The 144179-nt window shown below is 40.9% G+C and overlaps 1 protein-coding gene across 2 annotated transcripts; it reads right to left on the reverse strand.

Annotated features, from left to right (window-relative positions):
• Positions 1–3309: 3309 nt before the first annotated feature.
• On the reverse strand, positions 3310–101935 carry LOC128698618 (N-chimaerin). Of its 2 annotated transcripts, XM_053790961.2 has the most exons (10): positions 101682–101935; positions 88756–88809; positions 51736–51934; positions 43372–43618; positions 30539–30687; positions 29301–29437; positions 27019–27201; positions 24060–24197; positions 23444–23549; positions 3310–13431 (listed from the first exon to the last, which is right to left on the reverse strand). In XM_053790961.2, exons 1-10 carry the CDS (start codon positions 101695–101697, stop codon positions 13239–13241), a joined length of 1422 nt encoding a protein of 473 aa, XP_053646936.1. In that variant the 5' UTR covers positions 101698–101935; the 3' UTR covers positions 3310–13238. The 2 variants fall into 2 exon arrangements, with proteins under 2 accessions (XP_053646936.1, XP_053646937.1); XM_053790962.2 differs by lacking the exons at positions 88756–88809; positions 101682–101935 and adding an exon at positions 79298–79698.
• Between the last annotated feature and the right edge of the window lie 42244 nt (positions 101936–144179).

Consider the following 144179-nt stretch of genomic DNA (forward strand, 5'->3'; position numbering starts at 1 on the left):
CCAATTTTTCTTTATCTGAATCATTTGATACCCTCATCACCTTACTCTTTTCTATGTTCACTTCCAACTTTCTCCACTAACCTATGCAATTTTTCTTTAGAATCTCCCATAAGCACAGTATCATCAGCAAAAAGTAACTGTGTCAATTCCCATTTTGAATTTGATTCCCCATAATTTAATCCCACCCCTCTCCCGAACTCCCTAGCATTTACTTCTTTTACAACCCCATCTATAAATATATTAAACAACCATGGTGGCATTACACATCCAAGTACAAGACCTACTTTTACCGGGAAGTAGTCTCCCTCTCTTCTACACACCCTAACCTGAGCCTCACTATCCTCATAAAAACTCTTTACAGCATTTAGTAACTTACCACCTATTCCATATACTTGCAACATCTGCCACATTGATCCCCTATCCACTCTATCATATGCCTTTTCTAAATCCGTAAATGCAATAAAAACTTCCCTACCTTTAACTAAATAATGTTCACATATATGTTTCACTTGATCTACACATCCCCTACCCACTCTGAAACCTCCTTGCTCATCTGCAATCCTACATTCTGTCTTACCTCTAATTCTTTCAATCATAACCCTACTGTACACTTTTCCTGGTATATTCAGTAAACTTATTCCTCTATAATTATTACAATCTCTTTTGTCCCCTTCCCTTTATATAAAGGGGCTATACATACTCTCTGCCAATCCCTAGGTACCTTCCCCTCTTTCATACATTTATTAAACAAAAGTACCAACCACTCCAACACTATATCCCCCCCTGCTTTCAACATTTCTGTCATGATCCCATCAGTTCCAGCTGCTTTACCCCCTTCCATTCTACGTAATGCCTCACATACCTCCCCCACACTTACATTCTGCTCTTCTTCACTCCTAAAAGTGGTATACCTCCCTGGCCAGTGCATAAAATTACCACCTCCCTTTCTTCCTCAACATTTAAGAGTTCCTCAAAATATTCTCGCCATCTACCTAATACCTCCCTCTCCCCATCTACTAACTCCCCTACTCTGTTTTTAACTGACAAATCCATACGTTCCCTAGGCTTATATCTCACCCGAACTTCCTCCTCCCTTAGTTTATACACTTTCACTTCCCTCCTACTTGTTGTTGCCACCTTCCTCTTGTCCCATCTACCTCTTACTCTAACTGCAGCTACAACTAAATACTAATGATCCAATACATCAGTTGCCCCTCTATAAACATGTACATCCTGGAGCCTACCCATCAACCTTTTGTCCACCAATACATAATCTAACAAACTACTTTCATTACGTGTTACATCATACCTTGTATATTTATTTATACTCTTTTTCATAAAATATGTATTACTTATTACCAAATCTCTTTCTACACATAGCTCAATTAAAGGTTCCCCATTTACATTTACCCCTGGCACCCCAAATTTACCTACTACTCCCTCCACAACATTTTTACCCACTTTAGCATTGAAATCTCCAAGCACAAGTACTCTCACACTTGTTTCGAAACTCCCCATGCACTCAATCGACATTTCCCAAAATCTCTCTCTCTCCTCTACATTTCTCTCTTCTCCAGGTGCATATACGCTTACTATAACCCACTTTTCACATCCAACCTTTATTTTACTCCACATAATCCTTGAATTAATACATTTATAGTCCCTCTTTTCCTGCCATATCTTATCCTTCAACATTATTGCTACTGCTCCTTTAGCTCTAACTCTATTTGAAACCCCTGATCTAATCCCATTTATTCCTCTCCACTGAAACTATCCCACTCCCTTCAGCTTTGTTTCACTTAAAGCCAGGACATCCAGCTTCTTCTCATTCATAACATCCACAATCATCTCTTTCTTATCATTTGCACATCCACGCACATTCAGACTTCCCACTTGACAATTTTCTTCTTCTTATTCTTTTTAGAAATCTTTACAGGAAAAGGGGTTACTAGCCCATTGCTCCCGGCATTTTAGCTGACTTCTACAACACGCATGGCTTACAGAGGAAAGATTCTTATTCCACTTCCCCATGGATATAAAAGGAAAAGTAATAAGACCAAGAACTATTAAGATAAAATCAAAGAAAACTCAGATGAGTGTGTATAAATAAACGTGTACATGTATGTGTAGTGTGACCTAAGTGTAAGTGTGTACATTATATATATATATATATATATTATTATATAGGTAGTAGGTTGGTAGACAGCAACCGCCCGGGGAGGTACTACCGTCCTGCCAAGTGAGCGTAAAACGAAAGCCTGTAATTGTTTTACATGATGGTAGGAGTGCTGGTGTCTTTTTTTCTGTCTCATGAACATGCAAGATTTCAGATATGTCTTGCTACTTCTACTTACACTTAGGTGTCACTACACATACATGTACAAGCACATATATACACACCCCTCTGGGTTTTCTTCTATTTTCTTTCTAGTTCTTATTCTTGTTTATTTCCTCTTATCTCCATGGGGAAGTGGAACAGAATTATTCCTCCGTAAGCCATGCGTGTTGTAAGAGGCGACTAAAATGCAGGGAGCAAGGGGCTAGTAACCTCTTCTCCTGTATATATTACTAAATGTAAAAGGAGAAACTTTTGTTTTTCCTTTTGGGCCACCCCGCCTCGGTGGGATACGGCGGGTGTGTTGAAAGAAAGAAAGATATATTATTATTATTATTATTATTATTATTATTATTATCATCACACTGGCCGATTCCCACCAAGGCAGGGTGGCCCGAAAAAGAAAAACTATCACCATCATTCACTCCATCACTGTCTTGCCAGAAGGGTGCTTTACACTACAGTTTTTAAACTGCAACATTAACACCCCTCCTTCAGAGTGCAGGCACTGTACTTCCCATCTCCAGGACTCAAGTCCGGCCTGCCGGTTTCCCTGAACCCCTTCATGAATGTTACTTTGCTCACACTCCAACAGCACATCAAGTATTAAAAACCATTTGTCTCCATTCACTCCTATCAAACACGCTCACGCATGCCTGCTGGAAGTCCAAGCCACTCGCACACAAAACCTCCTTTACCCCCTCCCTCCAACCTTTCCTAGGCCGACCCCTACCCCGCCTTCCTTCATATATATACATACATACATATATATATATATATATATATATATATATATATATATATATATATATACATATATATATATATATATACATATATATATATATATATATATATATATATATACATATATATATATATATATATATACATATATATATATATATATATACATATATATATATATATATATATACATATATATATATATATATATATATATATATACATATATATACACACAAACACACACACACACACACACACACACACACCTACCATCTGACTTACGACCTGCTCGACTTACGACCGTGTTTTTTATGCCAAATTTCTGGGAAATAAACAACTATTTGTGTTGTACACAGTGTTTATCCTAAACCTTACAGTATAAAATACAGTACTAACAACATAAAAAGTAAAGTAAAACATGAAATACAAAAATAAAACAATAAAATAAAGTCATTACAAAAATGTTTTGTTGACATTCAGTAGTAAAGTTCGACTTACAACCATTTCGACTTACGACCGGTTTCTCGGAACCGAACTCGGTCGTAAGTCGGATGGTAGGTGTATATATATATTGCTTTTATTGTTCATGTATAAGGTATGATACTACTCATTGCAATAAGGTTAGCACAAATTTACAAGTGCACAGAGTGGAGATTTTATATAACTATCTCTCAGCGATCTATAGAGCAGTGCTATGATTCATCTAACTGATGACTATCACTAGACTACTTTCGAGCACTCTATTTAGAACCAGTGTTTGCAGGCATTCGTTTAGGATTATGATTCAATCTCATGACAAGTTTAGTACCATACAGAGCCCAAAAAAAGTTCACACTGTAAAATTTAATCCACAAAGCATAAATCATAAACTGCTTCTTTTTAAAGCAAGTAAGAATAAGTATGTGATCTGGATGACAATAAATGAGAGACAAAAACCTGCCCACCAGTTACCATATCACAATAATTAATATACCCATATCTAATTAGTAAAAATGGTATATAATTTATTAAATATATTTTAATACACATTATGAAACATTTATGTTATAGTGTTGAGAACAGAACTAATTTTAGATACACTTTTTAATTACTTTTAGTTTGTATAAATGGTTTTAGGAAACTGACGTTTAATTTAAAGCTGTTGTGCAACTCTCACCTGGTAAAACAGGTAAAACACTAATTATATTCATGAGGAAGCACTAAGCCCGTAAGAGTTGCATGAACCTGGGGAACAGGAGGTAATCAAGTTTGACTGAAGAAAGAGGGTGGGTCCACCTATAACAAAAGCCTTCCACCAGTATAGTCATTTCCCCCTTGAATGAAATAAAACGAAGTCCAAAGGAATGTATCCAAGACTGATTTCCAAAATGAATGGAATGATCTACGAAGCATGCAAGCACAAGGCCATGCCTCTACAAGAGCAAAGAGGGGATATAATCACAACATACAAGATACTCCAGGGAACAGACAAGGTAGAAAAGAAGAGATATTTTGACACACTTAACCCTTTGACTGTAGCAGGCCCCTTTCTGAAACTGTCATTCTATGTCGATAAATTTTTTGAAAAAAAAAAAAAAATCTTATGAAATGATAGGGAATCGTTTCCCGATGGTAATGACACCAATAGTTCGAAATTTGGTAGAAAACTCACGGAATTACGCTCCCGCGAAGTTAGCAGTCTCAGCGACATATACGTATCGGCGATTTTGCCGACTTTGAGCCCTGTTTTTAGCCAATTCCGTTGTTCCAGTTGACCAAACTCATAGCTATTTCTTTAGAACTCCATTTTATCTATCAGTTGAGTACAAGAAACCGCCCATTTACCGATTTGAACTACTCAATAAAGTGGTCAGAAATTGGCAATTTGGCCAATTTCACGCAAATAAAAAAAGATGCCAATTTCAAAATAGGGCCCAGAATAAACAAGGTAGACATTCTTGGTACTAAAATAACATATCCTCTTTTCATTAGTCACATCTCTAGGCCCCTGTTATATTATTATTGCTTTCTATTTTGATTTTTTATTCATACAAAAAATTTCAAAATTCACTGTTATGCAGACTACTGCATTATTGTAAAATTGGTATAAATAATATCAGTGCACTAGTGAAAGAATATTAGACTCCCCAGTTGATGTGTATTGGACGTGCGGTGTGATTTGCTTACTCCTGAACATTGGTAAAAATCAAACATTTCCGCTACTTTGAGCTCAGTTTCAAGGTCGTTTTCATCGTGGAAGTAATAAAAATCATCTCTATTTCTGTAATATGTTTTCCATTTTATCACCTAAGACCATGAAAATGCGAATACAACGATAAATACTATACATAAACAGTCAAAGGGTTAAACAGTTCAATACCGAGAAAACCTACACAGGCTGAAGGAACAGACATAATATGTCTGGGTAAAATTTGTGAGACCTAAAAAGTTGATGTTTAGGTGCTATATTAAACCCTGAACTTGGAAAGTGTGTCTTTGGGGCAAAACTGTTATGGATTCAAAGACAAGAGAAGAACAATGGCATGGTTGGAAATTACTCTCCCAAATAAGTCACAGGAATATCAAAAGAAACATTTCAGCATAAAAATGGAATGAACTGAACCATGGCACAGTGGATGCAGACCTCATATGAAGTTGGAATATGATTTGCCCTTCAAAACAAGTACAAGATGTGCTACAAAATGACTCCCAAAGTTAAGAAAGATGAAGACTGGAAACAGAAGAATACCCTCAATGGCAGACAGTAGGAGTTTCTACAACCAAACATAAGATCATAAAAAGTGCAGTAAATAGAAAAGGAAGGTTTTATCTCCTCACCTTCAGCATACAAAATGTAAACAACAAAAAAAAAAGTGATGACAAAAGGACATCAGAAAAATTTTTTCATAAAGACTGCTGGGAAGGATCTAGAAAAAAAAAATTGTATGATTTACATTTAAGGGAAACCTTAAAAAAAAAAAAAAAATTATGATGAACTAAACACAAATGCTCATCACAAGCATTGCTCTGCGGCTGTGACTGTACGACCCACAGGAGTTTAGTACTTCCTCTTGAATATGCAATAATAATATTCTCTTCTTGTAGCTACAAATAGGTACAATAATGAAGAACACACAGTAAACACTCACACTCATGTGTTGCTCTTGCCCATATAAACTGAGACACCAGAAAATATTTCTCTATTACTTGTAAAGGTTAATTCTTACTTTTCACATTTTACTTACCTTTGTTCCAGTAATGAGTGAGTGTGTGCAAAATAGTGACCCAATTTTCAAGTACTTTCTATGCCTACATTCTAAATTGTATAGCTAAAATATTTAAGGCAATTTTAATACTTCATTTGGCCAATCTACATTAGCAGTAAACTTATCTATAATCACAAATGTCACAAAATACATTTGTTGAACTTTTGTTTCCAATGATCAGATCATTACAGGTACTGCTGAAGGTATTGGTCAATGTTATTAAGCCAAAATTCTCTCCTGAAAATGGAGGATATGTTTATATTAACGGCCTAAATTCTCAACTTCCAAGTAAGCAGAAGCAAGGAGTACATGGATCACCATGCATGGCTAACACACACACACACACAGCAGTGCTTAGTTAAGCCTCTGTACATTGTGACCACCAAGATGGTGGTCACGGACTAGGCACCATGGCCTGGTCCACGACCAGCCCAGCACAGCCACATTCATGAAAAACTATTTATTGAAAGGGCAGAAAGGAAATTTTTAAATTTACACTGCACTGGAACTAAGAGATCATTCAGTGGTCTTCTCAATAAAAGGGTACATGAGTGCATGTGCACACACTCACACAGCTTTAATTAAGAGGTATGATACAGCTCATGGAGCAGGAAGGGAGTGACCTAGTAGTGACCAGTGAAGAGGTGGACGCCTGTGATGAGTGGGGTTCCACAGGGGTCAGTCCTAGGACCGGTGCTGTTTCTGGTATTTGTGAACGGCATGACGGAAGGAATAGACCCTGAAGTGTCTCTGTTTGCAGATGATGTGAAGTTGAAGAGAAGAATTCAATTGGATGAGAACTAGGCATAACTACAAAGGGATCTGGACAGGCTGCAGGCCTGGTTCAGCAATTGGCTCCTGGAGTTCAATCCCGCCAAGTGCAAAGTCATGAAGATTGGGGAAGGGCAAAGAAGATCGTAGATGGAGTAGTCTAGGGGGCCAGAGACTACAAACTTCACTCAAGGAAAAAGATCTTGAGGTGAGTACAACACCAGGCACATCTCCTGAGGTGCACATCAACCAAATAACTGCTGCAGCATATGGGTGCCTAGAAAACCTAAGAACAGCATTCCTCCATCTTAATAAGGAATCGTTCAGGACCCTGTACACTGTGTACGTTAGGCCCATATTGGAGTATGCAGCACCAGTTTGGAACCCACATCTAGCCAAGCACGTAAAGAAACTGGAGAAAGTGCAAAGGTTTGCAACAAGACTAGTCCCAGAGCTAAGGGGTTTGTCCTGCAAGGAGAGGTTAAGCAAGATCGACCTGACGACACTGGAGGACAAGAGAGATAGGAAGGACATGATAACATATAAAATACTGAGAGGAATTGACAAAGTGGACAGACACATAACGTTCCAGAGATGGGTCACAGCAACAAGGGGGGACAGTTGAAAAGTTGAAGACACAGATGAATCACAGGATGTTAAGAAGTATTTCTTCAGTCACAGAGTAGTCAGGAAGTGGAATAGTTTGGGAAGCGATGTAGTGGAGGCAGGATCCATTCATAGCTTTAAGCAGAGGTATGATTAGGCTCATGGTGCAGGGAGTGTGACCCAGTAGCGGCCAGTGAAGAGGCGGGGCCAGGAGCTATGCCTCGACCCCTGCAACCACAACTAGGTGAGTAGAAACAAACACACACACACACACACACACACACACACACACATACACACGTTGAAAATAATGTTATTAGTTACTGTGAGAACGTATACTTCTCTCACACACACCTGAGAACAGCGTTCCGATACCTTAGTAAGGAATCGTTCAAGACACTGTACACCGTGTACGTCAGGCCCATACTGGAGAATGCAGCACCAGTTTGGAACCTGCACTTGATCAAGCACGTCAAGAAATTAGAGAAAGTGCAAAGGTTTGCAACAAGGTTGGTTCCAGAGCTAAGGGGAATGTCCTATGAAGAAAGGTTAAGGGAAATCAGCCTGACGACATTGGAGGACAGGAGGGTCAGGGGAGACATGATAACGACATATAAAATACTGCATGGAATAGACAAGGTGAACAAAGACAGGATGTTCCAGGGAGGGGACACAGAAACAAGAGGTCACAATTGGAAGTTGAAGACTCAGACGAGTCAAAGAGATGTTAGGAAGTATTTCTTCAGTCATAGATTTGTGAGGCAGTGAAATAGACTAGAAAGTGACGTAGTGGAGGCGGGAACCATACATAGTTTTAAGACAAGGTTTGATAAAGCTCATGGAGCAGGAAGAGAGAGGACCCAGTAGCAACCAGAGAAGAGGTGGGGCCAGGAGCTAAGAATCGACCCCTGTAACCACAACCACAAATAGGTGAGTGCAAATAGGTGAGTACACACACACACACACACACACATGCACACACACACAGTTTGGAATCCACACCTAGTCAAGCACGTCAAGAAATTAGAGAAAGTGCAAAGGTTTGCAACAAGACTAGTCCCAGAGCTACGGGGATTGTCCTATGAAGAAAGGTTGAGGGAAATCGGCCTGACGACACTGGAGGCCAGGAGGGTCAGGGGAGACATGATAACGACATATAAAATACTGCGCGGAATAGACGAGGTGGACAAAGACGGGATGTTCCAGAGATGGGACACAGACACAAGAGGTCACAATTGGAAGTTGAAGACTCAGATGAATCAAAGGGATGTTAGGAAGTATTTCTTCAGTCATAGAGTAGTCAGGCCATGGAATAGCCTAGAAAGTGATGTGGTGGAGGCAGGAACCATACATAGTTTTAAGGCGAGGTATGATAGAGCTCATGGGGCAGGGAGAGAGAGGACCTAGTAGCAATCAGCGAAGAGGCGGGGCCAGGAGCTGTGACTCGACCCCTGCAACCACAAATAGGTGAGTACAAATAGGTGAGTACACACACACACACACACGGGCCTAGTGTCTAATCAACATGTGCCTAGTACAAAATGCTAACACATACATACATACATACACACACACACACACACACACACACACACACACACACTCACACAGGGGAGACATGATAACGACATACAAGATACTGCGGGGAATAGACAAGGTGGACAGAGATAGGATGTTCCAGAGAGGGGACACAGAAACAAGGGGTCACAACTGGAAGCTGAAGACTCACACGAGTCACAGGGACGTTAGGAAGTATTTCTTCAGTCATAGAGTCGTCAGGAAGTGGAACAGCCTAGCAAGTGAAGTAGTGGAGGCAGGAACCATACATAGTTTTAAGAAGAGGTATGACAAAGCTCAGGAAGCAGAGAGGGAGAGGACCTAGTAGCGATCAGTGAAGAGGCAGGGCCAGGAGCCAAGTCTCGACCCCTGCAACCACAATTAGGTGAATTAGGTGAGTACACCTAAAGTCAGTTCCGGATCAGCCGGGCTGTGGCTCGTATGTTGGTTTGCGTGCAGCCAGCAGCAACAGCCTGGTTGATCAGGCTCTGATCCACCAGGAGGCCTGGTCTCAGACCGGGCCGCGGGGGCGTTGACCCCCGGAACTCTCTCCAGGTAAACATACACACACACACACACACACACACACACACACACACACACCTGGACAGGCTACAAGCCTAGTCCAGCAACTGGCTCCTTGAGTTTAACCCCGCCAAATGCAAAGTCATGAAGATTGGGAAAGGGCAAAGAAGACCGCAGACACAATATAGTTTAGATGGCCAAAGTCTGCAAATCTCACTCAAGGAAAAAGATCTGGGGGTGAGTATAACACCGAGCATATCTCCTGAGGCGCACATCAATCAGATAACTGCTGCAGCATACGGGCGCCTGGCAAACCTACGGATAGCGTTCCGATACCTCAGTAAGGAGCCGTTCAAGACTCTGTATACCATTTACGTCAGGCCCATACTGGAGTATGCAGCACCAGTTTGGAATCCACACCTAGTCAAGCACGTCAAGAAATTAGAGAAAGTGCAAAGGTTTGCAACAAGGCTAGTCCCAGAGCTACGGGGATTGTCCTACGAAGAAAGGTTGAGGGAAATCGGCCTGACGACACTGGAGGCCAGGAGGGTCAGGGGAGACATGATAACGACATATAAAATACTGAGCGGAATAGACGAGGTGGACAAAGACGGGATGTTCCAGAGATGGGACACAGACACGAGAGGTCACAATTGGAAGTTGAAGACTCAGATGAATCAAAGGGATGTTAGGAAGTATTTCTTCAGTCATAGAGTAGTCAAGCCGTGGAATAGCCTAGAAAGTGAAGTAGTGGAGGCGGGAACCATACATAGTTTTAAGGCGAAGTATGATAAAGCTCATGGAGCAGGGAGAGAGAGGACCTAGTAGCAATCGGTGAAGAGGCGGGGCCAGGAGCTATGTTCGACCCCTGCAACCACAAATAGGTGAGTACAAATAGGTGAGTACATCCCCACACACACCCCTGTTTGGAACCCACACTTGATCAAGCACGTCAAGAAATTAGAGAAAGTGCAAAGGTTTACGACAAGGTTAGTTCCAGAGCTAAGGGGAATATCCTACGATGAAAAGTTAAAGGAAATCGGCCTGATGACACTGGAGGACAGGAGGGTTAGGAGAGACATGATAACGACATATAAAATACTGCATGGATAGACAAGATGGACAGAGACAGGATGTTCCAGAGAGGGGACACAGAAACAAGGGGTCACAATTGGAAGTTGAAGATTCAGATGAGTCAAAGGGAAGTTAGGAAGCATTTCTTCAGTCATAGAGTTGTCAGGTAGTGGAATAGCCTAGAAAGTGACGTAGTGGAGGTGGGAACCATACATAGTTTTAAGGCAAGGTTTGATAAAGCTCATGGAGCAGGGAGAGAGAGGACCTAGTAGCAATCAGTGAAGAGGCAGGGCCAGGAGCTATGACTCGACCCCTGCAACCACAAATAGGTGAGTACAAATATATGAGTGTATACACACACACACACACACACACACACACACACACACACACACAAAAAAAAAAAAAAAAAAAAAAAAAACAGGCCTAGTGTCTAATCAACATGTGCCTAGGACAAAATGGTAACTAACACACACACACACAAGCTATAACCCCCAAAATCACACTAACAAGCACACATTAATCACTCTTCTAATATCAGAGTTAAATATCCAAAGTCAATTTAAAACACACCATGTCAATAACACCAAAAGAATCCCTGAAAATTTGCCCAAGGTTTCTACATGCACCTAGGTGGTCATAAAATGCTACTGAACTCGATTGTAAGCCATTAAAATATGCCAGTCAGTAGTATACCACAAGATGCACAGAAAAGAGCAAGATCACCAGTAAGCATGTGTCATATCCTCAGTCTAAAGAGAATCATCTCGAAGTGAAAATCCTTGCATTTGCTGTATGTCCACTGGGCTGCAGCCTCCCATTTAAAAACTAATCTATGTAGCCCAAGAGGTCACTATGAAGCAGAAGGCTATTATAGTGTGGTCTCAATACCCACTTAATTATTACCTTGGAAACCAACAAGTGGGACTCTGTGCTCACTCTGGGAGCCCAATATCCTTAACCTGGATATGAAGATGGGTACAGCACTCCTGAAACTTTTAGAACACCATGTGTGAAGAATTTATTGAAAATAGTAATGTGGAGATGAATAAAATGTAACTGACCACCAAGTGGGCCCTGAAGTGCAACTATAGCCAGAAAAATATATTCAAGAAGAGAAGAGGCACTCAGTTTGCTTGTGGCCAATAAACTTACTATCCAATACACAAATGCAGTAAACCTTAAGTTGGAGCAAATTATTTGTATACCTGCATTTACTTTGTCATACTTTTCCTACATTCACAGGGTTTGTCTCCTTTCTTCATTCCTTCAGCTTGGTCTTTTCAGCAAATAAGCAGGGTTATGTGACCTCATTAATTAATATACAAACTTCACTGCTAGGACAACTTGCAAAAACTATCAGTTTGTACCTAAACTAACAAAATAGTCAAAATGCTATTTTGTCACCAGCAACTGAGGATAAACAAATGCCCAATTACCAAAATGAACAACATCTTTCTTGTACCTTTGCACTGCATGACCCTAGTAGGTTTAGCACTTTGTTTTTTATTATAAGAATAATACCTGTACCTTTGCAAACTAAACATGAACTAGTATTATTATTGCAATGAACCAATAAACCTGTAAAGCTTATACAGCACCTATGAAAAAGAAGGTAATCAGGCATGAGTAAGGATGGTTCCAATTCCTAGGATCAAAAACCTTTACCAGTATCAAGACCCCCTCCCCCCCAAGAAGGGACTATATGAGAAAAAGAAATGGTTTATCATCACACTGAAACTTGCATATTTTCCCATCTAACACATATCTCATACATCATATTCTTGAACACAACATTTTTAATTAGGGAGGAAGTGCTAAACCATAGTGGACATACAGCACCTGGGGAATGGGAGGAATTCTAGCTCAGTCCATAGGAAGACTAGATCAAGGTCCTTGGATTATGAACCCTTACTGGCATGAAGGTACCTCTCTTGAGACGAAAAAAGACTATACACTTGCATTCATCACACAAATTTGAACTAAAAGAATATACATTTTAAACCATTATTTATCTACACACAATAGTCACTCATATCACTTGTTTTAATCTTCATATTTTTTAAATGTCATCTAGAATTTAGAGTTTGGTACACTGTTTAGAGAGCAGATATCACAAAAGAGCACTTATAATTGTATAATGGTTATATGCATTTCTTAATCTTACTCCAAAACACATTTTGAGATAGTCTGACCTAATATAGAAAAGGCACAAGTTACTTGACACACAAATGTTTGAAAACAAAAGTTTTTTAAGTGGATCTTAAGAAGACAGAGTGCATTACAAAAACATTATGGGTAAACATCTTAGTGGTAGACAATGAATACCTCCATAATGGATAATAAGAAACTTACAGTACATTACAAAAAGTATCTCATGGAAAAATATCTCGGTGGTAGACAATGAGTGCCTCCACAACTCTTGGTTCTTGAGCGGTGTTTGCTAAGGCAAGCAAATCTGCTGGTCGAATATCATCACCAAAGGCAATAGATTGGATGAGTGTGGGTGCAAAGACTGTGCTCAGGCTGGTAGCACTCATCTTATTCACTGCACAATGTTCATACACCCTGGAAAAAACATTACAATAAATTCTCCTTTTATGCACTTACATATTACTGTACATTCTCTTTCTCCTATACATAAATGACCTACCAAATGCTTCGCAATTACTCAAACCCACACTATTTGCAGATGACACTACATACGTCTTCTCCCACCCGAGCCCAGTCACGCTAGCCAATACTGTAAATACCGAATTACAGAAAATATCTACCTGGATGAGAACTAACAAACTTACACTAAACATTGACAAAACCTACTTCATTCAGTTTGGTAACAGAGCTACAGATGTCCCTCTTAACATAATGATAAACGGATCACCTATCACAAAGCTAACAGAGGGAAAATTCTTAGGAATCCACCTTGATAATAGACTCAAATTTCATACACATATACAACAAATTTCTAAGAAAATTTCCAAGACTGTAGGCATACTATCGAAGATACGGTACTATGCTCTACAGTCAGCCCTCCTGGCCCTATATCACTCTCTTATTTACCCCTATCTCACCTATGGAATTTGTGCATGGGGCTCAACAACAAGTAACCATCTCAGACCACTAATTACCCAACAAAAGGCTGCAGTTAGAATGATAACAAATTCTCACTATAGGCAGCACACTCCACCAATATTCAATACACTAAACCTCCTCACCATACAAAACATCCATACTTACTACTGCACCTATTACATACATAGAACACTTAACTCTGATATTAACCCTCCCCTCAAACATCTCCTTGCCAACCTCAACAGAACACATGACCATAACACAAGGCACAGATCACTCTTTGATGTTCCTCGTGTCCATCTCACACTATGTAAAAACTCAATGCACATAAAAGGCCCTAAAATCTGGAATTCATTACCTGTAAATATAAAAGAAACACTACCTGTTTATAAATTCAAGTCTCTTCTCAAAGATCACTTACTCACCCAAAACCAAATAAATACTGAATAACTGAACCTTATAAATTGTATATCTTAAATGTTTCTCACAATTATATCACATAAATGTTAAACCTAAAACCCAATCTAACTTTATTATTTTTTAAATACACTACCTAACAGAATACTCCATTCTAGTGAATGTACAACAATGCATACAACCATATGACCTGTCTTTGTAATACTCACTTGTGCTTTATAGTAACCTGTTTACATTAATGTTTTATCACTGATTTCATCATTGCTTAGTTAATCTTAAGTTAATTTTAAGCCAGCCCGTAATGCTATGCATAGTATAAGTGGCTTTGGCATACTGCTCTTACCTGTATTTGTTGTACCTCTGTATGTGTGCTCAAATTTTTAAATAAATAAATACTGCTCTTACATGTTTTATTTTAAACTGTACAATACCAGAATGGTAATTTTAATCAATAAATGGTCACACACTCCCATTACCTGCTCTATCATACCAAATCAATCCATGGATCCACATATTAATAATACATAGCCACCTCCTGGAAGAAATATTAATATAAAAAAAATTCATAACATGGATTAGGACTGATACACAGAATACTAGCTCAGCTCCTTATTAGCTTCATAATTACCCAAGGATCTAGAAAATACTAGTAACCTCCTACAAAACTTCCTGTCTAGGTTCTCACAGTAATAACCATATCTCTTCTTGGATGCTTTTATAAGATCATTGAAGGATTCTCTATATATCCTTGAAGGATTCTTGATATTAGATCCTTGAAGGATTCTTTATATGATTCTTGAAGGATTCTTAATATTAGATCCTTAATAGCACCACAAAAAAGTAAGACAAACAAAATGGTCAAGTGCTTAAATCTCGGTGGAGATCCGTAACAAGTGGCATTTCACAGGGATCAGTTCTAGGCTCATTGTTGTTTATATATATAAATGACCTTGATGAAGAAATTATGTACTAGTGATATGAACAAATTCGCTGATGACACGAAGATAAGTAGAATAACTGATTCATATGTAGATGTCACAGAACTTCAGGAGGATTTAGACAAACTCAATTCCTGGTTAGAAAAGTGGCAGATGCAATTCAATGTAGATTTATAACCTTAGCACTTATCAGCTAAATAATGTAGAACTTAGTCATACAGAATGCAAAAAAGACTCGAGGTTATGGTAAGTAGCAACCTTAAACCAAGACAGCAATGCCTAAACGTACATAATAAGGCAAATGGATTGGAAAAATAAACACATAAGCAGTATAATGTGATCCCTTATTGACAATGGTTCGCCCACGCAGTGGGCTTTATCAAGTCACAAACAGATCTACCTGGGTGAAATGTATGTGAGTATTTATAGGATGGAGTCAGGTGGATAATGCCGAGTAGGTTGGATCTACTGGGATTTATATCAAGAAGTGTGATCAACAGAAGTCCAGTGGTTATACTACATCATTAGTAAGACCTCACTTATATTACGCAGCTCAGTTCTGGTTTCCATATTATAGAATGGATATAAATCCATTAGAAAACATTCAGCGAAAATTGACAAAATAAACACATAGCATTAGAAATCTTCCATATGAAGAAATATTGAAGACCCATAAATTACATTCACTTTTAAGATGAAGAATGAGGGAAGACATGATCAAAGTGTATAAGTGGAAGATGGGTATTAACAAAGGGGATATAAATAAGGTCTTGAGGATATCTCTCCAAGAGACAGAACTCGCAATAATGGATTCAAATTAGACAAGTTTAGATTTAGAAAGGATATACGAAAGTATTGGTTTGGAAACAGGTTAGCTGATGAGTGGAACAGTCTGCCTAGTATAGTTATTGAAGCTAAAACCTTGGGTAGTTTCAAATTTAGGTTGGAAAATACATGAGTGAAAGTGAAAGGGGTTGGATCTGAGTGGAACTTGCACATGAGTAAATAGAATTATCAAAGTTTATTGCTTGGGTAGCACTGAAAATTGGGTTGGGCAAATATTCTGTTAGTGGGACAGATTGTGAAGGACCTGCCTAGTATGGGCCAACAGACAAGCCTGCTGCAGTGGTCTTCCTTTATGTTCTTATATTAGATCTTTGGAGGATTCTTAACATTAGATCCATGGAGGATTCTTAACATTAGATCCATGGAGAATTCTTAACATTAGATCCATGGAGGATACTTAGCATTAGATCCATGGAGGATTCTTAACATTAGATCCATGGAAGATTCTTAACATTAGATCCATGGAGGATTCTTAACATTAGATCCATGGAGGATTCTTAACATTAGATCCATAGAGGATTCTTAACATTAGATCCATGGAGGATTCTCAACATTAGATCCTTGGAAGATTCTTAACATTAGATCCATGGAGGATTCTTAACATTAGATCCTTGGAGGATTCTTAACATTAGATCTTTGCAGGATACTTAACATTAGATCCTTGGAGGATTCTTACCATTAGATCTTTGAAGGATTCTTTACATTAGATCCCTGAAGGATTCTTTATATTAGATCCTTGAAGGATTCTTTATATTAATGCTCCAAGGATTCTTTAGATTAGAGCCTTGCAGGATTCTTTACACTAGATCCTTGTAGGATTCTTTACAATAGAGCCTTGCAGGATTCTTTACAATAGAGCCTTGCAGGATTCTTTACACTAGATCCTTGTAGGATTCTGTACAATAGAGCCTTGCAGGATTCCTTACACTAGATCCTTACAGGATTCTTTACAATAGATCCTTGGAGGATTCTTTACCTACCATACAATGTTTCACAACATGTGACTGAACTGAAAATTAGCAGGGTGTTTTTTTTTTTTCCAACAAGTCGGCGGTCTCCCACCGAGGCAGGGTGACCAAAAAAGAAAGAAAATCCCCAAAAAGAAAATACTTTCATCATCATTCAACACTTTCACCTCACTCACACATAATCACTTTTTTTGCAGAGGTGCCCAGAATACAACAGTTTAGAAGTATATACGTATAAAAATACACAATATATCCCTCCAAACTGCCAATATCCCAAACCCCTCCTTTAGAGTGCATGCAGTGTACTTCCCATTTCCAGGACTTAAGTCCAGTTATATAAAATAACCGGTTTCCCTGAATCCCTTCACTAAATACAGTGGTCCCTCAATAATCGTCCGGCCTGAAAGTCGTCCATTTCGGCCTTTCCTTCCCAGCCAGTGTGCCATTGTTTACCAGTGAGCGACAGTCCCCTCACGTGCTCCAGCAAAATATTTAAAAATATTTCATTTATTTTAGTGCTTGCAAGTTATTTAAGTACTAATTAAGCTATCATGGCTCCAAAGAAAGCTCCTAGTGTCAAGCCTTTGGTAAAGAAGGTGAGCAATATGATTGAATTTAAGAAAAACATCATTGAACAATATGATAGTGGCGTACGTGTGGGCGAACTGGCCAGGATGTATAACAAATCCCGTACAACCATATCTTCCATCATAGCCAAGAAAAAGGAAATCAAGGATGCTGTTGTTGCAAAGGGGGTAAATATGCTGACAAAAATGAGATCACCAGTACTCGAAGATGTTGAGAAGTTATTATTGGTGTGGATAAATGAGAAACAATTAGCAGGAGACAGTCTTATGATGTCGCTTATTTGTGAAAAGGCTAGGCAGTTGCATGAAGATTTGGTAAAGAAATTGCCTGCAACTAGTGATGATGTGAGTGAATTTAAGGCCAGCAAAGGCTGGTTTGAGAGATTTAAGAAGCGTACTGGCATTCACAGTGTGGTAAGGCTTGGTGAGGCTGCCAGTTCGGACCACAAGGCGGCTGAAAAATATGTGCATGAATTCCAGGAGTACATAGAGGCTGAAGGACTGAAACCTGAACAAGTGTTCAATTGTGACGAAACAGGCCTCTTTTGGAAGAAAATGCCAAAGAGGACCTTCATTACACAAGAGGAAAAGGCAATGCCAGGACACAAGCCTATGAAAGAAAGGCTGACGCTAATGTTCTGTGCTAATGCTAGTGGGGATTTCAAAGTGAAGCCATTACTAGTGTACCATTCTGAAAACTCCAGTGTGTTCAGGAAAAACAATGTTATGAAGAGTAAATTGTGTGTGTTTTGGAAATCTAATAGTAAGGCATGGGTCACGAGGGAAATTTTCGTCGAGTGGTTCAATGAAGTGTTTGGCCCTAGTGTGAAGAATTGCCTCCTGGAAAAGAAATTGGATCTCAAGTGTCTCCTAGTAATGGACAATGCACCTGCTCATCCTCCAAACTTGGATGACCTAATTCTGAAGGAGTTTGGGTTCATCACAGTAAAGTTCTTGCCCCCGAATACCACTCCTCTCCTCCAGCCCATGGACCAGCAGGTCATTGCAAACTTTAAAAAACTCTACACCAAAGCAATGTTTGAAAGGTGCTTGAATGTGACCTCAGACACTCACTTGACCCTACGAGATTTTTGGAAAGAACATTCCAGTATTCTCCATTGCGTAAGCCTTATAGGTAAGGCTTAGGAGGGAGTGACTACCAAGACTTTGAACTCTGCTTGGAGAAAATTATGGCCAGATTGTGTCCACAAGAGGGATTCTGAAGGGTTTGGGGCTGACCCTGATGAGCCTATGTCAGTTGTTAAATCCACTGTGGCACTGGGGATTTCCATGGGGTTGGATGTGAGTTTGGAGGATGTGGAAGAGTTGGTGGAGGACCACAACAAAGAGCTAACCACTGAGGAGCTGCAAGAGCTTCAGCAGGAACAGCAACAGATGGCAGCTCTGAATCTTACTGCAGAGGAGGAGGAAGAGAGATGGAGGAAGGTGCCTTCTTCAGAAATTAAGGAGATTTTTGAAATGTGGGGTAGGATGGAAAGATTTATGGAGAAACATCACCCAGAGAAGGATGTTGCAAGCCATATCGGCAACTTGTACAGTGACAGAGTCTTGGCCCATTTTAGGGAAGTCTTAAAGAGACGCCAGAAACAGAGCTCTCTGAACATTTTTTTTGCGAGACAGGACTCCAGTGACTCTCAAGGTGATCCTAGTGGCATTAAGAAACAGAGAAGAGAAGTAACCCCAGAAAAGCAATTGGTACCCGAGGTGTTGATGGAAGGGGATTCCCCTTCCAAACAGTAATTCATCCAATCAGTCTCATTCTCCAGTCTTCCATACACAAAGAAGAATCGCCAATAAAGGTAAGTGTTATTCTGTTAATGTTTAATTCATCATGTGCCACTGTATTGTTTATGTACTACATCTATATTTCATGTAAAAAAAATTTGTTTTAATACTTCTGGGTGTCAGGAACGGATTAATTGAATTTACTTTATTTCTTATGGGGAAAATTGATTCGTAAATCGTCCATTTTGATAATAGTTCCACTTCCAGGAACGGATTATGGACGATTATTGAGGGACCACTGTATTACCCTGCTCACACTCCAACAGCTCGTCAGGTCCCAAATACCATTCGTCTCCATTCACTCCTATCTAACATGCTCACGCATGCTTGCTGGAAGTCCAAACCCTCGCCCACAACACCACCTTTACCCCCTCCCTCCAACCTTTTCGAGGACGATCCCTACCCCGCCTTCCTTCCCCTACAGATTTAAATGCTCTCCAAGTCATTCTACTTTGATCCATTCTCTCTAAATGACCAAACCACCTCAACAACCCCTCTTCAGCCCTCTGACTAATACTTTTATTAACTCCACACCTTCTCCTAATTTCCACACTCCAAATTTTCTGCATAATATTTACACCACACATTGCCCTTAGACAGGACATCTCCACTGCCTCCAACCGCCTCCTCGCTGAAGCATTTACAACCCAAGCTTCACACCCATATAAGAGTGTTGGTACTATTATACTTTCATACATTCCCTTCTTTGCCTCCATAGATAACATTTTTTGCCTCCACATATACCTCAATTCAACACTCACCTTTTTTCCCTCATCAATTCTATGATTAACCTCATCCTTCATAAATCCATCCGCTGACACGTCAACTCCCAAATATCTGAAAACATTCACTTCTTCCATACTCCTCCTCCCCAATTGGATATCCAATTTTTCTTTATCTAAATCATTTGATACCCTCATCACCTTACTCTTTTCCATGTTCACTTTCAACTTTCTACCTTTACACACTCCCAAATTCGTCCACTAACCTTTGCAATTTTTCTTTAGAATCTCCCATAAGCACAGTATCATCAGCAAAGAGTAACTGTGTCACTTCCCATTTTGTATTTAATTCCCCATAATTTAATCCCACCCCTCTCCCGAACACCCTAGCATTTACTTCTTTTACAACCCCATCTATAAATATATTAAACATGGTGACATTACATATCCCTGTCTAAGACCTACTTTTACCGGGAAGTAATCTCCCTCTCTTCCACACACCCTAAACTGAGCCTCACTATCCTCATAAAAACTCTTTACAGCATTTAGTAACTTACCACCTATTCCATATACTTGCAACATCTGCCACATTGCTCTCCTATCCACTATCATATGCCTTTTCTAAATCCATAAATGCAATAAAAACTTCCCTGCCTATATCTAAATACTGTTCACATTTATGCTTCAATGTAAACACCTGATCTACACATCCCCTACCCACTCTAAAACCTCCTTGCTCATCCGTAATTCTACATTCTGTCTTACCTCTAATTCTTTCAATAATAACCCTACTGTACACTTTTCCTGGCATACTCAGTAAACTTATTCCTCTATAATTTTTGGCAGAGAGCGTGTATAGACCCTTTATATAAAGGGACTATACACGCTCTCTGCCAATCCCTGGGTACCTTCCCCTCTTTCATACATTTATTAAACAAAAATACCAACCACTCCAACTCTATGACCCCCCTGCTTTTAACATTTCTGTCATGAACCCGTCAGTTCCTGCTGCTTTAACCCCTTTCATTATACATGCCTCACGCACCTCCCCCATACTCACATCCTGCTCTTCTTCACTCCTAAAAGATGGTATACCTCCCTGGCCAGTGCATGAAATTACCGCCTCCCTTTCTTTGTCGACATTTTAAAAGTTCCTCAAAATATTCTCGCCATCTACCCAATACCTCCATCTCCCCATCTACTAACTCCACCTACTCTGTTTTTAATTGACAAATCCATTTGTTCCATAGGCTTTCTTAACTTCTTTAACTCACTCCAAAAATTTTTCTTATTTTCATTAAAATTTCTTGACAGTGCCTCTCCCACTCTATCATCCGCTCTCCTTTTGCACTCTCTCACCACTCTCACCTTTCTTTTACTCTCCATATACTCTACTCTTCTTATAACACTTCTGCTTTGTAAATACCTCTCATAAGCTACCTTTTTCTCTTTTATCATACCCTTTACTTCATCATTCCACCAATCACTCCTCTTTCCTCCTGCACCCACCCTCCTATAACCACAAACTTCTGCCCCACATTCTAATACTGCATTTTTAAGACTATTCCAACTCTCTTCAACCCCCCCACTACTCATACTTGCACCAGCCCACCTTCCTGCCAATAGTTGCTTATATTTCACCCGAACTTCTTCCTCCCTTAGTTTATACACGTTCATCTCCCTCTTACTTGTTGTTGCCATTTTCCTCTTATCCCATCTACTTCTTACTCTAACTGTAGCTACAACTAGATAATGATCCAATATATCAGTTGCCCCTCTATAAACATGTACATCCTGGAGCCTACCCATTAACCTTTTATCCACCAATACATAATCTAACAAACTACTTTCATTACGTGCTATATCATACCTTGTATATTTATTTATCTTCATTTTCATAAAAGATGTATTACTTATTACCAAATCTCTTTCTACACATAGTTCAATTAACCCTTTGAGTGTTTTCGTCGTACTAGTACGTTTTACGCGTAGGGGTTTTTGACGTACTAGTACGCATAAATTCTAGCGGCCTCAAATCTAGTGGGAGAAAGCTGGTAGGCCTTCATATGAAAGAATGGGTCTATGTGGTCAGTGTGCACAGTCTAAAAAAAATCCTGCAGCACACAGTGCATAATGAGAAAAAAAAACTTTGACCATTTTTTTGGAATAAATCAGCGACTTTGCAGTGTATTTTCGTATGGTATTTATTGTTGTATTCTAGTTTTCTTGGTCTCATTTTATAGAATGGAAGACATATTACAGAAATTGAGATGATTTTGGCTGGTTTTACAAAGAAAGGTGCCTTGAAATTGAGCTCAAAGTAGCAGAAATGTTCGATTTTTACCAAACTTCAAAAGTAAACAAATCGTGCCAAGCGTGCAATACACGTCAACTGGTGAGTCTAATATTCTTTCACAAGTGCACCAATAATATTTATACCATTTTTTACACTAATGCAGTAGTCTGCATAACAGTAAATCTTATATTTTTTGTGAGAATAAAAATTCAAAATGGAAAGCAAAAGAATATAAGAGGGGCCTTGAGACGTGACTAATGACTAGAGGAAATGTCATTTTAGTGCCAGGAATGTCTTTCTTGTTTATTCTGGACCCTATTCGGAAATTGGCATCTTTTGAAATTTGTGTGAAATTGGCAAAATTGCTAAATTCTGACCACTGTACTGGATAGTTGAATTTCATAAATGGGTGGTTTCTTGCACCCATTCGATAGAAAAAATGGAGTTCTAGCGAAATATTCATGTTTTTTGTCGACTAGTACAGCGAAATTGGCCGAAAATGGGGCTCAAAATGGGCAAAATCACCGATGCGTAAACATCGCCGAGACCGCTAACTTTGCGAGAGCATAATTTCATACGTTTTCTATCAAATTTCAAACTTTTGGTGTCTTTATGATCGGGAAAAGATTCTCTATCTTTTCATAAGAGAAAATAATTTTTTTTAAATTTGGCCGACCCTGAGAACGAGTTTCGGAGAGGGCCTGTTGACCCCCAAAGGGTTAAAGGCTCCCCATTTTCATTTACCCCTGGCACCCCAAATTTACCTACTACTCCCTCCTCAACATTTTTACACACTTTAGCATTAAAATCCTGTAAGCACTCAAACATATTCTGACCTGCCAAGCCTGAAAGATGCATCTTAATAGCACCACAAAAAAAGCAAGACATATAAAATGGTTAAGTGCTATTAAAAACTAAGGACACTAACCTGCCAAGATGTGAGATGATAACTTTAAGAGTAGCAAAGTGTGCAGATGGAAGAGTCAAGAGAGCCTCTTGAATACTTGACACTTGTGATACTGGATCACTTAACTCTGCCAAAGGAAAAAACAAAATATTTTATGAACTATTCCAAAACCTTAAAAATAAGTATGCTTCAATTACATGATATACCTGAAACAAGTAAAACAAGTTACTCTTTTTTTTACATCAACTGTTTCCCCAAAAGAAATGCATATGTCATCACTGATTCTCTAGCTGTTTTTCTCAGATATTCACAAATATCACACTTCAAATGGCCATCTAAACTGTAACACCCTATATAACTCAAGTTCATTTTAAATAACCAGTTTCTCAAAATCCCTTTATGTTACCTTGCTCACACAATAACTACAATAAATCAACCACTTGTCTCCACTCTCCCTCATCAAACATGATGACAGAGTAAATAATTTTTAACACACCTATCATCTCCCATTAAGGCAGAGCAACTTGAAAGAATGTAAACACATTCACCATCATTCACTCAATAGCATTCTTGCCAGAAGTGCACAGACATCACAATTTTATGTAAATATTACAACTTACAAAACACTGTCACTTACTGCAAGCTGCCAGTAGTTTATTGAAGCAATCAATGGTAATAAGGGGAATGGGTAAAAGTCTTAAGTAGAGTTTCAAGACTCCAGCAACCACATTGATGTCCCCTACTGCTTTCTCATTTAAGCTCACCCGGTTGCCATCTGCAATGCATGATAAAATTAAGTTAAAGATATTGACAGAAATGTTAAAAGCAGGGGGGGATATAGTGTTGGAGTGGTTGGTACTTTTGTTTAATAAATGTATGAAAGAGGGGAAGGTACCTAGGGATTGGCGGAGAGCATGTATAGTCCCTTTATATAAAGGGAAGGGGGACAAAAGAGACTGTAAAAATTATAGAGGAATAAGTTTACTGAGTATACAAGGAAAAGTATACGGTAGGGTTATAATTGAAAGAATTAGAGGTAAGACAGAATGTAGGATTGCGGATGAGCAAGGAGGTTTCAGAGTGGGTAGGGGATGTGTAGATCAAGTGTTTACATTGAAGCATATATGTGAACAGTATTTAGATAAAGGTAGGGAAGTTTTTGTTGCATTTATGGATTTAGAAAAGGCATATGATAGAGTGGATAGAGGAGCAATGTGGCAGATGTTGCAAGTATATGGAATAGGTGGTAAGTTACTAAATGCTGTAAAGAGCTTTTATGAGGATAGTGAGGCTCAGGTTAGGGTGTGTAGAAGAGAGGGAGAATACTTCCCGGTAAAAGTAGGTCTTAGACAGGGATGTGTAATGTCACCATGGTTGTTTAATATATTTATAGATGGGGTTGTAAAAGAAGTAAATGCTAGGGTGTTTGGGAGAGGGGTTGGATTGAATTATGGGGAATCAAATTCAAAATGGGAATTGACACAGTTACTTTTTGCTAATGATACTGTGCTTATGGGAGATTCTAAAGAAAAATTGCAAAGGTTAGTGGATGAGTTTGAGAATGTGTGTAAAGGTAGAAAGTTGAAAGTGAACATAGAAAAGAGTAAGGTGATGAGGGTATCAAATGATTTAGATAAAGAAAAATTGGATATCAAATTGGGGAGGAGGAGTATGGAAGAAGTGAATGTTTTCATATACTTGGGAGTTGACGTGTCGGCGGATGGATTTATGAAGGATGAGGTTAATCATAGAATTGATGAGGGAAAAAAGGTGAGTGGTGCGTTGAGTTATCTATGGAGGCAAAGAAGGGAATGTATGAAAGTATAGTAGTATCAACACTCTTATATGGATGTGAAGCTTGGGTGGTAAATGCAGCAGCGAGGAGACGGTTGGAGGCAGTGGAGATGTCCTGTCTAAGGGCAATGTGTGGTGTAAATATTATGCAGAAAATTCGGAGTGTGGAAATTAGGAGAAGGTGTGGAGTTAATAAAAGCATTAGTCAGAGGGCAGAAGAGGGATTGTTGAGGTGGTTTGGTCATTTAGAGAGAATGGATCAAAGTAGAATGACATGGAAAGCATATAAATCTATAGGGAAAGGAAGGAGGGTTAGGGGTCGTCCTCGAAAGGGTTGGAAAGAGGGGGTAAAGGAGGTTTTGCGGGCGAGGGGCTTGGACTTCCAGCAAGCATGCATGAGTGCGTTAGATAGGAGTGAATGGAGACGAATGATACTTGGGACCTGATGATCTGTTGGAGTGTGAGCAGGGTAATATTTAGTGAAGGGATTCAGGGAAACCGGTTATTTTCATATAGTCGGACTTGAGTCCTGGAAGTGGGAAGTACAGTGCCTGCACTTTAAAGAAGGGGTTTGGGATATTGGCAGTTTGGAGGGACATGTTGTGTATCTTTATACGTATATGCTCCTAAACTGTTGTATTCTGAGCACCTCTGCAAAAGCAGTGATAATGTGTGAGTGTGGTGAAAGTGTTGAATGATGATGAAAGTATTTTCTTTTTGGGTATTTTCTCTCTTTTTTGGGTCACCCTGCCTCGGTGGGAGACGGCCGACTTGTTGAAAAAAAAAAAAAGACATTGCTCCCTCAAAATCTTCTTAAAACAATCAGAAAAGCCAGGGGTCATACCTATGACTTTTTTCAATCTTACCTAAGCAATAGCAATCAGTAGTGTAGATAAATGACACTATATTGCCTACTCTTCTAATAAAAATTGGTTTCCCAAGGTAGCATATTTGGCTCTATCTCTCTATCTTTCTTTCATATATACAGTACATCAATGATCATTAATGAATCAAACCAATTCTTTCTGTCAATGACAGCATCTTCTCAGGCTCCGAGTCCATTGCTCTGAGCCAACCAGTTAATTAAGAATAACCTTACAAAGATAGCAGTCAAAAAAATTCACAATTATTCAGACTTATGCATGCACAGGTGTCAAATTTTAGAAAATCTAAATTGAAAAAAAAAATAAAATAAATGGATATCTTCCTAGTGGTCAAAATAAATCTAAATTACAGAGGTTTTCCTAAACAGCTTATTAGGTTTAGACCCAAAAATCATAGAAATTAGCAGGGTTATGAAAGAAATTATGCAGAGGGTAGATGGGCTGTTGGGGTCGTTTGGACATACAGAAAGGACAGATCTGAATAGGATAACCAAGGTGTATGAATCCCAGGTGAGGGGAGGAGCAGTGGATATCCCAGGAAGGGGTTGGAGGGTGTGAATAAGATTTTCAGTGATTGGGACACAAGCATTCAGTAGGCATACATTAGAATATAACATCTGGGGGGGGGAGAGACATAACGGGTGCAGTAGAGTGTAAACAAAGTAATATTCATGAAGGGATAGATTTAGGGGAACTGGTTAGCCAGGCTTGAGTCCTGGAGGTGAGAAGTACAGTGCCTATACTCTAAAGGTGAGGTGGGAATGTCACAGCTCAGAGAGGTATTTGAATTATGATGTTTGCACACCTTTATCAAAATGCTATTGAATGAATGATGGTGAATGCTTCCTCTTTTCTGGGGGGATCACCCCTACCTTGGTGCAGGACAGCTGATAAGAGTAAAAAAAATACATATTTTACCTCTTTCAAAAGCCAACTTTAGAGCTTCTATTTGATCTTGTGAGCCAGGAATCCTATATATGCCTTCTGATGCCAGGCCCCGTGCCTCCACCTCTGCTATACACTCTGTTACAACAGATGGAACATCATCTCCCGTGCCTCCTCGGCTCACCAGGCTCGTTGTAAGATCAACACCAAATATACCTGCAGATAAAATATTTGCCTGGGATAAATATTTATAAACTTAAACAATTAAATACCAGCTAAATTTTTCTTCTATAATTGCTGTAAATTGAAATGCTTGTAGAATTAATCGAACATCCTTTACTATCTTTTTTTATTATTTTGTTTTTTATTAGCACACTGGCCGATTCCCACCAAGGCAGGGTGGCCCGAAAAAGAAAAACTTTCACCATCATTCACTCCATCACTGTCTTGCCAGAAGGGTGCTTTACACTACAGTTCTTAAATTGCAACATTAACACCACTCCTTCAGAGTGCAGGCACTGTATTTCCCATCTCAAGTCCGGCCTGCCAGTTTCCCTGAATCCCTTCATAAATGTTACTTTGCTCACACTCCAACAGCACATCAAGTATTAAAAACCATTTGTCTCCATTCACTCCTATCAAACACGCTCACGCATGCCCGCTGGAAGTCCAAGCCCCTCGCACAAAAACCTCCTTTACCCCCTCCCTCCAACCTTTCCTAGGCCGACCCCTACCCCGCCTTCCTTCCACTATAGACTGATACACTCTTGAAGTCATTCTGTTTCGCTTCATTCTCTCTACATGTCCGAACCACCTCAACAACCCTTCCTCAGCCCTCTGGACAACAGTTTTGGTAATCCCGCACCTCCTCCTAACTTCCAAACTACGAATTCTCTGCATTATATTCACACCACACATTGCCCTCAGACATGACATCTCCACTGCCTCCAGCCTTCTCCTCGCTGCAACATTCATCACCCATGCTTCACACCCATATAAGAGCGTTGGTAACACTATACTCTCATACATTCCCCTATTTGCCTCCAAGGACAAAGTTCTTTGTCTCCACAGACTCCTAAGTGCACCACTCACTCTTTTCCCCTCATCAATTCTATGATTCACCTCATCTTTCATAGACCCATCCGCTGACACGTCCACTCCCAAATTATCATATTTTATATTCATTTCCAATACAGTAGCTGTATTGGAAATGAATATAAAATATGATAATTTGGGGAAATTTTAATAATGATTATAACATTAATCAAACACCTTCTATTATAAACATTATTTTTTATTCCTCTCCAATACAAAGAGGAGAGTTTGATGATCGAAAATCCTGATGCTCAAGCAATATTCTTTTGCTACTCTAGGATCCAAAAGTGTGATTTTATTAGCACAAATAACAGAACATATATTTGTATGTACCACATGTATTTGCATCTACAACTAGTGCATGTCACAAATACTGAACTTCTAACTGGATCAAGATTGTCTATAAAAAATAAAAATTGTAACTGGTCCTGCACTCAAGCATTGGTTCGTTATGCACTCATGCACAAACATTGGTCCCTCCTGCACTCAAACAAGACTTGGTCCCTTTTACATTCACAAACTGGCACAAGCAATGGTACCTCACATACTCATACACAAGCAATGGTGCCTCTCACATACATGCAGCCACAAACACTGGTTCCACCTGCACTCACACAAATACCACAATTATTGGCTCTTTTTGCTTTCTCACACAAGCATCACAAACACTGGTCTCTTCACTACTCACATACAGGCACCATAACCACTGCTTCTGCCTGAACTGTTGCACAAATGCCACAAGCAGGAAATAGTTGAAGTTATTGTAGTTATATAATGAAAACTTATTACTGCCTTAGATAATAAGCTACAGTTCTGAAGCTATTAGCAGGAAAAGTAAATAACTTTAATGGAATGTCATAAAAATAAGAATGATAATTAAGAATATCCTTGGGAGATAAAACATGTTTGTCTTCAGTAGAGTAATATGTTGCATCATTTTTGTCTGGTGAATAATGCACTATTAAGAGTTAATAGCTGCTTGGTTATTATTGGTTGCTGCTATGATGTCTTATTTTTTAGGTTTTAATATGTTTTAATACTGTAAACAAGTATAAGAAATATCTTTACCAAGAACAGCTAAAATTAACCTAAAAATTGTTTTGTATTCTTTCTGACTTTAACTCTGTATAATTTCCAACTTTGACTCAAAGAACTTGTATGAATATCTTTACTATTTTGAGAGAAATGTTAAAAAAATGTGAGTATGCACAATGACTCACTCTGTAGATCCTTGAGGTCTGGGCAGCAGTCATTAGGAACCTTGCAGCTGCATTGCTTATGTGCCCTGACACCACAGTCCTGACACTTAACACCTTGGGACACGATACCCCAGAGGAAATGACCGCAAAACCCACACCTAGAATATACACTATGGTAAGAGATCAAATGTACACAATTACCTATAAGCTTTTCTAATTACACATACTTCCACCAGTACTTTCTTGAGGATGGGTACCAATATTTATGGATACATATATCATGAGGCTTTTGCAAAACCCCCATTGACTTAGAAGTATGTTAAATGAGGAGCTGAGAATAAAACTGACAAACTTGTCAAGAAGAAGACTGCTGCCTACAAATATATGCAACATTTTACAGCAATATACCAGTAACCAACCACACAATTTTGATCAAACTAGTCTTATCTAATGTCAAACATTTTTGCATCGAAAACACAATTTTTACTAACTATGCATGTTTTACTCACTGGTGGGTTTGTGCATTTTCTTCTCAGTGCCTCAAGTATTCTTTATCCCAAAATATCAATTTTCTTCATTTACACTACCAACTTCACTGACTTTGTAAAGATATATGCGTGTCATCTATTGTTTGAATTAAAAAAAAATTACGTTATAATTTTTTTTTACACATCAGCTGTCTCCCATCAAGGCAGTGTGGATTTTTACAGAATTCTATTCATAATCTCTACACTGGATGTATTAGACAAATAATTACTACATAGAAATACTGTACAAAAAAAAAAAATCATTTTATTACCACACCAAAATAAAAGGAAAACAAAGTCTAGAGATTGCAATAATATAGGTTCCAGAAAAAAAAATATAAATTACATAACTACAGAAAAAACGAAGGCACCAGAAATGCCCTAGTAAGAAGATAAGAGATGAGAGAGACATGAGGAATACTTTTTAACTACTAGTATCTATCAACATTCCTAAAGATACAATAAAATAAGGCAATTTTTTTGGAACCATGAATAAAATAAGAACAAGTCACAACTAAAAGTTATGAAACAGTGCAAAAGAGAACACAGGAAGTATTTCTTCACAGCCTGTGGTGGACAGCTGGAACGATATACAAGTGGGTGCAGCAGGCACTTCAACCATTTGAAATAAAAAAATCAATATAAAGAAGAGAGAACAGCACTAGCATAGCTCCGGTCCTGCTTTAATTATAAATGTAAAACAGGAATAAGTACTGTAATTCCACAAATTACCAGTGGAGTCCTGTGAATGTACTGACGACGAATCGATGGGGACGCTGTGTAGTGGTGTCCAGAGAGTCAGCAGCATCCACTGTTACTTTCTCCACTGGAGTTGTCACATAAAATATTGAAGTATCTAACTTTTCATTTTGCTGGTTATTCTGCAAGTGATTGATTTATAAACAACATATGTTATCATTATTATTATTTTATACATGGGACAGTGTTAATGCATAAGGACATACACAGTATACACAGATTTATAATGAAAGATGGCTGGAGGCAGTGGAGATGTCATGTCTGAGGGCAATGTGTGGTGTGAATATAATGTAGAGAATTTGTAGTTTAGAAATTAGAAGGAGGTGTGGGATTACCAAAACTATTATCCAGAGGGTTGAGTAGAGGCTGTTGAGGTGGTTCAGACATGTAGAGAGGAACAAAATAGAATGACTTTGAGAGTGTATAAATCTGTAATGGAGGGAAGGTGGGGTAGGGGTCAGCCTAGTTAAGGTTGGAGGGAGGAGGTAAAGGAGGTTTCATGTGTGAGGGGCTTTGACCTCCAGCAAGCATGCGTGAGTGTGTTAAATAGGAGCAAATGGAGACAAATGGTTTTTAGGACTTGATGTGATGTTGGAGTGTGAGCAAGGTAACATTTATGAAGGGATTCAGGGAAACTGGCAGGCCGGACTCAAGTCCTGGAGATGGGAAGCACAGTGTCTGCACTCTGAAGGTGGGGTGTTGATGTTGCAGTTTTATAACTGTAGTGTAAGTGCACCTCTGGCAAGACAGTGATGGAGTGAATGATGATGAAAGTCTTTCTTTTTCAGCCACCCTGCCTTGGTGGGAGAAGGCCGATGTGTTAATAATAATAAAAATAATAATAATAAACACCTGATATCTATATGGTAATTTCTGGATTACATTACTACTATAATAGAAAACCAAAATACACCACCAGTATAACAAATATGCTTAACAATTCACAAACAGGCGAAATTACTTACAATCATAAGGCGTCTAGATAGGAAAATGTTGTGTTAATGGGGGATTTTAACTTTACACAAATTGATTGGAACAATTTGATAGGAAATCTTGAGTCTAGTGACTTTCTTGATACAGCTCAGGATTGCTTTTTAGAACAGTTTGTGACAGAACCAACTAGAGGAAACAATCTACTTGACTTGGTTCTTGCCAACAAAGATTCACTAATTAATAATCTTGAGGTGAATGATGAGCTTGGGGTAAGTGATCACAAATCACTTAGTTTCAATATACACCTACCATCCGACTTACGACCGAGTTCGGTTCCGAGAAACTGGTCGTAAGTCGAAATGGTCGTAAGTCGAACTTTACTACTGAATATCAACAAAACATTTTTGTAATGACTTTATTTTATTGTTTTATTTTGGAATTTCATGCTTTACTTTACTTTTTATGCTGTTAGTACTGTATTTTATACTGTAAGGTTTAGGATAAACACTGTGTACAACACAAATAGTTGTTTATTTCCCAGAAAATTGGCATAAAAAACACGGTCGTAAGTCGAGTGGTCGTAAGTCAAGCAGGTCGTAAGTCGGATGGAAGGTGTATTATGGAATTACTCAGTAAACTGCAATCAAGTCTCTGTCCCACACTTTCGCTTGGCTGATTTCATGGGACTGTAGAATTATCTGGGTGGGCTAAATTGGGATGATCTGACTATGGGTCAGGTAGCTGGTGTTAGTTGCCAATATGACGTTTTTCAGAGTACAGTTCTAGCTGCTCAGTCAACTTTTGTTCCGTGTAGGGAAATTAGATCTGACAAAAATGATCCCAAATGGATGAACAATAGATTAAAACATCTCACTGGTCAAAAGAGAGGCATTTTTAGACATATCAAAAGAGGGGATGGGCAGTTAAGAAATCAATGCATTCAATTAGAGAGAGAAATAAAGAAAGGAATAAGAAAAGCAAAAAGGGATTACGAGGCTAAGGTCGCAAGGGATTCGAAGACTAACCCAAAAGGGTTCTTTCAGGTATACAGAAGTAATATTAGAGACAAGATTGGCCCACTTAAGAGTAGCTCAGGTCAGATCACTGACAGTGATAGGAGTATGTGTGAAATTTTAAATTCTTACTTCCTCTCAGGTTTTACTCAGGAAGATGCTAGCAAAATTCCAGAAATAATAAATTATGTAGAACAGGACAGTAATAAACTATGTACGATTGCAGTAACTAGTGACATAGTCCTTAAACAAATAGAGAAATTAAAACCTAACAAATTCCCAGGCCCTGATGAATCATTTGCAAGGGTTTTAAAGGAATGTAAAGAGGAACTTAGCATACCTTTGGCTAATCTTTTCAACATATCACTACAAACTGGCATAGTGCCTGATAAGTGGAAAATGGCAAATTTTTTTTTTTTTTTTTTATTATCACACCGGCCGATTCCCACCAAGGCAGGGTGGCCCGAAAAAGAAAAACTTTCACCATCATTCACTCCATCACTGTCTTGCCAGAAGGGTGCTTTACACTACAGTTTTTAAACTGCAACATTAACACCCCTCCTTCAGAGTGCAGGCACTGTACTTCCCATCTCCAGGACTCAAGTCCGGCCTGCCGGTTTCCCTGAATCCCTTCATAAATGTTACTTTGCTCACACTCCAACAGCACGTCAAGTATTAAAAACCATTTGTCTCCATTCACTCCTATCAAACACGCTCACGCATGCCTGCTGGAAGTCCAAGCCCCTCGCACACAAAACCTCCTTTACCCCCTCCCTCCAACCCTTCCTAGGCCGACCCCTACCCCGCCTTCCTTCCACTACAGACTGATACACTCTTGAAGTCATTCTGTTTCGCTCCATTCTCTCTACATGTCCGAACCACCTCAACAACCCTTCCTCAGCCCTCTGGACAACAGTTTTGGTAATCCCGCACCTCCTCCTAACTTCCAAACTACGAATTCTCTGCATTATATTCACACCACACATTGCCCTCAGACATGACATCTCCACTGCCTCCAGCCTTCTCCTCGCTGCAACATTCATCACCCACGCTTCACACCCATATAAGAGCGTTGGTAAAACTATACTCTCATACATTCCCCTCTTTGCCTCCAAGGACAAAGTTCTTTGTCTCCACAGACTCCTAAGTGCACCACTCACTCTTTTTCCCTCATCAATTCTATGATTCACCTCATCTTTCATAGACCCATCCGCTGACATGTCCACTCCCAAATATCTGAATACGTTCACCTCCTCCATACTCTCTCCCTCCAATCTGATATTCAATCTTTCATCACCTAATCTTTTTGTTATCCTCATAACCTTACTCTTTCCTGTATTCACCTTTAATTTTCTTCTTTTGCACACCCTACCAAATTCATCCACCAATCTCTGCAACTTCTCTTCAGAATCTCCCAAGAGCACAGTGTCATCGGCAAAGAGCAGCTGTGACAACTCCCACTTTGTGTGTGATTCTTTATCTTTTAACTCCACGCCTCTTGCCAAGACCCTCGCATTTACTTCTCTTACAACCCCATCTATAAATATATTAAACAACCACGGTGACATCACACATCCTTGTCTAAGGCCTACTTTTACTGGGAAAAAATTTCCCTCTTTCCTACATACTCTAACTTGAGCCTCACTATCCTCGTAAAAACTCTTCACTGCTTTCAGTAACCTACCTCCTACACCATACACTTGCAACATCTGCCACATTGCCCCCCTATCCACCCTGTCATACGCCTTTTCCAAATCCATAAATGCCACAAAGACCTCTTTAGCCTTATCTAAATACTGTTCACTTATATGTTTCACTGTAAACACCTGGTCCACACACCCCCTACCTTTCCTAAAGCCTCCTTGTTCATCTGCTATCCTATTCTCCGTCTTACTCTTAATTCTTTCAATTATAACTCTACCATACACTTTACCAGGTACACTCAACAGACTTATCCCCCTATAATTTTTGCACTCTCTTTTATCCCCTTTGCCTTTATACAAAGGAACTATGCATGCTCTCTGCCAATCCCTAGGTACCTTACCCTCTTCCATACATTTATTAAATAATTGCACCAACCACTCCAAAACTATATCCCCACCTGCTTTTAACATTTCTATCTTTATCCCATCAATCCCGGCTGCCTTACCCCCTTTCATTTTACCTACTGCCTCACGAACTTCCCCCACACTCACAACTGGCTCTTCCTCACTCCTACAAGATGTTATTCCTCCTTGCCCTATACACGAAATCACAGCTTCCCTATCTTCATCAACATTTAACAATTCCTCAAAATATTCCTTCCATCTTCCCAATACCTCTACCTCTCCATTTAATAACTCTCCTCTCCTATTTTTAACTGACAAATCCATTTGTTCTCTAGGCTTTCTTAACTTGTTAATCTCACTCCAAAACTTTTTCTTATTTTCAACAAAATTTGTTGATAACATCTCACCCACTCTCTCATTTGCTCTCTTTTTACATTGCTTCACCACTCTCTTAACTTCTCTCTTTTTCTCCATATACTCTTCCCTCCTTGCATCACTTCTACTTTGTAAAAACTTCTCATATGCTAACTTTTTCTCCCTTACTACTCTCTTTACATCATCATTCCACCAATCGCTCCTCTTCCCTCCTGCACCCACTTTCCTGTAACCACAAACTTCTGCTGAACACTCTAACACTACATTTTTAAACCTACCCCATACCTCTTCGACCCCATTGCCTATGCTCTCATTAGCCCATCTATCCTCCAATAGCTGTTTATATCTTACCCTAACTGCCTCCTCTTTTAGTTTATAAACCTTCACCTCTCTCTTCCCTGATGCTTCTATTCTCCTTGTATCCCATCTACCTTTTACTCTCAGTGTAGCTACAACTAGAAAGTGATCTGATATATCTGTGGCCCCTCTATAAACATGTACATCCTGAAGTCTACTCAACAGTCTTTTATCTACCAATACATAATCCAACAAACTACTGTCATTTCGCCCTACATCATATCGTGTATACTTATTTATCCTCTTTTTCTTAAAATATGTATTACCTATAACTAAACCCCTTTCTATACAAAGTTCAATCAAAGGGCTCCCATTATCATTTACACCTGGCACCCCAAACTTACCTACCACACCCTCTCTAAAAGTTTCTCCTACTTTAGCATTCAAGTCCCCTACCACAATTACTCTCTCACTTGGTTCAAAGGCTCCTATACATTCACTTAACATCTCCCAAAATCTCTCTCTCTCCTCTGCATTCCTCTCTTCTCCAGGTGCATACACGCTTATTATGACCCACTTCTCGCATCCAACCTTTACTTTAATCCACATAATTCTTGAATTTACACATTCATATTCTCTTTTCTCCTTCCATAACTGATCATTTAACATTACTGCTACCCCTTCCTTTGCTCTAACTCTCTCAGATACTCCAGATTTAATCCCATTTATTTCCCCCCACTGAAACTCTCCTACCCCCTTCAGCTTTGTTTCGCTTAGGGCCAGGACATCCAACTTCTTTTCATTCATAACATCAGCAATCATCTGTTTCTTGTCATCCGCACTACATCCACGCACATTTAAGCAACCCAGTTTTATAAAGTTTTTCTTCTTCTCTTTTTTAGTAATTGTATACAGGAGAAGGGGTTACTAGCCCATTGCTCCCGGCATTTTAGTCGCCTCATACGACACGCATGGCTTACGGAGGAAAGATTCTTTTCCACTTCCCCATGGACAATAGAAGAAATAAAAAAGAACAAGAGCTATTTAGAAAAAGGAGAAAAACCTAGATGTATGTATATATATATATGCATGTGCGTGTCTGTGAAGTGTGACCAAAGTGTAAGTAGGAGTAGCAAGATATCCCTGTTATCTTAGCGTGTTTATGAGACAGAAAAAGAAACCAGCAATCCTACCATCATGCAAAACAGTTACAGGTTTTTGTTTCACAGTCATCTGGCAGGACGGTAGTACTTCCCTGGGTGGTTGCTGTCTACCTATTTACAAGAAAGGTGACAGGTCCTTAGCTTCGAACTATAGACCAATAAGCCTTACCTCCATGGTGAGAAAATTTATGGAATCAATAATTGCCGAGGCAATTCGTAGCCACCTTGATAGGCATAAATTGATAAATGAATCTCAACACAGTTTTACTAAAGGGCATTCCTGTCTTACGAATTTACTAACTTTTTTCGCTAAGGTGTTCAAGGAGGTAGATCATGGTAATGAATATGAGATTGTGAATGTGGACTTCAGTAAGGCTTTCGATAGAGACTTTTGAGGAAAATTAAGGCACACGGAATAGGAGATATTTTTTTCCTGGGTAGAGGCAGGGTTGACAAATAAGTAGCAAAGGGTTTGCATAAATGGGGAGAAATCAGAATGGGGGCATGTCACAAGCAGAGTTCCACAGAGGTCAGTGTTGGGCTCCTTGTTGTTCACAATTTACATAAACGATATAGATGAGGGAATAAATAGCGACAAAAGCAAATTTGCTGATGACACCAAAATAGGCCGTCCAATTCATTCTACTGAGGACATTAGTGCACTCCAGGATGATTTGAATAGACTGATGCAGTGGTCGGAGAAGTGGCAGATACAGTTCAATATAGACAAATGCAAAGTTCTAAATGTTGGACAGGACAATAACCATGCCACTTATAAACTGAATAGTGTAGATCTTAATACTAATGATTGCAATAAGGATTTAGGAGTTCTAGTTAGCAGTAATCTGAAACCAAGACAGCAAAGCTAACAGAATCCTTGGCTTCATATGAAGAAGTATAAATAATAGAAGTCCTCAGGTTGTTCAACTCTATACATCCTAGGTTAGGCCTCATTTAGATTATGCTGCACAGTTCTGGTCACCATATTACAGAATGGATGTAAATGCACTGGAAAACGTACAGAGGAGGATGACAAAGCTGATCCCATGTATCAGAAATCTTCCCTATGAGGATAGACTGAGGGCCCTGAATCTGCACTCTCTAGAAAGGCATAGAATTATGGGGAAGATGATTGATGCACTGGCCAGGGAGGTATACCATATTTTAGGAGTGAAGAACAGGATGCGAGTGTGGGGGAGGTGCATGAGGCATTACGTAGAATGAAAGGGGGTAAAGCAGCTGGAACTGATGGGATCATGACAGAAATGTTAAAAGCAAGGAGGGATATAGTGTTGGAGTGGTTGGTATTTTTGTTTAATAAATGTATGAAAGAGGGGAAGGTACCTAGGGATTGGTGGAGAGCATGTATAGTCCCTTTATATAAAGGGAAGGGGGACAAATGAGATTGTAAAAATTATAGAGGAAAAAGTTTACTGAGTATACTAGGAAGTGTGTACGGTAGGGTTATAATTGAAAGAATTAGAGGTAAAACAGAATGTAGGATTGCGGATGAGCAAGGAGGATTTAGAGTGAGTAGGGGATGTGTAGATCAAGTGTTTACATTGAAGCATAATTTTTTTTTTTTTTAACAAGTCAGCCGTCTCCCACCGAGGCAGGGTGACCCAAAAAAGAAAGAAAATCCCCAAAAAGAAAATACTTTCATCATTATTCAACACTTTCACCTCACTCACATATAATATGTGAACAGTATTTAGATAAAGGTAGGGAAGTTTTTACTGCATTTACTGATTTAGAAAAGGCATATGATAGAGTGGATAGGGGAGCAATGTGGCAGATTTTGCAAGTGTATATGGAATAGGTGGTAAGTTACTAAATGCTGTAAAGAGTTTTTATGAGGATAGTGAGGCTCAGGTTAGGGTGTGTAGAAGAGAGGGAGAATACTTCCCGGTAAAAGTAGGTCTTAGACAGGGATGTGTAATGTCACCATGGTTGTTTAATATATTTATAGATGGGGTTGTAAAAGAAGTAAATGCTAGGGTGTTCGGGAGAGGGGTGGGATTAAATTATGGGGAATCAAATACAAAATGGGAATTGACACAGTTGCTTTTTGCTGATGATACTGTGCTTATGGGAGATTCTAAGGAAAAATTGCAAACGTTAGTGGACGAGTTTGGGAGTGTGTGTAAAGGTAGAAAGTTGAAAGTGAACAAAGAAAAGAGCAAAGTGATGAGGGTATCAAATGATTTAGATAAAGAAAAATTGGATATCAAATTTAGGAGGAGGAGTATGGAAGAAGTGAATGTTTTCAGATACTTGGGATTTGATGTGTTGGCGGATAGATTTATGAAGGATGAGGTTAATCATACTAGGTAGTAGGTTGGTAAACAGCAACCGCCCAGGGAGGTACTACCGTCCTGCCAAGTGAGTGTACAACGAAAACCTGTAATTGTTTTACATGATGGTAGGATTGCTGGTGTCTTTTGTCTGTCTCATAAACATGCAAGATTTCAGGTATGTCTTGCTACTTCTACTTACACTTAGGTCACACTACACATACATGTACAAGCATATATACACACACCCCTCTGGGTTTTCTTCTATTTTCTTTCTAGTTCTTGTTCTTGTTTATTTCCTCTTATCTCCATGGGGAAGTGGAACAGAATTCTTCCTCCGTAAACCATGTGTGTTGTAAGAGGTGACTAAAATGCCGGGAGCAAGGGGCTAGTAACCCCTTCTCCCATATAAATTACTAAATTTAAAAGAGAAACTTTCATTTTTCTTTTTGGGCCACCCTGCCTTGGTGGGATATGGCCGGTGTGTTGAAAGAAAGAAGAAAGAGGTTAATCATAGAATTGATGAAGGAAAAAAGGCGAGTGGTGCGTTGAGGTGTATGTGAAGACAAAAAACAAAGAAGGGAATGTATGAAAGTACAGTGGACCCTCGCCTAATGAACGCATCGCATAATGTTAAATCCGCCTAATGAAGCATTTGAGTGTAAAAATTTTGGCCCGCTTAACGATAAAAAACTCCCCCAACGTGATTCCTCCCAAACCTGTCTGTCCAGCCTGAGCGCCTCAGCTGCCTTGCTGTCATTGTTTACAAGCCAGGGTGGCTGGTTGCATGCATACATTCGATACATTTTGTATTATTCCATTGTTTATAGTGCTTGTAACTGCTAAATAAGCCACCATGGGCCCAAAGAAAGCTTCTAGTGCCAACCCTGTGGTAAAAAGGGTGAGAAATACTATCATACCGCAGTCAGGTGTTGCTGCACCACGGTCAGCTGTTGCTGCACCAGTCTGCTGCACCACCGTCAAGCTGTTGCTGCACCATGGTCAACTGCTGCTGCACCACAGTCAGCTGTTGCTGAACCACTGTCAGCTGCTGCTGCTGCACTACAGTCAGCTGCTGCACCATGGTGAACTGCTGCTGCACCACAGTCAGCTGTTGCTGAACCACGGTGAGCTGCTCCTGCACCACGGTCAGCTGCTGCTGCACCAGTCAGCTGCTGCTGCACCACGGTCAGCTGTTGCTGCACCATAGTCAGCTGCTGCTGCACCACCATCAGCTGTTTCTGACCAACATGACTCATCCCGAACCTGTCCATTCAGCCCTGCCGTCATTGTTTACAAGCCAGGGTGGTGGGTTGCATGCATACATTCAATACATTTTGTATTATTCAATTGTTTATAGTGCTTGTAACTGCTAAATAAGCCACCATGGGCCCAAAGAAAGCTTCTAGTGCCAACCCTGTGGTAAAAAGGGTGAGAAATACTATCGTACCACAGTCAGCTGCTGCTGCGCCACTGTCAGCTGTTGCTGGACCAGTCAGCTGTTGCTGGACCAGTCAGCTGTTGCTGCACCATGGTCAGCTGTTGCTGCACCATGGTCAGCTGTTGCTGCACCATGGTCAGCTGTTGCTGGACCCGTCAGCTGTTGATGGATCAGTCAGCTGTTGCTGCACCATGGTCAGCTGTTGCTGGACCAGTCAGCTGTTGCTGGATCAGTCAGCTGTTGCTGCACCACGGTCAGCTGTTGCTGGACCACCATCAGCTGTACTACTCAAAGATGTGGAGTGTGTGTTGTTGGTGTGGCTTAACGTGAAACAATTACTGAGAAACGATTAACCCCAGAGGGTTAGTCACCCAGGATAACCCAAGAATGCCAGTGCATCATTGAGGACTGTCTAACTTACTTCCATTGGGGTCCTTAATCTTGTCCCCCAGGATGTGACCCACAACAGTCAACTAACACCCAGGTGAACAGGAAAAAATGCCTGGAACTAGTACTCATATTGGTGAATTTAAGGCCAGCAAAGGTTGGTTTGAGAGATTTAAGAATTGTAGTGGCATACACAGTGTGATAAGGCATGGCGAAGCTGAAAAATTCATCCCCAACAAGTGTTCAATTGTGACGAAACAGGCCTGTTCTGGAAGAAAATGCCAAACAGGACCTGCATTACTCAGGAGGAAAAGGCACTCCCAGGACACAAGCCCATGAAAGACAGGCTAACTCTCCTGTTTTGTTGTAATGCTAGTGGGGATTGCAAAGTGAAGTCTTTGCTGGAGTATCACTCTGAAAATCCCAGTGTTCAAGAAAAACAGTGTCTCATCACTCATCAATACTCTTCAATAAAGGTAAGTGTCATTTTAACATTTGTTTATGTAGTTATTGTGGATGTCTTATTGTTTTCTTTATAGGGAAATGTATATTTCATGAAAAAAAAAAATTAACACTTTTGGCTGTCTGGAACGGACTAATTGGATTTCCATTATTTCTTATGGGAAAAATTAACTCGGCTAACGATAATTTCGGCTAACAATGAGCTCTCAGGAACGGATTAATATCGTTAGGCGAGGGTCCACTGTACAGTAGTACCAACACTCTTACATGGGCGTAAAGCTTGGGTTGTGAATGCAGCAGCTAGGAGGTGGTTGGAGGCAGTGGAGACGTCCTGTCTAAGGGCAATGTGTGGTGTAAATATTATGCAAAAAATTCGGAGTGTGGAAATTAGGAGAAGGTGTGGAGTTAATAACAGTACGTATTAGTCGAAGGGCTGAAGAGGAGTTGTTGAGGCGGTTTGATCGTTTAGAGAGAATGGATCAAAGTAGAATGACATGGAGAGCATTTAAATGTGTAGGGGAAGGAAGGCGGGGTAGGGGTCGTCTTCGAAAAGGTTGGAAGGAAGGGGTAAGGGAGGTTTTGTGGGTGAGGGGCTTGGACTTCCAGCAGGCGTGCATGAGCGTGTTCGATAGGAGTGAATTAAGAAAATGGTATTTGGGACCTGATGATCTGTTGGAGTGTGAGCAGGGTAATATTTAGTGAAGGAATTCAGGGAAACTGGTTATTTTCATATAGTCGGACTTGAGTCCTGGAAATGGAAAGTACAGTGCCTGCACTCTAAAGGAGGGGTTCGGGATATTGCCAGTTTGGAGGGATATGCTGTGTATCTTTATACGTGCATGCTTCTAAACCGTTGTGTTCTGAGCACCTCTGCAAAAACAGTGATTATGTGTGAGTGAGGTGAAAGTGTTGAAAGATGATGAAAGTATTTTCTTTTCGGGGATTTTCTTTCTTTTTGGGTCACCCTGCCTTGGTGGGAGACGGCCGACTTGTTAAAAAAAAAAAAAATGATTGAGGTGTATAAATGGAATACAGGAATATATAAAAGGGATCCTAGGTAGTAGGTTGGTAAACAGCAACCGTCCTGCCAAATGAGTGTACAACGAAAACCTGTAATTGTTTTACATGATGGTAGGATTGCTGGTGTCTTTTGTCTGTCTCATAAACATGCAAGATTTCAGGTATGTCTTGCTACTTCTACTTACACTTAGGTCACATTACACATACATGTACAAGCATATATATATATACACACCCCTCTGCGTATTCTTCTATTTTCTTTCTAGTTCTTGTTCTTGTTTATTTCCTCTTATCTCCATGGGGAAGTGGAACAGAATTCTTCCTCCGTAAGCCATGGGTGTTGTAAGAGGCGACTAAAATGCAGGGAGCAAGGGGCTAGTAACCACTTCTCCCTATAAATTACTAAATTTAAAAGAGAAACTTTCGTTTCTCTTTTTGGGCCACCCTGCCTTGGTGGGATACGGCCAGTGTGTTGAAAGAAAGAAAGATAAAAGGGATGTAAATAGCGTGCTGAAAATATCCAGCCAAGACAGGACTCGCAGCAGTGGTTTCAAGTTGGAAAAGTTCAGATTCAGGAAGGACATAGGAAAGCAATGGTTTGGTAATAGAGTTGTGGATGAATGGAACGAACTCCCAAGTACCGTTATAGACGCTAAGATGTTGTGTAGTTTTAAAAATAGGTTGGATAAATACATGAGTGGGTGTGGGTGGGTGTGAGTTGGACCTGGTAGCTTGTGCTACCAGGTCTGGTGCCATGCTCCTTCCTTAAGTGGAAGTGACCTGACTAGGTGGTCATTGTTCTAGGCCTGGAGGTGGCATGGACCTGCTTCGCATTGAGTCAGTAGGCCTGTTGCAGTGTTCCTTTCTTATGTTCTTATCATTATCTCTGCCAAATTTGCAGGTTCGAATTCTGCTGTAGACCAAGAGATAATGTTTGTAAATAACAAGTATTTACAGTACTGTACATAGCACCCTCTAGGCATATATATTTTTTTCAACACATCAGCCATCTCCCACCAAGGCAGGATGACCCAAAGAAGAAAGATCACCATCATTCAACACTTTCACCATCATTCATACATGATCACTGTCTTTGCAAAGGTGCCCAGATACAACTGTTTAGATGTCACTCCAAACAGCAAATATACTCCAGCAAATATCTCTTTTGTGTACATGATATATATTTATTGTATATAAAATGGTATTACATTCTGTATATTCATAAATGATATGAAGCAACCATTTAAAAGAATTAATGCTGTAGATCAAGAGATATATAGTACATAAGAGAAGTAAAATACAATACAGTACTCTATACAATATACAGAGCAAAACTGTATAGCAGCATGTTAATTCTTGTATTCATACTGCACCTCTTTGTTTGCTGCACGATAGCTAGTCAGGATGTGATTTCGAATGGACCTGGTGAGAGTATAATAAGGGGAGTTGGCATAAGACCCAGTTGATATATTCTTTAGGCGCTCTCCTGCCTTCAACTCTATATAGAGCGTGACAAGTCCATCGGCTACTAAATCATGCAGAGTATCAAAGCGCTTCTCACCAACATAGTGTTTCTTGCTATCATAGTATAAGCGGAAGTGTTTTATTTGATTGTTAAATCTGAAAGATATAAGTCAAATATTAATTCATCCATATAACTTTTAAAATGTTAACATATTATTATTATAATCAAAAAAGAAGAGTTAAAAAATGTTAACATAATGCACTTGTGTAAGTAATTTCTAGACAAAAGTACAATAGTGCCTAAATCTTCAAAAATAGAAACAAAGTTGGAGAAGACTGGGTTGTAGATGTAGTGTGGGTAAGCCCACACTACAACTACAAGAAGCTGTTTCACAATTCAACTCAAATTATTAATTTGTTAAAACAAGCATACAAAATACAGTACAGAATCCTTTATTCAAATCCCAAAATCCGAAAGCTTTTCGAATGTTGACATTATGCACCACAAATGGATCATTCAGTGAAAGACGTGGTGGAGGCTCAATCCTCCATCTGTTGAGCCCTGATAGACAACCTTCATATTTGTACTAATGCCAGTTTGTTATATGCAGCAATTACTAATTGATTACCACGTGTTTTGTACTCTGTGGTGTGAAGATATTGTTCAAAATGTGAGAAGGGCTTATGAGCAATAGTGAAAACAAAAAAAAAAAAAAGCATTTATGTTTATCTGTATCATAGAAAGTCAAATTGTTGGAAAAACTTGAGAGGAGCAGTGTAAGTGTGAAGTGTTTGGCTGAGCAATTTCGCGTTGGAACAATCACTGTCTACGACTTAAAGAAACAGAAGGACTTTAAGTTTATTCAGGTATACACAAATACAGTTACATAGATTATCATACATAGCAGCATATATGTAGAGAACCTGGGATAACCCAAAAAAGTCAGACACAGTGACTTATTTCCATTGGGGGACAAATTATTGAAGTTATATGCTGAAAGTGATGAACAGAAGTTAATGAAAAAGAGAAAAACATTGCATAGAGGGAACAATGAAGATCTCAATCATGTACTGATGGAGTGGATTCATCAGCGTCAGAGTGAGCATATGCCACTTAACAGAATGCTGATCATGAAACAAGCAAAAATCTATTATGACAAACTGAATACTGAAGGTAACTGTGAATATTCAGCAGCTAGTTACAAAAATTTAAGACAAGGCATGACATTGAATATTTAAAGATTAATGGTGATAAAACATCTGAGAGAAAACATCATCAATGTGTTTGCCAAGATTGTTGCTGATGAAAATCTAACAGCAGAACAAATATACAATGCTGCTGAGACATTGCTGTCCTGGTGTTATTGCCCCAGAAAAACACTGACTACAGCTGATGAGAGAACTACAGGAGTTAAGGATGCCAAGGACAAATTAACTGTGCTGAGATACAGTGGCATCATAAGGAAGAGGGGCAGGGAGGCCAGGTAACACCATTTAGGGGGGTGACACCAAAGAGCCTCTAAAGAAGATGACACTAATGCCCAAGACAGTGCTGCAGCAACATAAGAGAAGAATCCTTCATTTCTATATAGCATATTATATGATTACAGTATACAAATTGGCCTATATAGGGAAAATCATGAATTTTGATGATGTGATAGATGATTCTGCAGGATTGAAGGCAAGGAAATGTAGGATCAGATTCACCGAGATGTTACCTGTACTCAAGGTCAAATCGGAACAAGTGTTTCTCTGATATTGAAATGTTTTTCTTTATTTTTTTCAAGTTTTTTTTTTTTTTTTTTTGCATTGTTAAAGATGAATAAATGTAGGAGCTGTTGCCTGTACTCAAAGTGGTATTTGAGTTTATGTTTCCTCAATATTACTACAATTATTTGTTTTATCATTAATAAAGTTGAGAAGTATTCTCCTGTTTGGTTTATGGTCCTTAAATGTTCTCATTAGTCATTGGCCATGCATTAGTTATGTGACTGGAGTTTACTTCCCCCATCCCCCCACCCTTGGATTTCATGTGGGCGACACCAAAGATGCTGCCCCGGGTGACACCAAAGATTCCGCCCCGGGTGACACCAACCCTAGCGACGCCTCTGCTGAGATGTGCTAATGCAGCAGGCATGTAAAAGTGTAAACGTGCTGTGGTAGGCAAAAACCTGAGTTCTCACTGTTTTAAAGGTGTGAATACCTTACCAATCCATTATTATGATGACAAAAGAACATAGATCACCAGGGACATCTTTTCTGATTGGTCTCACAAACATTTTGTACCAGCAGCTCGTGCCCAGTGCAGGAAGCCTGACTGGATGCCAAGTGCAAGATTTTGTTATTCCTTGATTACTGCTGTTCATCCTCCAACTGAACTTTTCATCAAAGATAATGTTTATGTCATGTACTTTCCCCCAAATGTGACTTCATTAACCCTTTCAGGGTCCACAGGCCCTCTCAGAGACTAGTTCTCAGGGTCCCCCAAATTTAAAAAAAAAAAAAAAATTTTTTTCTTATGAAAAGATAGAGAATCTTTTCCCGATCATAATGACACCAGAAGTATGAAATTTGATGGAAAACTACGGAATTATGCTTTCGCGAAGTTAGGGGTCTCGACGATGTTTATACATCGCCGATTTTGCCCACTTTGAGCCCTATTTTCGGCCAATTCCAGTGTACTAGTCGACAAAAATCAAAACTAATTTGCTAGAACTCCATTTTTTCTATCGAATGAGTACAAGAAACCACCAATTTACCGATTTCAACTATCCAATACAGTGGTCAGTATTTAGCAATTTTGCCAATTTCACACAAATTTCAAAAGATGCCAATCTCCAAATAGGGTCCAGAATAAACAAGAAAGACATTCCTGGCACTAAAATAACATTTCCTCTGTTCATTAGTCACATCCCCAGGCCCCTCTTACATTTCTTTTGCTTTCCACTTTTAATTTTTATTCTCACAAAAAAAAATAAGATTTACTGTTATGCAGACTACTGCATTAGTGTAGAAATGGTATAAATAATATCGACGCACCTGTGAAAGAATATTAGTTTCACCAGTTGACGTGTATTGGACGCTTAGCATGATTTGTTTACTTTTGAACTTTGGTAAAAATCGAGCATTTCTGCTACTTTGAGCTCAATTTCAAGGTAATTTTCATTGTAAAACCAGTCAAAATCATCTCAATTTCTGTAATACGTCTTCCACTCTATACAATGAGACCAGGAAAACTAGAATACAACAATAAATACCATATGAAAATACAGTGGACCCCCGGTTTACGATCACCTCCCGATGCAACCAATTATGTAAGTGTATTTATGTAAGTGCGTTTGTACGTGTATGTTTGGGGGTCTGAAATGGACTAATCTAATTCACAATATTCCTTATGGGAACAAATTCGTTCAGTAATGGCACCTGAACATACTTCTGGAATGAAATAATATCGTAAACCGGGGGTCCACTGTATAGTGCAAAGTCGCTGTTTTAATCCAAAAACACGGTCAAAGTTTTTTTTCTCATTACACCCTGTGTGCTGCAGGATTTTTTTTATACTGTGCACACTGACCACATAGACCCATTCTTTCATATGTAGGCCTACCAGCTTTCTCTCACTAGATTTGAAGGCGCGTAAGCCGTACTAGTACAGCCGAAACCCTGAAAGAGTTAATTCAGCCATGTGACCAAGGCATCATTAGATGCCTGGTGGCTAAAGCTCTCACTTCACACAGCGAGGGTCTGGGTTCGATTCTCGGCAAGGGTATGTCAACTGACTGGTGTGGATCACATCCTGGGACAAAACTGACGTGATTTGTCTGAAATGCTCTGCATAACAAGCAGCTTTCTATGTAGTAGTATGTCACTGATGTTAGCTAGGTCTGTATACCTTGTACACGTACTTGTAGAAATAAAGATATTATTATTATATTATTATTAAATAAAAAGACAATTTTTTGAAGAGCATGTTGGCAGCAGTGAATAGAGGCATGGATGTAGACAGCTTCAAGGAGTTTATTCTGAAGGATGTTGTATACACAGCTGTCAGTGCACGGGATCATGTAACTAAACAAACCCTTTAACATGCCTGGCACAACCTCTGGCCTGCAGCTATGTTGAGTGATGATGGACAAAGTGATGAATTTAAAGGATTCTGCATGTCAAGAGATAGAAAGATGATTTCAGACCTCCTTATATTCACAAATTCCAATAACACAATAAATTGAAAAACTAATGTAAAAGACTTGAAAGCGATCATGTCAGAGGATCTCACCTTCAAAGATCATACATAACACTGTATCAATCGCATCTGCTAGAAAAATGACAGGATGGATAATGAGAATCTTCAAAGCTAGGGAGGCCAAGCCCATGATGACACACTTCAGGTCACTTGTTCTATCTAGGCTGGAATACTGCTGCACACTAACAGCACCTTTCAAGGAAGGCAGGTGAAACTGCTGACCTAGAAAGTGTAGAGAACCTTCACGGCACACACAACTGCGATAAAACACCTCAATTACTGGGAATGTTTGAAGTTCCTCAACCTGCACTCCCTAGAATGTAGGCGGGAGAGATGCAAGATTATATACACTAGCAAAATCCTAGACTGATTAATACCAAACTTGCACACGAAAATCACTCCCAATGAAAGCAAAAGACTTGGCAGATGATGCAACATCCCCCCAGTGAAAAGTATGGGTGCCACTAGCATGATAAGAGACAACACAATAAGTGTCAGGGGCCCAAGACTGTTCAACTGCCTCTCAGCATACATAAGAAGGATTACCATTAGACCCCTGGCTGTCTTCAAGAAGGCACTGGAGGCACCTAAAGTCAGTACCTGACCAGCTGGGCTGAGGTTCATACATCGGGTTGCATGAAGCCAACAGTAACAACCTGGTTGATCAGGCCCTGATCCACCATGAGGCCTGGTCACAGACCAGGCCATGGGGGCATTGACCCCCAAAACCCTCTCCAGGTATACTCCAGGTAATCTGTAGGAAATGGATATCAAAGTTCTTAACACTGATAATGACGCTCCAGTTGTTCATTCAATGACCGATGGAAATATAAACACATATGCAGTATAATGTGATCCTTTATTAGCAACATTTCACCCATGCAGTGGGCTTTATCAAGTCACAAACAGATCTAATAAAGCCCACTGCGTGGGCAAAACGTTGTCCATAAAGGATCACATTATACTGCATGTGTGTTTATATTTCCATTGTGTTGGTATTTTATACCATTTATTTCCATCAATGACCGATGCTGAAATAGTTGAAATGGTTCTGAATCAAGGTGATCCTGATGATAATAGTTACAATGAAGATGACATTGTTAACACAGTGAAAAATGTGCCAATAGATAACATGGTGAAAATGTATAATGGACTTACTGAAGGACTAGAGCAGCATGCATTCAAAATGGAACAAGAAATCATGTCAGTGTATAAAATCAGAGAGAGACTGCTATGACAAAAACCATTGTTACTGAGGCAGATGACACAGGAACATTAAAAAAGTCATCCAGAACTGCTTCTTCATCCCTAGAGCATCCACTTCCAGGTCCCTCAGCTGCTTCTGATGTTCATCCTAGAGCATATACTTCCAGGTCCTGCAACTGCTTCTGATGTTCCTCCTAGAGCACCTACTTCCAGGTCCCTCAACTGCTTCTGATGTTCCTCCTGGAGCATCTACTTCCAGGTCCCTCAACTGCTTCTAATGTTCATCCTAGAGCATCTACTTCCAGGTCCCTCAACTGTTTTTGATGTTCCTCCTACAGCATCCACTTCCAGGTCCCTCAACTGCTTTTGATGTTCCTCTTAGAGCATCCACTTCTAGGTTCCTGAACTGCTTTTGATGTTCCTCCTACAGAATCCACTTCCAGGTCCCTCAACTGCTTCTGATGTTCCTCCTCAGTGATTTCATCAATGATGTACTCTCTCCCTCAAGTTTCTCAGACCTGGCATAGCTGTAGTGTCTGGGCCTGCTTTTATCTTCCTTTTGTAAGCAGTCATCCTGTTCATTTGGTACAGTACCCGCACAGTACAGTACTGTGTTTAGACTTCAGATAAAGGATTTCTGTACTATATTTTATATGTCCAAAGTGAAATTTAAAATATATACAGATGCTCCTCAATTTACAATGGTTAGACTTGCAAGAATTTTGGGAAGATTTTAACATCCTTAGTGCTATCAGGATGAACTTGTATTCATTCATTTACTTTTCAATACTGGTACTTTGTTAGATACAGTAATTATTTGTTTATTTACTTGTTCATTGACAGCAGTTACTTATTTAGTTATCATATATACAGCAGGGCCCCGCTTTACGGCGTTTCGCTTTATGGCGTTCCGCTAATACGGACATTTCAAATTATGACCAAAACTCACTATACGGCTCCCCTCACCTGTCTTTCTAATACGGTCACAGCGGCCCACCGAGTTTGTTTACATTCTCCCTGAGCACATCTCCTTATTATGTCTGGAAACTTTCCAAAATTTCAAGTGTTTTAAAGTTATTGTATATTTTATATGTATTGTACTTGATAATTAAACTTGTGTACACCTGTACCTAAATAAACTTACACACTGTGCTGGCATGTAGGTACACATTAAAATCACTAAGAGTCTCTCTACTCTTGATGCAATAATAATAATAATAATAATAATAATAATAATAATAATAATAATAATAATAATAATAATAATAATAATAATAATAATAATAATCTCTTGGGCGCATTAATGTCGCATATTACGTTAATATAGACATTTCCCTTAATCTATGATATTTTTTTTCAAAATTATATAAGAAACACATTATGTAACACACAAACATGATACATGCACCCACAGTATAAAAATTTATACAAATATATATGAGATGTTTACCAAACGGTTTGTAGAAGTGTTGGAAGAATTACGTTTTCTCTAGCCCGTCACCTGTTACTAGGGATAACTGTAGAAAAATATTCCTTTCGTATGCCTTCACTTTATAGCTATAATTCTGTACTAACTTGTACACAGTGTAAGAGTATTTGTTTCGTGATTTAATTATTATAATAATAATAAAAATATTATAAGGTAAAAGTTTCACAAACTCTTACAAATGTAAATGAATGAATTAAAACCGGACACGTATTAATACCGTCCATTTCGCCTGACCGAGTGATCGTCCACAACCTGTTCAGTTTGTTTGTTTACGCTGTCTGAGCTCGGTGTATCATTAAATGTTGTATATTACGTTAATATACACATTTTCATTAATCCATCCGTGATATTTTTTTCAAAATTATATAATAAACATGATACATAACATAAATACATAACAACATATGTGTAGAGAACCTAGGATAACCCAAAAAAGTCAGAGTGACTTACTTCCATTGCGTTCACTCAGAGCATCATTTCTTCTCAAAATGATGTTACATGAGAATGGGAGTGTTCTTCTTTATTTATTCTACCGTATCAATGTAGAGACAACCTGTACACAATGTAACTTGTACACAAACCAGACGTGTACACTGTTTACAAAACTTACCTTCACCTGGTTTGTTTACATAACTCTGCGCCTGTCCTCTCTCATGCACTCATTCTTTCTCTCTGGTATGGTAGCCTGGCTGACTACCATACATACCACACTTGATTTTTTACAATAAATACTACTCATCTCACCCTATATTTTAAGGTAAGTAATGAGTGAACTGTATATACATTTTATCGCTCTGGGATGCTTAAATATCATAGAATAGTATGTGTGGGTGGGGTGGCCTGGTATGGTAGCCTGGCTGACTACCATACATACCACACTTGATTTCTTACAATAAACACTACTTGTCTCACCCTAGATTAAGACTATAAATATTTTAAGGTAAGTAATGAGTGCACTATGTGTGTATTGTACTTTTTTATTGTTTTTTGATGCCTGGTTCTATTGCTAACATAATATATGTTAGTGTAAACTTGTTATCTAGTGTTTGTATGCATTTGTAAGTGGAAAAAAAGGGTGTTCCACTTTACGGTGGTTTCCGCTTTACGGCGGTAGCCTGGAACCTAACCCGCCGTATAAGTGGGGCCCTCCTGTATTTAGTTTCGGATAACAATATTTTCAACTTATGATGAGTTCACTGGAACATAACCCCATCATAAGTAAAGGAGCACCTATTGAGGTACCAAGTTCAAAAATAACAGTAATAGTACTAGTGCTTAAAAACTTGATATGTAGAGTATTAACATTAAATTTTTTTTTACACATAAGGTACTTACCGCATACTTAGCGTGTAAAATCCCTCAGCCTTCTCACTATGTCTCACAAGATATGTCCCTTCCAGTGTGAGAAGCTCTTGGCACAGGTGTCGTCCAATTTCGCCATGATACTCCAAACCATAATGAGAGGGACTGTCTGGTGGTCTATCAGTGCACAAGACAGCAGCTGGCTTGGGTGCTTCCTCTTGAAGCTGGTACACTGAAAGATTGAATACAAACTTAAACTACTCATTATAATTACAGCCTCTCCTCACTTAGCGATGTACTCGTTTGCTGATGACTCGGACTTACGACGGGCTCTCTGACCAGTTTGCAGTTAGTTTAATATGTTTATTATGCACCCCATACCCATCCTGTGGGCGGTAGTCAAAAGATTACAGAGGTACATAATTGGTCCAGGGACTGGACTCCAAAGTTTTGATAGCTGAGCAAGTTACAGAGGTAATGAATTCACAATTTACAAAGGTAATGAACTCACAAATTACAAAGGTAATGAACTCCGGGTAGGTCTAGTCACAATCATGACAAGTTACAAAGGTATTTACAGATTACAGAGGTACGTAATGGATCCAGGGACTGGGCCCCAAAGTTTGGATGGCTGAACTAGGTACAAGGTAATGAACTCACAAGTTACAAAGGTAATGAATACTGTAAGAATGGTTACTTACGTTTATACATGGCTACAATCATGAACAAATTATAGTGTAATGAGCAATTCACACTTCCACACCCGGTCACAACTGTAATGAGTTATTGGTGCAAATATTGATTGATGAGTCACACACACACATACACACACACATACAAATTCACACACACACACATAAACACACACACACACACACACACACACACACACATACACAAACTCATACACACACACGCACACACACTCATACCGGTGAAGAGCAACCGGTGAAGAGGCGGGGCCAGGAGGTAAGACTCGACGCCTGCAACCACAAATACGTGAGTACAAATAGGCGAGTACACACACACACCCACTCATACACACACACACACTCATACACATACACACGCACACACAAACACACACACAAATACACACAAGCACTGGACAAGCACCTAAAGTCAGTTCCTGATCAGCCGGGCTGTGGCTCGTACGTTGGTTTGCGTGCAGCCAGCAGCAACAGCCCGGTTGATCAGGCTCTGATCCACCAGGAGGCCTGGTCACAGACCGGGCCGCGGGGGCGTTGACCCCCGGAACTCTCTCCAGGTAAACTCCAGGTAAACACACAGGAGCTTGGACTCGACCCCTGCAATCTCAACTAGGTGAATGCACACACACACACACATACACACACACACACACAAACACAAACACACACACACACACACACACACACACACACACACACACACACACACATGCACACATGTGGTAATGCTTTATTTACAGCTAGCAAAGTCAGGGTATTTCTCCAGAATGGTCTGCAATATACCACTGTGGATAAAATACTTTGCCATTTCTTGAACATTCCTGAGTGAGTTGTTTCTAAATTCATTAATTTTATCACACTCCAGTACATAATGACGCAGGGTGTGACAATAGTCCATCTGGCAAAGTTTACATTTCGTTTGGTCTACATTTGGTGGTGGTGATTTAACCTGCCAAAGATACTTGTAACCCAGCCGGAGCCGGGCAGTAGTGACATCCAAGAGTCTGCTTATTTTGTTGGATGTACCATAGACATGTGGCTCCTCCTGCATGATAGAGTGATGATAGATGGACTCACTGGTGTCAATCTCCCTGAGCCTTAAGTCCATAAAATTCAGTTGAAGTTCTTTTCGTATTATTGTTCTCAAACTACTACCTGACAAGCCAAGATTGTAATCTACTCCCTCATTGAAAGCATACAGCTTAGCCAATTTATCAGTTCTGTCATGAATCTGAAGACCAATGTGAGATGGAATCCACAGCATGTGCACTCTGACTCCACTGTCCACAATCCTACCATACCTGTGTCTGGCTTCTGACACAAGCATGCCACAATTTATGCTTAATGAGTTGAGAGCATTTATGGATGACAGAGAATCAGTTACAATTAAACTGTCAATCTTTGATACATAGATGCATTTCAGTGCAAGGAGTATGGCAAACAGTTCTGTCTGAAGGGTAGAGGCCCAATTATTGATGCGTGCTCCAGTTTCTTTAAGAGAGCCATCACTCTGTACGACAACAGCAGCACTACCAGCTGCACCAGTGGATTGGTGAACAGAACCATCAGCGTAAATAATTTGCGAGAGTGTGTGCTGTGTGACTAAGTTATCAATACAGCTTAAGGCCTCATGTTTGGCTTCAAGGCGAAGTTTTGGTTGTGATTTAAGAAGTAGTTTGGGGGGAAATGGAGGAATGGTAGTTTGGAATGGGGTAATATTCCATGGAGCGTAGAAGTGCCGCTGTTGCCTTACTTGACATAGATCATGTATCTGATTCATGCGGAGGTCGGTTCCAGTTTTTTCGATCCATCTGGAGGAGTGTTCACCAGTGCTGAGGAAAGTTTGGAGGGCTTCTGTGCAGGAGTTTGAATGAGCTTGCCTGAGCATATTAACCCCAATTAGGATATTTCTTTCAGTAACACGATCTCTGATGCTTGGAATATCAAGTTCTTTTTGCATATTTAAAATTTTGGCAGTACGAGGGCATCCTAAAATGATCCTCATTGCTTCGTTCTGGAGTTTTTCCAGCCCTCCAAGCTTCCAGTCAGACACAAGAGCAAGTAGTGGCACAGCATAATCAACCAATGATCTAATATAAGCAAGATACATCATTTTCACAATTTTAACATTAGCACCATACCTGGGGTGAAACCCAGCCACAACTCTAAGTGCTCTTAGTCTTTCTTTGTATTGGCGACAAAGTCTTGTTACAACAGGTCCAAGTAGTGGAACCTCAAAGCCTAGATACCTGTATCTGCTTACATATTCTAGAAGAGACCCATCATGCAACTGGATCTGACGAACTGTGCCTCTCTGTCGAGGAGGACGCCTATTGAGTATCTTTGTTTTATCAGTAGAGACTGTCAACCCCAGGTCCTGACACGAGGCTAGTACATGATTAAGAATGTTTTGGGTATTGGAGAATCCGGTGGTGTGAATCATTATATCATCAGCAAAACTAATCACATAATGATGGGGCTGACTAGGCATAGCATTAAGTAATGCATTAATTAGAATATTGAACAGTGTGGGACTGAGCACACCTCCCTGTGGTGTTCCTAATTCAAAGTCTTTAGTTACACTTCTATGTCCTTGGAACAACACAGACGATTTTCTGTTTGACAGGTAGCCTTTAATCCAGCGGAGAAGCCATCCTCCAACATCCATTCTGGCAAGTTCACTAATGATTACATGTCGGTTGGCTACATCGAAAGCGGCCAGTTTGCATACCTGAATAATGTAGGTTAGAGCTGATTTTCAATATTCTGTTTATTACAATATACAGGACACTACTGTATGAACATTTAAAAATATACCAGAAATGCTATAAATGGTGCAAAGGTGACATTAAAACAATATCAAAGATGGTTGACACAAACCCACTATCATTATAGTATGCTCCTCACTTAGCGACGAATTTGTTTACCAATGTGGTCTTGGGAACAGATAAGTGAGGAGAGGCTGTATTATTTTCATGGGGGAACATCTTTACTGAATATAAATAAGACTAATTAACCAGATTAGTCCATGCCTGCCCATGCACCACCATGTAAAAAAAAAAAAAAAAAAAAAAAAAAAAAAAAAAAAAAAAAAAAAAAAAAAAAAAAAAAATAGTTCAGCAATTATGGAAAGATACCATATATGGTGGTAATGCCTGGACTGGGTGGTGGTGGTAGAAGTGATGACTGTTCAGTAGGAAACAGACAAGCATCCCTTGAGTCTTCATCAAATAAAGCAGCTCACTGGTGAAGCAACTGCCATCACCATTACACTATTATCAACACCATTACACTATCACTATCACCACTACACTACCACCATCACCACTACACTACCACCATCACCACTACACTACCACCATTTATTTATTTATTTATTTAGTAATTTGAGCATACATACAGAGGTACAAAAAAATACAGGTAAGAGCAGCATGCCAAAGCCACTTATATGCATAGCATTATGGGCTGGCTTAAAATTAACTTAAGATTAACTAAGCAATGATGAAATCAGTGATAAGACATTATTGTAAACAGATAACTATAAAGCACAAATGAGTATTACAAAGATAGGTCATATGGTTGCATGCATTGCTGTACATTCAGTCGAATGGAGTACAGTGGACCCCCGCATACCGTACGCATCACATAACGTTCAATCCGCATACCGCTCGCTTTTATCGCAAAAATTTTGCCTCGCACACCGCTCAAAAACCCGCTCACCGCTCTTCGTCCGAGACGCGTCCAATGTGCGCCCTTAGCCAGCCTCACATGTGCCGCCGGTGGCATTGTTTACCAGCCAGCCTCCGCGGTAACATCCAAGCATACAATCGGAACATTTAAAAATATACCAGAAATGCTATAAATGGTGCAAAGGTGACATTAAAACAATATCAAAGATGGTTGACACAAACCCACTATCATTATAGTATGCTCCTCACTTAGCGACGAATTTGTTTACCAATGTGGTCTTGGGAACAGATAAGTGAGGAGAGGCTGTATTATTTTCATGGGGGAACATCTTTACTGAATATAAATAAGACTAATTAACCAGATTAGTCCATGCCTGCCCATGCACCACCATGTAAAAAAAAAAAAAAAAAAAAAAAAAAAAAAAAAAAAAAAAAAAAAAAAAAAAAAAAAAAAAAAAAAAAAAAAAAAAAAAAAAAATAGTTCAGCAATTATGGAAAGATACCATATATGGTGGTAATGCCTGGACTGGGTGGTGGTGGTAGAAGTGATGACTGTTCAGTAGGAAACAGACAAGCATCCCTTGAGTCTTCATCAAATAAAGCAGCTCACTGGTGAAGCAACTGCCATCACCATTACACTATTATCAACACCATTACACTATCACTATCACCACTACACTACCACCATCACCACTACACTACCACCATCACCACTACACTACCACCATTTATTTATTTATTTATTTAGTAATTTGAGCATACATACAGAGGTACAAAAAAATACAGGTAAGAGCAGCATGCCAAAGCCACTTATATGCATAGCATTATGGGCTGGCTTAAAATTAACTTAAGATTAACTAAGCAATGATGAAATCAGTGATAAGACATTATTGTAAACAGATAACTATAAAGCACAAATGAGTATTACAAAGATAGGTCATATGGTTGCATGCATTGCTGTACATTCAGTCGAATGGAGTACAGTGGACCCCCGCATACCGTACGCATCACATAACGTTCAATCCGCATACCGCTCGCTTTTATCGCAAAAATTTTGCCTCGCACACCGCTCAAAAACCCGCTCACCGCTCTTCGTCCGAGACGCGTCCAATGTGCGCCCTTAGCCAGCCTCACATGTGCCGCCGGTGGCATTGTTTACCAGCCAGCCTCCGCGGTAACATCCAAGCATACAATCGGAACATTTCGTATTATTACAGTGTTTTTGGTGATTTTATCTGCAAAATAAGTGACCATGGGCCCCAAGAAAGCTTCTAGTGCCAACCCTACAGCAATAAGGGTGAGAATTACTATAGTGATGAAGAAAAAGATCATTGATAAGTATGAAAGTGGAGTGCGTGTCTCCGAGCTGGCCAGGTTGTATAATAAACCCCAATCAACCATCGCTACTATTGGTGGTACAGCTGCTGCTGCTGCTGCTGCTGTACCACCGTCAGCTGCTGCTGCTGCTGCTGCTGCACTGTCAGCTGCTGCTGCTGCTGTACCACCATCAGCTGCTGCTGTAGTACCGTCTGCTGCTGCTGCTGCACTGTCAGCTGCTGCTGCTGCTGCTGTACCACCATCAGCTGCTGCTGTAGTACCATCTGCTGCTGCTGTAGCATCGTCTGCTGCTGCTGTAGCACTCTCAGCTGCTGCTGCTGCTGTAGCACTGTCAGCTGCTGCTGCTGCTGTAGCACTGTCAACTGCTGCTGCTGCTGCTGCACTGTCAGCTGCTGCTGCTGCTGTACCACCGTCAGCTGCTGCTGTAGTACCGTCTGCTGCTGCTGTAGCATCGTCTGCTGCTGCTGTAGCACTGTCAGCTGCTGCTGCTGCTGTAGCACTGTCAGCTGCTGCTGTAGCACCGTTGTTGGTGTGGCTTATTGAGAATACCAAGAAACAATTAACCCCAGAGGATTTGCCACCCAGGATAACCCAAAAAAGTCAGTGTCATTGAAGACTGTCTGACTTATTTCCATTGGGGTCCTTAATCTTGTCTCCCAGGATGCAACCCACACCAGTCGACTAACACCCAGGTGAACAGGGAAAAATGCCTGGAACTAGTGCTCATATTGGTGAATTTAAAGCCAGCAAAGGTTGGTTTGAGAGATTTAAGAATCGTAGTGGCATACACAGTGTGATAAGGCCTGTTCTGGAAGAAAATGCCAAACAGGACCTACAGTACTCAGGAGGAAAAGGCACTCCCAGGACACAGTGTCTCATCAGTCATTGCTGCATCTTCAATAAAGGTAAGTGTCATTTATTCTTCATTTAGTAGAGTAGTACATGCACAATATATATTGTGCATGTACTACTCTACTATTGTGCATGTATCCTTCTCTTTGTGTGTAGGAAAATGTATATTTCATGTGGTAAAATTTTTTTTTTCATATTTTTGGGTGTCTTGCACGGATTAATTTGATTTCCATTATTTCTTATGGGGAAAATTCATTCGCATACCGATCATTTCGCATAACAATGAGCCCTCTTGCACGGATTAAAGTCGCTATGCGGGGGTCCACTGTATTCTGTTAGATTGGGTTTTAGGTTTAACATTTATGTGATATAATTGTGAGAAACATTTAAGATATACAATTTATAAGGTTCAGTTATTCAGTATTTATTTGGTTTTGGGTGAGTAAGTGATCTTTGAGAAGAGACTTGAATTTATAAACAGGTAGTGTTTCTTTTATATTTACAGGTAATGAATTCCAGATTTTAGGGCCTTTTATGTGCATTGAGTTTTTGCATAGCGTGAGATGGACACGAGGAACATCAAAGAGTGATCTGTGCCTTGCGTTATGGTCATGTGTTCTGTTGAGGTTGGCAAGGAGATGTTTGAGGGGAGGGTTAATATCAGAGTTAAGTGTTCTATGTATGTAATAGGTGCAATAATAAGTATGGATGTTTTGTATGGTGAGTAGGTTGAGTGTTTTGAGTATTGGTGGAGTGTGCTGCCTGTAGTGAGAATTTGTTATCATTCTAACTGCAGCCTTTTGTTGGGTAATTAGTGGTCTGAGATGGTTAATTGTTGTTGAGCCCCATGCACAAATTCCATAGGTGAGATAGGGGTAAATAAGAGTGTGATATAGGGCCAGGAGGGCTGACTGTGGAGCATAGTACCGTATCTTCGATAGTATGCCTACAGTCTTGGAAATTTTCTTAGAAATTTGTTGTATATGTGTATGAAATTTGAGTCTATTATCAAGGTGGATTCCTAAGAATTTTCCCTCTGTTAGCTTTGTGATAGGTGATCCGTTTATCATTATGTTAAGAGGGACATCTGTAGCTCTGTTACCAAACTGAATGAAGTAGGTTTTGTCAATGTTTAGTGTAAGTTTGTTAGTCCTCATCCAGGTAGATATTTTCTTTAATTTGGTAATTACAGTATTGGCTAGCGTGACTGGGCTCGGGTGAGAGAAGACGTATGTAGTGTCATCTGCAAATAGTGTGGGTTTGAGTAATTGTGAAGCATTTGGTAGGTCATTTATGTATAGGAGAAAGAGAAGAGGGCCAAGGACACTTCCCTGTGGGACACCAACTGTAATTGGTTGTGCGGAAGAGCTTGCCCCATTTGCGTAAACATATTGGCTTCTGTTGCTGAGGTATGACTTGAGGTAGTTGAGGGAGTGCCCTCTTATACCATAGTGTGACAATTTTACGTGGAGCAAGTCATGGTCAACTGTATCAAAAGCTTTACATAAGTCAATGAAGATCCCCAGTGGGACTTCTTTTTTTTCTATTGCAGTGTATATATGTTCTAGCATGTGTATAATAGCATCATTAGTATTTTTATTAGGCCTGAATCCAAATTGGCAGGGGTTGAGTATGTTTTGGGAGATGAGGTAGGAGTAGATTCGTTTATGAATTAATTTTTCGAAGATTATTGAGAGAGGGTGTAAATTGGATATTGGCCTATAGTTATTCAACTCTGTTTGGTCTCCTCCTTTATGGATCGGGGTGACCCTTGTTATTTTGAGAACTGTAGGGAAGGTGGAGGATTCAATGGATTTGTTAAAGAGTGTTGCAATGATTGGTGACAGCACTTGTAACACTTTTTTGTATATAAAGGGTGGTAAGGTATTTAAATCTCCTGCCTTGTTTTTTAGTGCATTGATAATAAGGGAGACTTCGTATGGGTTAGTCAGAGCTAGGAACAGTGTGTTCAGGTAGTTGCCAGTGAGGTAGTCATTTGGTGGGGTATCTGAGCTTGGGATTTTATTGGCAAGGTTTTGTCCTATAGTGGAGAAGAAATCATTGAGTCTGCTGTTTCTGTTGGTGGGAGTTGGGGTTCATCTGATTTTGCTAATTTTATTTCGCTATTTCGTGATATCTTTTTTGTTCCCAGAATTTCTGATAGGGTTTTCCAGGTCTTTTTTATATCACCTCGTAAGTTGGATAATCTGTTTTCATAATAAAATTTTTTTGCCCTTCTTATCAGGCTGGTTAGGATTGATGAGTAACGTTTTGTTTGGTCTCTGGTTATGTGACCCATTCTGTACTGTTTTTCATATCGGTGTTTTGTATTTATGGATTTGAGAATGCTGGGTGTTAGCCAGGGACTGTTCAGTCTCTTAGCTGTCATCTGTTTAGTTTTTTTAGGGCAGTGCTTGTTATAGAGGTATTGGGTCTTTTTTAGAAAATTATTAAAACATTCGTCAATATCTGTATAGATTTCTAGCTCAGTGTGCCAGTCAATGTTTGTTACTGCTGTTGTGAAGTTATTAATGGCTGCCTCATTGTGAAGTCTGAAGGTGACTTTAGTAGTGTCTTGGGGTAATTTACCAAGCGTTGTTATGAGGAAAGTAGGGTAGTGGTCTGTGGTATTATCTGTAATTATGCCTGATTTTAAAGGGGATATGGTGTTGGTCCAGATGTGGTCAAGTAGGGAAACACTGGTCTCCGTAACTCTTGTAGGTTTTGTTACTGTTGGTAGCAACATGCAGTTACTCATTGTGTTTGTGAATTCAGTAACGTGTGGGTCCTGGTCTTGCAGGAGATTTATATTGAAGTCACCTGAGAGTAGTAAGTGATCTTTGTTCATGCGTGCATCAGTTATCATACTTCCTAGGTTTTGACTAAATTGGCTAATGTTTGACTGTGGAACTCTGTAGATGTTTATCAATGTGAGAGGTTTTTGTAGGTATTTGGATTTGAATTTAGCTATTATATATTCCCCATGTTCATCCCTTGTGCAAGTATTAGTGATACATTCTAGTTGGTCTGAGTAGTACATAGCTGTGTCACCCCCTTGTTGATCTGTCCTACAGTTGTGTATGGCTGTGTAACCAGGAATGGCATAGACATCTGTAGTATCAGGCTTTAGCCAGGTTTCAGTTAGTGTAATGATGGACATATTGGCATGCAAGGAATTTAGTAATGCTATGAGGTCATCGTAATGCTTGCTTAAAGATCTGATATTGTAGTTAAAGACAGTTATGTTTTTGTTGGCTCTGATAAGTGCCTTTGATTGTTCTGCTGTGTAGTAATTACAGTAACTGTTTGATTCATTTAAGTCATTCAATAAGAGGTTGGTATCAGGATCAATGCTTGTAATCATAAGATTTGTAGTGAATCTATAGTTAGAATTAAGTATGAAACAAAGTAAATATTCTAAAGCTAAAAAATAGCACCTGAATTATTTAACAAATGTAAAAATAATGAGCTAAGGTAGTTTTTTAAAGCTAAAATAAAGGAGACAATATAAAAGGGACTAAAATAATTAGTGGTGAACAAATAAAGTGATGATCAAATAATGGAACTTGGGAATATGATAGTAGGTAGTACTTTAAAGGTAATTCTTTAAAGTTAGAATTATAATATAAAATTATAATATAAAAGGGACTAATATAAGTTGTGGTGAACAATAAAGTGGTAATCAAAAAATGAGCTTTGGAATATAATGGCAAAATAGTGAACTTATTACACTTTAGCACCTGAGAATAGCACCATCAACACAACATGACTCTCACAACATGCTCATTGGAGAAGCCAGGTATAGATACTCAAAAATCCAGGGAAAAATTAATGTACAATTGTTATGGATTCCATTACACATTGGATTACTCCTCTTCTTCTTTCAACAAACCGGTCGTATCCCACCAAAGCAGGGTGGCCCAAAAAGAAAAAACAAAAGTTTCTCTTTTTAACTTTATTAATGCATACAGGAGAAGGGGTTACTAGCCCCTTGCTCCCGGCATTTTAGTAGCCTCTTATGACACGTATAGCTTATGGAGGAAGAATTCTGTTCCACTTCCCTATGGAGATAAGAGGAAATAAACAAGAACTAGTAAGAAAATAGAAGAAAACACAGAGAGGTGTGTATATATAAACTTGTACTGTACATGCATATGTAGTGTGACCTAAGTGTAAGTAGAAGCAGCAAGACATACCTGAGATCTTGCATGTTTATGAGACAGATTAAAGACACAAGCAATCCTACCATCATGTACAACCATTACAGACTTTCGTTTTACACTCACTTGGCAGAATAGTAGTACCTCCCTGGGCAGTTGCTGTCTACCAACCTACTACCTAGAACTGGATTACTGCTTCATGATAAAGTTGACATGCTGGCCAAGAAGAGTACCCTGAAGGATAATGTAAAGTATAACTTTGGTGTGTCTGTGTCTAGCATTAGGAATAATATTACAAGAGAAGTAAATAATGAAACAATGCTATAAGAATGCAATTAGAATCCTGAGTAGATCTATAACCCACTATAACATGAATGTAGATACGTATGTTTATGAAGTGACTTGCAATGTGAAGAGACTGACTAATGTTATAGTATCCAGGCTTAGGCTTAGTTACAAGTACTTCTGGCAGTCTGAGAGACACAGATGATGCTCAAATTAAATGCAAAGTAGGTGGTCAGCCTTATGGTCATTATCTTGAACACTATGTGCTTAACCATCCGCTTATTGAGGAATAGAGAGAGACAGTACTATAATAACCTATGCGATATGTCAAGATATCTTATTAATGAAAATAAAATACCAGATATATTAGGTAAATTTCCTAAATTTGCTTGTAACATAATTTAACTGTACAGTGGAATCTCGACTTACGAGTTTAATCCGTTCTGTGACCTTGCTCACATCTGGATTTGCTAATTTGTAGAGTCAATTTTCCTCATTTAAATTAATCTGTCCCAGTGGAATTCCAGGCACGACAAAATACTTGAATATTTCCCTAATATCAACTCTACGGCTTATTTATCTATCACAATTCGTCTAATATGACATAATAAACAATAATAACAACATAGAAACATGATATATACACTAGAATGAATGAAATATATCATTACATATTTGAGTAGTGGTAGTGGAGGTGGTGGCACAGCAGCCATTGTTCCTGCTCCTGACTACATACCTTCCCATGCTTTTATTATAACAGAAAATGGAGTGTTTGTAAGGCAAACTCCATTAGATCACTACATAGTTTCATAAGGAAAACAATAATAAAAGTAATAATAATAATAATAATAATAATAATAATAATAATATATAATAAATAATAATACAGTAGACCATCATTTAGCACGAGTTTATTTGGCACATTCCGGGTATAGCATGACTGAAGAATTGCAGCACAATTTTGTGTAACACGTCGTAAAATAAATTTAACACGGTTCAGTTTGCAGGAAGGAAAAAAAAAATCCCTTTTCCTCAAGCAGCCGCCTTGTTGTGGATCAGCGGGGGTGACCTCCCGCCATCCCCTGCCACCCCCCAACACCAGCCCACCATCCCAGCATTTGTATTTCATACGTGTCCAGTCTTTCTTCTCTGCTACAAGTTAGCTGTGTTTGTGAATTGTGTTTTGATCTTGTAATTACTATATCTTGTATCTGCAAAGCAATCATGACACCCAGTAGGCATACCAGTGTTGCTGAAAGTGGCAAGTAAAGTTATAAGCATTTAAGTCTTAGAATTAACAAAGAAAACAAAGATATTAGACAAGAGATAACCTGTGGCATAATGAAGTGTAACTTTGTACACAGAAAAAGAGGTAAACATAAGTCTGTGTGACTGACTGACTTACTGGCTTGGATGAATACCTTACTGACTTGACCGAATAACTTACTGACTTGACTGAATAACTTATTTGACTTACTGACTTGACTGACTTACTAACTGACTTGTCTGACTGAATGACTTGACTGACTGAATGACATGACTTACTGACTTGACTGACTTATTGAATGGCTTGACTTACTTAGGTTAGTTACCGCGCAGCAGTGTCTGCCTGTTCATTGCCCTGAGCGTCAACATGACCAGGGACCCAATAAAAAAACAATATCTTTGCGTTTGCTAGAGATGCAACATAACCAAAGATGTATACCAAGAACCTAGGGATGAGGGGAATCAAATTCTGTAATAGCTTGCAAAGCCTGAATGACTTTACTGACTGAATGACTTAAAGTTAGACACTCCAGTACAACCATCAACTTCAGTACCAGAACCTCTACCATCCACCTCAGCCCAGTAGGGTCACAGCATAACTTTCAACTCTCTTCACAATCATCCACAAACACCAGCACCCACAATTTAAGGTAAGAAACACTATTATTTCTGTTACATTTGTAGTCTTGAGCAGTAAAAACATAATACATCACAACAATGAACTACAATTACATACAGTGGACCCTTGGGTAACGGCGGCATCGACTAACGCCAAAATTGGATAGCAGCACGTTTTTGCGTCAAAATATTGGCTCGGCTAACGTCCAAGAACTCGGCTAAGGACATTCATCCTGAACGTGTCCATGCGGCCTGAGCCCATGTACAGGTAGTGTGCCATTGTTTGCAAGCCAGTGAGGATGATTCCACGTGCACATGCGATATATTTTGTATTATTCCATTGTTTTTAGTGCTTGTAACTGCTAAATAAGCCACTATGGGCCCAAAGAAAGCTTCTAGTGCCAGCTCTGTGGTAAAGAAGGAAAGAAACACAGTAGAATTCAAGAAAAAACTCGTAGCAAAGTACCAAAGTGGGGGAGGAAGAGTGGAGAATGTGCCTTCTGCAGTGATTCAGCGATTCTATGATATGTACTATACTAAAGCAGCAGGTATCGATAAAGGCTATAGTGCCAGCCAGCAATAAAGTGTAGAATTAACAGTGTAACAAGTAAGTTAAGCAAGTAAGCGATAGAAAAACGACATGAAAGTAACTCTCCAATGTTGTTGGATGTGTATAGGGCCAATGAACATACACTGCCCTGCTATCTTCCACCACCCTAAACCTCTGTCAGCATCTCCTCCATCAAACTAACTAATTAAACTAACGTCTCCTCCAAGGTAAGTGTAAATATAAAAGTGTAAAGTATAAAAGTAAATATAAGTGTAAATATAAAAGGACCCCAATGGAAATATGTAAGTCACTCTGACTTTTTTGGGGTTATCCTAGGTACTTTACACATATGCTACTATGTATGATAATCTATGTACATAACTGTGTGTATACTACCTGAATAAACTTACTTATTTACAAATCAAAATGTAAATATTTCTTACTTATAAATTAAAATGTAAATATTTCTTATTTATAAATTACATATATTATTTAACCCTTTCAGGGTCCCCAGGCCCTCTCCCAGACTTGTTCTCAGGGTCACCCAAATTTCAAAAAAAAAAAAAAATATTTTTTCTTATGAAAAGATAGAGAATCTTTTCCCGATCATTTTGACAACAAAAGTATCAAATTTGATGGAAAACTTATGGAATTATGCTCTTGCGAAGTTAGCGGTCTCAACAATGCTTACGCATCGGCGATTTTGCCCACTTTGAGCCCTATTTTCAGCCAATTCCAGTGTACTAGTTGACAAAAATCATAACTATTTTGCTAGAACTCCATTTTTTCTATCGAATGAGTACAAGAAACCACCCATTTACCGATTTCAACTATCCAATACGTACAGTGGTCAGAATTTAGCAATTTTGCCAATTTCACACAAATTTCAAAAGATGCCAATTTCCAAATAGGGATCAGAATAAACAAGAAAGACATTCCTGGCACTAAAATAACATTTCCTCTGATCATTAGTCATGTCCCCAGGCCCCTCTTACATTCTTTTGCTTACCACTTTGAATTTTTATTCTCACAAAAAATAGAAGATTTACTGTTATGCAGACTACTGCATCAGTGTAGAAATGGTATAAATAATATCGGCGCACTTGTGAAAAAATATTAGATCACCAGTTGACGTGTATTGGATGCTTAGCATGATTTGTTTACTTTTGAGCTTTGGTAAAAATTGAACATTTCTGCTACTTTGAGCTCAATTTCAAGGTACTTTTCATTGTAAAAACCAGTCAAAATCATCACAATTTCTGTAATATGTCTTCCATTCTATAAAATGAGACCAAGAAAACTAGAATACAACAATAAATACTATACGAAAATACAGTGTAAAGTCGCTGTTTTAATCCAAAAACACGGTCAAAGTTTTTTTTTTCTCATTACGCAATGTGTGCTGCAGGATTTTTTTTATACTGTGCAGGTATACATAAACGAGTGTCTTACCAAAAAACGTCAGAACCTCCTGCATAGAGTCAGAAAACTTAAGCGGGAGAATAATGATACAATACACCAATGCTTCACATGGGATGGGAAAATTCTAGTTAGGAAAACAAATGTAGGTCAACTGAACACAATCAAGAACGAGAATGATCTATCACGATTTCTCAGGGTTAGCGGTTAAATAGTTAACCTACCGGCAGGCAGTACCACTGGGTACGTCATCAAACCCACTGTGGGGACTGCTGAGCCAGCCTTAGAGCAGTATGTACCTGAACACCTCACGGTACGCATCTAAGCAGTATGTACCTGAACACCTCACGGTACGCATCTAAGCAGTAGGTACCTGAACACCTAATGGTACACATCTACTGGCTTTAGAAGCAGTAAGTACCTGAACACCTCACGGTACGCATCTACGCAGTAGTTACCAGAACACCTAATTGTACACATCTACTGGCAGTAGAGTATTCTACTGGCTTCTACTGGCGTTAGAGGAAGTGCTCACCGCAGCTCACTGAGTCTGTTGGCCTCAGTTACTTGACGGCCGCATTCAGTGAGCTTGCAGCATGGTGTTCTGCTAGTAATTCATCGGACCACCTTGCGGTGTGTCAATTGGTCTTGAAGGCGGTAAATAGTATTCACCAGACCATCTTACTGTGTACTTCTACCGGCCTTGGAGAGTATTTATAGGACTACCGGTGATGTCTGCGGACTCACCGCCTACACTGGTCAACTGTGGGCCGGAGTCATCGGATGCTGTTTTAGTGGGACATTACACGAAGAAAAGGTTGGAGTGTTACACTGAACTGGGCTAGGACCGTAGTGTGACACTTAAGCAAGTATGATGGAGTGGAACACTGAGATATGCTACAGGACCGTAGTGGAACACTGAGAAGAAAAGGGTGTCGTTTGACACTGAAGATGGCCTGGTTGTAGTGTACATTGAATAGTATCATGTGACTGGCCTCTCGAAAGACGCTACGTCGATAGTGAGTGTGTCGCAGAGACAAGGGTGTCAAGTGTGACAGTCGAGAAAGGGTGTGGATGACGCAGAGAAGAGGGTGTCGTGTGACACGGAGAGCTGGAGTGTCTGGTGACACAGAGAAAAGGGTGTCAAGGGACACGGTTGTGAAGGAGCGTCATCACACGGCGAAAAGGGTGTTGAGTGACACGGTGGAAAAGGAGCGTCACAACTCGAATAAGTGTCGTGTGGGACACAGAGCATCATTATAAGTGTCGTGTGAGACACGGAGCTGATCATAATTTATTATTATACAAATGTTATTTATAATTTATTATTTTAGCATAGATATATATATTATTATTTTAAGATGCTAATAATTTATTATTGTAACATGTATACATGTATATATTTTAAATACCTCTAGACCAAAGATTGATTTTTATATAATATTAAAGATTCTTTTATTTTAACATGTATTTATGTATCCCGAACTCTTTATTACAAAATGAGTAAAACTACCATCTACAAAAAATAACTTTTTTTGTAATACTAATCTTACAGAGAATAACTAAACAATGTCCAACCTAAAAGCCTACGTAGTGTAGTGTATGTTTTGCTCCATTATTATTCAAATTTCATAGTACAATCTCTTAGTAATTAAATAATCAACTACCTCATTATGTGATTTTACTAGTAAGCATAAGTCACCTTATGTAATTTTCTTATTTACTATTGTTTGCTTAAATATTAGCTGAATTGATACTTTCTCTGTCCATATTACTACCTATTTTTTTAAATACTATTAATTGATACTACTTACTAACATTAATAATTAATTACCATTTTTACTATCAGTACAATTTACTCTTAACATTTTTGACATCATTAAATTACCATTACTTGTCTAATTACCATAACCTGTTTTAATACCACATTTACTATCTTAGAGTACTCTTAATTACCTTGTACTGCCAAATAACCTCTAGTATAACTACCAGTGCAATAGTGAATCCAAATAAACATTACTTTTTCACTTTTTTTTATTTTTTTTTGCTAATTAATCTTTTTTTGTAATCATTATTACTTACTAAAATTTTATTAAACACCATATTTACTACCAGTCAATTTTACTTTTGTAAATTAATCGTTATTTTATACTTTTCATAACATTTTGTTGCCAAATTCTCGAGTTTGTATATTCAACTCCAACCTTTATATTATCCTTTGTACCTGTGTACCTGTGTACCTGTCTACCATCTTACTATCATATTATAACCAAGTCATTGCCATTGTTATTTTTTACTTATTACTCTTTTGGTACTTTAATTTGTGAATTTTATTTTGTCAATTTAAATCTAGTTATACTCTTGATCTTCTTAACAACCTATATCAGACCCTAGTGCAACTGCAAGTACCATTTTAATTTGTATTTTTATATAATAAGTTTATACCTAGTTGTACTTTAGCTCATTCTAGCTCAATACATAGACAACATTAAATTCATTATATTAGACCTTAGTGCAATTACAAGAGTGAGTCTGGTGCCACTTGTAATTTGTTTTTTTATAGTATTAGTTTATACCTAGCTGTACTTAAGCTCATTCTAGCACAACACATAGACAATATCAATTTCATTATGTTTATTAGTGACTATACTCTATATGACCAAAGTGCTTTAGCGGTATACTTATCCAAACCTCCCACCACTAGAAAAATCAGTATTAGAACTCACCACATAATACAGGATATAAACAACCACTATTTAAACCTAAAAGATGAATGATCACGTTGACCCTGATCTAAACCTCCATAATCTAACACACAATCAAAACTTATTGGAAAGTAACTGCCTTTATTACACAGCATCACAAGCCAGCACTATCCTGAACACTGCTCAAAGTCTATCAGTTCTTAACTACAACATCAGGTCCTCCTGGCACTCCTTGAGTCACTAAAGACACCCTTCTCCTGCATTATTCTTACTGAGACCTGGCTTATGCAGGACACAATTGATATCTACCCACTACCAGGATACACAGCAACCCACAACTGCAGACCATACCAAGTTGGGGGTGGTACTGAAATCTATTACTCTAATCAACTATCTTGTATTAGCACTAATTGCTTTAGTGATGAATATGAGGAATACATTTTTGCTAATTTTACTGTAAAAAACCTCAAGATGCCTATAACAATCGGTGCCATATACTGGATACCCCACACAAACATCCCAAACTTCAGTGAGAATCTAAAGTCACTAATAACAAACAGACAAATGAACAAGCACCACCTTCTCTTAGCTGTAGACTTCAATATCAACCTTGGCCTACCAGATGATCAGACTAACTGATTTCATCAACAATATGAACAACACGCTCCTCATACCAACAATAACTAAACCAACCAGGTTGACTGAGACAAGTGCAACCATAATAGACCACATATGGACCAATATACTAGCCCCCCTTAAATCAGGGATAATCACAGACAGCACTACTGACCACTACCCAACCTTCCTCTTAACAAACATTAGTAAGCCACCACTCGAATACAACAAAGCTTCATTTAGACTCCATGACGAGGCCTCAATAAGGAATTTCACAGCAGACCTAGAGACTGTTGACTGGCCTACAGAATTCTCCAATGCCAATGGTACTGACGATTGGACAGACATTTTTCTTAACAAAATACTTAACTATACAACAAACATTGTCCTATAAAAACGAAACAGATCACGAATAAACGGCTTGGTTGCCCATAGTTAACCAGCAGCATTCTGAAATCCATTGATAAGAAACACCAATATGAAAAGCAATATAGACAGGGCTTAATACACAAAGATATTCTTAAACAATATTCAACAGTTCTCACCAAATTAATAAAGAAAGCCAAACAACTGTACTACTCCAGCAGATTCACTGACACAAGAGGAGATATAAAAAAGACCTGGAAAATACTTTCCCAGATTCTAGGGACCCACAAACTGAAAAAAAAACAAGAATATTGTTCTAACTAAACCTCATGAAACACCAATACATCCCACTGATACAGCTAACAAGATAAACGACTTCTTCTCAACCATAGGATCTAATCTCGCCAGTAAAATCCCACGTACCAATGCCCGTGCCGGGGACTACCTAGATGGGAATTTCCCAAATTCCTTCTATCTTGTACCAACTGAGCCCACATAAGTCACCGCGATCATAAAGTCACTTAAAAATAACTCGGGGAATCTGTTTCACGTCCCACCATTACTGTACAAGCAAGCGGCCCATGTCCTTTTACATGCTATTACATTACTTTTTAACAAGTCACTAGAAACTAGCACTTTCCCGACACTACTCAAGACAGCAAGGGTTACACCAATACATAAAGATGGTGACCCTACAGACGTAAACAACTATAGGCCAATATCAAACTTACCATTGCTATCCAAAATCTTCAAGAAACTCGTGCACAGGAGACTATATTCATTTATAACGTCACAAAACATACTCAACCCCTGCCAATTTGGATTCAGGAAAAATAAAAGCACTAATGATGCAATTATAAAAATGCTAGACCTGCTTTACACAGGATTGGAAAATAAGGAATATCCACTAGGAATTTTTACTGACCTAAGAAAAGCATTTGACACAGTAGACCACGGCATCCTACTCCACAAACTTGACCACTATGGTATAAGAGGCCATGCGCTTGCATATTTTAAATCCAACCTTTCTAATAGGTATCGGTATGTCACCATTAAAGACACAGCCTCATCAATACGGCCACTTGATACTGGAGTTCCGCAGGGAAGTGTCCTTGGACCCCTGCTCTTCCTCATTTGCATCAATGATCTTCCAAACATATCCCAACACTGAAACCCATTCTCTTTGCTGACGACACGACTTATGTCATCTCCCACCCTAATCTTGCCACCCTCAACACCATTGTTAACGAGGAGCTGCTCAAAATATCGACTTGGATGACAGCCAATAAACTTACACTTAACACTGGCAAAACCTACTATATTGTGTTTGGTAGCAGAGCAGGTGTTGAGCAACTTAACATTAAGATTGACAACACTCTAATTGCCAGACATAATGAGGGCAAATTCCTTGGCCTATACCTCGACAACAACCTAAATTTCAGCACCCATATCCAACACATAACAAAAAAGTATCCAAAACGGTGGGGATCCTCTCCAAGATACGATACTACGTGCCGCAAACTGCCCTTCTCACACTATACCATTCACTTACATATCCATAACTCACCTATGCTATCTGTGCTTGGGGTTCAACTGCAGCAACACACCTAAAGCCAATAATAACCCAACAAAAAGCCACAGTAAGAATAATCACTAAATCCCATCCTTGGCAACACCCCCCTCCCCCACTCTTCATAGATCTAAACTTACTCCCTGTTCAGAACATCCACACTTACTACTGTGCAGTCTATATCTACAGGACCTTAAATTCCAATATTAACCTTGACCTAAAATGCTTCCTTGATAGTTGTGACAGGATCCACAGGCATAACACCAGACACAAACATCTCTATGACATTCCCCGTGTTCGACTAAACCTTTACAAAAATTCAACGTATTTCAAAGGACCTAAAATCTGGAACACCCAACCTGAAAACTCTAGAACTGCAGACACATTCATCACTTTCAAAACTAGTTAGAAAACATCTTATCTCCCTGATCCACCCCGACAACTAACTACATGATAACCACCTGGTGGTTCACAATTACACTCACTCACCCACTGACTATAAACCCAGAAATACTAATCTTAATCTTAAAATAATAAATCCTAACTAGTCATAAGTTTGCCTATGATACTCCAATATAGACACTTTGTATTGTGCCAAAACAAAAGCATTCACATTGCTAAACTCACAAATTATTATGTAGTCACTTAGCCTTAATACCATAATCTGTAAGGATTTCATGTTAAGAATTAATCTAAGTCTGCTCAAAATGCCTAGGCATGCTAGGTGTCCTAGTGGCCCTCTCTGTAATTAGTATTTTATAACATGTAAACCACACAATACCCAAAACCTGTAAACCCCACATTGTAACCCTTATAGAGAATAAACTTGAATTTGAATTTGAATTTGAATGTCCATGCCTCTGCTCCAGAAGAATTTTCAGGTGGTGTAGGATTGTCATTTCTTGCAAATCTTTTTTCCCTTCTGGCCCTAAAAAACCTCTGTCCCTGGTCCCTGGAGAGGTTGTGGGTCCTCTCTTTTGTTTCCCATAGTCTGGATGGTCTGTGTCTTCTAGTCCCCTTTAGATGATGTGCCTGGCAATATGCATTGTAGCATTTTCTTTCATGGAATGATGAGTGACACATTTCTGGGTGAAATAAATTGCAAGAAGGGAAGTTGCACTCTCCTGTTGTCATGTGGGTGCGGCATTTTTTGGGATGGTCAAAGGTGCATGTCCCACCTGGTTTACCAGATATACAGTGCCTGCAGATACCCGAGGCATAGTATTTACATAGATTGTACTTCTGTTTGCTAGGATTTATTGTAGCTGCGTTCACTGCTGGTGCATTTATTTTTCCTGTTTCCTTGATGTCTTTTACCCCTGTATGGACATCAGTGCTTCCACCAGGTTCTGCTGGTAATGTATCGACACTATTCTCTGAGGCATCATCCCATTTTGATCCATCTCCAGCAGTATCTCTATTTTGAACCTCTGTGAACTGAATAAGGTTGTCTTCAGTGTCCTCCAGGCAGGGCCAGATTAAGAAGTCTCCGGGCCCTAGGCTATTCAGATTGGCGGGGCCCCTTTGAGTTACGGGTAAGCAAAGCGACCCCTTCCAGCTTGGGGGTGGGGGGGTGGGGGGTCGGTGTGAGCCTGTTTAAGGTCTAATTAAATACATTCTGGCTATTTAGATTAAATTTAATAGGGAAAGTACATCAAGACAACCAAAACCATTTACCAATCTTGTTAAATCATGCATTTTAAAGAGAATAAACTCAAGACAGCATAGTATTACTAGATTAGGCTATTAAAGTAGTGACATCATGTACCTATTATATTCAGCATAACCACTACAGCACTATTATTCCCTTTATAAATCACTGACCATTATTGTTATCATTGCATCATGCATAAGACTATCAAATCATATAAACTCAAGAAAGTAAAGAATTGTTTATATTCACAGGCACTTCTTAAATAAACTTTTTTCTGGATTTCATATTGGCAAAATCATCAATTATATTCTGAAAATCAATATTTCTTGTTAGATCAGACTCAATGGTCAACAAGGCTAGGTTACACAATTTGTCTTGGCTCATTGTTGAACAGAGCTGGTTTTTCACTCTTTTCAAAACAGAAAATGAACATTCTCCTTCACAGTTAGTAGCTGGAAGTGTTAGGTAAAGGTGATACACTATGTCAACATTAGGGAAGGTTTCTGAGATACCTGCATTTCTTAAATGTTTCAAATTTTGATTAATTTTTAAAAATCAATTTTACTCTCCAAACACTTGAACTTTTTAGGTAGGGACCCCTTTGCACTTGCACCATGTGCGCAGTCTTGGATGAGCCCCTGAACCCCTTGGACCACGGGGCCCCTAAATGCGCGGGGCCCTAGGCAAATGCCTAGTTTGCCTATGCGGTAATCCGGCCCTGCCTCCAGGACAACACTAGTACCCTCAGCACTGTCCTCCAGGATAGCACTAGCACCCTCAGGAGCACTCTCCTCCAGGACAACACTAGCACCCTCCGCACTGTCTCCCAGGACAGCACTAGCCCCCTCAGGAGCACTGTCCAAGACAGCCCCATCCCTACCACCCACCGTTTTTTCCCAGCTGTCACACCATGCTGACATGTCTTTCAAGAAGGATGTTTTATTGGTGTTCTTGTCTTTTAATACAGATGTCATTTCCTCATACAGGTGTATCTGCCCAACCCAAAAACATCTCTCTGAGTTTATGTCAAGTGTGGTCACTAGTTTAAAATTCCTGCATATACCATGGGACCAATGACCACACAGATGGCAAGCAATCCAGGCCTGTCTTCATCCCTTACCCTTTCTACAGACTACACAGATCTTTATGGTAGTGTTCATCTTAGCAATACTAGACAACTCTCCTAGCTAGCTAGTCTTTAATTCCCCGATGTATTTAATTTTTTGTAACAGTTCTTCCAATTTGGCTTTATTTCCAACGAAACCACTTGAATCTGCCCGAATCAGGCTTTATTTCCACAAAAAGCATTTGAATCCGCCCAAATCCAGCAAAATCCGTTTGAATCCTCCTGAATCCAGCGAAACTGGAAGAATCCAGTTAGTGGATCACTGTATATCTTTTTTCTAATAAGCACCTTAACAGTAGATCTGTCTGTATTGTAACTATTTGTTGTAGTTACTGTTTGAGTATTTGATAGGGCGCGTAGAGCCCCGTCAATTAGTGAAACCAGTCAGAGGACACATCGTTATCAACGAATCCATTTGAATCTGGTCGTTGGATGAATCTGGGCAGATCCGGATTAGGCGCACTGGGTGGTTATGGACTAGCTCATAAAAGAACTACTGGAAAAAAAAATTAAGCAGTAATGTGTGTTCAGTTTGATACAGAAAGCATAACTTGCATGTATGGGTGCCGATGGCTTCAATATATGGAGATTACTGGAGGAATAATGATTTTTGTTGTGTATATTGCGACCGCTGCTAACTACAGGTTTACCACACACTGCCAACTGACTGACAACCTCAAATTCTACGACTTCAAGGGTGATGGACTGATTACATCGTCTTCACATCTCTACTGTTCCTGCCTACTTTCTGTATTCGACTGAAGAAGCCTACTGTGTAGGCGAAACGTTTCGGAATAAAGTTGCTTAACTGTTGCCTATGTGTCTTACCTACCAATCTGTCGGTATTGTATACCATTTTGATGTTCATCTTGTCAGACACTACAACACATGGCCTCTTGGTACAGAAAATGCCTTAGACAACCCTTTCAAGTGAGAACTGTTGGATCTGAGAGGGACCTGACCTCTCAGTGGCTACACTCTCACTACTACTACTACTACTACTACTCTGCACCTCTTCTTCTGACAGTATTTAAGTCTCCGCACTGTCGCTTGATCTTCAGATAGTTCCTGACTATGGAACTGAACTTCTCCAGGCCGAGGGACTGACAACCTCAAATTCTGCGACTTCAAGGGTGATGGACTGATTACATCGTCTTCACATCTCTACTGTTCCTGCCTACTTTCTGTATTCGACTGAAGAAGCCTACTGTGTAGGCGAAACGTTTCGGAATAAAGTTGCCTAACTGTTGCCTATGTGTCTTACCTACCAACCTGCAGGTAAACTCCAGGTAATAGAGGCCTGTACCTCTCGTTCCTTTATCCTAAAGTGTTTCACAACATTATCAGTGTAATAGTCACCAGCACGGCTTGCAATAGCTGTGTGAGGGTGATTTTCATCAAAAAAGGTTTGCACTTTAAGCCACATTGCACACATTTCCTTAATCTTTGAAGTAGGCAACTTTTTCAATTTCTCTCTCCCCTCCTCCGAAGCAGTTTCCTCAGGTGTGGCCTCTTACTGTTGAAGATGATCTAGCAGCTCATCAGTGGTTTGTTCTTCATTGTCCTCCTCCACCAACTCTTCCACATCCTCCCCACTAACCTCACCAATATGAGCACTAGTTCCAGGCATTTTTTCCTGTTCACCTGGGTGTTAGTCAACTGTTGTGGGTCGCATCCTGGGGGACAAGATTAAGGACCCCCAATGGAAATAAGTTACAGTCCTCGATGATGCACTGACTTTCTTGGGTTATCCTGGGTGGCTAACCCTCCGGGGTTAATCGTTTCTCGGTAATTGTTTCACGTTAAGCCACACCAACAACACACTCTCCACATCTTCGAGTAATACAGCTGATGGTGGTGCAGCAACAACAACAGCTGACTGTGGTGCAGCAGCAGCTGCACCTTTGGCAAGAACAGCTTCCTTGATTGCCGTTTTCTTACCCACAATAGTAGCTATGGTTGATTGGGGTTTATTATACAACCTGACCAGCTCAGAGACATGCACTCCACTTTCATACTTAGCAATGATCTCTTTCTTCATCTCCATAGCAATTCTCACCCTTTTTGCTGTAGGGTTGGCACTAGAAGCTTTCTTGGGGCCCATGGTGACTTATTTTGCAGGTGCAATCACTACAAAGGCTGTGATAATATGAAATGTTCCAGTTGTTGTATGTTTGGAAGCGACCGTGGTGGCTGGCTGGCTTGTAAACACTGACACCCAAGGGACAAGTGAGGCGCACTCAGGCCAAAGTGGACGCGTATGGTACGGAACGAATAGCGCTGGTCGGGTTTTTAAGCGCTAGTTGAGGCAAAATTTTTGCATTTAAATGTATCGCTAGTCAGATTTATCATTAATCAATGCCATCGCTGGTTAAGGGTCCACTGTACTAGGGTACCACTGTGGTACACACTGCAACACTATGTATAACACACTATTATCAGGGAGACTTGTCTTTACTCTGACAAAAAGTTCTATTACAGTCGACCCTCAACTAACGGTGGCATTAAGTAACGGCAATTTCGTCTAACGGCGCTTTTTGCCATAGAAAAAAATGCCTTAACCAATGGCGAAAAACTTAACCAACGATGTTCGCCCGAACATGTCCCCAGGCACTCCAAGAATCAGTGTGCCATTGTTTACAAGCTGTTGCAGTCAGTTTCCACGTGTGCCTCCCATACATTTTGGATTATTCCATTGTTTCTAGTGCTTGTAAGTGCTAAATAAGCCACCAGTGGTCCCAGCAAAGCTTCTAGAGCCAGCCCTTTGGTAAAGGATGTGGGAAACACGATAGAATTCAAGAAAAAATCATAGAAAAATACGAAAGTGGTGGTGGTAGAGGGTGGTAGTGATGGTGGTAGAGGGTGGTACTGGTTGTGATGGTGGTAGTGGGTGATAGTGATGGTGGCAGAGGGTGGTAGTGATGGTGGTAGAGGGTGGTACTGGTTGTGATGGTGGTACAGGGTGGTTGTAATGGTGGTAGAAGGTGGTAGTGATGGTGGTAGAGGGTGGTACTGGTAGTGATGGTGGTAGAGGGTGGTACTGGTAGTGATGATGGTAGAGGGTGGTAGTGATGATGGTAGAGGGTGGTAGTGATGGTGGTATAGGGTGGTACTGGTTGTGATGGTGGTACAGAGTGGTACTGGTTGTGATGGTGGTACAGAGTGGTACTGGTTGTGATGGTGGTAGAGGGTGGTCCAGTGATTCTCAAGCTGGTGCTAGTGGCATTAAAAAGCCAAGAAGGGAGGTAACCCCATCAAAGGCCTGGTACCTGAAGTCTTTATGGAAGGGGATTCTCCTTCCAAGCAACAGACAGTCCTGAATCTCCCCTGCTGCTGGCACATCACTCATCAACAACTCCATAATAAATGTAAATGGCATTTAATTATTGTTTATTTTGCATGTCCCATTCTTTTCCATATAAGGAAATGTATATTTCATGTAAAAAAAAAAATCAGACTTTGGGATGTCAGGAACGGATTTATTCTATTTCCATTATTTCTGATGGGGAAAATTAACTCGACCAACGGTAATTTCGACCAACGGCAAGCCCTCTGGAACAGATTAATGCCATTGGTTGAGGGTCCACTGTATTATTTTCACTGGCATGCTAGGCCTAAAGTTCCCCTCAGAGAGTATTGTTATGCTTTGTTATTGTATACTGATTCTCCTTTTTTGACTCTGTAGATAATATTTTCTGGAAGATTAGTTCCAAGCACTGGAGGGATATATCTTAAAGGTTCACTGGCACAGTTTAAAGTTCTAGTACGCAAGAGAGACCATGAAAAAACACGAAAGAACATGGCGGCATGGCACACGTACATATAAAATATTATCACAAGAGATAATCAGAAGCCTTGGCAAGGCTTTGAATTATGTAAGTGTGCATTAATATTTATGTAAGTGTGCATAGCAAGGCAGCCTTGCTATGCACTCACACAAATATTAATCTTGAATTCATGCTGAAAAAAATGATCGAGATTGACAACTATACAAAGAACCAGTTGCTAACAATATTATCAAACTGGAAGAGTTTATATCCAGTTTAGACAAATCTATCCCCTATTTGAAGAAGAAACATTTACTAACATTACTAAGAATCAAATCAAGCAGATGGTTATATTACAAAATGTATTTATTGTTGTGTTTTGAAGAACCACAATTGGATGATCTGCCAAGAATGTTTCAGGTAGAGTTTGATACCTGAACTCCCATGGATGTAAAATCTACATTTGCTATTGTTCTCTTATGTACCTGCAACTTTAGATATTTCAAAGTTTATATAACATGATGACCTTGTGCAAGAGGAAAACTACTATAGGCTTCGATGAGCACTTTCTTTCATTTTTTAACACAATGACTCTCCCACTGAGGTTAGGTGACCCAGAAAAGAAGAAACAGTTTCACCATCACTCATGTCCTGCTAACCGGTTTCCCTGAATCCCTTCATAAATGTTACTACTGTTATATCTGTAAATCTCTCTTAATGGCTGTTGAGATGCTCATCATTGCAGCCCAGTTGCAGACCATTCTTACATACACAGTACATTTAAACTTCATATTTTTTTTAAGAAGCTTCTAGCCCTGGTATGTCCAGTTCAGCAAGGTTAGTGTGTACCACTTTTATTTCCCAATAATGTCTATCATATACATACATAAAAGAAAGCAACTTACATGCATCACAAAGGTACCACACAGTCATGACTGAATGCTGTAAAGTTTACATAAATACTCAAACTATCTGACATCAAGTACTCTATAAAAGTTCATTATAGTTTTAGTTATACATATACAGTACTCTACCACTTGACATTATAATGTATTACAGCAAGTGTCCACCGCAACATTTCCTTGAACATACAGCATTAATGTAAATTCACATATTTTTCAGTTCAGTCTGCATGTTAAAAAGAAGTGGCAGATACACAATCACTGTTACACTAGCACAGACGACATCTCTAATGAGCTCAGCAGAAGACACACAGGAAGCTCTTTCTGATAGTACTGTACATTACCACTCTTATCTCTATAATGTCCAGCTTACACAAATTATGATCCAGTGTAGATTTACATTTTATTAGTTTTGTAGATAAAAATGTTATTCAGATTATCCCAGAAGGGTTAGTAACCCAGGATAACCCAATATAGCCAATCAGTGTGTCTTATTTCTACTCAATTTCCTTTTTAGGTCCTTGCTCCAGGATGCAACACTCATCGGTCTAGTCAACTCTAGATACAAGGTATGTATTTAATGTTTGTTAACAGGGGCAACAGATGTCCCCTTGGTAGCAAGCCAAGAATGCTAACCAATGTGCTCCAAGGCATAGTGTTCATTTTGCTTGAAAGAGGAAAATAATTGCAAAGTTTCCATGCAGCAATAATACAGTATTCCCTACATAGAAGAAATGTAAACGTAAATTTTGCAACACACACACCAAACAAAATTTGTGTAACAACAGTTCCAACATCATTTATAATATAAAGAGATTACAAGTACAGTTAACCCTCTAATTAAAAGAATAATAGGGGAAAGGGTGTACGATATAGCTGATTGTCAGATTATGAAATTAATTTTTCATGATCGTCTGGATGGCTTCTGAACAAGAAAACTTGGTCAGCTGGTTCAGACAAGAACTAGATGCTAGGAATATGGGTATTGTAACCTGTAATACTACAGTACAGTACTGTACTTTACTGAACGACACGTGTATGCATGAGTGAACACAAAAAAATTGGTGGGGGGAGGCCTATGGTTCAGGGAACAATAACAACAGACCCATCCTGGAGATGGCTGCTCTGGCCCATACTGGACAAACATCAGAGTCAATGGACGTCAGAAAACCAGACACTATCACTATGGAAAAAATCTAGAATATTGGACTGTTTTTCATTTTGCCCAATGATTCCAGTGTTTCTAAAGCCAATTTTTTTTGTCTGAATTTCCCAAAATCCATTAATGAGAGGTCTCGATGGAAATAAATGGTATAAAATACCGACACAATGGCAATATAAACACAAATGCAGTATAATGTGATCCTTTATTGACTACGTTTCGCCCACACAGTGGGCTTTTTCAAGTCACAAACAGAACTGTTTGTGACTTGAAAAAGCCCACTGTGTGGGCGAAACGTAGTCAATAAAGGATCACATTATACTGCATTTGTGTTTATATTGCCAATGAGAGGTCTCACTGCATTCATGCACTGAGAGTATAATCTGTGGTAGCTGCAGGAACATTTACAAAAGTAAGAGATTTACTATTGCTATTCCTTTATAGACTGAGTGCCAGGTGCATGATGTGAAACTCATTTTTACAGAAAACCTTCAATTTAATGGACTTTGGAAATATGTACCTCACACCAGATACAGATACAGATACTAATGCCGGAAAAAAAATCCCCCCCCAGTACCAACAATACCACCAGTCCGATAACATTCTTCTTTGCAAATATACAGGGTCTAAAGCCAGCAACAAACAACAAAATACCTTTCATCCGTGGACTGCTTGCAGAGGCAAAGGCAATGTTCGCGGCTTTCACTGAGACCCACATAAAGGATCACTTGGACAACGAAATATGGATCCCAGGTTACAACCTATACAGATGTGACAGAGTGAACAGGCAAAAGGGGGGGGTTGGCCTGTACATTGCAGAGTCACTTGTTTGCACAGAACTGCTAAATGCCTCAAATGATGTAGTGGAAGTTTTAGCAGTAAAGGTCGAGAACCAAAACCTAGTCATTGTGATAGTCTACAAGCCTCCGGATGCAACATCCCAGCAATTCCAGGAACAGCTGTTAAAAATTGACCACTGTCTGGAAAACCTTCCAGCTCCTGCACCCAACATCTTGCTCCTGGGGGATTTCAACTTAAGGCACCTAAAATGGAGGAATATAGCAAATAATATTGTTGCAGTAATAACACCAGGAGGCAGCTCTGATGAAAACTCACACTCACGCGAGCTTTTAAATCTCTGCACAAAATTCAATTTAAACCAGCAAATAATAGAGCCTACTAGACTGGAGAATACACTAGACCTCATCTTCACTAACAATGATGATCTGATAAGAAATATCACCATATCAAAAACAATATACTCAGATCACAACATAATTGAGGTTCAGTCATGTATGCGCGGAGCCCCAGACCGACATAATGAGATTAGTCACGAGGGAGCATTCACCAAATTCAACTTCAATAACAAAAACATAAAGTGGGACCAAGTAAACCAAGTCCTAACCGATATAAGCTGGGAAGATATACTAAGCAACACAGACCCCAACTTATGCCTAGAACAGATTAACTCGGTAGCACTCGATGTATGCACAAGGCTTATTCCTCTAAGAAAAAGGAGGAGTAGATGTAAAACAGAAAGAGACAGGCGCTCCCTTTACAGGCGACGGAAAAGAATAACAGAGCGGCTAAAAGAGGTCAATATATCTGAAATGCGTAGGGAGACACTGGTCAGAGAAATAGCAAGCATCGAACTTAAGCTAAAAGAATCCTTTAGGAGTCAGGAATCGCGGGAAGAACTAAAAGCCATAAATGAAATCGAAAGAAACCCAAAGTATTTCTTCTCCTATGCCAAATCAAAATCGAGAACAACGTCCAGTATTAGGCCCCTACTTAAACAAGATGGGTCCTACACAGATGACAACAAGGAAATGAGTGAGCTACTCAAGTCCCAATATGACTCAGTTTTTAGCAAGCCGCTAACCAGACTGAGAGTCGAAGATCAAAATGAATTTTTTATGAGAGAGCCACAAAATTTGATTAACACAAGCCTATCCGATGTTATCCTGACGCCAAATGACTTCGAACAGGCGATAAATGACATGCCCATGCACTCTGCCCCAGGGCCAGACTCATGGAACTCTGTGTTCATCAAGAACTGCAAGAAGCCCCTATCACGAGCCTTTTCCATCCTATGGAGAGGGAGCATGGACACGGGGGTCGTCCCACAGTTACTAAAAACAACAGACATAGCCCCACTCCACAAAGGGGGCAGTAAAGCAACAGCAAAGAACTACAGACCAATAGCACTAACATCCCATATCATAAAAATCTTTGAAAGGGTCCTAAGAAGCAAGATCACCACGCATCTAGAAACCCATCAGTTACACAACCCAGGGCAACATGGGTTTAGAACAGGTCGCTCCTGTCTGTCTCAACTATTGGACCACTACGACAAGGTCCTAAATGCACTAGAAGACAAAAAGAATGCAGATGTAATATATACAGACTTTGCAAAAGCCTTCGACAAGTGTGACCATGGCGTAATAGCGCACAAAATGCGTGCTAAAGGAATAACAGGAAAAGTCGGTCGATGGATCTATAATTTCCTCACTAACAGAACACAGAGAGTAGTCGTCAACAGAGTAAAGTCCGAGGCAGCTACGGTGAAAAGCTCTGTTCCACAAGGCACAGTACTCGCTCCCATCTTGTTCCTCATCCTTATATCCGACATAGACAAGGATGTCAGCCACAGCACCGTGTCTTCCTTTGCAGATGACACCCGAATCTGCATGACAGTGTCTTCCATTTCAGACACTGCAAAGCTCCAGGCAGACATCAACCAAATCTTTCAGTGGGCTGCAGAAAACAATATGAAGTTCAACGATGAGAAATTTCAATTACTCAGATATGGTAAACATGAGGAAATTAAATCTTCATCAGAGTACAAAACAAATTCTGGCCACAAAATAGAGCGAAACACCAACGTCAAAGACCTGGGAGTGATCATGTCGGAGGATCTCACCTTCAAGGACCATAACATTGTATCAATCGCATCTGCTAGAAAAATGACAGGATGGATAATGAGAACCTTCAAAACTAGGGAGGCCAAGCCCATGATGACACTCTTCAGATCACTTGTTCTATCTAGGCTGGAATATTGCTGCACACTAACAGCACCTTTCAAGGCAGGTGAAATTGCCGACCTAGAAAATGTACAGAGAACTTTCGCGGCGCGCATAACGGAGATAAAACACCTCAATTATTGGGAGCGCTTGAGGTTCCTAAACCTGTATTCCCTGGAACGCAGGAGGGAGAGATACATGATTATATACACCTGGAAAATCCTAGAGGGACTAGTACCGAACTTGCACACGAAAATCACCCACTACGAAAGCAAAAGACTTGGCAGACGATGCACCATCCCCCCAATGAAAAGCAGGGGTGTCACTAGCACGTTAAGAGACCATACAATAAGTGTCAGGGGCCCGAGACTGTTCAACTGCCTCCCAGCACACATAAGGGGGATTACCAACAGACCCCTGGCAGTCTTCAAGCTGGCACTGGACAAGCACCTAAAGTCAGTTCCGGATCAGCCGGGCTGTGGCTCGTATGTTGGTTTGCGTGCAGCCAGCAGCAACAGCCTGGTTGATCAGGCTCTGATCCACCAGGAGGCCTGGTCTCAGACCGGGCCGCGGGGGCGTTGACCCCCGGAACTCTCTCCAGGTAAACTCCAGGTAATTACAATAATAATAATGAATTTATTATAATAAATAATAATAATCTAATTAACCCCTTCAGGGTCCAAGGCCCAAATCTGAAGTGGTGCCCCAGTGTCCAAGAATTTTCAAAAAAAAAATTTGTTATTTTTTCTTGTGAAATGGTAGAGAATCTTTTTGTGAAGGTAATAAAACAAAAAGTACAAAATTTGATGGAAAATTGACGAAATTATGCTCTCGCGAATTTTGATGTGTCAGCAATATTTACGAATCGGCGATTTTGCCGACTTTGACTCCCATTTTAGGCCAATTACATTATTCCAGTCAACCAAATTCTTAGCTATTTCACTAGTATTACTTCTATTCTATCGATTGAGCACAAGAAATCGCCAAGTCAACTGTTTCAACTACAAATTAAAGTGATCAGAAATTGTTAATTTGGCCAATTTTACACAAGTTCAAAATATTCCAATTTCAAAATAGGGTCCAGAATAAACAATGTAGGTATTCCTGGAACTAAACTAACATTTCCTCTGTTCATTAGTTACGTTTTGAGGCTTTACAAATAAATTCCATTTTGATTTTTTATTCACATAATGAATTTTTATTCACACCAAAAAACAGAGGATTTACTGTTATGCAATACTGTAATAATTGTATAAATATCATCACCATATTTGTGAATGCATATTAGACCCACCAGCTGATGTGTATTAGACGTGTGAGGTCGTTTGTTTATTCTTGAATATCGGCAAAAATTTAACATTTCTGCTACTTTGAGTTCAGTTTCAAGCCATTTCCAGTGCTAAAACCAATCAAAATCATCTTTATTTCTGTAATATGTCTTCCATTCTATCAAATGAGACCAAGAAATCGCAAATACAACTATAAAAAACATACAAAAAAACACTGCAAAGTCGCTGTTTTAATCGAAAAATCATGATTTCAGTTTTTTTCTCATTATACACAGCGTGCTGCAGGATCTGTTTTATGTGGTGCACACATACCACATAGATGTATTCTCTCATATCTAGGCCCAAATGTACCACTCACAGTTTATCAGAGTGAGCTGAGCTCATGACGTAGATCTACGGTTTGGACCCTGAACTTAAAGTCGTAGATCTACGGGACGGACCCTCAAAGGGTTAAACAAATATAACTGGAATCACTAATGTGTCAAGCTTCCTAGAAGCTTTGTGGATATGTATAGATAAATGAATCATTTTAATACTGTACGTGCTGTAATATTCCTGGTATATCTGGAGTATACCTGTAGGGCATTCCGGGGATCAGCACCCCGTGGCTCGGTCCACGGCCAGGTCTCATGGTGTATCGGGGCCTGATCAACCAGGCTGTTACTGCTGACCACACATAAACCAACATACGAGCCACAGCCCGGCAAGTCGGGTACTGACTTTAGGTGCCTGTCCAGTGCCTTCTTGAAGACAGCCAGGGGTCTACTGGTAATCCCCCCTTATATATGATGGAAGGCAGTTGAACAGTCTTGGGCCCCTGACACTTACTGATGCTTCTCTATGTACTCCTGGTGCTCCTGATTTTCACTGAGGGGATGCTGCATCTCCTGCCAAGTCTTTTGCTTTTGTAAGGAGTGATTGTCATGTGCAGATTTGGGACTAGTCCCTCTAAGATTTTCCAAGTGTATATTATCATGTATCTTTCTCGCCTGCATTCCCACGAGTACAAATCAAGGGGTTTCAACTGTTCCCAGTAATTTAGGTGCTTTATCATACTTATACGTGCCGTGAAAGCTCTCTGTATGTTCTCAAGGTCTGCAATGTCACCTGCCTTGAAAAGGGCCATTAGTATACAGTGGACCCCCGGTTCGCAATGCTATCGGTATCCGATAAATCCGGTAACCGATGCATTATATCGCAGAAAATTTGCCTCGCTTCCCGATACAAAACCCGGTATGCGATGTGGTTTGTACGAGACGTGTCCATGTGTGGCCTGAACTGTCCCGTGTGTGCCAGTGTTTACAAGCCAGCCAGTGTGCGCGCATCTAAGGATACATTCGGTACATTCCTTATTATCCATATTATCACTGTTTTTGGTTCCTGTTTTTGCAAAATAAGTCACCATGGGCCCCAAGAAAGTTCCCAGTGCCAACCCTTCGAGACCAAGGGTGCTAATGACTGTTGAAATGAAGAAAGAGATAATTGCAAAGTACGAAAGTGGAGTGCGTGTGTCGGAGCTGGTCAGGTTGTATAGTAAACCCCAATCAACCATCTCTACTATAGTGAGCAAGAAAACGGCAATCAAGGAAGCTGTTCTTGCAAAAGGTGCAACTGTGATTACGAAACAGTGACCGCAAGTAGTAGAAAATGTTGAGAGACTGTTATTGGTGTGGATAAATGAAAAACAGATAGCAGGAGATAGCATCTCTCAAGCAATCATTTGTGAAAAAGCTAGGCAGTTGCATGACAATTTGGTAAAAAAATTGCCTGCAACTAGTGGTGATGTGAGTGAATTTAAGGCCAGCAAAGGTTGGTTTGAAAGATTTAAGAATCGTAGTGGCATACATAGTGTGATTAGGCATGGTGAGGCTGCCAGTTATGTTGTGCGACAGAGGGCCAGTGACTGTCAACCTGGTCCTAGTGGCATTAAAAGAATAAGGGAAGTAACCCCAGAAAAGGACTTGCTACCTCAAGTCCTAATGGAGGGGGATTCCCCTTCTAAATGCTAACACCATCCACACACTCCCCTCCTCCCATCCCATCAATCATCACCAGATCTTCATTAAAGGTAAGTGTCAATTATTCTTTCATTATTTATTGTTATTTATTGTCATTGTTGTTATTGTAATTACTATTCTATTGCATTAAACTTAATATTTCATGTGGTGAAAGTTTTTTTTTTTCATACTTTTGGGTGTCTTGCACGGATTAATTTGATTTCCATTATTTCTTATGGGGAAAATTTATTCACTTTCTGATATTTTTGGTTTACGACGAGCTCTCAGGAACGGATTAGTATCGCGAACCGGGGGTCCACTGTACAGCAATATTCCAGCCTAGAGAGAGCGCAAAGCGATTTGAAGAGAATCATCATGGGCTGGGCATCTCCAGTTTTGAAGGTTCACATTATCCATCCTATCATTTTCCTAGCAGATGTGGTAGATACACTGTTGTGATCTTTGAAAGTGAGATTCTATAACATTATCACTCCTAGGTCCTTCGCATTAGTTTCTTGCTCTATTGTGTGGTTGGAATTTGTTTCATACTCCAATACAGTTTTAATTTCTTCAAGTTTTTCATAGCGGAGTCATTGAAATTTGTCTTCATTGAACTTCATGTTGTTTTCTGCAGTCCATTTACAGATTTGGTTGGTGTCCGCTTGGAGATCTGCAGTGTCTTCAATGAATGACACTGTCATGCAAATTTAGGTGTCATCCACAAAGGAGGACACAGTACTATGGCTTACATCTCTATGTCAGATATGAGGATGAGGAAAAGGATGGGAGCAAGTACTGTGCCTTTTGGAACAGAGCTTTTCACTGTAGCCACCTCCGACTTCACTCTGTTTACTATTACTCTGTTCTATTTGTTAGGAAGTTATAGATCCATCTACCAACTTTTCCTGTTATTCCTTTATCATTCTGTGTGCTATTACATCATGTTTTCACTTGTTGCAGGCTTTTGCAAGGCTGTGTATACATCTGCATTTTGTTCATCCTCCAAAGCATCCAAGACCATGTTATAGTGGTCCAGTAGTTGGGACAGGCAGGAGCAACCTGCTCTAAACCAATGTTGCCCTGGTTTGTGCAACTGATGGGTATCTAGAAGAGTGATGATCTTGCTTCTTAGAACCCTTTCAAAGATTTTTATGTATTAATTAGGTAGAATTATTGACAATGTCAGTAAGAAGACACAAATGCAACTAATGTGACGTTTTATTGTGGCAACATTTCGCTCTCCAGGAGCTCTGTCAAGCCACTACTTTGCCGGCTTGACAAAGTTCCTGGAGAGTGTAACATTGTCACAGCTGCACTTGTGTCCTTTTACCTAACAAAGATTTTTATAATGTGGGACATTAGTGCTATCAGTCTGTAATTCTTTGCAACCACTGTTGCAATCTGTTATTTTTTAGTGGCTTTGGGATGACCCCTTGTGTCCATGCTCCCTCTCCTCAAGGCACATGAAAGGGTCTTCTTGCAGTTCTTGATGAACAGAGTTCCACGACTCTGGGCCTGGGGCAAAGTGCATGAGCATATCATTTATTGCTTTTTCAAAGTCTTTTGGTGTTATGATAATATCAGGAATTTTTTAATTAACCAAATTTTCAGTCTGATTAACGGCTCACTAAATGCTGTGTCATACAGGGACTTCAGTATCTCCCTCATTTCACTCACTCATTCAGTGTTAATATCAAAACTAGGCATTAAAAGTTAATTGTTAATATCCACACCATGTATCAAAAATCAAACTAATATTAAAGAACATGTGAAGTGCAGCCCCTTTAATAACTAAATCTAATTGTAGTACAGTGCTGTACTATAATATGATGTATAAGAACTGTACAATACTCGCTTGACACAAAGTATTATTAAACTTAAGGAGAAATAGAAAATTAAATATTTGTTTCATACTTAATAATTAAAAAAGAAAGCAAAATAAAGAAGAAGCATTTCAACTTAATTAACCACACAAATGTACAATACTTACAAAAAGACTTCCACATTGATGATCCTTGACGAAGATGCTCCCCCCCTCTCTCATCTGCAAATATAAATAACTTTTAGTTTATAAATGTACAGTCAGTCAGTCTCTCAGTCTCTCTCTCTCTCAGTCTCTCTCTCTCTCTCTCAGTCTCTCTCTCTCAGTCTCTCTCTCTCTCTCTCAGTCTCTCTCTCTCTCTCTCAGTCTCTCTCTCTCTCTCTCTCTCTCTCTCTCTCTGTCTCTCTCTCTCAGTCTCTCTCTCTCTCAGTCTCTCTCTCTCTCTCAGTCTCTCTCTCTCTCTCAGTCTCTCTCTCTCTCAGTCTCTCTCTCTCAGTCTCTCTCTCTCTCAGTCTCTCTCTCTCTCTCTCAGTCTCTCTCTCTCTCTCTCAGTCTCTCTCTCTCTCTCTCAGTCTCTCTCTCTCTCTCTCTCTCTCTCTCTCTCTCTCTCTCTCTCTCTCTCTCTCAGTCTCTCTCTCTCTCAGTCTCTCTCTCTCTCTCAGTCTCTCTCTCTCTCTCAGTCTCTCTCTCTCTCAGTCTCTCTCTCTCTCAGTCTCTCTCTCTCTCTCAGTCTCTCTCTCTCTCTCAGTCTCTCTCTCTCTCAGTCTCTCTCTCTCAGTCTCTCTCTCTCTCTCTCAGTCTCTCTCTCTCTCTCTCAGTCTCTCTCTCTCTCTCTCAGTCTCTCTCTCTCTCTCTCAGTCTCTCTCTCTCTCTCTCAGTCTCTCTCTCTCTCTCTCAGTCTCTCTCTCTCTCTCTCAGTCTCTCTCTCTCTCTCAGTCTCTCTCTCTCTCTCAGTCTCTCTCTTATCTTCATGACAATTTAGTAATTTATCTTTTGTACATTAACATTCAAGTGAATTACAAATTTCTTGTTGTGCAACTAGCATCACTCATCCTGAATGAATATATCAATAGAAAAAAAAAACTATGTACAGTAGATTTTTTAGATTTCTGTTGCTGAAACAGCTAATTTATTGTGCACCACATATCCATCCTGTGGACAGTAGCACAAGAGCATATGGATACACAAAAGGCCTGGGAACTAATCCTCAAAAGGGTTTACAGATGTGCATTTAGATTTATATCTACAGTTCACTTATCTGTTGCAAGCAAATTTAGAAAATTTGTTTAATATATCTGGTATCTTATTTTTAATAATAAGATATCTCGAGATATCACATAGGTTATTATACTATTTCTGTAAAAAACTATGCATCATGTGGCACTAAATTATTTATGTATTTAAGTGTTACCAGTAATTATGGAAAAATATCCTAATTTTGACAACTGTAAATAATTTATAACCATTGTAATTAGCCTATCAACAAACTTGTATAACAAATTCAATACTATAAGCAATGATCAATAACCTGTAAATAAGAAACTATAACCACTCAGCCAAAGAGCTTATAATAGGATGATTTTACAATTTAATACCAAATACCTAATCTGCACATGAAAATCACTCCTTATGAAAGTATAAGACTCAGAAGGCAGTGCAACATCCCCCCAATGAAAAGCAGGGGTGCCACGAGTACTAAGAGACAACACAATAAGTGTTGGGGGCCCAAGACTGTTCAACTGCCTTATAGCATACATAAGGGGGATTACCAATAGACCTCTGGCTGTCTTCAAGACGACACTGAACAGGCACCTAAAGCCAGTACTTGACCAGCCAGGCTGTGGTTTGTATGTCAGTTTGTGTGCAGTTAACAGTAACAGCCAGGTTGATCAGGCCCCGATCCACCATGAGGCCTGGTCACAGACCGGGTTACAGGGGCATTGACCCCCAAAGCCCTTTCCAGGTATACTCTAGGTTAGCTTTGTGGTTGTGTGGTTACAGCATTGGGCCTGCTACATGCATGGATCACAGTTCCAAGTCCCTGTCCATTCTTTCGTTAATTCATTGACGTACTTCATTACAACTTATCCTGAACATGTTAATAGTTCAATACCACTGTAATTTGCTTCAACAACAGAATGTTAGGGCCAAGTCCCTCAATTTAATATGTGCCTCTGTAATATGTTTATTTAGGTTGTATACACATTAAATTTTTACAGTCATCTTAAGGGCACACAGTTATGGGAACACAGATAAAGTACATCACATAAAATTTAATCTTCATTTCCACTAGGGTTCTTATTTCTTATTTCATGCTGATTTAACCCAAGGAAACTTTTAAGTTCTTTACACCAGTTTAGATTTTTACAACTGTCTTATAGAGTAACATCTGTTTAAATTAACCCATGATAACACAATAAACTTCAAGATGGTCACTTATTTCTCTGAGTCCTTGTGAAGGTAGAAGTTACAGCAGACCCTCGAGTTTCATAAAACGCGCGCTTCGTAAATTTCACTATTCAACAACTTTTCTCGTCAAAACATAGCCTCGCGGTTCATAATTTGCCTTGCCATTCGTCATCATCCAGAACGCATATGAGCGGCCTCCCATCATCCGTGCCATACAAAAGCACCCCACACACCATTTCCAGTCAGTGGCGCATTGTTTATTGGCGAGTGACCATCACCCCACGCGTTCATATGATACATTTCGTAATATTCCATTCTTTGTTGTGCTTGCAACTGCTAAATAAGCCACCATGGGCCCAATGAAAGCTTCTAGTGCCAGCCCTTTGGTAAAGAATGTGAGAAATGCGATAAAATTCAAGAAAGAAATCAATGCAAAATATGAAAGTGGCATGCGTGTGGCCCATCCTGCCAGGATGTATGGGCAGCCCCATATAGCATCACTTCCACTGTGGCAAAGAAAAAGAAAATCAAGGCAGCTTTTGTTGTGAAAGGGGTAGATATGCTCTCAAAAAAAGTTTGCAAATACTCAAAGATGTTGAGAATTTGTTGTTGGTGTGGATCAACCAAAAACAGTTAGCAGGAGATAGTGTTATGCAGTCGATAATTTGTGAAAAGGCAAGGCAGTGGCATGCCGATCTCAAAGAAAATGCCTGGAACAAGTGCTGATGTTAGTGAATTTAAGGCCAGCAAAGGCTGGTTTGAGAGATTTAAGAAGCATAATGGCATACACAGTGTGGTAAGGCATGGCAACGCTGCAAGTTCTGACAAATGTGCAGCTGAAAAATTTGTGCAGGAATTCAAGGACTATATAGAGGCCTATCCTGGAAGAAAATGCCATAAGAGGACCTACATCACGCAGGAGGAAATGGCACTGCCAGGACACAAGCCTATGAAAGACAGGCTAACTCTCATGTTCTGTGGTAATGCTAGTGGGGATTTCAACGTGAAGTCTTTACTGGAAAATAAATTGCCACTCAAGTGCCTCCTGGTAATGGACAATGCTCCTGCTCATCCTCCAGACTTGGATGACCAAATGGTGGAGGAGTTTAGTTTCATCACAGTGAAGTTCTTGCCCCCTAATACCACTCCTTTCATCCAGTCCATGGACCAGCAGATCATTTCAAACTTCAAAAAACTCTACACCAAAACAATGTTTCAAAGGTGCTTTGATGTGACCTCAGACACTCAATTGACCCTAAGATAGTTCTGGAAAGATCACTTCAATATCCTCTATTGCATAGGCCTTATAGATAAGGCTTAGCAGGGAGTGACTTCCAGGTCTTTGAACTCTGCTTGGAGAAAATTGTGGCCAGATTGTGTCCTCAACAAAGATTTCGAAGGGTTTGAAACTGACTGTGACAACCCTATGCCAGTTGTGGAAGCTATTGTGGCATTGGGGAATTCCATGGGGTTGGATGTGGGTGGCCAGGATGTGGAAGAGTTGGTGGAGGACCACAGTGAAGAGTAAACCACTGAAGAGTTGCAAGACCTTTATCTGCAACAGCAACAGACCACAGCTCAGGAAATTGCTTCAGAGGAGGAGGGGGAAGAGATGGAAGAAGGTGCCTTCTTCAAAGATAAAGGACATTTGTGCAAAGTGGAATGAGGTGCAAATGTTTGTGGAACATTACCCTGACAAAGCTGTTGCAAGCCGTGTTGATAACATGTATAGTGACAATGTCTTGTCCCATATTAGGCAAATTTTAAAGAGACACCAGAAACAGAGCTCTCTGAAACAATTTTTTGAGCAACAGGGGTCCAATGACTCTCAAGCTGCTCCTAGTGGCATTAAAAAAACAAAGAAGGGAAGTAACCCCGGATAAGGACTTGGTACCTAAAGTCTTTCTGGAAGGGGATTCCCCTTCCAGACAATAGTGTAACTTCTCCATCCTCTCCCCTCCTCGTGTCTTCCACACACCAACAAGTCTTCAATAAAGGTAAGTGTGATGTTATTGTTTTATACTTGATGTCTCATTGTTTTCTGTATGTAAATCTATATTTAATATAAAAAAATATTTTTTTTTTAATACTTTTAGGTGTCTGGAACGGATTAATTGGATTTACGTTATTTCTTATCGGGAAAATGGTATCACCATTCGTAAATTTTGCCTTTCGTCAGACTCTCTGGAACGGATTAATTACAAAACTCGAGGGTCCATGGTATATCAATACCAGCAATGTGGATGAAAGGACACAGGTGACCTTAGTCTCTCCAAACAATACAGGATGACCTGATGCCTTCACCTATTAGGGCAGTGGTATTCATTGCGCGGCTCGCGAGCCGCTATTAATAACAAGATATGCAGGCTAATATTACCATGTCTAATTTTTCTCATTTACTATATTGCACTAGCAGCTCAGTACTACTTAATTTAGTTGAGTTACGCTAACTTGCAGTAGCTGCGGCTCTCTCAACCAATGTGTTTAACCGAAGTGGCTCTCTTGCAAAAATTAGTGAATAACACTGTATTAGGGCCACAAAAAGCTTTCATACCTAGAATTTTTCAGAGTAAACAGTGCTTTTTCTTTTATTTTTATTAACACATCAGCTGATTCCCACCAAGGCAGGGTGACCCAAAAAAGGAAAACTTTCATCATCATTCACTCTATCACTGTCTTGCCATAGGTGTGCTTACACGTGTGCTTAACTATTTACATATACAGTGGTCCCTCGTTGTTCGTAATTAATCCGTTCCTGGAGCCGTTACTATAAACGAAATTTACGATTTACGAATCAATTTTCCCCATAAGAAATAATGTAAATACAATTAATCCGTTCCTGACACCCAGAAGTATTAAAACAAAAATTTTTTTAACATGAAATATGCATGTAGTACATAAACAATACAATGGGAAATGATGAATGAAACATTAACAGCATAACACTTACCTTTATTGGAGATTCTTCTTAGTGTATGGGAGACTGGAGGAGGAGAGAGAGTGGATTGTTTATAGTTTGGAAGGGGAATCCCCTTCCATCAACACCTCAGGTACCATTTGCTTTTCTGGGGTTGCTTCTCTTCTCTGTTTCTTAATGCCACTAGGACCACCTTGAGAGTCACTGGAGTCCTGTCTCACAAAATAACTGTGGAGAGAGCTCTGTTTCTGGCGTCTCTTTAACACTTCCCTAAAATGGCCCAAGACTTTGTCACTGTACATGTTGCCAACCTGGCTTGCAACAACCTTGTTAGGGTGATGTTTCTCCATAAAGCTTTCCATCTTACCCCACATAGTAAAAATCTCTTTAATTTCTGAAGAAGGCACCTTCTTCCATCTCTCTTCCTCCTCCTCTGCAGCAAGATTCTGAGCTGCGATGTGTTGCTCTTCCTGCTGAAGCTCTTGCAGCTCCTCAGTGGTGAGCTCTTCATTGTGGTCTTTCACCAATTCTTTCACATCCTCCAAACTCACATCCAACCCCATGGAACTCCCCAGTGCCACAATTGATTTTACAACAGACATAGGCTCATTAGGGTCAGTCCCAAATTCTTCAAAATCCCTCTTGTCGACACAATCTGGCCACAATTTTCTTCAGGCAGAGTTCAAAGTCCTGGTAGTCACTCCCTCCCAAGCCATACCTATAAGGGTTATGCAGTGGAGGATGCTGAAGTTTTCTCTCCAAAATTCCCTTAGGGTCAAGTGAGTGTCTGTGGTCACAGTCAAGCACCTGTGAAACATTGCTTTTGTGTAGAGTTTTTTAAAGTTTGCAATAACCTGCTGGTCCATGGGTTGGAGGAGAGGAGTGGTATTCGGGGGCAAGAACTTTACTGTGATGAACCCAAACTCCTCGAAAATTAGATCATCCAAGTTTGGAGGATGAGCAGGTGCATTGTCCATTACTAGCAGGCACTTGAGATCCAATTTCTTTTCCAGGAGATACTCCTTCACACTAGGGCCAAACACTTCACTGAACCACTCGACGAAAATTTCCCTCGTGACCCATGCCTTACTATTAGATTTCCAAAACACACACAATTTACTCTTCATAACATTGTTTTTCCTGAACACTCTGGGATTTTCAGAATGGTACACTAGTAATGGCTTCACTTTGAAATCCCCACTAGCATTAGCACAGAACATTAGCGTCAGCCTGTCTTTCATAGGCTTGTGTCCTGGCATTGCCTTTTCCTCTTGTGTAATGAAGGTCCTCTTTGGCATTTTCTTCCAAAAGAGGCCTGTTTCGTCACAATTGAACACTTGTTCAGGTTTCAGTCCTTCAGCCTCTATGTACTCTTGGAATTCATGCACATATTTTTCAGCCGCCTTGTGGTCCAAACTGGCAGCCTCACCATGCCTTACCACACTGTGTATGCCAGTACGGTTCTTAAATCTCTCAAACCAGCCTTTGCTGGCCTTAAATTCACTCACTTCACCACTATTTGCAGGCAATTTCTTTTTACCAAATCTTCATGCAACTGCCTAGCCTTTTCACAAATAAACGAAGTCATAAGAGTATCTCCTGCTAATTGTTTCTCATTTATCCACACCAATAATAACTTCTCAACCTCTTCCAGTACTGGTGATCTCATTTTTGTCAGCATAGTTACTCCCTTTGCAACAACAGCATCCTTTATTTCATTTTTCTTGGCCACTATGGAACATAAGGTTGTGTAGGGTTTCTTATACATCCTAGACAGTTCGGCCACACTTGTACCACTTTCATATTGTTCAATGATGGTTTTCTTAAATTCAATCGTATTTCTCACCTTCTTTACCACAGGCTTGGCACTAGGAGCTTTCTTTGGAACCATGGTAGCTTATTTAGTACTTGCAAGCACTAAAATAAATGGAATACATGTACAGTGGACCCCCGCATAGCGACCTTAATCCGTGCAAGAGGGCTGGCTGTTATGCGAAATGTTCGGTATGCGAATGAATTTTCCCCATAAGAAATAATGGAAATCAAATTAATCCGTGCAAGACACCCAAAAGTATGAAAAAAAAAAATTTTGCCACATGAAATATACATTTTCCTACACACAAAGAGAAGGATACATGCACAATAGTAGAGTAGTACATGCACAATATATATTGTGCATGTACTACTCTACTAAATGAAGAATAAATGACACTTACCTTTATTGAAGATGTAGCAATGACTGATGAGACACTGTGTCCTGGGAGTGCCTTTTCCTCCTGAGTACTGTAGGTCCTGTTTGGTATTTTCTTCCAGAACAGGCATTATCACACTGTGTATGCCACTACGATTCTTAAATCTCTCAAACTAACCTTTGCTGGCTCTAAATTCACCAATATGAGCACTAGTTCCAGGCATTTTCCCTGTTCACCTGGGTGTTAGTCGACTGGTGTGGGTTGCATCCTGGGAGACAAGATTAAGGACCCCAATGGAAATAAGTTAGACAGTCTTCGATGACACTGACTTTTTTGGGTTATCCTGGGTGGCAAATCCTCTGGGGTTAATTGTTTCTTGGTATTCTCAATAAGCCACACCAACAACGGTGGTACAGCAGCAACAGACGATGCTACAGCAGCAACAGACGATGCTACAGCAGCAGCAGACGATGCTACAGCAGCAACTGACGATGTTACAGCAGCAGCAGACGATGCTACAGCAGCAGCAGCAGCAGACGATGCTACAGCAGCAGCAGCAGCTAACGGTGGTACAGCAGCAACAGACGATGCTACAGCAGCAACAGACGATGCTACAGCAGCAGCAGACGATGCTACAGCAGCAGCAGCAGCAGCTGACGGTGGTACAGCAGCAACAGACGATGCTACAGCAGCAACAGACGATGCTACAGCAGCAGCAGACGATGCTACAGCAGCAGCAGCAGCTGACGGTGGTACAGCAGCAACAGACGATGCTACAGCAGCAACAGACGATGCTACAGCAGCAACTGACGATGTTACAGCAGCAGCAGACGATGCTACAGCAGCAGCAGCAGCTGACGGTGGTACAGCAGCAGCAGACGATGCTACAGCAGCAGCAGACGATGCTACAGCAGCAGCAGACGATGCTACAGCAGCAGCAGACGATGCTACAGCAGCAGCAGACGATGCTACAGCAGCAGCAGACGATGCTACAGCAGCAGCAGCAGCTGTACCACCAATAGTAGCGATGGTTGATTGGGGTTTATTATACAACCTGGCCAGCTCGGAGACACGCACTCCACTTTCATACTTATCAATGATCTTTTTCTTCATCTCCATAGTAATTCTCACCCTTATTGCTGTAGGGTTGGCACTAGAAGCTTTCTTGGGGCCCATGGTCACTTATTTTCCAGAAAAAATCACCAAAAACACTGTAATAATACGAAATGTTCCGATTGTATGCTTGGATGTTACCGCGGAGGCTGGCTGGTAAACAATGCCACCGGCGGAACATGTGAGCGTGGCTCAGGCCGCACATTGGACGCGTCTCGGACGAAGGGCGGTGAGCGGGTTTTTGGGCGGTATGCGAGGCAAAATTTTTGCGATCAAAGCGTCCGGTATGCGGATTGTACGGTATGCGATGCGTCCGGTATGCGGGGGTCCACTGTATTATGAAATATTTCGCTGGAGCACGTGAGGGGACCTTCGCTCACTGGTAAACAATGCCAGACTGGCTGCCACCCTGGCTCACGCCGTGGGTACGCGTCCCGGACGAACTACGACTCGCGAGTCAACCTATGAAAAGCGAGTCCATGTTTATACGAAAATACCTCTATGATTGGCGAATTTTACGATTGCCGGGAACTACGAAAAGCGGGGGACCACTGTATTCTTGTCGGCTGAAATAATATTCAGATAGCTTATATGTATTATATTATATTATATTGTATTTTAAGCTCATAAGTTAATTCCACTCACCCATTTACTAGATAAACATACAGGCACAATACAAGGCACAAAAGTCTCTTTGACATCCCTTGTGTCCATCTCACCCTTTGCAAAAATGCAATGCACATCTGGAATTCACTGCCTGAACCAGCAAAAGGTCTCCTACTTGCCAATCAATTTAGGGCTATACTTAAAATTCATCTGGTCTCAAAAAATTAACCATACTAACACAATACTAAATCATTTAACTGGTTTACGACTCAAAAAATCCCCCCAAAATTAGGACTGCTGGATCAGTTTAAAACATTAATACATGTACATGTTTAAAACAGTACTGTTGTAGCATTGTGAATTGTATTAATTGTAATACTGTACTGATATTTGTTTTGTGCTAACTCACTACTATAAATCTTATTAATTATAAAATTTTTTGGCTACCTGACTTTAGTAATAAGGTAAAGTAATGAATAATTAAAATTTACCACTCTATAAGCTATGTTTAGTTTTAAGTCGTGTGCAAGCATTAGGGTCAGCTCACCTGAAATGCTCAGACATGTTAGTGGCTTTGTATTTAACCCTTTCAGGGATTCCGATGCACTAGTACGGCTTACGCACCAAGGTTTTTGACATACTAGTACGCCTAAATTCTAGCGCCCTCAAATCTAGTGAGAGAAAGTAGGTAGGCCTGCATATGAAAGAATGGGTCTATGTGGTCAGTGTGCACAGTATAAAGAAAAATCCTGCAGCACACAGTGTGAAATGAGAAAAAAAAAATTTGACAGTGTTTTTGGTTTAAAACAGTGACTTTGCACTGTATTTTCACATGGTATTTACGATGGTATTCTAGTTTTCCTGGTCTCATTTTATAGAATGGAAGACATATTACAGAAATTGAGACGATTTTGATTGGTTTTACAATGAAAAGTACGTACCTTGAAATTGAGCTCAAAGTAGCAGAAATCTTCGATTTTTGCCAAAGTTCAAAAGTAAACAAATCATGCTACGCATCCAATACACATCAACTGGTGAGTCCAATATCCTTTCACAAGTGCGCTGATATTATTTATACCATTTCTACACTAATGCGGTAGTCTGCATAACAGTAAATCTTCTATTTTTTGTGAGAATAAAAATTCAAAGTGGACAGCAAAAGAATGTAAGAGGGGTGTGGGGACGTGACTAGTGAACAGAGGAAATGTTATTTTAGTGCCAGGAATGTCTTTCTTGTTTATTTTGGACCCTATTTGGAAATTGCCATCTTTTGAAATTTGTGTGAAATTGGCAAAATTGCTAAATTCTGACCACTGTAATGGATAGTTGAAATCGGTAAATGGGTAGTTTCTTGTACTCATTCGATAGAAAAAATGGAGTTCTAGCGAAATAGTTATGATTTTTGTCGACTAGTACACTGGAATTGGCTGAAAATAGGGCTCAAAGTGGGCAAAATCACTGATGCGTAAATATCGTCGAGACCGCTAACTTCACAAAAGCATAATTCCGAAAGTTTTCCATCAAATTTCATACTTTTGGTGTCATTATGATCGAGAAAAGATTCTCTATCTTTTCATAAGATTTTTTTTTTTTAAATTTGGGCGACCCTAAGAACAAGTCTGGGAGAGGGCCTGGGGACCCTGAAAGGGTTAACAACACTTAATAAAATGTAAATCACACAATGTATCCTTTACAAAGAAATAAAAATTGTATTGTATACTGAAGGTATTCAGTTATTCTATAAAAGAGTAATTAAAGATACATTAACCCTTAAACTGTCCAAACGTAGATCTACGTTTTTTCAACATTTGAAAGTATGTAAAAAAAGTAGATCTTTTCTTTTTTTTACATTTGAAAAAGTGTAAAAAAAAAACTTTGATCTACTTTTTTTTGTTATATTTGAAAATATGTAAAAAAAAAAGGTAGATCTACTTTTGGAGCACTACGCATGTGAACGTAGATCTGCTTGGACAGTTTAAGGGTTAAGGATGAACCTAGGTACCTGAAGTGATACAAAAAAGGTTTTTGTATCAATTCAGGTACTACAAAACTGTATTCACATCCCCTCTAGTACCATACTAGGTACTACAAAATTGTATTCACTTCCCCTCTAGTACCATACTAGGTACTACAAAATTGTATTCACTTCCCCTCTAGTACCATACCAGGTACTATGAAATTGTATTCACTTCCCCTCTAGTACCATACTAGGTACTACAAAATTGTATTCACTTCCCCTCTAGTACCATACTAGATACTACAAAATTGTATTCACTTCCCCTCTAGTACCATACTGGTGTTAGTTCACAATCTTGCCAAAGATATTCTAGACAATGCTTGTGAGTAATTTTATTAATATGATTTAACTTTAGCTGCTTTACTCTGTCCTCAACATTCATCAAGGACCCCAATGGAAATAAGTCAAGGACTCCAATGGAATTAAATCACTGCCTGACTTTTTTTTGGGTTATCCAGAAAGGTAATTTACACACCGGACCCCATGGCCAGGTGGCAAAGGCACTCGCTTCACATGGTGAGGGTCCGGGTTCGGTTCCCGGCGAAGGGGTGGAAACATTGGACGTGTTTCCTTACACCGGTTGATAATGTTCACCCATCAGTAAAATAGGTACCTGGGAGTTAGTCGACTGGTGTGAGTCGCATCCTGGGACAAAACTGACCTAATTTGCCCGAAATGCTCTGCATAACAAGCGGCTTTCTATGTAGTAGTATGTCATTGATGTCAGCTATGGTCTGTATACCTTGTACATGTAGAAATAAAGATATTATTATTATAATTGTACTTATGTGCACCTGTGCCTAAATAAAGTTTACTTATTTATTAATAATATCCAGTTTATTAATAATATCCGCATAACGGAGATAAAACACCTCAATTACTGGGAGCGCTTGAGGTTTCTAAACCTGTATTCCCTGGAACGCAGGCGGGAGAGATACATGATTATATACACCTGGAAAATCCTAGAGGGACTAGTACCGAACTTGCACACGAAAATCACTCACTACGAAAGCAAAAGACTTGGCAGACGATGCACCATCCCCCCAATGAAAAGCAGGGGTGTCACTAGCATGTTAAGAGACCATACAATAAGTGTCAGGGGCCCGAGACTGTTCAACTGCCTCCCAGCACACATAAGGGGGATTACCAACAGACCCCTGGCAGTCTTCAAGCTGGCACTGGACAAGCACCTAAAGTCAGTTCCTGATCAGCCGGGCTGTGGCTCGTACGTTGGTTTGCGTGCAGCCAGCAGCAACAGCCTGGTTGATCAGGCGCTGATCCACCAGGAGGCCTGGTCACAGACCGGGCCGCGGGGGCGTTGACCCCCGAAACTCTCTCCAGGTAAACTCCAGGTAAGTTGTTATAGTTTATCCTGGTCTATAAGCTGTCTTGGATAATACTCTTGAGAGCACATTAATTCTTAATATTAAAATTGAATTTAGGTGGGAGTGCTAAACACAAAGGGGCCATACAGCATCTGGGAGAATGGGAAGCAAGAGTGATATTGGTACACATAGGTACACCAACGGAAATCGTCACTTGGTTTTTTTTTAATTTTGTTATCCTGGGTAATTTGCACTATATGATAACTGTACTTTGTAAGTTTATTTAGGTTCAGGTAGACATAAGTACAATTGTCATACAGGGTAAATTACCTGAGATAACCCAAATAAGTCACCTAGGATAACTAAAATAAGTCAAGAGTGACTTATTTCCACTGACCTCTTTCCAAGGAAAGAGAAGGTCAGATCTGACTGTTTGGATCAAGAGCCTTGGAGACCTGGATAATCCAACAGTCAAACAACATAATTTAATTTTTCTTGGAGTATCGAGTACTTACTGTTGTGTGAGGACATGGCCGTCCCACCACAATACTCTCTGTTGGAGGACTCTGGCAGGATAACCCAGGGGTTATCAGCTCACTCTGGCAGGATAACCCAGGGGTTATCATCCTTGGGGGGCCACCAGCTGGTACTCACGCCCATTAGCTGTTTCCCACGCCCACCCACACTCAACTCTGACGTCACTATGTATTCACTTGACGTCCATGGGGGTCAGGGTGGGGGTGTGAGTGTTGGGTTGATGGGCCTGAAGGATCACACCTGTATCATCCACCAATGGATCATTATGTTGGTAAGTTTATTTAGGCACAGGTACACATAAATACAATTATCATATATTGTGTAAATTACCCCGACATTGCCCGGAATGACCCCGGAATGAAAGTGGACTTTCTTTGTACTTAACTAATCAAAACTGTAATTAAACATTTTAACCTTGAGAAGAAATAAAATCTTAAAATTAAGATTAAGATGTTTACTTTGACATGATATATGGTTGTACAGAGGAATATAATAGTTGGGTGTACATGCAAAAAGCCCTTTTGTATGCAGAGCATTTCGGGCCAACTTAAAGATTAACTTGACATTAGGAAGGCAATAACAGTTCATATGGTCATTAGATGAGTTACAGTGAGTAAAAGAGAACTGAATATTCTATCAGGTAATACTTGATAAGTCTAGTAGATAATAAATCGACACCATGCCCAGCCCTTCTAGGGTAGGGTAGGTGCCTGAGCCAGAGCTTTCAGCTCACAAGACTGTCATTCCCATTAGCCCCCTTGGGACGGGGATGGCAGACCAGAGAGGCCTAGCTTCTCCCTATGAGCCCGTGAGGGTGGGGAATGTGGCTAGGCCTGGTGTATCCATATGCTCTCGCGCTACCGTCCACAGGATGGATATGGGGTGCACAATAAACTAGCCACTTCGGTGGCAAAATCTAATCTGGGGACAGAGCTTTACCCTGGTGGCTAAAGCTCCCGCTTCACACACGGAGGGCCCGGGTTCGATTTCCGGCGGGTGGAAATATTTCGACACGTTTCCTTGCACCTGTTGTCCTGTCCACCTAGCAGTAAAAAGGTACCTGGGTGTTAGTCGACTGGTGTGGGTCGCATCCTGGGGGACAATGGAAATAAGTTAGACAGTCCTTGATGACGCACTGACTTTCTTGGGTTATCCTGGGTGGCTAACCCTTCGGGGTTAAAATTCCGAACGAAATCTTATCTTATCTTGTGCCTCCTCCCATGGGAGACTTAGGTCTCAGACACTCCCTAGAAAGGAGCCAAGGCCGGGCCACCACTTGGAAAAGGCCCGGGCCGGGAGAATACCGGCGAATCAACAAGTTTAATAGAGAATTATTACACTATTGAATTAGTTTATAAAGATTACAGTATTACAAATGAACAATTTAAAACAACTTACAATATGATGTATTACAGTTTAGTACTATTTGAAACAATGAAATTTAGACATTCAAATTTTGAAGTAGTAATTGGATGAGCATTCATCATCACAATATGAGTAGCTTTTGAGTAGCTGGTAGTGATTAGGTACGGTTCGTCTGGTTAATTTTGGGCGATGAGATGATTTCTTAGTAGGGCCTTAAATTGATTTGCAGACAGGAGTCCTATAGTGTGTTCTGGCAATGAATTCCAGATCTTCGGGCCCTTTACGTGCTAACATTTTTGCATAGGGAGAGATGGACATGAGGGATATCGAAGAGTTATTTCCTTCTTGGTTGTGTGTTCTGTTATAGTTATCAAGGAGTTTGAGAGGAGGGTTTACATTTGAATATAGTGTTCTGTGTATGTAGTAGGCACAATAATAAGTGTGGATGTTTTGTATATTAAGCAAGTTAAGACTCTAGAAAAGAGGTGGAGTGTGTTGTCTAATGCAGGAGTTAGTATAATCAATCGCACTGCAGCTTTTTGCTGGTTATTAAAGGCTTAAGGTGATTTGCTGTGGTTGAGCCCCATGCACAAATAGCATATAGGTGAGGTAAGGGTAAATGAGAGAGTGGTACAAAACTAGAAGAGCTGACTGGGGTACATAGTACCTGTGGAAAATACTGTATATATTTTCCAGAAATACAGTAGTTATATGTAAATAGATGGCCATACTGTATTTAATAATATTTATGTCATAGAAAACGGGAAGCTGCGCCTGCGCAGGACAGTCGCCATTATTGTTTGAATTGAACAGAACGTTAGTGATTAATGTGAAGAATTTTCGTGCTCTAGAGGTTAAAATTGGGCTGACACCTCTCAAATAAGAGGCAAAATTGTTGGATGTGCATTCCTGCATAATCTGAGTATCAGGCGACAGGACAGGACAACTCCAGGAACCTCAGATAAGCTGTCTAATTTATGTTTAAATTCTGGCCAGTAAATTTTTCATAAATGTAGGCAGAAGGGGGGGGGTCCTGTACATGACACATTAATCTCCAGTCAAAATGGTGAGTGATATTAAGATATATTTTCCTTCTGTTATGTAAATGTGTATATATATAATTCTTTATTAATTTAATATACAGTCCACAAATTTATATATTTACCAGCATTCCTGGTGATGTATTTTTCATTTGTAATTAATAGGTCCAGAGCAACTTGTGGATATGACAGTGGTAGGTATCGAAGGGGGACATTTTTTGCGACCTAGGTGTCCCAAATTCCTACTTGTCTAACTGATAAATAATAATTATCTTTGTTCATTTACTGTTATGTACATAATGATACATTCAGATAAATGTAATTTTCCACAGTACCGTATCTTTGAAAGGATGCCTACTGTTTTGGAGACTTTCTTGGAAATTTGTTCTATGTGTGTCTGAAATTTGAGATTGCAATCAAGGTGGAGACCTAACAATTTGCCATCTGTCTAGAAATAGGTGAACCATTTTTCAATATGTTTAACTGTACATTTGAAGCTGTTTCCAAAAAGCATGAAGTAGCTTTTGTCTGTATTGAGAGTAAGTTTGTTGGTAATCATCCAAGTAGATATTTTTAACAGTTCAGCATTTACAGTGTCTGTTAGTATGGTTGGGTTTGGATGAGAGAAGACATAAGTTGTGCCATCTGCAAATAAAATGGGTTTAAGGAGATTAGATGCGTTTGGTAAGTCATGATGTAAATGAGAAAAGAGAAGTAGGCGTTGACCCCCGGAACTCTCTCCAGGTAAACTCCAGGTAGTTAGTTTTAGTTTAATATGTTTATTATGCACCCCATACCCATCCTGTGGGCGGTAGTCAAAAGATTACAGAGGTACATAATTGGTCCAGGGACTGGACTCCAAAGTTTTGATAGCTGAGCAAGTTACAGAGGTAATGAACTCACAATTTACAAAGGTAATGAACTCACAATTTACAAAGGTAATGAACTCACAATTTACAAAGGTAATGAACTCACAATTTACAAAGGTAATGAACTCCAGGTAAGTCTGGTCACAATCATGACAAGTTACAAAGGTATTTACAGATTACAGAGGTACGTAATGGGTCCAGGGACTGGGCCCCCAAAGTTTTGATAGCTGAACTAGGTACAAAGGTAATGAGCTCACAAGTTACAAAGGTAATGAATTCTGTAGAATGGTTACTTACGTTTATACTTTGGCTACAATCATGAACAAATTATAGAGTAATGAGCAATTCACACTTCCACACCCGGTCACAACTGTAATGAGTTATTGGTGCAAATATTGATTGTTGAGTCACACACACCACACACACACACACACACACACACACACACACACACACACACACACACACACACACACACACACACACACACACACACACACACACACACACTTTAAACTCCAGGTAACACATGAAAAGTTACTTTTTTATACATGAGTGGCGGTAAGCTATTTAGGTTTCCTGCATTGTTCTTTAGTGTTTTGATGACAAGCAAGATTTCTGTAGGGTTTGTTGGGGCTAAAAATAGAGTATTAGAATAGTTGCCAGTGAGGTAGTCTTTTGGTTGAATGTTTGAGCTTGGGATTTTACGTGCTAGTTTTGTTCCTACGGTAGAGAAAAAGACATTAAGTTTGTTGGCAGTATCGGCTTGCTGAAGGAGATTATTATTATTATTATTATTATAATCAAGGGGGAAGCGCTAAACCCGGAAGATTATACAGCGCCTGGGGGGGGGGGATGTGGAAGGCATTCAGGCTTAATTCGGGGAACTGGAGCACAGATCCAATTCCCTAAATCAAGAGCCCCTCACCAACATCAAGAAACCTTCCTTGAGGGGTTGCTGAAGGAGAGGGTCTTTGGTTTAGTTAAGTTAGTCATTCTGTTTTGTGACAGCTTTTTATATCCTAGAATTTCAGATAAGGTTTTCCAGGTCTTTTTCATATCGCCTTTTATGTCATGAAATCTGTTTTCATAATACAGTTTTTTGGTCCTCCTTATTAGATTGGTTAGTACTGACGAGTAACGTTTTGTAAGATCCTTTGTTATTAGACCCATTCTGTACTGTTTTTCGTATAGATGTTTTTTATCAATAGATTTGAGGATGCTGTTTGTAAGCTAGGGGCTGTTTAGTCTCTTTGTGCTGTTTGTAAGCCAGGGGCTGTTTAGTCTCTTTGTGCTGTTTGTAAGCCAGGGGCTGTTTAGTCTCTTTGTGCTGTTTGTAAGCAAGGGGCTGTTTAGTCTCTTTGTCCTGTTTGTAAGCTAGGGGCTGTTTAGTCTCTTTGTGCTGTTTGTAAGCTAGGGGCTGTTTAGTCTCTTTGTGCTGTTTGTAAGCTAGGGGCTGTTTAGTCTCTTTGTGCTGTTTGTAAGCTAGGGGCTGTTTAGTCTCTTTGTGCTGTTTGTAAGCTAGGGGCTGTTTAGTCTCTTTGTGCTGTTTGTAAGCCAGGGGCTGTTTAGTCTCTTTGTGCTGTTTGTAAGCTAGGGGCTGTTTAGTCTCTTTGTGCTGTTTGTAAGCTAGGGGCTGTTTAGTCTCTTTGTGCTGTTTATAAGCTAGGGGCTGTTTAGTCTCTTTGTGCTGTTTATAAGCTAGGGGCTGTTTAGTCTCTTTGTGCTGTTTGTAAGCTAGGGGCTGTTTAGTCTCTTTGTGCTGTTTGTAAGCTAGGGGCTGTTTAGTATCTTTGTGCTGTTTATAAGCTAGGGGCTGTTTAGTCTCTTTGTGCTGTTTATAAGCTAGGGGCTGTTTAGTCTCTTTGTGCTGTTTATAAGCTAGGGGCTGTTTAGTCTCTTTGTGCTGTTTATAAGCTAGGGGCTGTTTAGTCTCTTTGTGCTGTTTGTAAGCTAGGGGCTGTTTAGTCTCTTTGTGCTGTTTATAAGCTAGGGGCTGTTTAGTCTCTTTGTGCTGTTTATAAGCTAGGGGCTGTTTAGTCTCTTTGTGCTGTTTGTAAGCTAGGGGTTGTTTAATCTCTTTGTGCTGTTTATAAGCTAGGGGCTGTTTAGTCTCTTTGTGCTGTTTATAAGCTAGGGGCTGTTTAGTCTCTTTGTGCTGTTTGTAAGCTAGGGGTTGTTTAGTCTCTTTGTGCTGTTTGTAAGCTAGGGGCTGTTTAGTCTCTTTGTGCTGTTTATAAGCTAGGGGCTGTTTAGTCTCTTTGTGCTGTTTATAAGCCAGGGGCTGTTTAGTCTCTTTGTGCTGTTTGTAAGCTAGGGGCTGTTTAGTCTCTTTGTGCTGTTTATAAGCTAGGGGCTGTTTAGTCTCTTTGTGCTGTTTATAAGCTAGGGGCTGTTTAGTCTCTTTGTGCTGTTTGTAAGCTAGGGGCTGTTTAGTCTCTTTGTGCTGTTTATAAGCCAGGGGCTGTTTAGTCTCTTTGTGCTGTTTGTAAGCTAGGGGCTGTTTAGTCTCTTTGTGCTGTTTATAAGCTAGGGGCTGTTTAGTCTCTTTGTGCTGTTTATAAGCTAGGGGCTGTTTAGTCTCTTTGTGCTGTTTATAAGCTAGGGGCTGTTTAGTCTCTTTGTGCTGTTTGTAAGCTAGGGGCTGTTTAGTCTCTTTGTGCTGTTTGTAAGCTAGGGGCTGGAGTTTACCTGGAGTTTACCTGGAGAGAGTTCCGGGGGTCAACGCCCCCGCGGCCCGGTCTGAGACCAGGCCTCCTGGTGGATCAGAGCCTGATCAACCAGGCTGTTGCTGCTGGCTGCACGCAAACCAACATACGAGCCACAGCCCGGCTGATCCGGAACTGACTTTAGGTGCTTGTCCAGTGCCAGCTTGAAGACTGCCAGGGGTCTGTTGGTAATCCCCCTTATGTGTGCTGGGAGGCAGTTGAACAGTCTCGGGCCCCTGACACTTATTGTATGGTCTCTTAACGTGCTAGTGACACCCCTGCTTTTCATTGGGGGGATGGTGCATCGTCTGCCAAGTCTTTTGCTTTCGTAGTGGGTGATTTTCGTGTGCAAGTTCGGTACTAGTCCCTCTAGGATTTTCCAGGTGTATATAATCATGTATCTCTCCCTCCTGCGTTCCAGGGAATACAGGTTTAGGAACCTCAAGCGCTCCCAATAATTGAGGTGTTTTATCTCCGTTATGCGCGCCGTGAAAGTTCTCTGTACATTTTCTAGGTCGGCAATTTCACCTGCCTTGAAAGGTGCTGTTAGTGTGCAGCAATATTCCAGCCTAGATAGAACACGTGACCTGAAGAGTGTCATCATGGGCTTGGCCTCCATAGTTTTGAAGGTTCTCATTATCCATCCTGTCATTTTTCTAGCAGATGCGATTGATACAGTGTTATGGTCCTTGAAGGTGAGATCCTCCGACATGATCACTCCCAGGTCTTTGACGTTGGTGTTTCGCTCTATTTTGTGGCCAGAATTTGTTTTGTACTCTGATGAAGATTTAATTTCCTCATGTTTACCATATCTGAGTAATTGAAATTTCTCATCGTTGAACTTCATATTGTTTTCTGCAGCCCACTGAAAGATTTGGTTGATGTCTGCCTGGAGCTTTGCAGTGTCTGCAATGGAAGACACTGTCATGCAGATTCGGGTGTCATCTGCAAAGGAAGACACGGTGCTGTGGCTGACATCCTTGTCTATGTCGGATATAAGGATGAGGAACAAGATGGGAGCGAGTACTGTGCCTTGTGGAACAGAGCTTTTCACCGTAGCTGCCTCGGACTTTACTCTGTTGACGACTACTCTCTGTGTTCTGTTAGTGAGGAAATTATAGATCCATCGACCGACTTTTCCTGTTATTCCTTTAGCACGCATTTTGTGCGCTATTACGCCATGGTCACACTTGTCGAAGGCTTTTGCAAAGTCTGTATATATTACATCTGCATTCTTTTTGTCTTCTAGTGCATTTAGGACCTTGTCGTAGTGGTCCAATAGTTGAGACAGACAGGAGCGACCTGTTCTAAACCCATGTTGCCCTGGGTTGTGTAACTGATGGGTTTCTAGATGCGTGGTGATCTTGCTTCTTAGGACCCTTTCAAAGATTTTTATGATATGGGATGTTAGTGCTATTGGTCTGTAGTTCTTTGCTGTTGCTTTACTGCCCCCTTTGTGGAGTGGGGCTATGTCTGTTGTTTTTAGTAACTGTGGGACGACCCCCGTGTCCATGCTCCCTCTCCATAGGATGGAAAAGGCTCGTGATAGGGGCTTCTTGCAGTTCTTGATGAACACAGAGTTCCATGAGTCTGGCCCTGGGGCAGAGTGCATGGGCATGTCATTTATCGCCTGTTCGAAGTCATTTGGCGTCAGGATAACATCGGATAGGCTTGTGTTAATCAAATTTTGTGGCTCTCTCATAAAAAATTTAGTCTCTTTGTGCTGTTTATAAGCTAGGGGCTGTTTAGTCTCTTTGTGCTGTTTATAAGCCTGGGGCTGTTTAGTCTCTTTGTGCTGTTTGTAAGCTAGGGGCTGTTTAGTCTCTTTGTGCTGTTTATAAGCTAGGGGCTGTTTAGTCTCTTTGTGCTGTTTATAAGCTAGGGGCTGTTTAGTCTCTTTGTGCTGTTTATAAGCTAGGGGCTGTTTAGTCTCTTTGTGCTGTTTATAAGCTAGGGGCTGTTTAGTCTCTTTGTGCTGTTTGTAAGCTAGGGGCTGTTTAGTCTCTTTGTGCTGTTTATAAGCTAGGGGCTGTTTAGTCTCTTTGTGCTGTTTATAAGCTAGGGGCTGTTTAGTCTCTTTGTGCTGTTTGTAAGCTAGGGGCTGTTTAGTCTCTTTGTGCTGTTTATAAGCTAGGGGCTGTTTAGTCTCTTTGTGCTGTTTATAAGCTAGGGGCTGTTTAGTCTCTTTGTGCTGTTTGTAAGCTAGGGGCTGTTTAGTCTCTTTGTGCTGTTTGTAAGCTAGGGGCTGTTTAGTCTCTTTGTGCTGTTTGTAAGCTAGGGGCTGTTTAGTCTCTTTGTGCTGTTTGTAAGCTAGGGGCTGTTTAGTCTCTTTGTGCTGTTTGTAAGCTAGGGGCTGTTTAGTCTCTTTGTGCTGTTTGTAAGCTAGGGGCTGTTTAGTCTCTTTGCTGTGATCTGCTTAGTTTTTATTGGGCAATGCATGTTGTAGAGTTTTTTTTTTTTTTGTAAAAAAATATTAACAAATTCATCAATATCGAAGTTGTCTGCTAGCTGGTTTTGCCAGTCAATGTCACTAAATGCTGAAATAAAGATATTAACAGATGACTCGTCATGTAGTCGGAATGTGATCTTAGTTGTGTCCTGGGGCACTTTACACAAGTTGGTTATGAGAAAGATGGGATAGTGGTCAGTGGTGTTACCTGTGATTATGCCTGTTTTTAATGGGGATATAGTGTTTGTCCAGATATGGTCTAGTAATGATGCATTTGTTTCGGTGATTCTTGTAGGTTTTGTTATTGATGGTAGAAGTAATCAGCTGTTCAATGAGAATTCAGTCACTTGTGGGTCATGGTCATGGATGAGATTTATGTAAGTATTAGGTGGTGTTCATTTCTGCGCTAGTTATTATGTTTCTTAGTTTTTCACCAAAAGAGTAAATATTGGAGTGAGGAACTCCATAAATTTCTCCAACTGTTAGAGGTTTTGTAAGGTCTTTGGGTTTAAATTTAGCAAATGTATGTTCACTGTGGAAAATATTTTAATTTTCCGAAACTATAGTGCCTAATAGGTGTTTAATGTGTCTATATGGGTCAAAAATGTATTTGAAAATAGGATAGAACCAGGAGTTCCCTTTGCACATGCGCGGATGTGCGGGGGTAGAGGTCGACTCAGGGCATGGGACTGGCGGAGTGTTTTGAATGTAGTGAGGAGGCTGGGAAAGCATGGAACCCGGAAATTGGCGTTCACGGCGGCCTAAGGATTAATATAGGCCTCATTTCATAATAAGAAGTGTCTTAACTGTTCCTGGTGGAGAGTGAGGGAACGTGATTTACGGGACCACCGTAATAGAGTGGTAAAATGAGTGAATAAGGGTAGGACCGGGTGACTGGTGCGTTGCCATGGACTGTGTCCCGGGGAAAATTACCCTTGGTTTAATCATCACTCATCGGTCTCAGATCTTAATGGAGTGGCCTCCAATGTGTATAATAATTATGAGACATTAAACAGTCTTGTAAATCGTAATGTAATCAGTGATAATAACAATAAGTTAAGGAATCGATGAAGCGATATGAACTGCCATTCCCAGAGTGTGTGTGCACATGTTTACCTCGTTGTTCCTATCCCAAGGATAGTGAAGGCTTTATGGAGTCACGACTTCTAAACCGGGACAAACCGACGGATACCTCGTCCTGCTGGAATAAGAACCGTGTTGGTGTAGCAGGACATCGAAATGAGATGGTGAATGGAGGAAATAAGGAGTATCAATCACCCACAGTTAAGTAACCCTTCTAGTTATAGCAGACTGATACTGGCCAGTTAGGTATGTTGTAATTGGATAGGTTATGAGTGATCCAGCTACATCAAGTGACCACCAGAGAATATCTGGTAAGTGGTGAGATTATGTACAAGTATTTTTCCTTGATGGATATATCCATGTGTAACCTACCCCCCCCCCCCTTCATTCAGTTAAACTAATATAATCTATACAGTCCACAGTTAATTAGTAGCGCCGTACTTGAGGGTGCTACCCAATTTATACTGGTCTCGGATAGATATGGATAAGATTGTGAGGGTCGAGGGGCCACCTGCAGTGACCAGAGGTGGTTAAGTTTTCTCACATGTCTACGCGGGTGACTACGGTAAACCATATAGTTGTTGTCTCCCAAGGAGATTACTCGTATGCCTGTAATGTTGAGGTATGTACAAGTAATCACCCCTAGAAAATTTTCCACATTCACCATGTTCATCCCTTGTGCAAGTAGAATTTATACACTCTAGTTCATCAGAGTAGTATATAGCTGTTCCGCCTCCTAATTGATCTGGCCTACAATTGTGTATGGCCAGGTATGGAATAGATGTTTGTAACATCATGTTTTAGCCATGTTTCAGTGAGAGTAATGATAGACATACTAACATTTAGAGAATTCAATAGTGCCTGGAGGTCATCATAGTGCTTACTTAGTGATCTGACATTATAATTGATTACTGTTATGTTACTGTTGGCATTGAGTAGTGTCTTAGCCTGACTAGCAGTGTAATAAAGGAAACTGTTGTTAGGACCGTGTATATCATCTAATAAAAGGTTAATGTCATGATTGATGTTTGCAATCATATGACTAATGCAAGAGTAACAACCTGGAGTTTACCTGGAGAGAGTTCCGGGGGTCAACGCCCCCGCGGCCCGGTCTGTGACCAGGCCTCCTGGTGGATCAGAGCCTGATCAACTAGGCTGTTACTGCTGGCTGCACGCAAACCAACGTACGAGCCACAGCCCGGCTGGTCAGTATAATGATACTACTACGTGTTAATATAATGCCTATGACAAGCAGTAAATCAAAATTGCACAACTGTTAGGAATCAGTATTGCACTGGAGGTGATATGAGAGCTTATACAAGGCAGTACAAAGTATAGGCAGCAAAAGAACTATTCTACAGATTACACAGATACTAAACAAGTAATAATAATACAAAAATATAAAGTGAAAAGATAGTAAAAAATGGTCTTCATAACACTACTTGTGGAGGTGGATATATAAACTGTATTTTTATTCTGACTCAGTTAAGTCAGCTGCCTTTAGGAATTTTTTTAGATCATGTACGGTAGAAATGAAGTATCCCTTTCCTGTTGTTTCTTGACTGCAATTTTACCAACCCTTGCAAAGCACTGGTAAATTTTGTGGTCATATCGTAGCTTTCTTAGTTTGTAAAGGAGATTTTGTCTTATTTTTGTCAGTCATTCGTTGACATAAACCCTTGTTTTCATATTAATAGATGTTCTTAACAGTTCACTTCGGTGTGAGCTAGAGTTGAACTTTAGTACCACTAAGTTCTTCCCAGTTTGATGACCTGTCACTTTACATTCCTTTATATCACCACTAGGTATGCTGAGTCGAGGATGGTCTATGATAAGTTTTAAGGTGGTTTGTTTACATGTTTCTTTACAGTTGTAGGTACAAGGTTGCTGTTTACTACAACTCAGTCACATAATTGTTGTTGTTGTTCAAAGTGATCTTGGAAATTGTTCATAACGTCGGTAAGTTAGTAAGTTTATTCAGGTTAACACAAATACATTATTATTATTATAATCAAAGGGAAGTGCTAAACCCGTAAGATTATACAGCGCTGGGGGGGGGATGTGGAAGGCATTCACCTGGAGTTTACCTGGAGAGAGTTTCGGGGGTCAACGCCCCCGCGGCCCGGTCTGTGACCAGGCCTCCTGGTGGATCAGAGCCTGATCAACCAGGCTGTTGCTGCTGGCTGCACGCAAACCAACGTACGAGCCACAGCCCGGCTGGTCAGGAACCGACTTTAGGTGCTTGTCCAGTGCCAGCTTGAAGACTGCCAGGGGTCTGTTGGTAATCCCCCTTATGTATGCTGGGAGGCAGTTGAACAGTCTCGGGCCCCTGACACTTATTGTATGGTCTCTTAACGTGCTAGTGACACCCCTGCTTTTCATTGGGGGGATGTTGCATCGTCTGCCAAGTCTTTTGCTTTCGTAGTGAGTGATTTTCGTGTGCAAGTTCGGTACTAGTCCCTGTAGGATTTTCCAGGTGTATATAATCATGTATCTCTCCCGCCTGCGTTCCAGGGAATACAGGTTCAGGAGCCTCAAGCGCTCCCAGTAATTGAGGTGTTTTATCTCCGTTATGCACGCCGTGAAGGTTCTCTGTACATTTTCTAGGTCAGCAATTTCACCTGCCTTGAAAGGTGCTGTTAGTGTGCAGCAATATTCCAGCCTAGATAGAACAAGTGACCTGAAGAGTGTCATCATGGGCTTGGCCTCCCTAGTTTTGAAGGTTCTCATTATCCATCCTGTCATTTTTCTAGCAGATGCGATTGATACAATGTTATGGTACTTGAAGGTGAGATCCTCCGACATGATCACTCCCAGGTCTTTGACGTTGGTGTTTCGCTCTATTTTGTGGCCAGAATTTGTTTTGTACTCTGATGAAGATTTAATTTCCTCGTGTTTACCATATCTGAGTAATTGAAATTTCTCATCGTTGAACTTCATATTGTTTTCTGCAGCCCACTTAAAGATTCGGTTGATGTCCGCCTGGAGCCTTGCAGTGTCTGCAATGGAAGACACTGTCATGCAGATTCGGGTGTCATCTGCAAAGGAAGACACGGTGCTGTGGCTGACATCCTTGTCTATGTCGGATATGAGGATGAGGAACAAGATGGGAGCGAGTACTGTGCCTTGTGGAACAGAGCTTTTCACCGTAGCTGCCTCAGACTTTACTCTGTTAACGACTACTCTCTGTGTTCTGTTAGTGAGGAAATTATAGATCCATCGACCGACTTTTCCTGTTATTCCTTTAGCACGCATTTTGTGCGCTATTACGCCATGGTCACACTTGTCGAAGGCTTTTGCAAAGTCTGTATATATTACATCTGCATTCTTTTTATCTTCTAGTGCAGGCTTAATTCGGGGAACTGGAGCACAGATCCAATTCCCTAAATCAAGAGCCCCTCACCAACATCAAGGAACCTTCCTTGAGGGGAACACAAATACAGTTACATAGATTATCATACATAGCAGCATATGTGTAAAGAACCTAGGATAACCCATAAGAGAGTGTAGGTCCATTCTTGCTCTTTCGTTCTTGATGTTGGTATTTAGTTGGGATACCTGATCTTTTAGACTGTTGATGGTATCCACAGACTGGGTATAGGTGCTGCTTAGATGTTCCAGTGTGCTTAGTTTATGTTCTAGAGTTGTGTTAGTTAGTTTAATATCTTTATTATGCACCCCATACCCATCCTGTGGGCGGTAGTCAAAAGATTACAAAGGTACATAATGGGTCCAGGGACTGGACCCCAAAGTTATGATAGAGTTGTGATCTTGCCGAGGTATTGTGTGTTAATGGTCCTCAGATTCGAGAGCTTCTTGAAGATGGTAACTTTGAATCAGACCTTCATGGGGAGGAGAAAGCTGCTTGGGAAGCATTCAAGTTAGTGGCGAAGGGATTTCTCAGAAACAGAAGGGAATGCAACTATGAAGTATTGGTGGAAAACCTTATCAAGGCTTACAAGAACATGGGATGCAACATGCCACTTAAAATTCACTTTTTGGACTCACATTTCGACGTTTTTCCAGCGAACTGTGAGGCAGTTAGTGACGAACATGGCGAAAGGTTTCACCAAGGTATTTCAACCATGGAAAAATGGTGCCAGGTCAAATGGGGCCCAAGAATGCTTGCAGACTATTGCTGGACATTGGTAAGAAATGATTCTTCAGCCCACTATAAGTGTCAAGCGAAAAGGCAGAGAGTTAGCTTAATATCTTTATTAAGCACTCCATACCCATCCTGTGGGTGGTAGTCAAAAGATTACAGAGGTACATAATGGGTCCAGGAACTGGACCCTAAAGTTCTGATAGAAGCAGAGAGTAGGTACGAATTACAGTTTAAAACATACTAACACACATTGTACGTAATAATAAAATAATTAAATATTACACATATTCGTCGCTCGACCTCTGTAGTGAGCGGACATGCGTTACACTGCCCTCTGCTGGCCGTTGAAGCAAGCTGAGATTTTTCTCAATATGGCGGTGCAGCCACGGAGGTGGATCAACACTGTTTTGAGCTGGTGCGTGGGGTTGTGACAGTCCAAACAGCTTCTGTTCTCCTGCCAGCCATCATCAGGGAGACTTATGGTGTTGCTGATGAAGAACTTTATGGAGTGGCGCTTAATGGGGCCTATAGGGTCTTTGTTAAGCTCTGAACAACGAGTGTCTACGAGCAGTTGGTCAACAAATATCAGGATAGTTGTGTGGTTGTCAACCCGGCGGTCACAGTGAGGCTCATCGATGTATCACGTTACTTCACTTGGGTTAAGGTATGAAACGTGCCTTTTGAAGTCGATGAGATGGATTTATGGCAGGTATTCAGCAGGTATGGAACTGTACATGTGGCGACTGTCGGCAAGTGGACGGAGGGTGCATATGCTGGCCTCCTTGAAGGTGCCTTCTCACTGAAGATGTCTTTGAAACATCCCATACCGTCATATGTAGTGATGAACGATTTTCGTTCGCAAGTGATGGTGTCCTATGCTGGACAACGCTGCACTTGTCGTCTTTGTGGAGAGTACGATCACTTTGCAGCACAATGTGGTCGCCAACAGTGGAAGAAGGACGTAAGGTGGCCACCAATGGAAGAGCCCATCCAGGAGGTGACTGTGGTGCCTGAGTCGGGTACACGTCCAAAGACGTCATTGTAGAGTGAAGAGGTGGAGCAAGAGATGCTGATTGAGGGGTCTTGTGTGACTACCTGGAGATCCTTCCTCCGTTGGCCCAGTTACTCTGGGTGAGGAGGGTAGGATGGTCATGGAAGAGAGAGTGGACGACACATTAGCGACTGTGCTGAAGGGATTGTTGGACACACCTGGAGAGGAGGGGCTTGAATTATCCCTTGGGAATGTGTCTTGTGTACGGTCCCAGGATGTAGAGGAGCTGGTTGAGAAACAGGCTGCTGGGATGGATGTCATCACCGTGGAGGCGGTGGTGCATAACGAAGGCCTTCTGGAGGTGGCTATGGAGGCAGTGGGAGGATCATGCAAACGGGTGGCGGCATTGTCAGACTCTGATGATGTCCTCACCCTGGCGCAGAGGCCAGGCAAGAAGGTGTGGGCAGAGGTGGCACAGGGCGGCCCTAAGGGGCCAAGGGGTCCGGTGGCGGATACTGGAAGACCTCCAGTGTCTGGTAGTGTACATGGTGGTAGACGCCGGCAGGCCTCTAAAGGCGAATCAGTGCCGACAGGGCACAAGGTATAGCTGGCTTGAAGTGTGTCTCAGTAAATGTAAATGGGTTGCGAGACAGAGTGAAGTGTATGTGGTTTGTGGGTTTTCTTTGTAGATATGGAGTGGATGTAGCTTTTGTGCAAGAGCACAATTATAAAGCCGGGTGTGAGTTAGCACTGGATGGATTTCGGGTGTTTGTTGCACATTCAACTCGATTGAAAGGGGGGGGTTGCCATCCTTCTGCGAGAGACCAGCCCGTTTGTTGTGTATCGTAGTGAGGTAGGGGAGGAGGGGCGGGTCGTGCAAGTGGATGGGCTTTGGGTGGGGGTGAGGGTGGCGCTAGTGTGTGTATATGGGCCCGCAGAGGGGGATGGACATGTCAAGACTGCCTTTGTGAGGGATGTGTTAGTGTACCACCTCCGGTCGCTCCCCCCATGGCGGTTGTGGGGGGTGACTGGAACTGTGTGGTGAGAAGGAAAGATGTGGAGCCTTGAGGGGCTGGGTTTCACTCTTTAGTGTTAGGGGATCTTTTGCAAGGGGCGGGGTTGCGGGATGTGGTTACGGGAGAGGCGTGGGAGGTGGAGCATACGTTTGTGCGAGGAGGGTATGCTGCTTGTATGTAACGCAGACTGCAAGGGTGGAAAGGGTGTGTGTGGTGGAAGTAGCATATTCAGATCATCGGGCAGTTTTCGTTGAAGTGGGGTGGGACGGGTTGCCTAGGAGGCATAGGAGTTTTTGGAAATTGAATGTTCGGCTCCTTGCAGATGGAGGGGGGAGGGAGGGGTTTGTGCAATTGTGGAGGGAGTTGTGGTCAGGGATGGGGGATGTTGGGGATATGTTGGCGTGGTGGGATGGAGTGGTAAAGGAGAGGATCAGGGCGTATTATGTTAGACAGGGCAAGGGGGAGGCTCAGATGACTTTTGGGCTTATAAAATATTTAGAGGGACGGTTGTGGGATTGTTATGGGAGAGGGGTGGGGGGCGGGGGTTATCCTGTGGAGAATATAGAGGGGCTGAAGCAACGCATCAGGGAATTGCAGAATGAGAAGTTTAATGCAGTGCGGGTTAAGGGTGGGTTAGAGGAAGTTTTGTGGGGTGACAGACCATCTGCGTGTGTTCTGCGGGGGCAGTGGAAGTGTCAGGCGGCCACAGAGATGGAATGTTAGTGCAAGAGAAGGTCAGAGAGTTTTGTGTGGGGCAGGTGCTTCGTACAACAGAAGGGATGGGTTGTTATGCGGATGAATGGTTCGGGACTTCTTTTAGGAGTGTAGGTGTGCAGGAGGAAGCGTTAGGCAGTTGGGAAGGCATGTGGTCAATGTCCTGAGCAGGGGACACCGTATGGCACTGGGAGGGGACATTGAAAAAGGGGAGGTGTGGAGGGCATTATCGAGTATGAGTAGGGGTAAATCCCCGGGAATTGACGGTCTGCCACGTGAGTTTTACTTACAAAATTGGGACATAAGGAGTTCTTGGTGAGGTTGTTGAATGAGATGATAAAAAGGGGTGAGCTGAGGGTTTTGTAGGCGACGGCGGTGGTAGTCTTGGTCCCGAAGGTGGCCAGTCCACACACGGTGAAGGACTATAGGGTTATTTCTTTACTGTGTGCAGATTATAAGTTATTCGCTAAAATATTGGGGAATAGGTTGAAGTGTGTGATCAACAGGGTGGTGGCAGCAGGCCAGTATGAGGTGCCGGGAAGGACCATGTATGAAGGGCACGGGGTGATTCTGGGGTTTGTGGAGAGTGTGCAAGGGGTGGAGGGTGGGGGGGTGTTGGCCTTAGATTGGCATGCAGCATATGATGAGAGAGAAGCATTGTGGTGGATAATGAGGAGGCAAGGGTTTGGGGATGAGATTGTGAGGTGGATGCAAACGTTGTATTATGGGGCAGGTGTTCGGGTGCAGGTGAATGGGAGGGTGGGGGAGCGGATCCCTATGGGTAGAGGTCTGCGGCAGGGATGTCCTTTATCCCAATTACTTTTTGCGTGTTTGCAGGATCCATTTTATAGAGTGGTGGAGGTATGTGTGAGGGGGGGCAACAGGGGTGGGTAGGAAGAGGCATGCCGGGAATTGTCGGTTATGTAGATGACACGACGATTCTTGTGTGGGAGGGGGAAGGTTTAGGTGGGGTGGGGAGGATTGTGGACCTGTTTGGAGAGGCGACTGGTATGAGGGTGAATGTAGAGAAGTCTAAGTTTATGGGGTTGGGGGATTGGGAGGGGAAGGTGGGAGGGGTAGGTAGTGGGAGGTGGGGTGCTGTGGATAAGATCAAGATTTGTGGGATTGAGTATATGCAGGATGCACAGCAAGCTAAGATGGTTAATTCATTGAGTGTCGTGGAGTGGGTGACTAGACGATTGGAAGGGTTGCGGCCAGGTTATTTAACGCTTCATCAGCGGGTCATTGTAGTAAATGTCTTACTATATAGTAAAATTTGGCATATGGTCGCTATGTACCCATTGTTGCAGTCAGATATTGGGGTATTATTGAGGAGAGTCTTTAGGTTTATTTGGGGGTCGGGATATGATTGGTTGCGGAGGGGAGTTGTGACTCTCCCAATGCGCAGAGGCAGGCTGGGGTTAATTAATTTAAAGAGTAGGATCATGGGTGTATATGTAAAGAGGGGGTTCCTCCGAGAGGGGGGTGTATAGGTGGTGGGCTGCACCTTTTGTATGAGGATGTTAGAAGATGGTGGGGAGGGAAGGATTTGCATGTGTGTGAGGACATGATGCGGGTGCTTATGTATGTTAGGGATGTGAAACACATGAGGGTGAGGGTTTTAGAGAAAGTGGTGGGGGAAAGGGAGGTGGCCACAGTGGAAGGAGCGTATCCAATGTATGCATGGGGGGATATTTGGGGTAGGTTGTGTAGGCTACGCATCCGGCCATGGGAGCAGGAGGTGATGTTCCGGTTCCTGCATGGTATCCTGCCATCAAGTACGGTTCTTAGAGACTGGAGGATTCGAGAAGAGGGCATCTGTGGGGTTTGTGGGGGTGAGGATACAGCCTTTCATGCAGTCTATTTCTGTGAACGATTGGGGACTTACGGGAGTGGATGGGGAGGGTAGTACGTTGGGTGGGAGAGGGGGGATTTCGGTTTTGCGGGCTTCAAGTTTGGATGTGGGAGGGGTGGGTATCCCTGTGCAGCGGGCACTTGGTTTCTTTATTGTGCATTTTGTGTTTGTGTCGTGGGCTATGAGGAGTCAGGTGGAGGGGGGAGTGCGTAAAAGAGTATTGGCGGCAACCTTTTATCGTAAGTTGTGTCGAAATGGGTTCTTTACGGGATATGGTGGGAGCCGGATTTCCCTGTAAGTTATCGTGGTTTAACGGTGGGAGTCCTCTTGGGGATGTAAGAGGGGAAGGGGGTAAGGGGATGTGGCGGGCTGGTCTCCCCGGGGGGGGGGGCTAGTGTGTGAGTATGTATGTAACACCTATTATATGTTAACAAAGAGGATTGGTGTTTTATGGTGTGTAGGTTGAGAGATCTTAGGTAACCTTTCATAGCGTGTCAGCGTGCCTCGTTGTGCTCCCGGTTTTTCTGGTGTTTTCACGGTCGCTCTTACGTGCTAGAACTTTAATTTGTGTCATCAATCCTATACGATACATCCCTCTAGCGCCTGGAACCAATCTTGGGCGGAAAACATTATATACTGAGTAAAAAAAGGAGAATTAGTGTGCACTTCCTAGCAGAGTTTACTGCCAGAGGGGAATCATAGGCCTGTTCCGTGTGGAAAAATAATAATATTGAACTTTGTGTCAGAGGAAAGAAAGTCTCCCTGAAAGCATTGAGTATACATAGTGTATAGTGTATACTACAGTGGCTCCCTAGTATATTGATGATAAAGGCTAAAGTGTCATTTGAAAACAGGTGAATTTGTAAATGAAGTGATAAGCCTATAGAGGCAGGTGCCAGAAGTCGCCAGAAACTTACCACAGGTCAGCTGTTTTTAATAATCTTCCTGGCCTGCTAGTGTACTCGCATATAATCTAGTGATACCAGTGAATAGCAGAATACAGTGTTGTAGTAGCAACTAACCAGTATTATAATGGTACTTAGTGAAGTGGAGTGACTTTCATTAGTTTCTTTTTCTTGAAATACCAGACGTTACTGTGAATTTCATATAACCTGTAGTTACCAGCGGTCGCAATATACACAACGAGAAGCAATTATTACTACAGAAAAAGCGCCCTTCCTCCAAAATTTGCACCAGTCAACTATAGTGATAATATAGCATTTATTGTGGTGGAGACGGAAAAAAAAAAATAGAGAAGCTAGATACAGCGATTGATAAACAAAGGTGGAGGCTCGACCGTTCGTCATTGTAGGAGTGCCAGCAGTCACCGGCTCTTCAACACGCAAGTTATACTTTTGTATCAATCAAATCACATATTACTCAGGTAGATAATTTCCAGTAGATCCTTCATGTGTTAGCTCAAATCACCGACCAGTATGGTTTAAATAAGTGACCCACTGATCAGATCAGATAGACTGGTCCGAACCCTTGACTGGTCCGAACCCTGGACTGGTTTCAAACGGTTTCGTTGTGCACCACCTAGCAGGTTATTAATAGAATATTCAAGAGGTTGCTAGTAGAATTGCAGTAAATCAACCATTCAAATCATTATGAAGCTGTGTGTAGTCTGTGGTCAGTCAAACAAACGGGCTTCCACATGCATAAATTGTCATTTCTGTGGAAATTGGTGTCACGCCCCTTGTGCAGATATCCAAGAACTAGCTACAAGCAGTATTAAAACAGGGAAGTGTTTTTGGGTATGCCCAAATGAGATAAATCTGTGGACTAAAATCACAAGGGTATTAAAAGAGGTCAACATCAAAGCTGCTTTCATAGAAAACCTGGAAGCTTTCTACAACAGATGGGAACATAAAAAGTCCGGGCTGAATGGTACTGCCCTTGATACTGGCCATGTAGTCAGAAACTGTAAGGCTGGAGATGATGTCCTGGTAGTCAGTAAATGGGGGGCTGATAGTGCTGTCCTGGGAGACAGTAATGGGGAAGCTGGAGGTGCTGTCCTGGGAGACAGTAATGGTGAAGCTGGAGGTGCTGTCCTGGGAGACAGTAATGGTGAAGCTGGAGATGCTGTCCTGGAAGACAGTAATGGGGAAGCTGGAGATGCTGTCCTGGGAGACAGTAATGGTGAAGCTGGAGATTTTGTCCAGGTAGTCGGGAATTATACGCAGGAAGGAATACATATGAATGACCGCATAGGGGACAGGAGCCATAGTAGGGAAACAAGTGTAGTCAAAGATAAGATAAAACCAATATTGCAAACTAGAAATACCGCAGGAAATAGCAAACAAGAGGACTCCACTAGCAATAGTGAGGATATATTACCAAAAACAAATGGTGGGAGCTCCATTGTTGGTGCTAGGGAGGATAGAAGTAAGACAGGGAAACATGCACCAACAGGGAATACAGTCACAGAAACCCAAGGCAAACGGAAACCAAGCCTGTGCACATACTATGCACTCGGTATCTGCTGGCATGGGAAATCTGGAAAAACAGATGGGACGTGCAACTATGACCACCCTAGGAAATGCCATGCCCATATGACAACAGGAAAATGCAAACTCCCTTCCTGTAAGCTTTTTCACCCTGAACTGTGTACCTCTTCAGTACAGGAAAGACTGTGCTATAACTTAAATTGCCAGGCATACCATCTAAAGGGGACAAAAAGATACAAAACATCCAGGCCATGGGAAAACCTGGGTAGCCACAGCCACTCAAGAGGGAGAGGTTTTTTAGTGCCAGGAAGGAAAAAAAACTGGCAGGAAATGGCAGAAATCGTACACCAAATCCAGTCATTCCTGGAGTGGAACCACAGTCGATGGCCTCCACTCCAAACCAACAGATACAGATACTAATGCCGGAAAAAAAGTCCCCCCCCAGTACCAACAATACCACCAGTCCGATAACATTCTTCTTTGCAAATATACAGGGTCTAAAGCCAGCAACAAACAACAAAATACCTTTCATCCGTGGACTGCTTGCAGAGGCAAAGGCAATGTTCGCGGCTTTCACTGAGACCCACATAAAGGATCACTTGGAAAACGAAATATGGATCCCAGGTTACAACCTATACAGATGTGACAGAGTGAACAGGCAAAAGGGGGGGGTTGGCCTGTACATTGCAGAGTCACTTGTTTGCACAGAACTGCTAAATGCCTCAAATGATGTAGTGGAAGTTTTAGCAGTAAAGGTCGAGAACCAAAACCTAGTCATTGTGATAGTCTACAAGCCTCCGGATGCAACATCCCAGCAATTCCAGGAACAGCTGTTAAAAATTGACCACTGTCTGGAAAACCTTCCAGCTCCTGCACCCAACATCTTGCTCCTGGGGGATTTCAACTTAAGGCACCTAAAATGGAGGAATATAGCAAATAATATTGTTGCAGTAATAACACCAGGAGGCAGCTCTGATGAAAACTCACACTCACGCGAGCTTTTAAATCTCTGCACAAAATTCAATTTAAACCAGCAAATAATAGAGCCTACTAGACTGGAGAATACACTAGACCTCATCTTCACTAACAATGATGATCTGATAAGAAATATCACCATATCAAAAACAATATACTCAGATCACAACATAATTGAGGTTCAGTCATGTATGCGCGGAGCCCCAGACCGACATAATGAGATTAGTCACGAGGGAGCATTCACCAAATTCAACTTCAATAACAAAAACATAAAGTGGGACCAAGTAAACCAAGTCCTAACCGATATAAGCTGGGAAGATATACTAAGCAACACAGACCCCAACTTATGCCTAGAACAGATTAACTCGGTAGCACTCGATGTATGCACAAGGCTTATTCCTCTAAGAAAAAGGAGGAGTAGATGTAAAACAGAAAGAGACAGGCGCTCCCTTTACAGGCGACGGAAAAGAATAACAGAGCGGCTAAAAGAGGTCAATATATCTGAAATGCGTAGGGAGACACTGGTCAGAGAAATAGCAAGCATCGAACTTAAGCTAAAAGAATCCTTTAGGAGTCAGGAATCGCGGGAAGAACTAAAAGCCATAAATGAAATCGAAAGAAACCCAAAGTATTTCTTCTCCTATGCCAAATCAAAATCGAGAACAACGTCCAGTATTGGGCCCCTACTTAAACAAGATGGGTCCTACACAGATGACAACAAGGAAATGAGTGAGCTACTCAAGTCCCAATATGACTCAGTTTTTAGCAAGCCGCTAACCAGACTGAGAGTCGAAGATCAAAATGAATTTTTTATGAGAGAGCCACAAAATTTGATTAACACAAGCCTATCCGATGTTATCCTGACGCCAAATGACTTCGAACAGGCGATAAATGACATGCCCATGCACTCTGCCCCAGGGCCAGACTCATGGAACTCTGTGTTCATCAAGAACTGCAAGAAGCCCCTATCACGAGCCTTTTCCATCCTATGGAGAGGGAGCATGGACACGGGGGTCGTCCCACAGTTACTAAAAACAACAGACATAGCCCCACTCCACAAAGGGGGCAGTAAAGCAACAGCAAAGAACTACAGACCAATAGCACTAACATCCCATATCATAAAAATCTTTGAAAGGGTCCTAAGAAGCAAGATCACCACGCATCTAGAAACCCATCAGTTACACAACCCAGGGCAACATGGGTTTAGAACAGGTCGCTCCTGTCTGTCTCAACTATTGGACCACTACGACAAGGTCCTAAATGCACTAGAAGACAAAAAGAATGCAGATGTAATATATACAGACTTTGCAAAAGCCTTCGACAAGTGTGACCATGGCGTAATAGCGCACAAAATGCGTGCTAAAGGAATAACAGGAAAAGTCGGTCGATGGATCTATAATTTCCTCACTAACAGAACACAGAGAGTAGTCGTCAACAGAGTAAAGTCCGAGGCAGCTACGGTGAAAAGCTCTGTTCCACAAGGCACAGTACTCGCTCCCATCTTGTTCCTCATCCTTATATCCGACATAGACAAGGATGTCAGCCACAGCACCGTGTCTTCCTTTGCAGATGACACCCGAATCTGCATGACAGTGTCTTCCATTGCAGACACTGCAAAGCTCCAGGCAGACATCAACCAAATCTTTCAGTGGGCTGCAGAAAACAATATGAAGTTCAACGATGAGAAATTTCAATTACTCAGATATGGTAAACATGAGGAAATTAAATCTTCATCAGAGTACAAAACAAATTCTGGCCACAAAATAGAGCGAAACACCAACGTCAAAGACCTGGGAGTGATCATGTCGGAGGATCTCACCTTCAAGGACCATAACACTGTATCAATCGCATCTGGTAGAAAAATGACAGGATGGATAATGAGAACCTTCAAAACTAGGGAGGCCAAGCCCATGATGACACTCTTCAGGTCACTTGTTCTATCTAGGCTGGAATATTGCTGCACACTAACAGCACCTTTCAAGGCAGGTGAAATTGCCGACCTAGAAAATGTACAGAGAACTTTCACGGCGCGCATAACGGAGATAAAACACCTCAATTATTGGGAGCGCTTGAGGTTCCTAAACCTGTATTCCCTGGAACGCAGGAGGGAGAGATACATGATTATATACACCTGGAAAATCCTAGAGGGACTAGTACCGAACTTGCACACGAAAATCACCCACTACGAAAGCAAAAGACTTGGCAGACGATGCACCATCCCCCCAATGAAAAGCAGGGGTGTCACTAGCACGTTAAGAGACCATACAATAAGTGTCAGGGGCCCGAGACTGTTCAACTGCCTCCCAGCACACATAAGGGGGATTACCAACAGACCCCTGGCAGTCTTCAAGCTGGCACTGGACAAGCACCTAAAGTCAGTTCCGGATCAGCCGGGCTGTGGCTCGTATGTTGGTTTGCGTGCAGCCAGCAGCAACAGCCTGGTTGATCAAACTCTGATCCACCAGGAGGCCTGGTCTCAGACCGGGCCGCGGGGGCGTTGACCCCCGGAACTCTCTCCAGGTAAACTCCAGTATTGGGTATGAGATATGAGGTTTTCTATGTGTGTTGTAGCGTAAGGATATATTGTGCTTCTTTAATTATGGAGAAGTGTTAGGTGAGATTGTTCTTCATTGTATACTCGTGAATTCAACTCGTGTAACCTGTGTGTGCTTTTTATGACAAAATGGGGAAATTGCATTTTTATGTTAACAAGAGAAATGATGTTTTATGGTGTGTAGGTTGTGAGAGTATGGGTATGAGGCCTGAGGTTTTCTGTGTGTGTTGTAGCGTAAGCATATATTGTGTGACGTCTTCATAACATAGAGGTATAATGCAGGGCATTATGTTTTTAGACAAGCATGTGCATTTTTATGGTCTGTGTTTATGGTGCTGGCTCTACCCCATAGGGTTAATGCAGTTGTTCAAATGCGATATGTTTATCGCAAATGTACTTTTTTCCATGTGTATATACCATATAGTGGAATTGTGATGAGTGAACATTGCATGCCAATATGGAGTAAGGTTTATGTTGTATGCATTGGGGTTGGTCACAAGGTTTCATAATTTTGTTTTTTACATGGGGGGGGGTTAGTGGAGGTAGGATGCATGGTGCCAATACTATTGTATGCTGCAACCATTGTACTAGTTGATCATGTATTTGTTAGTAGGTTGCTTGTTAGGTACCCTTTGTATTATGCATGGTGTCTTGTCTTTATGACCTGGTGTAGTGGCCGGTTGAGTTAAAGTTTATATCACACACATTGTATCTTTTCTTGTGTACCTAACCATGTATGAATAGGTATGAGCGGGTTCTAATAACATTAATAATATGCTATGCATTGTGTGTGCTTAGGTAGGAGTGTGTATTTATATTGTATTGTTTATGGTATAGGCTATTTTCCCTTTTATAGTTAATGTTCAGTTGTTTATATGCGTTATGCTTATTGTGAGTGTAATGCACTAGATGCACTAGAAGACAAAAATAATGCAGATGTAATATATACAGACTTTGCAAAAGCCTTCGACAAGTGTGACCATGGCGTAATAGCGCACAAAATGCGTGCTAAGGGAATAACAGGAAAAGTCGATCGATGGATCTATAATTTCCTCACTAACAGAACACAGACAGTAGTCGTCAACAGAGTAAAGTCCGAGGCAGCTACGGTGAAAAGCTGTTCCGCAAGGCACAGTACTCTCTCCCATCTTGTTCCTCATCCTCATATCTGACATAGACAAGGATGTCAGCCACAACACCGTATCTTCCTTTGCAGATGACACCCGAATCTGCATGACAGTGTCTTCCATTGCAGACACTGCAAGGCTCCAGGCGGACATCAACCAAATCTTTCAGTGGGCTGCAGAAAACAATATGAAGTTCAACGATGAGAAATTTCAATTACTCAGTTATGGTAAACACGAGGAAATTAAATCTTCATCAGAGTACAAAACAAATTCTGGCCACAAAATAGAGCGAAACACCAACGTCAAAGACCTGGGAGTGATCATGTCGGAGGATCTCACCTTCAAGGACCATAACATTGTATCAATCGCATCTGCTAGAAAAATGACAGGATGGATAATGAGAACCTTCAAAACTAGGGAGGCCAAGCCCATGATGACATTCTTCAGGTCACTTGTTCTATCTAGGCTGGAATATTGCTGCACACTAACAGCACCTTTCAAGGCAGGTGAAATTGCTGACCTAGAAAATGTACAGAGAACCTTCACGGCGCGCATAATGGAGATAAAACACCTCAATTACTGGGAGCGCTTGAGGTTCCTAAACCTGTATTCCCTGGAACGCAGGTTGGAGAGATACATGATTATATACACCTGGAAAATCCTAGAGGGACTAGTACCGAACTTGCACACGAAAATCACTCACTACGAAAGCAAAAGACTCGGCAGACGATGCAACATCCCCCCAATGAAAAGCAGGGGTGTCACTAGCACGTTAAGAGACCATACAATAAGTGTCAGGGGCCCGAGACTGTTCAACTGCCTCCCAGCATACATAAGGGGGATTACCAACAGACCCCTGGCAGTCTTCAAGCTGGCACTGGACAAGCACCTAAAGTCGGTTCCTGATCAGCCGGGCTGTGGCTCGTACGTTGGTTTGCGTGCAGCCAGCAGCAACAGCCTGGTTGATCAGGCTCTGATCCACCAGGAGGCCTGGTCACAGACCGGGCCGCGGGGGCGTTGACCCCAGGAACTCTCTCCAGGTAAACTCCAGGTATGGTTTATATGTATTTCGGCCTTGGTCACAGTGTATCATATTCTTGTTATGTCGTGTTTTAAATAAAATATAAAGAAAAAATTAAATATTACATGTCTCGTATCTTTAAACTTATAAGCAATAAGCATTTTTCAAGGTGATATTTGGATTCAGGTCATAAAAATATATAGGAATTAACTTATCTTATTTAAGAAGCATACAGCTTCAAAAATGGTTGACCAGTGTTATTATTGTTTGTGAGGTCCTCAGTGGCGCATGTTTGATTATATAATTACTATTATATTCATGGGGAGCGCTAAACCCGTAGGATTATACAGCACATGTGGGGGGGGTGGAAGCTACTGAGGCTCGATTCAGGGAACCGGAGCACAGATCCAATTCCTTAGATGAAGAGCCCCTCACCAGCATCAAGGACCCTCCCTCGAGAGGTCGAATGTTAGATGATGAGGTTACCTCCTTCATCCCATACAGATGTATTTATCCTTATTACTACTATTGTTGTTATTTCTACTATATTATTATTATTATTATAATCAAAAAGAAGCGCTAAACCACAAGGGCTATACAGCTATTTCTACTACAAATATTAAAATTACGCTCCTCTTTCTACAGTTACTACTACAACCATTATTACTTCTATTAATATCTTTTTATTATTTTCACTATTGCTGTTACTACCATTATTACTTTTATGGCTATATACGCTCCACTTCATGTGTGGGTTATTTGAGGCCATGTCTTAAATTGGCTGAAGGGTTTGGATGGTCGGAGCCGTATAAACCCACACTGACATGGTGGAATGAACCCGCTTTTGCATGCGTTTATGTTTTCGGGCGGTCGGAACCGTATAAAAACCAACTCTCAGCTGTCAGGTTTGTTGTTCTTGGGCGTTCAGCGGCTGGGGCATCAACTCAGAGGTCTATGCCTGCAGTTTATCTGGAGGTCATTCCAAGTCATAGGCTATATATAGGTCGGAGTGGCCACAGTCAGGCCGCATCTCAATCCAAATTATATAATTATTATATAATGGGGAAGCACTAAACCAGTAGGATTATACAGCGCCTGTGGGGAGGGGATGGAAGGTATGCGGGCTTAATTCAGGGAACTGGAGCACAGATCCAATTTTCCCTAGATCAAGAGCCCCTCACCAGCGTCAAGGAACCTCCCTTATAATAATATAATAATAATATATCTATTTCTACAAGTACATGTACAAGGTATACAGACTATAGCTGACATCAATGACGTGCTACTATATAGAAAGCCAGTTGTTATGCAGAGCATTTCGGGCAAATTAGGTCGGTTTTGTCCCAGGATGCGACCAACACCAGTCGACTAACACCCAGGTACCCATTTGATACTAATGGGTGAACAAATACAGCAGGTGTCTTATGGAAACACGTCCCTAATGTTCTCCAGCTGTACCGAGAATTCGATCTCCGGATCTCAGTGTGAGAGTCGAGTCGAGCCAAATTTAGCTGGGTAAAGCTGCTTTGACATGGCGCTAAAGCTAACCTATGACACTGAGCTTGACTCTATCATCATTACTGATTCTATGTCATCATTGAAGGCTCTTGACTCATATAATGACTCCAACAACATGCTCATTGGAGAAGCCAGGTATAGATACTCAAAAATTAGGGACAAAGGAATTAATGTACAATTGCTATGGATGCCATCACACATTGTATTACTCCTTCATGATAAAGTTGAAATGTTAGCCAAGAAGAGTACCCAGAAGGAGAATATAGAATATAACTTTGGTATAACTATGTCTAGCATTAGGAATAATATTAGGAGAGAAGTAAATAATGGAAATGATTGTTATAGGAATGCAGTTAGAAGCCTGAGTAGATCTATAACCCACTATGATAACATGAACGTAGATAAGTATGTTTATGGAGCAACTTGCAATGTGAACAGACTGACTGATGTTGTAGTGGCCAGGCTTAGGCTTGGTTACAAGTACTTCTGGCAGTTTGGGAGACACACAGATGATGATCAAACTAAATGTAAATTATGTGATCAGGCATATGGTCACTGTCTTGAACACTATGTGCTTAATTGTCCACTTATTGAAGAATACAGAGACAGACAGTATAATAACCTATGTGACATGTCAAGATATCTTACTAATGAAAATAAGATACCAGATATACTAAGCAAATTTCCTAAATTTGCTTGTAACAGATAAGTGAACTATAGATATGTAGATATAAATCCATATGTATTCCTGTTAACCCTTTGGGGCCTAGTTCCTGGGCCTTTTGTGTATCCATATGCTCTTGCGCTACCGTCCACAGGATGGATATGGGGTGCACAATAAACTAGCCACTTCGGTGGCAAAATCTAATCTGACATAATCATCACTTTAGGTGAACACAGCCTGGTCAGTAGGGTCAGATCTCCCTACTGACCAGGCTGTCAGTAGGGAGAACTGCGGGAATAATATATTTATTTACTACATGTACATGATATACAGGCCTAGCTGACAACAATGACATACTACTACATAGAAAGCCCCTCGTTATGCTTCGCATGTCGGGCAATTTAGGTCAGCATCCCAGGATGCGACTCACATCAGTCGACTGACACCCAGGCACCCATTTTACTGATGGGGAACATAGACAACAGGTGGAAAGAAACACGCCCAATGTTTCTACTCTGGCTGGGAATCGAACCCAGACCCTCGCCCTGTGAAACGAGAGTGTTAGCCACCAGAGTCTGGAGTTTACCTGGAGAGAGTTCCGGGGGTCAACGCCCCCGCGGCCCGGTCTGTGACCAGGCCTCCCGCATACCTTCCATCCCCTCCCCCACAGGCGCTGTATAATCCTACTGGTTTAGTGCTTCCCCATTATATAATAATTATATAATTCGGGCCGCGGGGGCGTTGACCCCCGGAACTCTCTCCAGGTAAACTCCAGACTCTGGTGGCTAACGCTCTAGTTTCACACGGCGAGGGCCTGGGTTCGATTCCCAGCCAGAGTCAGATGAACCCTTGAAACTGATCACAGGTAAACACATGAAGGGACCCACTGCGCATAAAGGACTGTATAAGGCGAGAACTGGAGTAGATGGCGGCCAAGGTCAGAGGTTATCTTTTATTTTTTCCGGCAGCAAATGCGTGTGACTTCATTAGCGTGTGACAAGTGGCAACGTTAGCCCCAGCATTATACTTTATACAGGAGTGAATATTATTATTATTATAATCAAAAAGAAGCGCTAAGCCACAAGGGCTATACAGCACAGGAGTGAATAATAAAACTAAAATATTGTAGAGTCAGGTTTATTATAATTTGTGGTAGGGTAAGGCACTTACGGTCGTTACTCAGTTGTTATACTCATTACCTGTATCCCACTTAACTCACTTCTCATGTGTTGCATCCGGTCTGGGGAACCAAGACTCGCAGGTGTGCAGCAACACAGTCCACCATACAAATTACCATATAAAAAGTAAATTATCTCCATACATTATAAAGACTGTGCCATATAATTATATAAAATTATCTGATTGCTGATACAAGAGTAGCGTGGGCAAACTACCATAAAATGTACATTTTAATGATACTATTTACTGTAAGTGGCTGACCAGATGACTCTCTCTTATATATCACATTCGCAGAGAGCCGCTGGCAATTCATAATCAGAGAAAATTATTGCAAACTAAAGTATAATTGCCTTAATTTAGGCTAAACATATTATGCAGTGATTTAAACATTACTTAACGAATAAAATACACATGGAACACCTGAGTATGTTTATCGAGACGTTTTGTCAACAGTGGGTTTTGCCACTAAGATATCAATTCAGATTAGATATCAATCAATATTAGATTGAGAAAGCCCCTAGTGAGCGAAACATCTCTCAACAGATACACAGGGATACACCAGGGATACAGAGATACACCAGGGACTTTATCAATTCTCACAGAGATGGGTAAAACGAGAGCTTATATATATACTGGAGATACACGAGTTATTGAGATAGTTTAACTCTAAACTAGTTATCAAAGAAGCAGTTAGAAGATGGTGTCGACTATGCTTGCAATCAGTTCTCACTGCCACCACTAACACCGTCACACAACTATCAGTTGTGTCTGCCACCACTAACACCGTCACACAGCAATCAGTTCTGTCTGCCACCACTAACACCGTCACACAGCAATCAGATTCGTTCCAAATTTCTGAAACACTTGGTCAAACTTATCCTCACTGGACATGACACAGCCGTCACATAAAACTTCAAAAAGCTTCTTCCACTCGGCTGAACACATCAGTGCGGGTGACATCAACCAGCTCTACACCTCGTCTCTTTCCACTATGTAAATGCTCTTATTTTATTACATTACTAACGGTACACATCACTGACCAGCGAATAAGGCACATTCACAACACTTGGGTCATCATTATTACCAATACTACTATATTCATGGGAGAGTGCTAAACCGGTAGGGGTTTTACATTATTATTATAATCAAAAAGAAGCGCTAAGCCACAAGGGCTATACAGCGCTGCAGGGTAGGGAAGGAAGCAAGGGAATTGGATGGCAGGAGGGAGGGGGGGATGATCAGCAGGTTACAGAAAACAGCGGGGCAGGGGATAGTACGGGGGTAGAGGGTAGCAAGAGATACAAGTAGAAAGGGCTGAAAGTATCAGAATTTGTGAAGTAAGTCAGTCGTTGTCAAAAAGTCAATAAGAGAGTCCGGATGAAAGGTGGGTCCATCAGCGAGAAGGGAAGGTAAAGAGAGAGCAGCGGGGCGAAGACGACGACAGAGGTAAATTCTGCGTGCTCGTTGATAAAGTGGGCAGTCCAACAGAATGTGGCTGACTGATAATGGAGCTTGGCAATTCTCACAGAGAGGAGCAAGACGCCTCTCCATGAGATATCCATGAGTAAGACGAGTATGGCCAATGCGAAGACGGGAGAGAGTAGTCTCCCAACCTCGACACTGGTGATAAGAAGACGGCCAGTAACCTATACTCGGTTTAATAGACTGAAGTTTGTTGCCGAGCATAGTAGACCAACGTTGTTGCCAACGGGTGTGAAGGTGGGAAGATATTACAGCAAAATAGTCCGTACATGGAATACCTCTGTAAGAAACTGGTAGGTCATGTACTGCTGACCGCGCAGCAGTGTCTGCCTGTTCATTGCCCTGTACGTCAACATGACCAGGGACCCAACAAAAAACAATATCTTTATGCTTAGTAAAGATGCGGCGTAGCCAAAGTTGGATACGGAGGACTAAGGGGTGAGGTGTATCAAATTTTTGTATAGCCTGTAAAGCACTAAGGGAGTCTGAGACAACCACAAATGATGACACAGGCATAGATGCAATACGGATAAGTGCTGTAAGGATGGCATATAATTCAGCAGTAAAAATACTAGCTGAAGATAGTAAATGCCCTTGTACGACGCTGTCCGGAAACACTGCTGCGAATCCTACGCCGTCAGAAGACTTAGAGCCATCTGTGTACACAGCAATGGCATGAGAATGAGAGTGAAAGTGGTCAAGAAAAAGAGAGCGGGAAGCGACCGTAGACAGTTGGGCTTTCGAGCAAGGGAGGGAGAAAGAACAGACTCGAACAGCTGGGACCTCCCAGGGGGGTAGGGAAAAGTGAGATGCTACATGTACATAGAAAGGTGGTAGTTGAAGAGAAGACAAGAGCGAATGAAGGCGAAGAGAGAAGGGACGGAGTAAGCAGGGGCGGCGAACAAATAAAGAATGTCTACTAATATCAGTGACCATTCTATAAATGGAAGGATTGCGGAGATCATGAGAGCGTACATAGTAGCGCAGGCAATGGGCATCACGGCGATCGGATAAGGATGGAACGTTCGCTTCTGCATAGAGGCTTTCGACAGGGGAAGAGCGAAAAGCACCAAGGCATAAACGTAATCCTTGGTGATGAATGGGGTTAAGGCTAGAGAGAGTAGCAGGAGATGCCGCTGAATAGATCTGGTCACCATAATCAAGTTTCGATAAAATAAGGGTGGAATGTAGGTGAAGGAGGGTTCGACGATCAGCTCCCCACGAAAGATGAGCAAGGGTTTTAAGAAGGTTCAGCCGGCTGTGACAAGTTGCCTTCAGAGAGGTAATGTGAGGTTTCCAGGATAACCTACGATCAAAGAGGAGGCCCAGAAACTTGACTGTATCACGTTCAGGGATACGTGAGCCATAGAGGTACAAAGGATGATCAGAGATGACAGAGCGTCTAGTGAAAGTGATTTGGTGGGTTTTAGTGCTGGAAAATTTAAACCCATGTGTGGTGGCCCAATTGGAAACACGGTCGACTGCATGCTGGAGAGAAACTGTAAGGAGGTGACAGTCAGCGCCTGCACAGGCAATAGCAAAGTCATCAACATAGAGTGATGACCAAATATTTGATGGAAGACTAGAGGCCAAATCATTAATAGCAAGGAGAAAAAGTGTTGTGCTCAGAACACATCCCTGGGGGACACCTTCAGCTTGGACAAAGTCCGGGGAGAGCACATTATTAACCCGAACACGGAAATGCCTGTCAGTTAAAAAGTTCTTAAGGAAGGATGGTAGATTGCCTCGAAGGCCTAAGGAGTGGGCTTGGGCTAAAATATTATACCTCCAAGTTGTGTCATATGCCTTCTCAAGGTCAAAAAATATGGCAATAACTGAGTGGTTATTCGCAAAGGCATTACGAACATACGTATCCAAGCGCAGTAAGGGGTCTATGGTAGAACGTCCCTTACGAAAGCCATATTGACGAGTGGAGAGACTGTTGTGTGTCTCTAAATACCACACTAAACGTCTATTTACTAGACGTTCCATTACTTTGCAAACTGCACTGGTAAGAGCAATGGGACGATAGTGGGAGGTTTCATGTCCCGTAGTGCCTGGTTTGCGGAAAGGGAGAACAATGGCGGATTTCCACAGCTGTGGAAGAACTCCTTGTGACCAAATAAGATTGTAAAGGTGTAATAGGACTGCAAGGGCTGACTGATGTAAATGTTGTAGCATACGAATATGAATGTCGTCGGGCCCAGCTGCCGATGATCGACAAGCTGAGAGTGTTGCCTCCAGTTCTTGAAGTGTAAAAGGCACATTATACTGTTCTTCTCTGAGAGAAGAAAAGTCCAAGGGTGCTAACTCTCTGGCAGACTTTGAGGAAAGAAATGAGGGGCATAGATGGAGTCCCTGAGAAATACGGACCAGATGATTGCCAATTTCATTGGCAACATCTAGTGGGTTTGCTATATCAACACCGGCAACCCGCAGAACAGGAGCCGGGTCAGGAGAATATTTACCACTCAGTTTTCGTACTTTTTTCCAGACTGCACTCATAGAGGAAGCAGAGGTGATGGTGGAGACATAATCTCGCCAGCAAGTGCGTTTAGCGTCACGGATGACACGGCGAGCGATCGCACGCTTCTGTTTAAAATCAAGGAGTCGCTCTGTGGTTCTATTGTACCGGTACCTGCCCCATGCAGCGCGTTTCAAACGTACTGCACGAGCACAAGCAGGAGACCACCAAGGCACGCATTTCTGAGAATGCCTGCCCGAAGTTTGGGGTATAGAATGAGAAGCTGCGGTGAAAACGGAGGACGAGAAGAGGTGTAAAAGCTCATCGATGGAGGACGAAGAAGGAACCTCTTTAAAAACAGTCAGGTGTGAGTAAAGGTTCCAATTTGCCCGATTAAATTGCCAGCGTGGGGTGCGAAGAGGTGGCGAATATGAAGGGGAAGTAAGAATGATTGGGAAATGATCACTGTCATGTAAGTCCGGGAGAACAGACCAAGTAAAGTCTAATGCGGCGGAGGAAGAGCAAACTGAGAGATCGATGCAAGAGAGAGTATGAGTCCGAGGATCAAAATGGGTGTGAGTACCTGTATTTAAAACATGGAGGGGGTGGGTGGCAAGAAAAGCCTCTAACTGAATTCCACGGGAATCACAGTGAGACCCTCCCCAGAGGAAATGGTGGGCATTAAAATCACCAAGTAACAGAATCGGTGGCGGTAATGACGAAACAAGGAAGGCAAAATCCGGAATAGATAATGCCCGAGAAGGAGAGAGATATAAAGAACAGAGCGTATACCACCTATGTAAGTGGATACGGGCTGCTGTGTAATGCAGCGAAGTATGAACAAATAGCTGATGGTACGGAATATCAGTGCGGAGAAGAAGGGCACTTTCATTAAAGGTCCCATCAGGAAAAGGATCTGAAGAATACAATAAATTATAGCCTGAGATGTGAGAAATAACAGCAGAGTGTAATTTTGGTTCCTGTAAGCAAACACCAACAGGGGCAAACTGGGAGAGTAACATCTGAAGCTCACCCCGATTACCCCTGAGGCCGCGTATATTCCACTGTAAAAAGGCCATGATTGGCAATGATAAAGATACTTGAAATCCGCAGGTAAGGGTTCCTACGGACTAGAAGGGTTAGAAAAGTCCACATGCGGAGGCAGTGGAAAATGTTCAAGCAGCGAAGGAACGGTGCGCTGTGAAGAAAGGAGTTGCGCAGATGGAGCAGAGGAGAGAGGAAGAGCGGAAGGTGGATCAGTGTCCATTGATGGTTTGGTCTCTGCAATATATTCAGAGATTGCTTCAAGTGTTTCGGAATTCAGAGATGTCGTATGGGAGACAATATTGGGAATGGTAGGGGGAGGATGAGTAAAGATTGGAACTGTATTGGACTGTACCAAGGTAGGGGGGGGCGAAAGGGTGGAGGGAACTGGAGAAGCGTGGCAGGGGACAGAAGAGACAGGAACCTGGGAGGTGGCAGAAGAGGAAGAAACTTGGGAGGGAACAGGGGAGGAAGGTACATTACGAGGAGGAGGGTGAACCTCTGCACTTGTAACTGAGCCAGTGAGAGGGGAAGAACTAGGGACAGAGACAGGGAGGGTAAAATGAGGAGGTGGAAGATGGGTAGGAGGTGTTACCGGACCTTTTTTTGACTTTTGAGAAGTAGAGGGACGATTGGGAAGAGGTGTCGTACGAGGTCTCGTCGATACTGAGGCTTGTAAGAGAGAACTCGAAGAAGCGAGATTAGACTGAGGCGTTGAAGTAGGGACGTCTGAGCCGAGGACAGCAAAAGGATTAGATACAGGAGTGATTATGGGAGAGGTAACCACAGAGGTGGGTGTAGAAGATGGGATACCAGAAGTGGGGGGACGTTTTGAAACACGGGAATAAGAAACACGTGGGAGTCTCCCTTGGAGGCGGAGATGAGAAACTGCCATGGCATAAGGGAGACCTTCTGTCTCTTTGAGGTAACGGATTTCCCGCTCGTTTAAATAGACCTGACAACGGCGAGAGTACGAAGGGTGAGCCTCATGACAGTTAAGGCAAGAGGGAGATCGATTGCAAGACGTATTAGAATGGTCATCGGCACCACAGACTGGGCATTCGGCGATAGATCTGCAATATTTCGCTGGATGGCCAAATCGCCAGCAATTTCTACACTGTTGTGGTGTAGGGATCACCTTTCGAACTTGTAACCGATGTCCTGCTATATAAACGGAGGATGGGAGTTCTCGGCTGTCAAAAGTTAAACGAGCCACATTGCTAGGGTATCGTCTCCGCCCACGGGCAGGAAGAACGTAAGTGTCTACCTTGAGGATTGGGAGATCTTGGAGTTCCAGCTGTTCTAGAATGTCGGTGCCACATGTCTGGAAATTTTGTTGAACTATGGTATGGGGCAGAATAACGGTACCACTACATGAATTGAGGGAATGATGTTTTTCAAGGGTGACAGGAACAGTATCTATATGGGTAAGACGAGAGAGCTCACGAGCCTGGGTAGCATTCTGTACGGTAATGATGCGCGTACCGCTCTTAAGAGCATGAAAAGAAATATCTTTACCAACATGGCGTAGGAGTGCCTTGCCAATACTATGGTCAGAAAGATAGGCAGTAGAGGAAGTTGGTCGTAAAGTGAAGAATTTAGTCCACTGTTCAGTCTGAAACTGAGCGTGGAAAGGTAGTGAAGGACGTGTCGATCGTTTCTGAGAAGAACGAGAAGGTGAAGGTGGAGAAGTATCATCAGCAGGTAATTGTCGTTGACGTTTAGGCGTGGGACCAGAGTTGGTCCGACGTGGAACGGGTCGGCGATTTGAAAATTGCCGCACCGTAGAGGGAGAGGCCGGAAGCATAGTCAGAGGAGAGCGAAGGTCTGATAAATCGAAGGAGTCAGTCGAGGCCTCAGTACCTGAAGCGGGTGAGGAAACAGCACCGGCAATAGGTACAGAGGCATGAGGAATGTCTGAAGAGTGGTCCAAAGACGAGGCGGGGTCAGAACGGGGTGCGGTATCAAGAAGGGGCCCGGGGGTACCAGGTTCATGGACTAGGGCTGCCATGGTTAGGTTACTTCTTTCTTTTTGTTTTTAAGAAAAAAAAAGAAAGAAGAAAAGAAAATAAAAATAAAAAAAAGAAAAAAAAAGGGGGGACCGGGGAGGGATAGTTCCTAGGAGGGATGAAAGGGCCAGAAATCTCCCTCCGCGCCCAAGAGGACTCGACACTGCTAGTAGCGCAGATGCAGCATGGAACCCGTGCCATACCCTACCCTTCATGCCAGTAAACCAGCAATCTGGGATAGCAACCTCACATCTGCCGAGCTACCTCGGTGGACAAAAGAGAGGGCGGCCGGATATCCGCCACAAAGCATACCTCCTTCAGCCACCACCCCCGGAATCCGAAAGGTGGCTTCCAGAGCTACACCCGTCGCCCAAAAGACACCCAAAGCTACTCCGGGATACCGGAGAGGGATCGGGACATCCCTAGGCAATCCAGATTCCACGGCAAACTACGCCACCGCCAAGAAACCTCAACGGAATGGGATGGACCCCGGTGTCCTTTCTCCTACCTAGGAACTAGCGCGCCTGTGGGAGAAATCCCAAAGGACAAAAAGAGGAAGGGCAAAAGGGAGGAGTGGGGAGGAGGAGGAAAGGAAAAAGGGGAGGATGGGGAGGATGGGATAGGGGAGGGGAGATTGGGGGGTAATTAGGTTCGGTCTGAGGAAGAAGACCGATAGGTCTAATTCCTCAGACCAAGAGCCTCTTCACCACGCCAAGGAGCCCCCCTTGAAGAGGAGGGGTTTTACAGCCCCCTGGGAGAATGAAAGGCATTCAGATGCAATTCAAGGAATAGGAGCAAAGATCCAGTTCCTCAGGACAACCCTCCCCCTCTCACCTGCATCAAGGAACTTTTCCCCAACACTTGGCTACCCTTATTTCCGAAACCTTTCGACTCGAGAAGCCTGTTGTGTGAGCGAAACGTTACGGAAATAAAGATACCCCAGTGTTACAAATGTATGTTATAAATCAAGATACTCTCTATCCATATTTTCAATCTATCTCTGTGAGAACCGATGAAATCCTTTTGAAAGAAATGCCTTTTCGATGAAATTTCATACACCGCATACTCAGACATGTGCTAGACACATGTGCTAGACACAGGTCTTACACATGTGTCCAATTCACCAACTTTTCGGATTGTATACCTGACCTAAAATCACATTGTACTTGAAATAATCCTAAGCAATAATTTCCAAACCACAGTGCTAATTTTCTAAACATTCCTTTACTAATTTTTTTGAGAATGACTGTTCATATAAAACTACAGCCTGCGTTTTATTACCCATGGAACAAGAAATACGGGGAAAAGCATTTTTTTCCTCTGGAAAAATTCAATGGGCTTGGTCTGCGTCATGAGGCTTGTGATCCCTGACAATTGTTGAGTTCTATAACCTTTGTACATACTATGTGACCATTAAGTAATTATTTAAGTAACTATATAAACAAATAAGTACTAAAATATACAACACTGAAAGAGCTTTTCGAAAAATACAGATATCATCATCAACTTGTGTTAACATGCAAAAAATAACAGAGAAAGTGTTGATGTCCTCGTATAATAAATTCTAAGTAGGATAGTCTATATAATACGTATCTTACATACAAAATATGAACCTAAACTATAACTAAGTTTAAATAGTATAACAATATTTTCAATGTAACTTTTCTAACAAGGATGGAATCGTATCACAGCAAAGTATATTACTGCACAAAAAAACCGCACATAGGAGATTGAAACTTATATCAATGTTTGGGTTCAACTTGGAGCATTTAACTATGTGCGAGTTATTTGTGTATTGTGCCAGTCACGGTACTGTGCTTGTTTACTCTTTAAAGTATATTTTATTCTAGCAGTTATACAAGTGAGCAATGCATTATCAAGCACCACTGCATAAATAGACGAGATACACAAAAATAGAAATAGACGGCACACAAAATGAGAAATAAACGAGATACAAAATCAGTAATTGGGATCCCCCCCCAGGTAACTTTAGTTTAGTTAGTTTAATATGTTTATTATGCACCCCATACCCACCCTGTGGGCGGTAGACAAAAGATTACAGATTTTTGGGGGGTTATCCTAGGTAATTTTGCACACGTTATTAGGTATGATAATTGTACTGATGTGTACCTGTACCTAAATAAACTTACTTAACCTTCTTTAGACAATGTTTCTCGTGTGCACTGTACTACCATTAGGTACGATTTATTTGATTTGAAACTGCCTTGGTGGAACTTACATGGTGATACCGACTAGTTACAGCTACAATGTATAAGTGGTAATAATAATATCTTTGTTTTCACAAGTACAAGCACATTATAAGGGCAATGACTGTCGGTCAATATGTAAAGCTGCCACCAATGCCTTGACCTCCATGAGACTTGGTGAGGCAAAATCATATAATGATACCTATGCAGCACTTGGGTATCTTCATTGCGGAGACGTTTCACTAACCAGTGGCTTTATCAGAGTAATTACTGGAGACGGTAGAAGGCGTGAAGAGGTTATCTGAAGTGACTAGTCTTTTAGTCTTGATAAATCGAAGTTGAGGGACTGAACAGCTCAGCTTACCCCTTCACGTCTTGCACTGTCTCCAGTAATCATTTTGTGCTTTGGGCTGACGGAGCCCTCGGACCTAAACGTACTCATAAGTTAGTCTCCTGTGTGCGGGTTATTTATGTATTGTTCCAGTCGCGGCATTGTGCCTCTTTATTGGAGGAAAATGTAAACAGTTATAAGAAAAAGAATGTTTTCTTGGAAAAAGAAGCGAGGATCTGTACTTGCGTGTATACCCTGGGTGGGCAACCCTGTCGCCACAAGGGCCGAGCTGGCTATGAAAGCCTGGCGAATTTGAGTTTGCCATAATTTGGCTCTAATAATATAACATCTTTTATGCCGCCCTTATAAAAATTAGGCAGAATTTTCAGTCATAGATGAGGAGGCATTCTACTTAACAAAGATCTCCCAACTTTGAAATCAGACATTTCGAAATGACTATGACTGGATCGACTTTCTCGAGGATGGAATTCACTAAGTCAAAATACAGATCTCGAATTGTTGAGGAGCGATGTGTACATCTCTTTCAGATAATCAGTCAACAGCGTTGAAACTTGTTAATGGAACTGTTAAATTTCACATTAAATTTTCTCAGTTATTGTCAATTTAATTTTTTTTAATTTTTAGATGAGCAAGCCGATTTCTTAATTTTGCAAGGTGTGACGAATTTTACTCTCAGTAGCCACATCTGTTGCTACATTTAAAAAAAAAGAAGGTTGCCCACCTATTCTCTATAGTGTTTATTGTTTACTTGACTTACCAGAAGAGACAGAAAACTATATATTATTATTATAATAATTATATATTATTATTATTATAATCAAAACTTAGCGCATATATCTTTTGCAAAATAAGTAATATAAATAACTTGATTTTTTTACAAGATGATCGGGTGAAATTGAGCAAATGGAGTGGAATTTTATTTTGATAAATGCCATCAAGGGGCGTCACAATGAGACAGTGAAACCAACATGAAGAATAAAAATTTGTAGACAAAATTTTGGGAGTATCATACAACGACTGGGATCCAGGAGCTATAAATGAAACTGTGAGAGATGCACACGCTACACTGACAAGTATAAAATAGCTTTAAATAAATGGACGGAGAGCTGATGAAAAATACAAAAATGTTTGTAATACATATGCGGCCAAAATTCGAATATGCAGCTGCTATGGAGTGTCTACACTTTAAAATGTGGATCAGAGAGAAAAAAAATGTTAAAAAGTTACAAAATGGATCCCAAATATATAAAAAAAAAATGACATACGAAGTCTGTTCAGGATTATTTGAGCAGGAAACAAGTGTATAAGGTTGAAAACTTAACGTTCCGATTAACTCGGCTTAAGAGCACATTGTGACGTGTGCATTATATAAATAATGATAATATTATCATCACACATTAAAACATGGACGTCTTCCTTGTTTATGAGATGGTGAAAATTAGAATATCTTAAATTTGACACATGTGTCACAGAAATAGCATAATACTTAAAAAATCTGCAAATCAAATTTAAAATCTATGAACAGACGTACAAAATGTAAGTGTCGAGCATTGAAGGTAAATACTTGCAACACTATAATTTTATTGATGGTGTTAAAATAACTTGAAAATAAACAGGGCAGAGAAGAATAAAATTAAAACAGATTAAAATCATATAAAGTTAGACACGGGAGGAAAAAACATGAATGGCAAATTGATATAGTTTTCCATATCACTTCCTGGTTAGTGTCGTTGTACTGCTATCTTCATCTGATCTGACCTTTATAAAAAAAAAAAAACTATTTCAGTGACCAGTTCATAAAATTGTGCTCCACGTACCACGACGTATTTCCTTCATTTGTCAAAAAAAAAATATATTTGTTCAGTTTTCCAACACCTCAAAATTCATATGCTTGAGTTCCTCACTGGCCAAATTAACCACGCCGTATATTTCTTTCATCTGTAACTGAGCAACTAAATCCGAAATCCTACAATTCATTCCATAAATTCTGATTTGTAGTGACACCGGCATAAATGATTTAACTCATGACGGCTGAAGTACGGTGAGTTTTCATGCAGTTGTTACTATCGTCTTAAGCAGCTCCCGTGTCGTGGCCTGGTACAGGCTCCGTCTAACATGTTTAGTTCGTCGAAGAGAGGAAATGTCTTGGAGAAGGAGGTAGAGAGTTGGGAGGGTAGCCAGGCTGTAGAGGCTTGATCCCGCTGTGCATCCGTGATGGCGGCGCTGACATGGGGTAATTCATCTGTAACGCAATAATATAGTCACTGCTCAAACGGTAAATTAAAATACCGGTCAACGGCACAAACCAAGCAACGCAAGACAATAAAATAGAATCCTGAAGCCTTATGCAACACACTGAAAGATGTACGAAAGAAAAAGTGTAAATACATATGCTCAATAACAACCCACATAGGGACAGAAACTCTTAAGAGTAATTGATCGGTATATTTTGACTTCCTTCTGGAAGCTTGTGGCTTCCATCAACTTCAACTACATCATTTCTGCGGTCGGTCGTAAGCCGCCCGTTTATATAATTGCGTAAATGTAGGGTACGATTAAATTAATATAACCTAAAATGCCTAATATTTACTTTTTATCTTAGCTTAGGCTATGCAGAAATTAAGTCAATGCAACTCGTTAAAAAAATAAGTTTTTAATTTGAGGATAAATTACAGCTGGCTAAATTAGTATTACCTTCTTAGGGGTGGTGTTTGTGTACATGCGAGGGATGATAGGCTCCAACAGTCGCATGAATGTATCTTTAATGTGGAGACGTTTCGCCAACCAGTGGCTTTTATCAGCCCAATGCAAAAATACCGGAGACTGTGGAAAACGTGAAGAAACACTGTCAAATAATCAGTCCCTTTGCCTTAAAATGACTTGTTCAGTCCTTCAATCTTGATTCTTCAAGAATGATGGACCTCCTTTCAAGGCTGAAGCGCTGATCATCTCAAACTGCTACTTCACGTCTTCCAGTCTCCGGCATATTCTCTGTATTGGACTGATAAAGCCACTGGTTGGCGAAACGTCTTCACAATGAAGATACCCGAGTGTTACACAGGTGCCTTATTCATCTGCTTAAGTTGGGATTCTCCCCAATCTTACATATGGTGATACCTTCCAAGTTGTTTTGCTCCAGAAAAATCTGTCATTGCTGTGATTATGGCTCACCGAGTAGCAAGCTATTTAACAAGCAGTGACAGAAGGGCATGGTGTCGCAACCTATCATTCATTC

Source organism: Cherax quadricarinatus, chromosome 8 (genome assembly GCF_038502225.1).
Source record: "Cherax quadricarinatus isolate ZL_2023a chromosome 8, ASM3850222v1, whole genome shotgun sequence".
Classification (NCBI taxonomy): domain Eukaryota; kingdom Metazoa; phylum Arthropoda; class Malacostraca; order Decapoda; family Parastacidae; genus Cherax; species Cherax quadricarinatus.

Excerpts from the sequence above, each read along its gene's own strand:
- LOC128698618 (XM_053790961.2), bottom strand. Across the intron at positions 30,688-43,371 it reads ATCGTGCAGCAAACAAAGAG|AATAACCAGCAAAATGAAAA; the intron begins GTGCAGTATGAA and ends AATCACTTGCAG. Across the intron at positions 27,202-29,300 it reads AGACCTCAAGGATCTACAGA|GTATATTTGGTGTTGATCTT; the intron begins GTGAGTCATTGT and ends TTTTATCTGCAG.